Genomic DNA, 144,179 nt, shown 5'->3' with positions numbered 1-144,179 from the left:
AACCTCTCCTGTGAGTCCAGTTTTAGATTCCGATGCTTCACTACATTTTTACTGTTTCCCTTGGACCTTCTTATTGACGATGAAACACAGAAATTGCATCCGAATTTAATACAAAAGGCACAATGCCGACTTAAGTACAAGAGGACTGACGCTCTAACTTTCTATGAATTGAATACTCTCCTGTGAGTCCAGTTTTAGATTCCGATACTTCACTTCAGGTTTACTGTCTCCCATGGACCTTCTTATTGACGATGAAACACAGAAATTGCATCCGAATTTAATACAAAAGGCACAATGCCGACTTAACTACAAGAGGACTGACACTCTAACTCTCTATGATTTGAACCTCTGCTGTGAGTCCAGTTTTAGGTTCCGATGCTTCACTTCACGGTTACTGTATCCCTTGGACATTCTTATTGACGATGACACACAGAAATTGCATCCGAATTTAATGCAAAAGGCACAATGCCGACTTAAGTACAAGAACACTGAATCACTAACTTTCTATGATTTGAACCTCTGCTCTGAGTCCAGTTTTAGATTCCCTTTCTTCACTTCAGATTTACTGTATCCCTTGGACCTTCTTATAGACGATAAGGCACAATGCCGACTTAAGTACAAGAGGACTGACACTCTAACTTACTATGATTTGAACCTCTGCTGTGAGTCCAGTTTTAGATTCCGATGCTTCACTTCAGGTTTACTGTATCCCTTGGACCTACTTATTGACGATGAGACACAGAAATTGCATCCGAATTTAATACAAAAGGCACAATGCCGACTGAAGTACAAGAGGACTGACACACTAACTTTCTATGATTTGAACCTCTCCTGTGAGTCCAGTTTTAGATTCCGATGCTTCAATTCAGATTTACTGTATCCCTTGGACCTTCTTATTGACGATAAGGCACAATGCCGATTTAAGTACAAGAGAACTGACACACTAACTTTCTATGATTTCAACCTCCGCTGTGAGTCCAGTTTTAGATTCCGATGCTTCACTTCCGGTTTACTGTATCCCTTGGACCTTCTTATTGACGATCAAACACAGAAATTGCATCCGAATTTAATACAAAAGGCACAATGCCGACTTAAGTACAAGAGGACTGACACTCTCTCTGTGATTTGAACCTCTGCTGTGAGTCCGGTTTTAGATTCCGATGCTTCAATTCAGGTTCACTGTAACCATTGGACCGTCTTATTAACGATGAAACACAGAAATTGCATCAGAATTTAATACAAAAGGCACAATGCCGACTTAAGAACAAGAGGACTGACACTCTAACTCTCTATGATTTGAACCGCTCCTGTGAGTCCAGTTTTAGATTCCGATGCTTCACTTCAGGTTTAATGTATACCTTGGACCTTCTTATTGACGATGAAACACAGAAATTGCATCCGAATTTAATACAAAAGGCACAATGCCGACTTCAGTACAAGAGGACTGACACTCTAACTTTCTATGATTTGAACCTCTCCTGGGAGTCCAGTTTTAGATTCCGATGCTTCACTACAGGTTTACTGTTTCCCTTGGACCTTCTTATTGACGATGAAACACAGAAATTGCATCCGAATTTAATACAAAAGGCACAATGCCGACTTAATTACAAGAGGACTGACACTCTAACTTTCTATGATTTGAACCTCTCCTGTGGGTCCAGTTTTAGATTCCGATGCTTCACTTCAGGTTTCCATATACCTTGGCCGTTTTATTGACGATAAAACACAGAAATTGCATCCGAATTTAATACAAAAGGCACAATGCCGACTTGACTACAAGTGGACTGACACTCTAACTTTCTATGATTTGAACCTCTGCTGTGAGTCCAGTTTTAGGTTCCGATGCTTCACTTCACGCTTACTATATCCCTTGGACATTCTTATTGACGATGACACACAGAAATTGCATCCGAATTTAATACAAAAGGCACAATGCCGACTTAAGTACAAGAAGACTGAATCACTAACTTTCTATGATTTGAACCTCTGCTCTGAGTCCAGTTTTAGATTCCCTTTCTTCACTTCAGATTTACTGTATCCCTTGGACCTTCTTATAGACGATAAGGCACAATGCCGACTTAAGTACAAGAGGACTGACACTCTAACTTTCTATGATTTGAACCTCTGCTGTGAGTCCAGTTTTAGATTGCGATGCTTCACTTCAGGTTTACTGTATCCCTTGGACCTACTTATTGACGATGAAACACAGAAATTGCATCCGAATTTAATACAAAAGGCTCAATGCCGACTTAAGTACAAGAGGATTGACACACTAACTTTCTATGATTTGAACCTCTCCTGTGAGTCCAGTTTTAGATTCCGATGCTTCTATTCAGATTTACTGTATCCCTTGGACCTTCTTATTGACGATAAGGCACAATGCAGGCTTAAGTACAAGAGGACTGACACACTAACTTTCTATGATTTCAACCTCTGCTGTGAGTCCAGTTTTAGATTCCGATGCTTCACTTCCGGTTTACTGTATCCCTTGGACCTTCTTATTGACGATCAAACACAGAAATTGCATCCGAATTTAATACAAAAGGCACAATGCCGACTTACGTACACGAGGACTGACATTCTCTGTGATTTGAACCTCTGCTTTGAGTCCGGTTTTAGATTCCGATGCTTCAATTCAGGTTCACTGTAACCGTTGGACCGTCTTATTAACGATGAAACACAGAAATTGCATCAGAATTTAATACAAAAGGCACAATGCCGACTTAAGAACAAGAGGACTGACACTCTAACTTTCTATGATTTGAACCACTCCTGTGAGTCCAGTTTTAGATTCCGATGCTTCACTTCAGGTTTAATGTATACCTTGGACCTTCTTATTGACGATGAAACACAGAAATTGCATCCGAATTTCATACAAAAGGCACAATGCCGAGTTAATTACAAGAGGACTGACACTCTAACTTTCTATGATTTGAACCTCTCCTGTGGGTCCAGTTTTAGATTCCGATACTCCACTTCAGGTTTACTGTCTCCCATGGACCTTTTTATTGCCGATGAAACACAGAAATTGCATCCGAATTTAATACAAAAGGCACAATGCCGACTTAAGTACAAGGGGACTGACCCTACAACTTTCTATGATTAGAACCTCTCCTGTGACTCCAGTTATAGTTTCCGATGCTTCATTTCAGGTTTACTGTATAATTTGGGCCTTCTTAATGACGATGAAACACAGAAATTGCATCCGAATTTAATACAAAAGGCACAATGCTGACTTAAGTACTAGAGGACTGACAGTCTAAGTTTCTATGATTTCAACCTCTCCTGTGAGTCCAGTTTTAGATTCCGTTGCTTCACTATAGGTTTACTGTATCCATTGGACCTTCTTATTGACGATGAATCACAAAAATTGCATCCGAATTTAATACAAAAGGCACAATGCCGAGTACAAGAGGACTGACACTCCAACTTGCTATGATTTAAAAATCTCCAGTGAGTCCAGTTTTAGATTCCGATGCTTCACTTCAGGTTTACTGTATCCCTTGGACCTTCTTATTGACGATGAAACACAGAAATTGCATCCGAATTTAATACAAAAGGCCCAATGCCGGCTTAAGTACAAGAGTACTGACACTCTAACTTTCTATGATTTGAACCTCTCCTGTGAGTCCAGTTTTAGATTCTGATGCATCACTTCAGGTTTACTGTATCCCTTGGACTTTCTTATTGACGATGAAGCACAGAAATTGCATCCGATTTTAATACAAACGGCACAATGCCGACTTAAGTACAAGAGGACTGACACTTTAACTTTCTATGATTTGAACCTCTCCTGTGAGTCCAGTTTTAGATTCCGATGGTTCACTGCAGGTTTACTGTATAGCTTGGACTTTCTTGTTGATGATGAAATACAGAACTTGCTTCCTAATTTAATACAAAAGGCATAATGCCGACTTAATTACAAGAGGACTGACACTCTAACTTTCTATGATTTGACCCCCTCCTGTGGGTCCAGTTTTAGATCCCGATGCTTCACTTCAGGTTTACCGTATACCTTGGCCTTCTTATTAACGATGAAACACAGAAATTGTATCCGAATTTAATACAAAAGGCACAATGCCGACTTAAGTACAAGAGGACTGACACTCCAACTTTCTATGATTTAAAAATCTCCTGTGTGCCCAGTTTTAGATTCCGATGCTTCACTTCAGGATTACTGTATCCCTTGGATCTTGTTATTGATGATGAAACACAGAAATTGCATCCGAATTTAATACAAAAGGCCCAATGCCGGCTTAAGTACAAGAGGACCACACTCTAACTTTCTATGATTTGAACCTCTCCTGTGAGTCCAGTTTTAGATTACGATGCATCACTTCAGGTTTACTGTATAGCTTGGACCTTCTTGTTGATGATGAAGCACAGAAATTGCATCCTAATTTAATACAAAAGGCACAATGCCGACTTAATTACAAGAGTACTGACACTCTAACATTCTATGATTTGAACCTCTCCTGTGGGTCCAGTTTTAGATTCCGATGCTTCACTTCAGGTTTACCGTATACCTTGGCCGCCTTATTAACGATGAAACACAGATATTGCATCCGAATTTAATACAAAAGACACAATGCCGACTTAAGTACAAGAGGACTGACACTCTAACTTTCTATGATTTGAACCTCTCCTGTGAGTCCAGTTTTTGATTCTGATGCTTCACACCAGGTTTACTGTATCACTTGGAACTTCTTATTGACGCTGTAACACAGAAATTGCATCCGAATTTCATACATAAGGCACAATGCCGATTTAAGTACAAGAGGACTGACACTCTAACTTTCTATGATTTGAACCTCTCCTGTGGGTCCAGTTTTAGATTCCGTTGCTTCACTTCAGGTTTACTGTATCCCTTGGACCTTCTTATTGGCGATGAATCACAGAAATTGCATCCGAATTTAATACAAAAGGCCCAATGCCGGGTTAAGTAAAAGAGGACTGACACTCCAACTTTCTATGATTTAAAAATCTCCAGTGAGTCCAGGTTTAGATTCCGATGCTTCACTTCACGTTTCTGTATCCCTTGGACCTTCTTATTGACGATGAAACACAGAAATTGCATCCGAATTTAATACAAAAGGCCCAATGCCTACTTAAGTACAAGAGGACTGACACTCTAACTTTCTATGATTTGAACCTCTCCTGTGAGTCCAGTTTTAGATTCTGATGCATCACATCAGGTTTACTGTATCCCTTGGACTTTCTCATTGACGATGAAGCACAGAAATTGCATCCGATTTTAATACAAACGGCACAATGCCGACTTAAGTACAAGAGGACTGACACTCTAACATTCTATGATTTGAACCTCTCCTGTGGGTCCAGTTTTAAATTCCGATGCTTCACTTCAGGTTTACCGTATACCTTGGCCGCCTTATTAACGATGAAACACAGAAATTGCATCCGAATTTAATACAAAAGACACAATGCCGACTTAAGTACAAGAGGACTGACACTCTAAATTTCTATGATTTGAACCTCTCCTGTGAGTCCAGTTTTAGATTCTGATGCTTCACTTCAGGTTTACTGTATCACTTGGAACTTCTTATTGACGCTGTAACACAGAAATTGCATCCGAATTTTATACAAAAGGCACAATGCCGATTTAAGTACAAGAGGACTGACACTCTAACTTTCTATGATTTGAACCTCTCCTGTGGGTCCAGTTTTAGTTTCCGTTGCTTCACTTCAGGTTTACTGTATCCCTTGGACCTTCTTATTGGCGATGAATCACAGAAATTGCATCCGAATTTAGTACAAAAGGCCCAATGCCGGCTTAAGTAAAAGAGGACTGACACTCCAACTTTCTATGATTTAAAAATCTCCAGTGAGTCCAGTTTTAGATTCCGATGCTTCACTTCAGGTTTACTGTATCCCTTGGACTTTCTTATTGACGATGAAGCACAGAAATTGCATCCGATTTTAATACAAACGGCACAATGCCGACTTAAGTACAAGAGGACTGACACTTTAACTTTCTATGATTTGAACCTCTCCTGTGAGTCCAGTTTTAGATTCCGATGGTTCACTTCAGGTTTACTGTATAGCTTGGACCTTCTTGTTGATGATGAAACACAGAAATTGCTTCCTAATTTAATACAAAAGGCATAATGCCGACTTAATTACAAGAGGACTGACACTCTAACTTTCTATGATTTGAACCTCTCTTGTGGGTTCAGTTTTAGATCCCGATGCTTCACTTCAGGTTTACTGTATCCCTTGGATCTTTTTATTGATGATGAAACACAGAAATTGCATCCGAATTTAATACAAAAGGCCCAATGCCGGCTTAATTACAAGAGGACTCACACTCTAACTTTCTATGATTTGAACCTCTCCTGTGAGTCCAGTTTTAGATTACGATGCATCACTTCAGGTTTACTGTATAGCTTGGACCTTCTTGTTGTTGATGAAACACAGAAATTGCATCCTAATTTAATACAAAAGGCACAATGCCGACTTAATTACAGGAGGACTGACACTCTAACATTCTATGATTTGAACCTCTCCTGTGGGTCCAGTTTTACATTCCGATGCTTCACTTCAGGTTTACCGTATACCTTGGCCGCCATATTAACGATGAAACACAGAAATTGCATCCGAATTTAATACAAAAGGCACAATGCCGACTTAAGTACAAGAGGACTGACACTCTAACTTTCTATGATTTGAACCTCTCCTGTGAGTCCAGTTTTAGATTCTGATGCTTCACTTCAGGTTTACTGTATCACTTGGAACTTCTTATTGACGCTGTAACACAGAAATTGCATCCGAATTTTATACAAATGGCACAATGCCGATTTAAGTACAAGAGGACGGACACTCTAACTTTCTATGATTTGAACCTCTCCTGTGGGTCCAGTTTTAGATTCTGTTGCTTCACTTCAGGTTTACTGTATCCCTTGGACCTTCTTATTGGCGATGAATCACAGAAATTGCATCCGAATTTAATACAAAAGGCCCAATGCCGGCTTAAGTAAAAGAGGACTGACACTCGAAATTTCTATGATTTGAACCTGTCCTGTGAGTCCAGTTTTCGATTTCGATGCATCACTTCAGGTTCACTGTATCCCATGGACCTTCTTATTAACGATGAAGCACAGATATTGCATCGGAATTAAATTCAAAAGGCACAATGCCGACTTAAGTACAAGAGGACTGACACTCTAACTTTCTATGATTTGAACCTCTCCTGTGGGTCCAGATTTAGATTCCGATGCTTCACTTCAGGTTTACTGTATGGCTGAGACCTTCTTATTGACGATGAAACACAGAAATTGCTTCTGAATTTAATACAATAGGCACAATGCCGACTTAAGTAGAAGAGGACTGACACTATAACTTTCTATGATTTGAAGCTCTCCTGTGAGTCCAGTTTTAGATTCTGATGCTTCACCTCAGGTTTACTCTACACCTTGGACCGTCTTATTGACAATGAAACACCGAAATTGCATCCGAATTTAATACAAAACGCACAATGCCGACTTAACTACAAGAGAAATGGCACTCTAACTCTCTATGATTTGAACCTCTCCTGTGAGTACAATTACAGATTCCGATGCTTCACTTCAGGTTTACTGTATCACTTGGACCTTCTTATTGACGATATAACACAGAAATTGCATCCGAATTTCATATAAAATGCACAACGCCGAATAAAGTACAAGAGGATTGACACTCTAACTTTCTGTGATTTGAACCTCTCCTGTGAGTCCAGTTTTAGATTCCGATACTTCACTTCAGGTTTACGGTATCCTTTGGACCTTCTTATTGACGATTAAACACACAAATTGCATCCGAATTTTATACAAAAGGCACAATGCCGACTTAGGTACAAGAGGTCTGACACTCTAACTTTCTATGATTTGAACCTCTCCTGTGAGTCCAGTTTTAGATTCCGATGCTTCACTTCAGGTTTACTGTATAGCTTGGACCTTCTTGTTGATGATGAAACACAGAAATTGCATCCTAATTTAATACAAAAGGCACAATGCCGACTTAATTACAAGAGGACTGGCACTGTAACTTTCTGTGATTTGAACCTTTCCTGTGAGTCCTGTTTCAGATTCCGATGCTTCAATTCAGCTTCACTGTATCCCTTGGACCGTCTTAATAACGATGAAACACAGAAATTGCATCAGAATTTAATACAAAAGGCACAATGCCGACTTAAGAACAAGAGGACTGACACTCTAACTTTATATGATTTGAACCACTCCTGTGAGTCCAGTTTTAGATTCCGATACTCCACTTCAGCTTTACTGTCTCCCATGGACCTTCTTATTGACGATGAAACACAGAAATTGCATCCGAATTTAATACAAGAGGCACAATGCCGTCTTAAGTACAAGGGGACTGACCCTACAACTTTCTATGATTAGAACCTCTCCTGTGAGTCCAGTTATAGTTTCCGATGCTTCACTTCAGGTTTACTGTATAATTTGGACCTTCTTAATGACGATGAAACACAGACATTGCATCCGAATTTAATACAAAAGGCACAATGCCGACTTACGTACTAGAGGACTGACACTTTAAGTTTCTATGATTTCAACCTCTCCTGTGAGTCCAGTTTTAGAATCCGTGACTTCACTTCAGGTTTACTGTATCCCTTGGACCTTCTTATTGACGATGAATCACAGAAATTGCATCAGAATTTAATACAAAAGGCACAATGCCGACTTAAGTACAAGAGGACTGACACTCCAAATACCTATGATTTAAAAATCTCGTGTTAGTCCAGTTTTAGCTTCCGATGCTTCACTTCAGGTTTACTGTATCCCTTGGACCTTATTATTGACGATGAAACACAGAAATTGCATCAGAATTTAATACAAAAGGCACAATGCCGACTTAAGAACAAGAGGACTGACACTCTAACTTTATATGATTTGAACCACTCCTGTGAGTCCAGTTTTAGATTCCGATACTCCACTTCAGGTTTACTGTCTCCCATGGACCTTCTTATTGACGATTAAACACAGAAATTGCATCCGAATTTAATACAAACGGTACAATGCCGACTTAAGTACAAGAGGACTGACACTTTAACTTTCTATGATTTGAACCTCTTCTGTGAGTCCAGTTTTAGATTCCGATGCTTCACTTCAGGTTTGCTGTATCCCTTGGACCTTCTTATTGGCGATGAAACACAGAAATTGCATCCGAATTTAATACAAAAGGCGCAATGACGACTTAAGTACAAGAGGACTGACACTCTAACTTTCTATGATTTGAGCCCCTCCTGTGAGTCCAGTTTTAGATTCCAATGCTTCACTTCAGGTTTAATGTATAGCTTGGACCTTTTTGTTGATGATGAAACACAGAAATTGCATCCTAATTTAATACAAAAGGCATAATGCAGACTTAATTACAAGAGGACTGACACTCTAACTTTCTATGATTTGAACCTCTCCTGTGGGTCCAGTTTTAGATCCCGATGCTTCACTTCAGGTTTACCGTATACCTTTGCCGTCTTATTGACGATGAAACACAGAAATTGCATCCGAATTTAATACAAAAGGCACAATGCCGACTTAATTACAAGAGGACTGACACTCTAACATTCTATGATTTGAACCTCTCCTGTGGGTCCAGTTTTAAATTCCGATGCTTCACTTCAGGTTTACCGTATACCTTGGCCGCCTTATTAACGATGAAACACAGAAATTGCATCCGAATTTAATACAAAAGACACAATGCCGACTTAAGTACAAGAGGACTGACACTCTAAATTTCTATGATTTGAACCTCTCCTGTGAGTCCAGTTTTAGATTCTGATGCTTCACTTCAGGTTTACTGTATCACTTGGAACTTCTTATTGACGCTGTAACACAGAAATTGCACCCGAATTTTATACAAAAGGCACAATGCCGATTTAAGTACAAGAGGACTGACACTATAACTTTCTATGATTTGAACCTCTCCTGTGGGTCCAGTTTTAGTTTCCGTTGCTTCACTTCAGGTTTACTGTATCCCTTGGACCTTCTTATTGGCGATGAATCACAGAAATTGCATCCGAATTTAGTGCAAAAGGCCCAATGCCGGCTTATGTAAAAGAGGACTGACACTCCAACTTTCTATGATTTAAAAATCTCCAGTGAGTCCAGTTTTAGATTCCGATGCTTCACTTCAGGTTTACTGTATCCCTTGGACTTTCTTATTGACGATGAAGCACAGAAATTGCATCCGATTTTAATACAAACGGCACAATGCCGACTTAAGTACAAGAGGACTGACACTTTAACTTTCTATGATTTGAACCTCTCCTGTGAGTCCAGTTTTAGATTCCGATGGTTCACTTCAGGTTTACTGTATAGCTTGGACCTTCTTGTTGATGATGAAACACAGAAATTGCTTCCTAATTTAATACAAAAGGCATAATGCCGACTTAATTACAAGAGGACTGACACTCTAACTTTCTATGATTTGAACCTCTCCTGTGGGTTCAGTTTTAGATCCCGATGCTTCACTTCAGGTTCACTGTATCCCTTGGATCTTGTTATTGATGATGAAACACAGAAATTGCATCCGAATTTAATACAAAAGGCCCAATGCCGGCTTAAGTACAAGAGGACTGACACTCTAACTTTCTATGATTTGAACCTCTCCTGTGAGTCCAGTTTTAGATTCTGATGCTTCACTTCAGGTTTACTGTATCACTTGGAACTTCTTATTGACGCTGTAACACAGAAATTGCATCCGAATTTTATACAAATGGCACAATGCCGATTTAAGTACAAGAGGACGGACACTCTAACTTTCTATGATTTGAACCTCTCCTGTGGGTCCAGTTTTAGATTCTGTTGCTTCACTTCAGGTTTACTGTATCCCTTGGACCTTCTTATTGGCGATGAATCACAGAAATTGCATCCGAATTTAATACAAAAGGCCCAATGCCGGCTTAAGTAAAAGAGGACTGACACTCGAAATTTCTATGATTTGAACCTGTCCTGTGAGTCCAGTTTTCGATTTCGATGCATCACTTCAGGTTCACTGTATCCCATGGACCTTCTTATTAACGATGAAGCACAGATATTGCATCGGAATTAAATTCAAAAGGCACAATGCCGACTTAAGTACAAGAGGACTGACACTCTAACTTTCTATGATTTGAACCTCTCCTGTGGGTCCAGATTTAGATTCCGATGCTTCACTTCAGGTTTACTGTATGCCTGTGACCTTCTTATTGACGATGAAACACAGAAATTGCTTCTGAATTTAATGCAATAGGCACAATGCCGACTTAAGTACAAGAGGACTGACACTATAACTTTCTATGATTTGAAGCTCTCCTGTGAGTCCAGTTTTAGATTCAGATGCTTCACTTCAGGTTTACTCTACACCTTGGACCGTCTTATTGACAATGAAACACCGAAATTGCATCCGAATTTAATACAAAACGCACAATGCCGACTTAACTACAAGAGAAATGGCACTCTAACTCTCTATGATTTGAACCTCTCCTGTGAGTACAGTTATAGATTCCGATGCTTCACTTCAGGTTTACTGTATCACTTGGACCTTCTTATTGACGATGTAACACAGAAATTGCATCCGAATTTCATATAAAATGCACAACGCCGAATAAAGTACAAGAGGATTGACACTCTAACTTTCTGTCATTTGAACCTCTCCTGTGAGTCCAGTTTTAGATTCCGATACTTCACTTCAGGTTTACGGTATCCTTTGGACCTTCTTATTGACGATGAAACACACAAATTGCATCCGAATTTTATACAAAAGGCACAATGCCGACTTAGGTACAAGAGGTCTGACACTCTAACTTTCTATGATTTGAACCTCTCCTGTGAGTCCAGTTTTAGATTCCGATGCTTCACTTCAGGTTTACTGTATAGCTTGGACCTTCTTGTTGATGATGAAACACAGAAATTGCATCCTAATTTAATACAAAAGGCACAATGCCGACTTAATTACAAGAGGACTGGCACTGTAACTTTCTGTGATTTGAACCTTTCCTGTGAGTCCTGTTTCAGATTCCGATGCTTCAATTCAGCTTCACTGTATCCCTTGGACCGTCTTATTAACGATGAAACACAGAAATTGCATCAGAATTTAATACAAAAGGCACAATGCCGACTTAAGAACAAGAGGACTGACACTCTAACTTTATATGATTTGAACCACTCTTGTGAGTCCAGTTTTAGATTCCGATACTCCACTTCAGGTTTACTGTCTCCCATGGACCTTCCTATTGACGATGAAACACAGAAATTGCATCCGAATTTAATACAAGAGGCACAATGCCGTCTTAAGTACAAGGGGACTGACCCTACAACTTTCTATGATTAGAACCTCTCCTGTGAGTCCAGTTATAGTTTCCGATGCTTCACTTCAGGTTTACTGTATAATTTGGACCTTCTTAATGACGATGAAACACAGACATTGCATCCGAATTTAATACAAAAGGCACAATGCCGACTTACGTACTAGAGGACTGACACTTTAAGTTTCTATGATTTCAACCTCTCCTGTGAGTCCAGTTTTAGAATCCGTGACTTCACTTCAGGTTTACTGTATCCCCTGGACCTCCTTATTGACGATGAATCACAGAAATTGCATCCGAATTTAATACAAAAGGCACAATGCCGACTTAAGAACAAGAGGACTGACACTCTAACTTTATATGATTTGAACCACTCTTGTGAGTCCAGTTTTAGATTCCGATACTCCACTTCAGGTTTACTGTCTCCCATGGACCTTCTTATTGACGATGAAACACAGAAATTGCATCCGAATTTAATACAAACGGTACAATGCCGACTTAAGTACAAGAGGACTGACACTTTAACTTTCTATGATTTGAACCTCTTCTGTGAGTCCAGTTTTAGATTCCGATGCTTCACTTCAGGTTTACTGTATCCCTTGGACCTTCTTATTGGCGATGAAACACAGAAATTGCATCCGAATTTAATACAAAAGGCGCAATGACGACTTAAGTACAAGAGGACTGACACTCTAACTTTCTATGATTTGAGCCCTTCCTGTGAGTCCAGTTTTAGATTCCAATGCTTCACTTCAGGTTTAATGTATAGCTTGGACCTTCTTGTTGATGATGAAACACAGAAATTGCATCCTAATTTAATACAAAAGGCATAATGCAGACTTAACTACAAGATGACTGCCACTTTAACTTTCTATGATTTGAACCTCTCCTGTGGGTCCAGTTTTAGATTCCGATGCTTCACTTCAGGTTTACCGTATACCTTGGCCGTCTTATTGACGATGAAACACAGAAATTGCATCCGAATTTAATGCAAAAGGTACAATGCCGACTAAGGTATAAGAGGACTGACACTCCAACTTTCTATGATTTAAAAATCTCCTGTGTGTCCAGTTTTAGATTCCGATGCTTCACTTCAGGTTTACTGTATCCCTTGGATCTTCTTATTGACGATGAAACACAGAAATTGCATCCGAAATTAATACAAAAGGCCCAATGCCGGCTTAAGTACAAGAGGACTGACACTCTAACTTTCTCTTATTTGAACCTCTCCTGTGAGTCCAGTTTTAGATTCCGATGCTTCACTTCAGGTTTACTGTATCCCTTGGACCTTCTTATTGACGATGAAGCACAGAAATTGCATCCGAATTTAATACAAACGGCACAATGCCGACTTAAGTACAAAAGGACTGACACTTTAACTTTCTATGATTAGAACCTCTCCTGTGGGTCCAGTTTTTGATTCCGTTGCTTCACTTCAGGTTTACTGTATCCCTTGGACCTTCTTATTGGCGATGAATCACAGAAATTGCATCCGAATTTAATACAAAAGGCACAATGCCGACTTAAGTACAAGAGGACTGACACTCCAACTGTCTATGATTTAAAAATTTCCTGTGAGTCCAGTTTTAGATTCCGATGCTTCACTTCAGGTTTACTGTATCCCTTGGACCTTCTTATTGACGATGAAACACTGAAATTGCATCCGAATATAATACAAAAGTCCCAATGCCGGCTTAAGTACAAGAGGACTGACACTCTAAATTTCTATGATTTGAACCTCTCCTGTGAGTCCAGTTTTAGATTCCGATGCATCACTTCTGGTTTACTGTATGCCTGTGACCTTCTTATTGACGATGAAACACAGAAATTGCTTCTGAATTTAATACAATAGGCACAATGCCGACTTAAGTACAAGAGGACTGACACTATAACTTTCTATGATTTGAAGCTCTCCTGTGAGTGCAGTTTTAGATTCTGATGCTTCACTTCAGGTTTACTGTATCACTTGGACCTTCTTATTGACGATGTAACACAGAAATTGCATCCGAATTTCATATAAAATGCACAACGCCGAATAAAGTACAAGAGGATTGACACTCTAACTTTCTGTCATTTGAACCTCTCCTGTGAGTCCAGTTTTAGATTCCGATGCTTTACTTCAGGTTTACTGTATCCCTTGGACCTTCTTATTGACGATGAAGCACAGAAATTGCATCCGAATTTAATACAAACGGCACAATGCCGACTTAAGTACAAAAGGACTGACACTTTAACTTTCTATGATTAGAACCTCTCCTGTGGGTCCAGTTTTTGATTCCGTAGCTTCACTTCAGGTTTACTGTATCCCTTGGACCTTCTTATTGGCGATGAATCACAGAAATTGCATCCGAATTTAATACAAAAGGCACAATGCCGACTTAAGTACAAGAGGACTGACACTCCAACTGTCTATGATTTAAAAATTTCCTGTGAGTCCAGTTTTAGATTCCGATGCTTCACTTCAGGTTTACTGTATCCCTTGGACCTTCTTATTGACGATGAAACACAGAAATTGCATCCGAATATAATACAAAAGTCCCAATGCCGGCTTAAGTACAAGAGGACTGACACTCTAAATTTCTATGATTTGAACCTCTCCTGTGAGTCCAGTTTTAGATTCCGATGCATCACTTCTGGTTTACTGTATCCCTTGGACCTTCTTATTGACGATGAAGCATAGAAATTGCATACGAATTTAATACAAACGGCACAATGACGACTTAAGTACAAGAGGACTAACACTCTAACTCTCTATGATTTGAACCTCTCCTGTGAGTCCAGTTTTAGATTCCGATGCTTCACTTCAGGTTTACTACATAGCTTGGACCTTCTTGTTAATGATGAAACACAGAAATTGCATCCTAATTTAATACAAAAGGCACAATGCCGACTTAATTACAAGAGGACTGACACTCTAACTTTCTATGATTTGGACCTCTCCTGTGGGTCCAGTTTTAGATTCCGATGCTTCACTTCAGGTTTACCTTATACCTTGGCCGTATTATTGACGATGAAACACAGAAATTGCATCCGAATTTAATACAAAAGGCACAATGCCGACTAAAGTACAAGAGGACTCACACTCTAACTTTCTAGCTTTAAACCTCTCCTGTGAGTCGAGATTTAGATTCTGATGCTTCACTTCAGGTTTACTGTATCACTTGGACCTTCTTATTGACGCTGTAACACAGAAATTGCATCCGAAATTTATACAAAAGGCACAATGACGACTAAAGTACAAGAGGACTGGCACTGAAACTTTCTGTGATTTGAACCTTTCCTGTGAGTCCTGTTTCAGATTCCGATGCTTCACTTCAGGTTCACTGTATCCCGTGGACCATCTTATTAACGATGAAGCACAGATATTGCATCGGAATTAAATTCAAAAGGCACAATGCCGACTTAAGTACAAGAGGACTGACACTCTAACTTTCTATGGTTTGAACCTCTCCTGTGAGTCCTCTTTCAGATTCCGATGCTTCACTTCAGGTTTACTGTATCCCTTGGCCCTTCTTATTCACGATGAAACACTGAAATTGCATCCGAATTTAAACCAAAAGGCAAAATGCCGACTTAAGTACTAGAGGACTGACACTCTAGCTTACTATGATTTGAACCTCTCCTGTGGGTCCAGATTTAGATTCCGATGCCTCACTTCAGGTTTACTGTATCCCTTGGACCTTCTTATTGACGATGAATCACAGATATTGCATCGGAATTAAATTCCAAAAGCACAATTCCAACTTAAGTACAAGAGGACTGACACTCTAACTTTCTATGATTTGAACCTCTCCTGTGAGTCCAGTTTTAGATTCCGATGCTTCACTTCAGGTTTACTGTATGCCTGTGAGCTTCTTATTGACGATGAAACACAGAAATTGCATCCGAATGTCATACAAAAGGCACAATGCGGAATAAAGTACAAGAGGATTGACACTCTAACTTTCTGTGATTTGAACGTCTCCTGTGAGTCCAGTTTTAGATTCCGATGCTTCGCTTCAGGTTTACTGTATAGCTTGGACCTTCTTGTTGATGATGAAACACAGAAATTGCATCCTAATTTAATACAAAAGGCACAATGCTGACTTAATTACAAGAGGACTGACACTCTAACTTTCTATGATTTGAACCTCTCCTGTGGGTCCAGTTTTAGATTCTGATGCTTCACTTCAGGTTTACTGTATCACTTGGACCTTCTTATTGACGCGGTAACACAGAAATTGTATCCGAATTTTATACAAAAGGCACAATGACGACTAAAGTACAAGAAGACTGGTACTGTAACTTTCTGTGATATGAGCCTTTCCTGTGTGTCCTGTTTCAGATTCCGATGCTTCACTTCAGGTTCACTGTATCCCATGGACCTTCTTATTAACGATGAAGCACAGATATTGCATCGGAATTAAATCAAAAGGCACAATGCCGACTTAAGTACATGAGGACTGACATTCTAACTTTCTATGATTTGAGCCACTCCTGTGAGTCCTCTTTCAGATTCCGATGCTTCACATCAGGTTTACTGTATCCCTTGGCCCTTCTTATAGACGATGAAACACTGAAATTGCATCCGAATTTAATACAAAAGGCAAAATGCCGACTTAAGTACAAGAGGACTGACACTTTAACTTTCTATGATTTGAACCTCTCCTGTGAGTCCAGTTTTCGATTCCGATACTTCACTTCAGGTTTACTGAATCCCTTGGAACTTCGTATTGACGTTGAAACACAGAAATTGCATCCGAATATAATACAAAAGGCACAATGCCTACTTAAGTACAAGAGGACTGACACTCTAACATTCTATGATTTGAACCTCTTCTGTGAGTCTAGTTTTAGATTCCGATGCTTCACTTCAGGTTTGCTGTATCCATTGGACCTTCTTATTGACGATGAAACACAGAAATTGCATCCGAATTTAATACAAAAGGCACAATGACGACTTAAGTACAAGAGGACTGACTCTCTAACTTTCTATGATTTGAACCTCTCCTGTGGGTCCAGTTTTAGATTCCGATGCTTCACTTAAGGTTTACCGTATACCTTGGCCGTCTTATTGACGATGAAACACAGAAATTGCATCCGAATTTAATACAAAAGGCACAATGCCGACTTAAGTACAAGAGGACTGTCACTCTAACTTTCTATGGTTTGAACCTATCCTGTGGGTCCAGTTTTAGATTCCGATGCTTCACTTCAGGTTTACCGTATACCTTGGCCGTCTTATTGACGATGAAACACAGAAATTGCATCCGAATTTAATACAAAAGGCACAATCTTGACTTAAGTACAAGAGGACTGACACTCTAACTTTCTATGATTTGAACCTCTCCTGTGGGTCCACTTTTAGATTCCGTTGCTTCACTTCAGGTTTACTGTATCCCTTGGACCTTCTTATTGGCGATGAGTCACAGAAATTGCATCTGAATTTAATACAAAAGGCACAATGCCGACTTAAGTACAAGAGGACTGACACTCCAACTTTCTATGATTTAAAAATCTCCTGTGAGTCCAGTTTTAGATTCCGATGCTTCACTTCAGGTTTACTGTATCCCTTGGACCTTCTTATTGACGATGAAAGACAGAAATTGCATCCGAATTTAATACAAAAGGCCCAATGCCGGCTTAAGTACAAGAGGACTGACACTCTAAATTTCTATGATTTGAACCTCTCCTGTGAGCCCAGTTTTAGATTCCGATGCATCACTTCAGGTTTACTGTATCCCTTGGACCTTCTTATTGACGATGAAGCATAGAAATTGCATCCGAATTTAATACAAACGGCACAATGACGACTTAAGTACAAGAGGACTGACAATCTAACTTACTATGATTTGAACCTCTTCTGTGAGTCCAGTTTTAGATTCCGATGCTTCACTTCAGGATTGCAGTTTCCCTTGGACCTTCTTATTGGCGATGAAACACAGAAATTGCATCCGAATTTAATACAAAAATCACAATGCTGACTTAATTACAAGAGGACTGACACTCTAATTTCCGTGATTTGAACCTTTCCTGTGAGTCCTGTTTCAGATTCCGATGCTTCACTTCAGGTTCACTGTATCCCGTGGACCATCTTATTAACGATGAAGCACAGATATTGAATCGGAATTAAATTCAAAAGGCACAATGCCGACTTAAGTACAAGAGGACTGACACTCTAACTTTCTATGATTTGAACCTCTCCTCTGAGTCCTCTTTCAGATTCCGATGCTTCACTTCAGGTTTACTGTATGCCTGTGACCTTCTTATTGACGATGAAACACAGAAATTGCTTCTAAATTTCATACAATAGGCACAATGCCGATTTAAGTACAAGAGAAATGACACTCTAACTCTCTATGATTTGAACCTCTCCTGTGAGTACAGTTATAGATTCCGATGCTTCACTTCAGGTTTACTGTCTCACTTGGACCTTCTTATTGACGCTGTAACACAGAAATTGCATCCGAATTTTATACAAAAGGCACAATGACGACTAAAGTACAAGTGGACTGGAACTGAAACTTTCTGTGATTTGAACCTTTCCTGTGAGTCCCGTTTCAGATTCAGATGCTTCACTTCAGGTTCACTGTATCCCGTGGACCATCTTATTAACGATGAAGCACAGATATTGCATCGGAATTAAATTCAAAAGGCACAATGCCGACTTAAGTACATGAGGACTGACACTCTAACTTTCTATGATTTGAGCCACTCCTGTGAGTCCAGTTTTCGATTCCGATACTTCACTTCAGGTTTACGGAATCCCTTGGACCTTCGTATTGACGTTGAAACACAGAAATTGCATCCGAATATAATACAAAAGGCACAATGCCTACTTAAGTACAAGAGGACTGACACTCTAACATTCTATGATTTGAACCTCTTCTGTGAGTCTAGTTTTAGATTCCGATGCTTCACTTCAGGTTTGTTGTATCCATTGGACCTTCTTATTGACGATGAAACACAGAAATTGCATCCGAATTTAATACAAAAGGCACAATGGCGACTTAAGTTCAAGAGGACTGATTCTCTAACTTTCTATGATTTGAACGTCTCCTGTGGGTCCAGTTTTAGATTCCGATGCTTCACTTCAGGTTTACCGTATACCTTGGCCGTCTTATTGACGATGAAACACAGAAATTGCATCCGAATTTAATACAAAAGGCACAATGCCGACTTAAGTACAAGAGGACTGACACTCTAACTTTCTATGATTTGAACCTCTCCTGTGGGTCCACTTTTAGATTCCGTTGCTTCACTTCAGGTTTACTGTATCCCTTGGACCTTCTTATTGGCGATGAGTCACAGAAATTGCATCTGAATTTAATACAAAAGGCACAATGCCGACTTAAGTACAAGAGGACTGTCACTCCAACTTTCTATGATTTAAAAATCTCCTGTGAGTCCAGTTTTAGATTCCGATGCTTCACTTCAAGTTTACTGTATCCCTTGGACCTTCTTATTGACGATGAAAGACAGAAATTGCATCCGAATTTAATACAAAAGGCCCAATGCCGGCTTAAGTACAAGAGGACTGACACTCTAAATTTCTATGATTTGAACCTCTCCTGTGAGCCCAGTTTTAGATTCCGATGCATCACTTCAGGTTTACTGTATCCCTTGGACCTTCTTATTGACGATGAAGCATAGAAATAGCATCCGAATTTAATACAAACGGCACAATGACGACTTAAGTACAAGAGGACTGACAATCTAATTTACTATGATTTGAACCTCTTCTGTGAGTGCAGATTTAGATTCCGATGCTTCACTTCAGGTTTGCAGTTTCCCTTGGACCTTCTTATTGACGATGAAACACAGAAATTGCATCCGAATTTAATACAAAAAGCACAATGACGACTTAAGTACAAGAGGACTGACACTCTAAATTTCTATGATTTGAACCTCTCCTGTGAGCCCAGTTTTAGATTCCGATGCATCACTTCAGGTTTACTGTATCCCTTGGACCTTCTTATTGACGATGAAGCATAGAAATTGCATCCGAATTTAATACAAACGGCACAATGACGACTTAAGTACAAGAGGACTGACAATCTAACTTACTATGATTTGAACCTCTTCTGTGAGTCCAGTTTTAGATTCCGATGCTTCACTTCAGGTTTTCAGTTTCCCTTGGACCTTCTTATTGACGATGAAACACAGAAATTGCATCCGAATTTAATACAAAAAGCACAATGACGACTTAAGTACAAGAGGACTGACACTCTAACTTTCAATGATTTGAACCTCTCCTGTGAGTCCAGTTTTAGATTCCGATGCTTCACTTCAGGTTTACTGCATAGCCTGGACCTTCTTGTTGATGATGAAACACAGAAATTGCATCCTAATTTAATACAAAAGGCACAATGCCGACTTAATTACAAGAGGACTGACACTCTAACTTTCTATGATTTGAACCTCTCCTGTTGGTCCAGTTTTAGATTCCGATGCTTCACTTCAGGTTTACCGTATACCTTGGCCGTCTTATTGACGATGAAACACAGAAATTGCATCCGAATTTAATACAAAAGGCACAATAACGACTTAAGTACAAGAGGACTGACACTCTAACTTTCTATGATTTGAACCTCTCCTGTGAGTCCAGTTTTAGATTCCGATGCTTCACTTCAGGTTTACTGTATAGCTTGGACCTTCTTGTAGATGATGAAACACAGAAATTGCATCCTAATTTAATACAAAAATCACAATGCTGACTTAATTACAAGAGGACTGACACTCTAACTTTCTGTGATTTGAACCTTTCCTGTGAGTCCTGTTTCAGATTCCGATGCTTCACTTCAGGTTCACTGTATCCCGTGGACCATCTTATTAACGATGAAGCACAGATATTGAATCGGAATTAAATTCAAAAGGCACAATGCCGACTTAAGTACAAGAGGACTGTCACTCTAACTTTCTATGATTTGAACCTCTCCTCTGAGTCCTCTTTCAGATTCCGATGCTTCACTTCAGGTTTACTGTATGCCTGTGACCTTCTTATTGACGATGAAACACAGAAATTGCTTCTAAATTTCATACAATAGGCACAATGCCGATTTAAGTACAAGAGAAATGACACTCTAACTCTCTATGATTTGAACCTCTCCTGTGAGTACAGTTATAGATTCCGATGCTTCACTTCAGGTTTACTGTCTCACTTGGACCTTCTTATTGACGCTGTAACACAGAAATTGCATCCGAATTTTATACAAAAGGCACAATGACGACTAAAGTACAAGTGGACTGGCACTGAAACTTTCTGTGATTTGAACCTTTCCTGAGAGTCCCGTTTCAGATTCCGATGCTTCACTTCAGGTTCACTGTATCCCGTGGACCATCTTATTAACGATGAAGCACAGATATTGCATCGGAATTAAATTCAAAAGGCACAATGCCGACTTAAGTACAAGAGGACTGACACTCTAACTTTCTATGGTTTGAACCTCTCCTGTGAGTCCTCTTTCAGATTCCGATGCTTCACTTCAGGTTTACTGTATCCCTTGGCCCTTCTCATTGACGATGAAACACTGAAATTGCATCCGAATTTAATACAAAAGGCAAAATGCCGACTTAAGTACAAGAGGACTGACACTCTAACTTTCTATGGTTTGAACCTCTCCTGTGAGTCCTCTTTCAGATTCCGATGCTTCACTTCAGGTTTACTGTATGCCTGTGAGCTTCTTATTGACGATGAAACACAGAAATTGCATCCGAATTTAATACAAAAGGCACAATGCCGACTTAAGTACAAGAGGACTGACACTCTAACTTTCTATGATTTGAACCTCTCCTGTGAGTCCAGTTTTAGATTCCGATGCTTCGCTTCAGGTTTACTGTATAGCTTGGACCTTCTTGTTGATGATGAAACACAGAAATTGCATCCTAATTTAATACAAAAGGCACAATGCTGACTTAATTACAAGAGGACTGACACTCTAACTTTCTATGATTTGAACCTCTCCTGTGGGTCCAGTTTTAGATTCTGATGCTTCACTTCAGGTTTACTGTATCACTTGGACCTTCTTAATGACGCTGTAACACAGAAATTGTTTCCGAATTTTATACAAAAGGCACAATGACGACTAAAGTACAAGAAGACTGGCACTGTAACTTTCTGTGATATGAACCTTTCCTGTGTGTCCTGTTTCAGATTCCGATGCTTCACTTCAGGTTCACTGTATCCCATGGACCTTCTTATTAACGATGAAGCACAGATATTGCATCGGAATTAAATCAAAAGGCACAATGCCGACTTAAGTACATGAGGACTGACACTCTAACTTTCTATGATTTGAGCCACTCCTGTGAGTCCTCTTTCAGATTCCGATGCTTCACATCAGGTTTACTGTATCCCTTGGCCCCTCTTATAGACGATGAAACACTGAAATTGCATCCGAATTTAATACAAAAGGCAAAATGCCGACTTAAGTACAAGAGGACTGACACTTTAACTTTCTATGATTTGAACCTCTCCTGTGAGTCCAGTTTTCGATTCCGATACTTCACTTCGGGTTTACTGAATCCCTTGGACCTTCGTATTGACGTTGAAACACAGAAATTGCATCCGAATATAATACAAAAGGCACAATGCCTACTTAAGTACAAGAGGACTACACTCTAACATTCTATGATTTGAACCTTTTCTGTGAGTCTAGTTTTAGATTCCGATGCTTCACTTCAGGTTTGCTGTATCCATTGGACCTTCTTATTGACGATGAAACACAGAAATTGCATCCGAATTTAATACAAAAGGCACAATGACGACTTAAGTACAAGAGGACTGATTCTCTAACTTTCTATGATTTGAACCTCTCCTGTGGGTCCAGTTTTAGATTCCGATGCTTCACTTCAGGTTTACCGTATACCTTGGATGTCTTATTGACGATGAAACACAGAAATTGCATCCGAAATTAATACAAAAGGCACAATGCCGACTTAAGTACAAGAGGACTGACACTCTAACTTTCTATGATTTGAACCTCTCCTGTGGGTCCACTTTTAGATTCCGTTGCTTCACTTCAGGTTTACTGTATCCCTTGGACCTTCTTATTGGCGATGAGTCACAGAAATTGCATCTGAATTTAATACAAAAGGCACAATGCCGACTTAAGTACAAGAGGACTGACACTCCAACTTTCTATGATTTAAAAATCTCCTGTGAGTCCAGTTTTAGATTCCGATGCTTCACTTCAAGTTTACTGTATCCCTTGGACCTTCTTATTGACGATGAAAGACAGAAATTGCATCCGAATTTAATACAAAATGCCCAATGCCGGCTTAAGTACAAGAGGACTGACACTCTAAATTTCTATGATTTGAACCTCTCCTGTGAGCCCAGTTTTAGATTCCGATGCATCACTTCAGGTTTACTGTATCCCTTGGACCTTCTTATTGACGATGAAGCATAGAAATTGCATCCGAATTTAATACAAACGGCACAATGACGACTTAAGTACAAGAGGACTGACAATCTAACTTACTATGATTTGAACCTCTTCTGTGAGTCCAGTTTTAGATTCCGATGCTTCACTTCAGGTTTGCAGTTTCCCTTGGACCTTCTTATTGACGATGAAACACAGAAATTGCATCCGAATGTAATACAAAAAGCACAATAACGACTTAAGTACAAGAGGACTGACACTCTAACTTTCAATGATTTGAACCTCTCCTGTGAGTCCAGTTTTAGATTCCGATGCTTCACTTCAGGTTTACTGTATAGCTTGGACCTTCTTGTTGATGATGAAACTCAGAAATTGCATCCTAATTTAATACAAAAGGCACAATGCCGACTTAATTACAAGAGGACTGACACTCTAACTTTCTATGATTTGAACCTCTCCTGTTGGTCCAGTTTTAGATTCCGATGCTTCAGTTCAGGTTTACCGTATACCTTGGCCGTCTTATTGACGATGAAACACAGAAATTGCATCCGAATTTAATACAAAAGGCACAATGCCGACTTAAGTACAAGAGGACTGACACTCTAACTTTCTATGATTTGAACCTCTCCTGTGAGTCCAGTTTTAGATTCTGATGCTTCACTTCAGGTTTACTGTATAGCTTGGACCTTCTTGTAGATGATGAAACACAGAAATTGCGTCCTAATTTAATACAAAAATCACAATGCTGACTTAATTACAAGAGGACTGACACTCTAACTTTCTGTGATTTGAACCTTTCCTGTGAGTCCTGTTTCAGATTCCGATGCTTCACTTCAGGTTCACTGTATCCCGTGGACCATCTTATTAACGATGAAGCACAGATATTGCATCGGAATTAAATTCAAAAGGCACAATGCCGACTTAAGTACAAGAGGACTGACACTCTAACTTTCTATGATTTGAACCTCTCCTCTGAGTCCTCTTTCAGATTCCGATGCTTCACTTCAGGTTTACTGTATGCCTGTGACCTTCTTATTGACGATGAAACACAGAAATTGCTTCTAAATTTCATACAATAGGCACAATGCCGACTTAAGTACAAGAGAAATGACACTCTAACTCTCTATGATTTGAACCTCTCCTGTGAGTACAGTTATCGATTCCGATGCTTCACTTCAGGTTTACTGTATCACTTGGACCTTCTTATTGACGATGTAACACAGAAATTGCATCCGAATGTCATACAAAAGGCACAATGCCGAATAAAGTACAAGAGGATTGACACTCTAACTTTCTGTGATTTCAACCTCTCCTGTGAGTCCAGTTTTAGATTCCGAAGCTTCACTTCAGGTTTACGGTATCCTTTGGACCTTCTTATTGACGATGAAACACAGAAATTGCATCCGAATTTAATACAAATGGCACAATGCCGACTTAAGTACAAGAGGACTGACACTCTAACTCTCTATGATTTGAACCTCTCCTGTGAGTCCAGTTTTAGATTCCGATGCTTCACTTCTGGTTTACTGTATAGCTTGGACCTCTTGTTGATGATGAAACACAGAAATTGCATCCTAATTTAATACAAAAGGCACAATGCTGACTTAATTACAAGAGGACTGACACTCTAACTTTCTATGATTCAAACCTCTCCTGTGGGTCCAGTTTTAGATTCTGATGCTTCACTTCAGGTTTACTGTATCACTTGGACCTTCTTATTGACGCTGTAACACAGAAATTGTATCCGAATTTTATACAAAAGGCACAATGACGATTAAAGTACAAGAAGACTGGCACTGTAACTTTCTGTGATTTGAACCTTTCCTGTGAGTCCTGTTTCAGATTCCGATGCTTCACTTCAGGTTCACTGTATCCCATGGACCTTCTTATTAACGATGAAGCACAGATATTGCATCGGAATTAAATCAAAAGGCACAATGCCGACTTAAGTACAAGAGGACTGACACTCTAACTTTCTATGATTTGAACCTCACCTGTGAGTCCTCTTTCAGATTCCGATGCTTCACTTCAGGTTTACTGTATCTTTTGGCCCTTCTTATAGACGATGAAACACTGAAATTGCATCCGAATTTAATACAAAAGGTAAAATGCCGACTTAAGTACAAAAAAACTGACACTCTAACTTTCAATGAATTGAACCTCTCCTGTGAGTCCAGATTTAGATTCCGATGCTTCACTTCAGGTTTACTGTATCCCTTGGACCTTCTTTTTGACAATGAATCACAGATATTGCATCGGAATTAAGTTCCAAAAGCACAATGCCGACTTAAGTACAAGAGGACTGACACTCTAACTTTCTATGATTTGAACCTCTCCTGTGAGTCCAGTTTTAGATTCCGATGCTTCACTTCAGGTTTACTATATGCCTGTGACCTTCTTATTGACGATGAAACACAGAAATTGCTTCTGAATTTAATACAATAGGCACAATGCCGACTTAAGTACAAGAGGACTGACACTTTAACTTTCAATGATTTGAACCTCTCCTGTGAGTCCAGTTTTAGATTCCGATGCTTCACTTCAGGTTTACTCTACACCTTTGACCGTCTTGTTGACAATGAAACACCGGAATTGTATCCGAATTTAATACAAAAGGGACAATGCCGACTTAAGTACAAGAAAAATGACACTCTAACTCTCTATGATTTGAACCTCTCCTGTGAGTACAGTTATAGATTCTGATGCTTCACTTCAGGTTTACTGTATCACTTGGACCTTCTTATTGACGATGTAACACAGAAATTGCATCCGAATTTCATACAAAAGGCACAATGCCGAATAAAGTACAAGAGGATTGTCACTCTAACTTTCTGTGATTTGAACCTCTCCTGTGAGTCCAGTTTTAGATTCCGATGCTTCACTTCAGGTTTACGGTATCCTTTGGACCTTCTTATTGACGATGAAGCACAGAAATTGCATCCGAATTTAATACAAAAGGCACAATGCCGACTTAAGTACAAGAGGACTGACACTCTAACTTTCTATGATTTGAACCTCTCCTGTGAGTCCAGTTTTAGATTCCGATGCTTCACTTCAGGTTTACTGTATGCCTGTGACCTTCTTATTGACGATGAAACACAGAAATTGCATCCGAATTTAATACAATAGGCGCAATGCCGACTTAAGTACAAGAGGACTGACACTATAACTTTCTATGATTTGAACCTATCCTGTGAGTCCAGTTTTAGATTCCGATGATTCACTTCAGGTTTACTCTATACCTTGGACCGTCATATTGACGATGAAACACCGAAGTTGCATCCGAATTTAATACAAAAGGCACAATGCCGACTTAAGTACAAGAGGAATGACACTCTAACTCTCTACGATTTGAACCTCTCCTGTGAGTACAGTTTTAGATTCCGATGCTTCACTTCAGGTTTACTGTATCACTTGGACCTGCTTATTAACTATGTAACACAGAAATTGCATCCGAATTTAATACAAAAGGCACAATGCCGACTAAAGTACAAGAGGATTGACACTCTAACTTTCTGTGATTTGAACCTCTCCTGTTAGTCCCGTTTCAGATTCCGATGCTTCACTTCAGGTTTACTGTACCCCATAGACCTTCTTATTGACGATGAAGTACAGATATTGCATCGGAATAAAATTCAAAAGGCACAATGCCGACTTAAGTACAAGAGGACAGACACTCCAACATTCTATGATTTCAACCTCTCCTGTGAGTCCAGTGTTAGATTCCGATGCTTCACTTCAGGTTTACTGTATCCCTTGGACTTTCTTATTAACGATGAAACACAGAAATTACATCCCAATTTAATACAAAAGGCACAATGCCGACCTAAGTACAAGAGGACTGACACTCTAAATTTCTATGATTTGAACCTCTCCTGTGAGTCCAGTTTTAGATTCCGATGCTTTACTTCAGGTTTACGGTATCCCTTGAACCTTCTTATTGACGATGAAACACAGAAATTGCATCCGAATTTAATACAAAAGGCACAATGCCGACTTAGGTACAAGAGGACTGACACTCTAACTTTCTATGATTTGAACCACTCCTGTGAGTCCAGTTTTAGATTCCGATGCTTCACTTCAGGTTTACTGTATCCCTTGGACCTTCTTATTGACGATGAAACACTGGAATTGCATCCGAATTTAAGACAAAAGGCACAATGCCTACTTAATTACAAGAGGACTGACACTCAAATTTTCTATGATTTGAACCTCTCCTGTGAGTCCAGTTTTAGATTCCGATGCTTCTCTTCAGGTTTACTGTATCCCTTCGACCTTGTTATTGACGATAAAGCACAGATATTGCATCCGAATTAAATTCAAAAAGCACAATGCCGACTTAAGTACAAGAGGACAGACACTCCAACATTCTATGATTTCAACCTCTCCTGTGAGTCCAGTTTTAGATTCCGATGCTTTACTTCAGGTTTACGGTATCCCTTGAACCTTCTTATTGACGATGAAACACAGAAATTGCATCCGAATTTAATACAAAAGGCACAATGCCGACTTAAGTACAAGTGGACTGACACTCTAACTTTCTATCATTTGAACATCTCCCGTGAATCCAGTTTTAGATTCCGATGCTTCACTCCAGGTTTCCTGTATCACTTGGACTTTCATATTGACGATGAAACACAGATATTGCATTCGAATTTAATACAAAAGGCACAATGCCGACTTAAGTACAAGAGGACTGACACTCTAACTTTCTCTGATTTGAACCTCCCCTGTGAGTCCACTTTTAGATGCCGATGCTTCACTTCAGGTTTACTGTATCCCTTGGACCTTCTTATTGACGATGAAGCACAGAAATTGCATCGAAATTAAATTCAAAAGGCACAATGCCGACTTAAAAACAAGAGGACTGACACTCAAACTTTCTATGATTTGAACCTCTCCTGTGAGTCCAGTTTTAGATTCCGATGCTTCACTTCAGGTTTACTGTATCCCTTGGACCCTCTTATTGACGATGAAGCACAGATATTGCATCGGAATTAAGTTCAAAAGCACAATGCCGACTTAAGTACACGAGGACTGACGCTCTAAATTCCTATGATTTGAACCTCTCCTGTGAGTCCAGTTTTAGATTCCGATGCTTCACTTCAGGTTTACTGTATACCTTGGACCCTCTTATTGACGATGAAACACAGAAATTGCATCCGAATTTAATACAAAAGGCACAATGCCGACTTAAGTAAAAGAGGACTGAAACTCTAACTTTCGATGATTTGAACCTCTCCTGTGAGTCAAGTTTTAGATTCCGATGCTTCACTTCAGGTTTAGTGTATACCTAGGACCGTCTTATTGACGATGAAACACAGAAATGGCGTCTTAATTTAAAACAAAAGGCACAATGCAGACTTAAGTACAAGAGGACTGACACTCTAACTTTCTATGATTTGAACCTCTCCTGTGAGTCCAGATTTAGATTCCGATGCTTCACTTCAGGTTTACTGTATCCCTTGGACCTTCTTATTGACGATGTAACACAAAAATTGCATCCGAATTTAATACAAAAGGCACAATGCCGACTTAAGTACAAGAGGACTGACACTATAAATTTCCATGATTTGAACCTCTCCTGTGAGTCCAGATTTAGATTCCGATGCTTCACTTCAGGTTTACTGTATACCTTGGACCCTCTTATTGACGATGAAACACAGAAATTGCATCCGAATTTAATACAAAAGGCACAATGCCGACTTAAGTACAAGAGGACTGAAACTCTAACTTTCGATGATTTGAACCTCTCCTGTGAGTCAAGTTTTAGATTCCGATGCTTCACTTCAGGTTTAGTGTATACCTAGGACCGTCTTATTGACGATGAAACACAGAAATGGCGTCTGAATTTAAAACAAGAGGCACAATGCAGACTTAAGTACAAGAGGACTGACACTCTAACTTTCTATGATTTGAACATCTCCTGTGAGTCCAGTTTTAGATTCCGATGCTTCACTTCAGGTTTACTGTATACCTTGGACCCTCTTATTGACGATGAAACACAGAAATTGCATCCGAATTAAAAACAAATGGCACAATGACGACATAAGTACAAGACGACTGACACTCTCACATTCTATGATTTGAACCTCTCCTGTGGTCCAGTTTCAGATGCCGATGCTTCACTTCAGGTGTACTGTATCACTTGGACCTTCTTATTGACGATGAAACACAGAAATTCCATCCGAATTTAATACAAAAGGCACAATGCCGACATAAGTACAAGAAGACTGACACTCAAACTTTCTATGATTTGAACCGCTCCTGTGAGTCCAGTTTTAGATTCCGATGCTTCCCTTCAGGTTTACTGTATGCCTGCGACCTTCTTATTGACGATGAAACACAGAAATTGCATCCGAATTTAATACAAAAGGCACAAGGCCGACTTAAGTACAAGAGGACTGACACTATAACTTTCTAAGATTTGAACCTCTCCTGTGAGTCCAGTTTTAGATTCCGATGCTTCACTTCAGGTTTACTCTATACCTTTGACCGTCTTATTGACGATGAAACACCGAAATTGCATCCAAATTTAATACAAAAGCACAATGCCGGCTTAAGTACAAGAGGAATGACACTCTAACTCTCTATGATTTGAACCTTTCCTGTGAGTACAGTTTTTGATTCCGATGCTTCACATCAGGTTTACTGTATCACTTGGCCTTCTTATTGACGATGTAAAACAGAAATTGCATCCGAATTTAATACAAAAGGCACAATGCCGACTAAAGTACAAGAGGATTGACACTCTAACTTTCTGTGATTTGAACCTCTCCTGTGAGTCCTGTTTATGATTCCGATGCTTCACTTCAGATTTACTGTATCCCTTGGACCTTCTTATTGACGATGAAGCACAGATATTGCATCGGAATAAAATTCAAAAGGCACAATGCCGACTTAAGAACAAGAGGACTGACACTCTAACTTTCTATCATTTGAACTTCTCCTGTGAGTCCAGTTTTGGATTCTGGTGCTTCACTTCAGGTTTACGGTATCCCTTGGACCTTCATATTGACGATGAAATACAGAAATTGCATTAGAATTTAATACAAAAGGCACAATGCCGACTTAAGTACAAGAGGACAGACACTCTAACTTTCTATGATTTGAACCTCTCCTGTGAGTCCAGTTTTAGATTTCGATGCTTCACTTCAGATTTACTGTATCCCTTGGACGTTCTTATTGACGATGACACACTGAAATTGCATCTGATTTTAATACAAAAAGCACAATGCCGATTTAAGTACAAGAGGACTGACACTCTAACTTCCTATGATTTGAACCGCTCCTATGAGTCCAGCTTTAGATTCCGATGCTTCAATTCAGTTTTACTGTATCCCTTGGACGTTATTATTGACGATGAAGCACAGATATTGCATCGGAATTAAATTCAAAAAGCACAATGCCGACTTGAGTACAGGAGGACTGGCACTCTAACTTTCTATGATTTGAACCTCTCCTGTGGGTCCAGTTTTAGATTCTGATGCTTCACTTCAGGTTTACTGTATCACTTGGACCTTCTTAATGACGCTGTAACACAGAAATTGTATCCGAATTTTATACAAAAGGCACAATGACGACTAAAGTACAAGAAGACTGGCACTGTAACTTTCTGTGATATGAACCTTTCCTGTGTGTCCTGTTTCAGATTCCGATGCTTCACTTCAGGTTCACTGTATCCCATGGACCTTCTTATTAACGATGAAGCACAGATATTGCATCGGAATTAAATCAAAAGGCACAATGCCGACTTAAGTACATGAGGACTGACACTCTAACTTTCTATGATTTGAGCCACTCCTGTGAGTCCTCTTTCAGATTCCGATGCTTCACATCAGGTTTACTGTATCCCTTGGCCCCTCTTATAGACGATGAAACACTGAAATTGCATCCGAATTTAATACAAAAGGCAAAATGCCGACTTAAGTACAAGAGGACTGACACTTTAACTTTCTATGATTTGAACCTCTCCTGTGAGTCCAGTTTTCGATTCCGATACTTCACTTCGGGTTTACTGAATCCCTTGGACCTTCGTATTGACGTTGAAACACAGAAATTGCATCCGAATATAATACAAAAGGCACAATGCCTACTTAAGTACAAGAGGACTACACTCTAACATTCTATGATTTGAACCTTTTCTGTGAGTCTAGTTTTAGATTCCGATGCTTCACTTCAGGTTTGCTGTATCCATTGGACCTTCTTATTGACGATGAAACACAGAAATTGCATCCGAATTTAATACAAAAGGCACAATGACGACTTAAGTACAAGAGGACTGATTCTCTAACTTTCTATGATTTGAACCTCTCCTGTGGGTCCAGTTTTAGATTCCGATGCTTCACTTCAGGTTTACCGTATACCTTGGATGTCTTATTGACGATGAAACACAGAAATTGCATCCGAAATTAATACAAAAGGCACAATGCCGACTTAAGTACAAGAGGACTGACACTCTAACTTTCTATGATTTGAACCTCTCCTGTGGGTCCACTTTTAGATTCCGTTGCTTCACTTCAGGTTTACTGTATCCCTTGGACCTTCTTATTGGCGATGAGTCACAGAAATTGCATCTGAATTTAATACAAAAGGCACAATGCCGACTTAAGTACAAGAGGACTGACACTCCAACTTTCTATGATTTAAAAATCTCCTGTGAGTCCAGTTTTAGATTCCGATGCTTCACTTCAAGTTTACTGTATCCCTTGGACCTTCTTATTGACGATGAAAGACAGAAATTGCATCCGAATTTAATACAAAATGCCCAATGCCGGCTTAAGTACAAGAGGACTGACACTCTAAATTTCTATGATTTGAACCTCTCCTGTGAGCCCAGTTTTAGATTCCGATGCATCACTTCAGGTTTACTGTATCCCTTGGACCTTCTTATTGACGATGAAGCATAGAAATTGCATCCGAATTTAATACAAACGGCACAATGACGACTTAAGTACAAGAGGACTGACAATCTAACTTACTATGATTTGAACCTCTTCTGTGAGTCCAGTTTTAGATTCCGATGCTTCACTTCAGGTTTGCAGTTTCCCTTGGACCTTCTTATTGACGATGAAACACAGAAATTGCATCCGAATGTAATACAAAAAGCACAATAACGACATAAGTACAAGAGGACTGACACTCTAACTTTCAATGATTTGAACCTCTCCTGTGAGTCCAGTTTTAGATTCCGATGCTTCACTTCAGGTTTACTGTATAGCTTGGACCTTCTTGTTGATGATGAAACTCAGAAATTGCATCCTAATTTAATACAAAAGGCACAATGCCGACTTAATTACAAGAGGACTGACACTCTAACTTTCTATGATTTGAACCTCTCCTGTTGGTCCAGTTTTAGATTCCGATGCTTCAGTTCAGGTTTACCGTATACCTTGGCCGTCTTATTGACGATGAAACACAGAAATTGCATCCGAATTTAATACAAAAGGCACAATGCCGACTTAAGTACAAGAGGACTGACACTCTAACTTTCTATGATTTGAACCTCTCCTGTGAGTCCAGTTTTAGATTCTGATGCTTCACTTCAGGTTTACTGTATAGCTTGGACCTTCTTGTAGATGATGAAACACAGAAATTGCGTCCTAATTTAATACAAAAATCACAATGCTGACTTAATTACAAGAGGACTGACACTCTAACTTTCTGTGATTTGAACCTTTCCTGTGAGTCCTGTTTCAGATTCCGATGCTTCACTTCAGGTTCACTGTATCCCGTGGACCATCTTATTAACGATGAAGCACAGATATTGCATCGGAATTAAATTCAAAAGGCACAATGCCGACTTAAGTACAAGAGGACTGACACTCTAACTTTCTATGATTTGAACCTCTCCTCTGAGTCCTCTTTCAGATTCCGATGCTTCACTTCAGGTTTACTGTATGCCTGTGACCTTCTTATTGACGATGAAACACAGAAATTGCTTCTAAATTTCATACAATAGGCACAATGCCGACTTAAGTACAAGAGAAATGACACTCTAACTCTCTATGATTTGAACCTCTCCTGTGAGTACAGTTATCGATTCCGATGCTTCACTTCAGGTTTACTGTTTCACTTGGACCTTCTTATTGACGATGTAACACAGAAATTGCATCCGAATGTCATACAAAAGGCACAATGCCGAATAAAGTACAAGAGGATTGACACTCTAACTTTCTGTGATTTGAACCTCTCCTGTGAGTCCAGTTTTAGATTCCGAAGCTTCACTTCAGGTTTACGGTATCCTTTGGACCTTCTTATTGACGATGAAACACAGAAATTGCATCCGAATTTAATACAAATGGCACAATGCCGACTTAAGTACAAGAGGACTGACACTCTAACTCTCTATGATTTGAACCTCTCCTGTGAGTCCAGTTTTAGATTCCGATGCTTCACTTCTGGTTTACTGTATAGCTTGGACCTCTTGTTGATGATGAAACACAGAAATTGCATCCTAATTTAATACAAAAGGCACAATGCTGACTTAATTACAAGAGGACTGACACTCTAACTTTCTATGATTCAAACCTCTCCTGTGGGTCCAGTTTTAGATTCTGATGCTTCACTTCAGGTTTACTGTATCACTTGGACCTTCTTATTGACGCTGTAACACAGAAATTGTATCCGAATTTTATACAAAAGGCACAATGACGATTAAAGTACAAGAAGACTGGCACTGTAACTTTCTGTGATTTGAACCTTTCCTGTGAGTCCTGTTTCAGATTCCGATGCTTCACTTCAGGTTCACTGTATCCCATGGACCTTCTTATTAACGATGAAGCACAGATATTGCATCGGAATTAAATCAAAAGGCACAATGCCGACTTAAGTACAAGAGGACTGACACTCTAACTTTCTATGATTTGAACCTCACCTGTGAGTCCTCTTTCAGATTCCGATGCTTCACTTCAGGTTTACTGTATCTTTTGGCCCTTCTTATAGACGATGAAACACTGAAATTGCATCCGAATTTAATACAAAAGGTAAAATGCCGACTTAAGTACAAAAAAACTGACACTCTAACTTTCAATGAATTGAACCTCTCCTGTGAGTCCAGATTTAGATTCCGATGCTTCACTTCAGGTTTACTGTATCCCTTGGACCTTCTTTTTGACAATGAATCACAGATATTGCATCGGAATTAAGTTCCAAAAGCACAATGCCGACTTAAGTACAAGAGGACTGACACTCTAACTTTCTATGATTTGAACCTCTCCTGTGAGTCCAGTTTTAGATTCCGATGCTTCACTTCAGGTTTACTATATGCCTGTGACCTTCTTATTGACGATGAAACACAGAAATTGCTTCTGAATTTAATACAATAGGCACAATGCCGACTTAAGTACAAGAGGACTGACACTTTAACTTTCAATGATTTGAACCTCTCCTGTGAGTCCAGTTTTAGATTCCGATGCTTCACTTCAGGTTTACTCTACACCTTTGACCGTCTTGTTGACAATGAAACACCGGAATTGTATCCGAATTTAATACAAAAGGGACAATGCCGACTTAAGTACAAGAAAAATGACACTCTAACTCTCTATGATTTGAACCTCTCCTGTGAGTACAGTTATAGATTCTGATGCTTCACTTCAGGTTTACTGTATCACTTGGACCTTCTTATTGACGATGTAACACAGAAATTGCATCCGAATTTCATACAAAAGGCACAATGCCGAATAAAGTACAAGAGGATTGTCACTCTAACTTTCTGTGATTTGAACCTCTCCTGTGAGTCCAGTTTTAGATTCCGATGCTTCACTTCAGGTTTACGGTATCCTTTGGACCTTCTTATTGACGATGAAGCACAGAAATTGCATCCGAATTTAATACAAAAGGCACAATGCCGACTTAAGTACAAGAGGACTGACACTCTAACTTTCTATGATTTGAACCTCTCCTGTGAGTCCAGTTTTAGATTCCGATGCTTCACTTCAGGTTTACTGTATGCCTGTGACCTTCTTATTGACGATGAAACACAGAAATTGCATCCGAATTTAATACAATAGGCGCAATGCCGACTTAAGTACAAGAGGACTGACACTATAACTTTCTATGATTTGAACCTATCCTGTGAGTCCAGTTTTAGATTCCGATGATTCACTTCAGGTTTACTCTATACCTTGGACCGTCATATTGACGATGAAACACCGAAGTTGCATCCGAATTTAATACAAAAGGCACAATGCCGACTTAAGTACAAGAGGAATGACACTCTAACTCTCTACGATTTGAACCTCTCCTGTGAGTACAGTTTTAGATTCCGATGCTTCACTTCAGGTTTACTGTATCACTTGGACCTGCTTATTAACTATGTAACACAGAAATTGCATCCGAATTTAATACAAAAGGCACAATGCCGACTAAAGTACAAGAGGATTGACACTCTAACTTTCTGTGATTTGAACCTCTCCTGTTAGTCCTGTTTCAGATTCCGATGCTTCACTTCAGGTTTACTGTACCCCATAGACCTTCTTATTGACGATGAAGTACAGATATTGCATCGGAATAAAATTCAAAAGGCACAATGCCGACTTAAGTACAAGAGGACAGACACTCCAACATTCTATGATTTCAACCTCTCCTGTGAGTCCAGTGTTAGATTCCGATGCTTCACTTCAGGTTTACTGTATCCCTTGGACTTTCTTATTAACGATGAAACACAGAAATTACATCCCAATTTAATACAAAAGGCACAATGCCGACCTAAGTACAAGAGGACTGACACTCTAAATTTCTATGATTTGAACCTCTCCTGTGAGTCCAGTTTTAGATTCCGATGCTTTACTTCAGGTTTACGGTATCCCTTGAACCTTCTTATTGACGATGAAACACAGAAATTGCATCCGAATTTAATACAAAAGGCACAATGCCGACTTAGGTACAAGAGGACTGACACTCTAACTTTCTATGATTTGAACCACTCCTGTGAGTCCAGTTTTAGATTCCGATGCTTCACTTCAGGTTTACTGTATCCCTTGGACCTTCTTATTGACGATGAAACACTGGAATTGCATCCGAATTTAAGACAAAAGGCACAATGCCTACTTAATTACAAGAGGACTGACACTCAAATTTTCTATGATTTGAACCTCTCCTGTGAGTCCAGTTTTAGATTCCGATGCTTCTCTTCAGGTTTACTGTATCCCTTCGACCTTGTTATTGACGATAAAGCACAGATATTGCATCCGAATTAAATTCAAAAAGCACAATGCCGACTTAAGTACAAGAGGACAGACACTCCAACATTCTATGATTTCAACCTCTCCTGTGAGTCCAGTTTTAGATTCCGATGCTTTACTTCAGGTTTACGGTATCCCTTGAACCTTCTTATTGACGATGAAACACAGAAATTGCATCCGAATTTAATACAAAAGGCACAATGCCGACTTAAGTACAAGTGGACTGACACTCTAACTTTCTATCATTTGAACATCTCCCGTGAATCCAGTTTTAGATTCCGATGCTTCACTCCAGGTTTCCTGTATCACTTGGACTTTCATATTGACGATGAAACACAGATATTGCATTCGAATTTAATACAAAAGGCACAATGCCGACTTAAGTACAAGAGGACTGACACTCTAACTTTCTCTGATTTGAACCTCCCCTGTGAGTCCACTTTTAGATGCCGATGCTTCACTTCAGGTTTACTGTATCCCTTGGACCTTCTTATTGACGATGAAGCACAGAAATTGCATCGAAATTAAATTCAAAAGGCACAATGCCGACTTAAAAACAAGAGGACTGACACTCAAACTTTCTATGATTTGAACCTCTCCTGTGAGTCCAGTTTTAGATTCCGATGCTTCACTTCAGGTTTACTGTATCCCTTGGACCCTCTTATTGACGATGAAGCACAGATATTGCATCGGAATTAAGTTCAAAAGCACAATGCCGACTTAAGTACACGAGGACTGACGCTCTAAATTCCTATGATTTGAACCTCTCCTGTGAGTCCAGTTTTAGATTCCGATGCTTCACTTCAGGTTTACTGTATACCTTGGACCCTCTTATTGACGATGAAACACAGAAATTGCATCCGAATTTAATACAAAAGGCACAATGCCGACTTAAGTAAAAGAGGACTGAAACTCTAACTTTCGATGATTTGAACCTCTCCTGCGAGTCAAGTTTTAGATTCCGATGCTTCACTTCAGGTTTAGTGTATACCTAGGACCGTCTTATTGACGATGAAACACAGAAATGGCGTCTTAATTTAAAACAAAAGGCACAATGCAGACTTAAGTACAAGAGGACTGACACTCTAACTTTCTATGATTTGAACCTCTCCTGTGAGTCCAGATTTAGATTCCGATGCTTCACTTCAGGTTTACTGTATCCCTTGGACCTTCTTATTGGCGATGTAACACAAAAATTGCATCCGAATTTAATACAAAAGGCACAATGCCGACTTAAGTACAAGAGGACTGACACTATAAATTTCCATGATTTGAACCTCTCCTGTGAGTCCAGATTTAGATTCCGATGCTTCACTTCAGGTTTACTGTATACCTTGGACCCTCTTATTGACGATGAAACACAGAAATTGCATCCGAATTTAATACAAAAGGCACAATGCCGACTTAAGTACAAGAGGACTGAAACTCTAACTTTCGATGATTTGAACCTCTCCTGTGAGTCAAGTTTTAGATTCCGATGCTTCACTTCAGGTTTAGTGTATACCTAGGACCGTCTTATTGACGATGAAACACAGAAATGGCGTCTGAATTTAAAACAAGAGGCACAATGCAGACTTAAGTACAAGAGGACTGACACTCTAACTTTCTATGATTTGAACATCTCCTGTGAGTCCAGTTTTAGATTCCGATGCTTCACTTCAGGTTTACTGTATACCTTGGACCCTCTTATTGACGATGAAACACAGAAATTGCATCCGAATTAAAAACAAATGGCACAATGACGACATAAGTACAAGACGACTGACACTCTCACATTCTATGATTTGAACCTCTCCTGTGGTCCAGTTTCAGATGCCGATGCTTCACTTCAGGTGTACTGTATCACTTGGACCTTCTTATTGACGATGAAACACAGAAATTCCATCCGAATTTAATACAAAAGGCACAATGCCGACATAAGTACAAGAAGACTGACACTCAAACTTTCTATGATTTGAACCGCTCCTGTGAGTCCAGTTTTAGATTCCGATGCTTCCCTTCAGGTTTACTGTATGCCTGCGACCTTCTTATTGACGATGAAACACAGAAATTGCATCCGAATTTAATACAAAAGGCACAAGGCCGACTTAAGTACAAGAGGACTGACACTATAACTTTCTAAGATTTGAACCTCTCCTGTGAGTCCAGTTTTAGATTCCGATGCTTCACTTCAGGTTTACTCTATACCTTTGACCGTCTTATTGACGATGAAACACCGAAATTGCATCCAAATTTAATACAAAAGCACAATGCCGGCTTAAGTACAAGAGGAATGACACTCTAACTCTCTATGATTTGAACCTTTCCTGTGAGTACAGTTTTTGATTCCGATGCTTCACATCAGGTTTACTGTATCACTTGGCCTTCTTATTGACGATGTAAAACAGAAATTGCATCCGAATTTAATACAAAAGGCACAATGCCGACTAAAGTACAAGAGGATTGACACTCTAACTTTCTGTGATTTGAACCTCTCCTGTGAGTCCTGTTTATGATTCCGATGCTTCACTTCAGATTTACTGTATCCCTTGGACCTTCTTATTGACGATGAAGCACAGATATTGCATCGGAATAAAATTCAAAAGGCACAATGCCGACTTAAGAACAAGAGGACTGACACTCTAACTTTCTATCATTTGAACTTCTCCTGTGAGTCCAGTTTTGGATTCTGGTGCTTCACTTCAGGTTTACGGTATCCCTTGGACCTTCATATTGACGATGAAATACAGAAATTGCATCCGAATTTAATACAAAAGGCACAATGCCGACTTAAGTACAAGAGGACAGACACTCTAACTTTCTATGATTTGAACCTCTCCTGTGAGTCCAGTTTTAGATTTCGATGCTTCACTTCAGATTTACTGTATCCCTTGGACCTTCTTATTGACGATGACACACTGAAATTGCATCTGATTTTAATACAAAAAGCACAATGCCGATTTAAGTACAAGAGGACTGACACTCTAACTTTCTATGATTTGAACCGCTCCTATGAGTCCAGCTTTAGATTCCGATGCTTCAATTCAGTTTTACTGTATCCCTTGGACGTTATTATTGACGATGAAGCACAGATATTGCATCGGAATTAAATTCAAAAAGCACAATGCCGACTTGAGTACAGGAGGACTGACACTATAATTTTCTATGATTTGAACCTTTCCTGTGAGCCCAGTTTTGGATTCCGATGCTTCACTTCGGGTTTACTGTTTACCTTGGACCTTCTCATTGACGATGAAACACAGAAATTGCATCCGAATTTAATACAAAAGGCACAATGCCGACTTAACTACAAGAGGACTGACACTCTAACTTTCTATGATTTGAACCTCTCCTGTGAGACCAGTTTTAGATTCCGATGCTTCACTTCAGGTTTACTGTATACCTAGGACCGTCTTATTGACGATGAAACACAGAAATTGCATCTGAATTTAAAACAAAAGGCACAAAGCCGACATAAGTACAAGAGGACTGACACTCTAACTTTCTATGTTTTGAACCTCTCCTGTGAGTCAAGTTTTAGATTCCGATGCTTCATTTCAGTTTTACTGTATCCCTTGGACCTTCTTCTTTACGATGAATCACAGAAATTGCATCCGAATTTAATACAAAAGGCACAATGCCGACTAAAGTACAAGAGGATTGACACTCTGACTTTCTGTGATTTGAACCTCTCCTGTGAGTCCTGTTTCAGATTCCGATGCTTCACTTCAGGTTTACAGTATCCCTTGGAACTTCTTATTGACGGTGAAGCACAGATTTTGCATCGGAATAAAATTAAAAAGTCACAATGCCGACTTAAGTACAAGAGGACTGACACTCCAACATTCTATGATTTGAACCCCTCCTGTGAGCCCAGTTTTAGATTCCGATGCTTCACTACAGGTTTACTGTATCCCTTGGACTTTCTTATTAACGATGAAACACAGAAATTACATCCGAATTTAATACAAAAGGTACAATGCCGACTTAAGTACAAGAGGACTGACACTCTAACTTTCTATAATTTGAACCTCTCCTGTGAGTCCAGTTTAAGATTCCGATGCTTCACTTCAGGTTTATGGTATCCCTTGGACCTTCTTATTGACGATGAAACACAGAAATTGCATCCGAATTTAATACAAAAGGCACAATAACGACTTAAGTACAAGAGGGCTGACACTCTAACTTTCTATGATTTGAACCTCTCCTGTGAGTCTAGATTTAGATTCCGATGCTGCTCTTCAGGTTTACTGTATCCCTTGGACCTTCTTATTGACGATGAAGCACCGATATTGCATCGGAATTAAATTCCAAAAGCACAATGCTGACTTAAGTACAAGAGGACTGTCACTCTAACATTCTACGATTAGAACCTCTCCTGTTAGTCTAGTTTTAGATTCCGATGCTTCACTTCAGGTTTACTGTATACCTTGGAATTTCTTATTGACGATGAAACACAGAAATTACATCCGAATTAAATACAAAAGGCACAATGCCGACTTAAGTACAAGAGGACTGACACTCTAACTTTCTATGATTTGAACCTCTCCAGTGAGACCAGTTTTAGATTCCGATGCTTCACTTCAGGTTTACTGTATACCTAGGACCGTCTTATTGATGATGAAACACAGAAATTGCATCTGAATTTAAAACAAAAGGCACAAAGCCGACATAAGTCCAAGAGGACCGACACTCAAACTTTCTGTGTTTTGAACCTCTCCTGTGAGTCCAGTTTTATATTCCGATGCTTCATTTCAGTTTTACTGTATCCCTTGGACCTTTTTCTTGACGATGAATCACAAAAATTGCATCCGAATTTAATACAAAAGGCACAATGCCCACTAAAGTACAAGAGGATTGACACTCTAACTTTGTGTGATTTGAATACCTCCTGTGAGTCCTGTTTCAGATTCCGATGCTTCACTTCAGGTTTACAGTATCCCTTGGAACTTCTTATTGACGGTGAAGCACAGATATTGCATCGGAATAAAATTCAAAAGGCACAATGCCGACTTAAGTACAAGAGGACTGACACTCCAACATTCTATGTTTTGAACCTCTCCTGTGAGTCCAGTTTTAGATTCCGATGCTTCACTTCAGGTTTACTGTATCCCTTGGACTTTCTTATTAACGATGAAACACAGAAATTACATCCCAATTTAATACAAAAGGCACAATGCCGACTTAAGTACAAGAGGACTGACACTCTAACTTTCTATAATTTGAACCTCTCCTGTGAGTCCAGTTTAAGATTCCGATGCTTCACTTCAGGTTTACGGTATCCCTTGGACCTTCTTATTGACGATGAAACACTGAAATTGCATCCGAATTTAATACAAAAGGCACAATGCCGACTTAAGTACAAGAGGACTGACACTCTAACTTTCTATGATTTGAACCTCTCCTGTGAGTCCATTTTTAGATTCCGATGCTTCACTTCAGGTTTACTGTATCCCTGGGACCTTGTTATTGTCGATGAAGGACAGATATTGCATCGGAATTAAATTCAAAAAGCACAATGCCGACTTGAGTACAAGAGGACGGAAACTATAACTTTCTATGATTTGAACCTCTCCTGTGAGTCCAGTTTTAGATTCCGATGCTTCACTTCAGGTTTACTGTATACCTAGGACCGTCTTATTGACGATGAAACACAGAAATTGCATCTGAATTTAAAACAAAAGGCACAATGCCGACTTAAGTACAAGGTGACTGACACTACAACTTTCTATGATTTGAACCTCTCCTGTGAGCCCAGTTTTAGATTCCGATGCTTCACTTCAGGTTTACTGTATCCCTTGGACTTTCTTATTGACGATGAAACACTGAAATTGCATCCGAATTTAATACAAAAGGCACAATGACGACTTAAGTACAAGAGGGCTGACACTCTAACTTTCTATGATTTGAACCTCTCCTGTGAGTCTAGATTTAGATTCCGATGCTGCTCTTCAGGTTTACTGTATCCCTTGGACCTTCTTATTGACGATGAAGCACAGATATTGCATCGGAATTAAATTCCAAAAGCACAATGCTGACTTAAGTACAAGAGGACTGACACTCTAACATTCTACGATTAGAACCTCTCCTGTTAGTCCAGTTTTAGATTCTGATGCTTCACTTCAGGTTTACTGTATACCTTGGAATTTCTTAGTGACGATGAAACACAGATATTACATCCGAATTTAATACAAAAGGCACAATGCCGACTGAAGTACAAGAGGACTGACACTCTAACTTTCTATGATTTGAACCTCTCCTGTGAGACCAGTTTTAGATTCCGATGCTTCACTTCAGGTTTACTGTATACCTAGGACGGTCTTATTGACGATGAAACACAGAAATTGCATCTGAATTAAAACAAAAGGCACAAAGCCGACATATGTACAAGAGGACTAACACTCTAACTTTCTATGTTTTGAACCTCTCCTGTGAGTCCAGTTTTAGATTCCGATGCTTCATTTCAGTTTTACTGTATCCCTTGGACCTTCATATTGACGATGAAATACAGAAATTGAATCCGAATTTAATACAAAAGGCACAATGCCGACTTAAGTACAAGAGGACTGACACTCTAACTTTCTATGATTTGAACCGCTCCTATGAGTCCAGCTTTAGATTCCGATGCTTCAATTCAGGTTTACTGTATCCCTTGGACCTTATTATTGACGATGAAGCACAGATATTGCATCGGAATTAAATTCAAAAAGCACAATGCCGACTTGAGTACAGGAGGAATGACACTCTAACTTTCTATGATTTGAACCTCTCCTGTGAGACCAGTTTTAGATTCCGATGCTTCACTTCAGGTTTACTGTATACCTAGGACCGTCTTATTGACGATGAAACTCAGAAATTGCATCTGAATTTAAAACAAAAGGCACAAAGCCGACATAAGTACAAGAGGACTGACACTCTAACTTTCTATGTTTTGAACCTCTCCCGTGAGTCAAGTTTTAGATTCCGATGCTTCATTTCAGTTTTACTGTATCCCTTGGACCTTCTTCTTTACGATGAATCACAGAAATTGCATCCGAATTTAATACAAAAGGCACAATGCCGACTAAAGTACAAGAGGATTGACACTCTAACTTTCTGTGATTTGAACCTCTCCTGTGAGTCCTGTTTCAGATTCCGATGCTTCACTTCAGGTTTACAGTATCCCTTGGAACTTCTTATTGACGGTGAAGCACAGATATTGCTTCGGAATAAAATGAAAAAGGCACAATGCCGACTTAAGTACAAGAGGACTGACACTCCAACATTCTATGATTTGAACCTCTCCTGTGAGTCCAGTTTAAGATTCCGATGCTTCACTTCAGGTTTACGGTATCCCTTGGACCTTCTTATTGACGATGAAACACAGAAATTGCATCCGAATTTAATACAAAAGGCACAATGACGACTTAAGTACAAGAGGGCTGACACTCTAACTTTCTATGATTTAAACCTCTCCTGTGAGTCTAGATTTAGATTCCGATGCTGCTCTTCAGGTTTACTGTATACCTTGGAATTTTTTATTGACGATGAAACACAGAAATTACATCCGATTTTAATACAAAAGGCACAATGCCGACTTAAGTACAAGAGGACTGACACTCTAACTTTCTATGATTTGAACCTCTCCAGTGAGACCAGTTTTAGATTCCGATGCTTCACTTCAGGTTTACTGTATACCTAGGACCGTCTTATTGACGATGAAACACAGAAATTGCATCTGAATTTAAAACAAAAGGCACAAAGCCGTAATAAGTCCAAGAGGACCGACACTCTAACTTTCTATGTTTTGAACCTCTCCTGTGAGTCCAGTTTTATATTCCGATGCTTCATTTCAGTTTTACTGTATCCCTTGGACCTTCTTCTTGACGATGAATCACAGAAATTGCATCCGAATTTAATACAAAAGGCACAATGCCGACTAAAGTACAAGAGGATTGACACTCTAACTTTCTGTGATTTGAATACCTCCTGTGAGTCCTGTTTCAGATTCCGATGCTTCACTTCAGGTTATCAGTATCCCTTGGAACTTCTTATTGACGGTGAAGCACAGATATTGCATCGGAATAAAATTCAAAAGGCACAATGCCGACTTAAGTACAAGAGGACTGCCACTCCAACATTCTATGATTTGAACCTCTCCTGTGAGTCCAGTTTTAGATTCCGATGCTTCACTTCAGGTTTACTGTATCCCTTGGACTTTCATATTGACGATGAAACACTGAAATTGCATCCGAATTTAATACAAAAGGCACAATGACGACTTAAGTACAAGAGGGCTGACACTCTAACTTTCTATGATTTGAACCTCTCCTGTGAGTCTAGATTTAGATTCCGATGCTGCTCTTCAGGTTTACTGTATCCCTTGGACCTTCTTATTGACGATGAAGCACAGATATTGCATCGGAATTAAATTCCAAAAGCACAATGCTGACTTAAGTACAAGAGGACTGACACTCTAACATTCTACGATTAGAACCTCTCCTGTTAGTCCAATTTTAGATTCCGATGTTTCACTTCAGGTTTACTGTATACCTTGGAATTTCTTATTGACGATGAAACACAGAAATTACATCCGAATTTAATACAAAAGGCACAATGCCGACTGAAGTACAAGAGGACTGACACTCTAACTTTCTGTGATTTGAACCACTCCTGTGAGTCCTCTTTCAGATTCCGATGCTTCACTTCAGGTTTACAGTATCCCTTGGAACTTCTTATTGACGGTGAAGCACAGATATTGCATCGGAATAAAATTAAAAAGGCACAATGATGACTTAAGTACAAGAGGACTGACACTCCAACATTCTATGATTTGAACCTCTCCTGTGAGTCCAGTTTAAGATTCCGATGCTTCACTTCAGGTTTACGGTATCCCTTGGACCTTCTTATTGACGATGAAACACAGAAATTGCATCCGAATTTAATACAAAAGGCACAATGACTACTTAAGTACAAGAGGGCTGACACTCTAACTTTCTATGATTTGAACCTCTCCTGTGAGTCTCGATTTAGATTCCGATGCTGCTCTTCAGGTTTACTGTATCCCTTGGACATTCTTATTGACGATGAAGCACCGATATTGCATCGGAATTAAATTCCAAAAGCACAATGCTGACTTAAGTACAAGAGGACTGACACTCTAACATTCTACGATTAGAACCTCTCCTGTTAGTCCAGTTTTAGATTCCGATGCCTCACTTCAGGTTTACTGTATACCTTGGAATTTCTTATTGACGATGAAACACAGAAATTACATCCGAATTTAATACAAAAGGCACAATGCCGACTTAAGTACAAGAGGACTGACACTCTCACTTTCTATGATTTGAACCTCTCCTGTGAGACCAGTTTTAGATTCCGATGCTTCACTTCAGGTTTACTGTATACCTAGGACCGTCTTATTGACGATGAAACACAGAAATTGCATCTGAATTTAATACAAAAGGCACAATGCCGACATAAGTACAAGAGGACGGACAGTCTAACTTTCTATGATTTGAACCTCTCCTGTGAGCCCAGTTTTAGATTCCGATGCTTCACTTCAGGTTTACTGTATGCCTTGGACTTTCTTATTGACGATGAAACACTGAAATTGCATCCGAATTTAATACAAAAGGCACAATGACGACCTAAGTACAAGAGGGCTGACACTCTAACTTACTATGATTTGAACCTCTCCTGTGAGTCTAGATTTAGATTCCGATGCTGCTCTTCAGGTTTACTGTATCCCTTGGACCTTCTTATTGACGATGAAGCACAGCTATTGCATCGGAATTAAATTCCAAAAGCACAATGCTGACTTAAGTACAAGAGGACTGACACTCCAACATTCTATGATTTGAACCTCTCCTGTGAGTCCAGTTTAAGATTCCGATGCTTCACTTCAGGTTTACGGTATCCCTTGGACCTTCTTATTGACGATGAAGCACAGAAATTGCATCCGAATTTAATACAAAAGGCACAATGACTACTTAAGTACAAGAGGGCTGGCACTCTAACTTTCTATGATTTGAACCTCTCCTGTGAGTCTAGATTTAGATTCCGATGCTGCTCTTCAGGTTTACGGTATCCCTTGGACCTTCTTATTGACAATGAAACACAGAAATTGCATCCGAATTCAATACAAAAGGCACAATGCTGACTTAAGTACAAGAGGACGGACAGTCTAACTTTCTATGATTTGAACCTCTCCTGTGAGCCCAGTTTTAGATTCCGATGCTTCACTTCAGGTTTACTGTATCCCTTGGACTTTCTTATTGACGATGAAACACTGAAATTGCATCCGAATTTAATACAAAAGGCACAATGACGACTTAAGTACAAGAGGGCTGACACTCTAACTTACTATGATTTGAACCTCTCCTGTGATTCTAGATTTAGATTCCGATGCTGCTCTTCAGGTTTACTGTATCCCTTGGACCTTCTTATTGACGATGAAGCACAGATATTGCATCGGAATTAAATTCCAAAAGCACAATGCTGACTTAAGTACAAGAGGACTGACACTCTAACTTTCTATGATTTGAACCTCTCCTGTGAATCCAGTTTTAGATTCCGATGCTTCATTTCAGTTTTACTGTATCCCTTGGACCTTCTTCTTGACGATGAATCACAGAAATTGCATTCGAATTTAATACAAAAGGCACAATGCCGACTAAAGTACAAGAGGATTGACACTCTAACTTTCTGTGATTTGAACCTCTCCTGTGAATCCTGTTTCAGATTCCGATGCTTCACTTCAGGTTTACAGTATCCCTTGGAACTTCTTATTGACGGTGAAGCACAGATATTGCATCGGAATAAAATTCAAAAGGCACAATGATGACTTAAGTACAAGTGGACTGACACTCCAACATTCTATGATTTGAACCTCTCCTGTGAGTCCAGTTTTAGATGCCGATGCATCACTTCAGGTTTACTGTATCCCTTGGACTTTCTTATTAACGATGAAACACAGAAATTACATCCCAATTTAATACAAAAGGCACAATGCCGACTTAAGAACAAGAGGACTGACACTCTAACTATCTATAATTTGAACCTCTCCTGTGAGTCCAGTTTAAGATTCCGATGCTTCACTTCAGGTTTACGGTATCTCTTGGACGTTCTTATTGACGATGAAACACAGAAATTGCACCCGAATTTAAAACAAAAGGCACAATGCCGACTTAAGTACATGGTGACTGACACTATAACTTTCTATGATTTGAACCTCTCCTGTGAGTCCAGTTTTAGATTTGGATGCTACACTTCAGGTTTACTGTATCCCTTAGGCCTTCTTATTGATGATGAAACGCAGAAATTGCATCCAAATTTAATACAAAAGGCACAATGCCGACTTAAGTACAAGAGGACTGACACTCTAACTTTCTATGATTTGAACCTCTCCTGTGAGTCCATTTTTAGATTCCGATGCTTCACTTCAGGTTTACTGTATCCCTTGGACCTTCTTATTGTCGATGAAGGACAGATATTGCATCGGAATTGAATTCAAAAAGCACAATGCCGACTTGAGTACAAGAGGACTGAAACTATAACTTTCTATGATTTGAACCTCTCCTGTGAGTCTAGTTTTAGATACCGATGCTTTACTTCAGGTTTACTGTATACCTAGGACCGTCTTATTGACGATGAAACACAGAAATTGCATCTGAATTTAAAACAAAAGGCACAATGCCGACTTAAGTACAAGGTGACTGACACTATAACTTTCTATGATTTGAACCTCTACTGTGAGTCCAGTTTTAGATTTGGATGCTTCACTTCAGGTTTACTGTATCCCTTAGGCCTTCTTATTGACGATGAAACACTGAAATTGCATCTGATTTTAATACAAAAGGCACAATGCCGACTTAAGTACAAGAGGACTGACACTCTAACTTTCTATGATTTGAACCGCTCCTATGAGTCCAGCTTTAGATTCCGATGCTTCAATTCAGGTTTACTGTATCCCTTGGACCTTAGTATTGACGATGAAGCACAGATATTGCACCGGAACTAAATTCAAAAAGCACAATGCCGACTTGAGTACAGGAGGACTGACACTCTAACTTTCTATGATTTGAACCTCTCCTGTGAGACCAGTTTTAGATTCCGATGCTTCACTTCAGGTTTACTGTATACCTAGGACCGTCTTAATGACGATGAAACTCAGAAATTGCATCTGAATTTAAAACAAAAGGCACAAAGCCGACTTAAGTACAAGAGGACTGACACTCTAACTTTCTATAATTTGAAACTCTACTGTGAGTCCAGTTTAAGATTCCGATGCTTCACTTCAGGTTTACGGTATCCCTTGGACCTTCTTATTGACAATGAAACACAGAAATTGCATCCGAATTCAATACAAAAGGCACAATGCCGACTTAAGTACAAGAGGACGGACAGTCTAACTTTCTATGATTTGAACCTCTCCTGTGAGCCCAGTTTTAGATTCCGATGCTTCACTTCAGGTTTACTGTATCCCTTGGACTTTCTTATTGACGATGAAACACTGAAATTGCATCTGATTTTAATACAAAAGGCACAATGCCGACTTAAGTACAAGAGGACTGACACTCTAACTTTCTATGTTTTGAACCTCTCCTGTGAGTCAAGTTTTAGATTCCGATGCTTCATTTCAGTTTTACTGTATCCCTTGGACCTTCTTCTTTACGATGAATCACAGAAATTGCATCCGAATTTAATACAAAAGGCACAATGCCGACTAAAGTACAAGAGGATTGACACTCTAACTTTCTGTGATTTGAACCTCTCCTGTGAGTCCTGTTTCAGATTCCGATGCTTCACTTCAGGTTTACAGTATCCCTTGGAACTTCTTATTGACGGTGAAGCACAGATATTGCATCGGAATAAAATTAAAAAGGCACAATGCCGACTTAAGTACAAGAGGCTGACACTCCAACATTCTATGATTTGAACCTCTCCTGTGAGTCCAGTTTAAGATTCCGATGCTTCACTTCAGGTTTACGGTATCCCTTGGACCTTCTTATTGACGATGAAACACAGAAATTGCATCCGAATTTAATACAAAAGGCACAATGACTACTTAAGTACAAGAGGGCTGACACTCTAACTTTCTATGATTTGAACCTCTCCTGTGAGTCTAGATTAATATTCCGATGCTGCTCTTCAGGTTTACTGTATCCGTTGGACCTTCTTATTGACGATGAAGCACCGATATTGCATCGGAATTAAATTCCAAAAGCACAATGCTGACTTAAGTACAAGAGGACTGACACTCTAACATTCTACGATTAGAACCTCTCCTGTTAGTCCAGTTTTAGATTCCGATGCCTCACTTCAGGTTTACTGTATACCTTGGAATTTCTTATTGACGATGAAACACAGAAATTACATCCGAATTTAATACAAAAGGCACAATGAAGACTTAAGTACAAGAGGACTGACACTCTAACTTTCTATGATTTGAACCTCTCCTGTGAGACCAGTTTTAGATTCCGACGCTTCACTTCAGGTTTACTGTATACCTAGGACCGTCTTATTGACGATGAAACACAGAAATTACATCCCAATTTAATACAAAAGGCACAATGCCGACTTAAGTACAAGAGGACTGACACTCTAACTTTCTATAATTTGAACCTCTACTGTGAGTCCAGTTTAAGATTCCGATGCTTCACTTCAGGTTTACGGTATCCCTTGGACCTTCTTATTGACAATGAAACACAGAAATTGCATCCGAATTCAATACAAAAGGCACAATGCCGACTTAAGTACAAGAGGACGGACAGTCTAACTTTCTATGATTTGAACCTCTCCTGTGAGCCCAGTTTTAGATTCCGATGCTTCACTTCAGGTTTACTGTATCCCTTGGACTTTCTTATTGACGATGAAACACTGAAATTGCATCCGAATTTAATACAAAAGGCACAATGACGACTTAAGTACAAGAGGGCTGACACACTAACTTTCTATGATTTGAACCTCTCCTGTGAGCCTAGATTTAGATTCCGATGCTGCTCTTCAGGTTTACTGTATCCCTTGGACCTTCTTATTGACGATGAAGCACAGATATTGCATCGGAATTAAATTCCAAAAGCACAATGCTGACTTAAGTACAAGAGGACTGACACTCTAACATTCTACGATTAGAACCTCTCCTGTTAGTCCAGTTTTAGATTCCGATGCTTCACTTCAGGTTTACTGTATACCTTGGAATTTCTTATTGACGATGAAACACAGAAATTACATTTGAATGTAATACAAAAGGCACAATGCCGACTGAAGTACAAGAGGACTGACACTCTAACTTTCTATGATTTGAACCTCTCCTGTGAGACCAGTTTTAGATTCCGATGCTTCACTTCAGGTTTACTGTATACCTAGGACCGTCTTATTGACGATGAAACACAGAAATTGCATCTGAATTTAAAACAAAAGGCACAAAGCCGACATAAGTACAAGAGGACTGACACTCTAACTTTCTATAATTTGAACCTCTCCTGTGAGTCCACTTTAAGATTCCGATGCTTCACTTCAGGTTTACGGTATCCCTTGGACGTTCTTATTGACGATGAAACACAGAAATTGCATCCGAATTTAAAACAAAAGGCACAATGCCGACTTAAGTACATGGTGACTGACACTATAACTTTTTTATGATTGGAACCTCTCCTGTGAGTCCAGTTTTAGATTTGGATGCTTCACTTCAGGTTTACTGTATCCCTTAGGCCTTCTTATTGATGATGAAACACAGAAATTGCATCCAAATTTAATACAAAAGGCACAATGCCGACTTAAGTACAAGAGGACTGACACTCTAACTTTCTATGATTTGAACCTCTCCTGTGAGTCCATTTTTAGATTCCGATGCTTCACTTCAGGTTTACTGTATCCCTTGGACCTTCTTATTGTCGATGAAGGACAGATATTGCATCGGAATTGAATTCAAAAAGCACAGTGCCGACTTGAGTACAAGAGGACTGAAACTATAACTTTCTATGATTTGAACCTCTCCTGTGAGTCTAGTTTTAGATACCGATGCTTTACTTCAGGTTTACTGTATACCTAGGACCGTCTTATTGACGATGAAACACAGAAATTGCATCTGAATTTAAAACAAAAGGCACAATGCCGACTTAAGTACAAGGTGACTGACACTATAACTTTCTATGATTTAAACCTCTCCTGTGAGTCCAGTTTTAGATTTGGATGCTTCACTTCAGGTTTACTGTATCCCTTAGGCCTTCTTATTGATGATGAAACACAGAAATTGCATCCAAATTTAATGCAAAAGGCACAATGCCGACTTAAGTACAAGAGGACGGACAGTCTAACTTTCTATGATTTGAACCTCTCCTGTGAGCCCAGTTTTAGATTCCGATGCTTCACTTCAGGTTTACTGTATCCCTTGGATTTTCTTATTGACGATGAAACACTGAAATTGCATCCGAATTTAATACAAAAGGCACAATGACGACTTATGTACAAGAGGGCTGACACTCTAACTTTCTATGATTTGAACCTCTCCTGTGAGTCTAGATTTAGATTCCGATGCTGCTCTTCAGGTTTACTGTATCCCTTGGACCTTCTTATTGACGATGAAGCACAGATATTGCATCGGAATTAAATTCCAAAAGCACAATGCTGACTTAAGTACAAGAGGACTGACACTTTAACATTCTACGATTAGAACCTCTCCTGTTAGTCCAGTTTTAGATTCCGATGTTCACTTCAGGTTTACTGTATACCTTGGAATTTCTTATTGACGATGAAACACAGAAATTACATCCGAATTTAATACAAAAGGCACAATGCCGACTTAAGTACAAGAGGACTGACACTCTAACTTTCTATGATTTGAACCTCTCCTGTGAGTCCTGATTTAGATTCCGATGCTTCAGTTCAGGTTTACTGTATCCCTTGGACCTTCTCATTGACTGTGAAACACAGAAATTGCATCCGAATTTAATACAAAAAGCACAATGCCGACTTAAGTACAAGAGGACAGACACTCTAACTTTCTATGTTTAGACCCACTCCTGTGAGTCCAGTTTTAGATTCCGATGCTTCAGTTCAGTTTTACTGTATCCCTTGGACCTTCTTATTGACGATGAAGCACAGAAATTGCATCGGAATTAAATTCAAAAGGCACAATGCCGACTTGAGTACAAGAGGACTGAAACTATAACTTTCTACGATTTGAACCTCTCCTGTGAGTCTAGTTTTAGATACCGATGCTTTACTTCAGGTTTACTGTATACCTAGGACCGTCTTATTGACGATGAAACACAGAAATTGCATCTGAATTTAAAACAAAAGGCACAATGCCGACTTAAGTACAACGTGACTGACACTATAACTTTCTATGATTTGAACCTCTCCTGTGAGTCCAGTTGTAGATTTGGATGCTTCACTTAAGGTTTACTGTATCCCTTAGGCCTTCTTATTGATGATGAAACACAGAAATTGCATCCAAATTTAATACAAAAGGCACAATGCCGACTTAAGTACAAGAGGACGGACAGTCTAACTTTCTATGATTTGAACCTCTCCTGTGAGCCCAGTTTTAGATTCCGATGCTTCACTTCAGGTTTACTGTATCCCTTGGATTTTCTTATTGACGATGAAACACTGAAATTGCATCTGAATTTAATACAAAAGGCACAATGACGACTTATGTACAAGAGGGCTGACACTCTAACTTTCTATGATTTGAACCTCTCCTGTGAGTCTAGATTTAGATTCCGATGCTACTCTTCAGGTTTACTGTATCCCTTGGACCTTCTTATTGACGATGAAGCACAGATATTGCATCGGAATTAAATTCCAAAAGCACAATGCTGACTTAAGTACAAGAGGACTGACACTTTAACATTCTACGATTAGAACCTCTCCTGTTAGTCCAGTTTTAGATTCCGAAGCTTCACTTCAGATTTACTGTATACCTTGGAATTTCTTATTGACGATGAAACACAGAAATTACATCCGAATTTAATACAAAAGGCACAATGCCGACTTAAGTACAAGAGGACTGACACTCTAACTTTCTATTATTTGAACCTCTCCTGTGAGTCCAGTTTTAGATTCCGATGCTTCACTTCAGGTTTACGGTATCCCTTGGACCTTCTTATTGACGATGAAACACAGAAAATGCATCTGAATTTAATACAAAAGGCACAATGCCGACTTAAATATAAGAGGACTGACACTCTAGCTTTCTATGATTTGAACCTCTCCTGTGAGTCCAGTTTTAGATTCCGATGCTTCACTTCAGGTTTCCTGTATCCCTTGGACCTTATTACTGACGATGAAACTCTGAAATTGCATCCGAATTTAATACAAAAGGCACAATGCAGACTTAAGTACAAGAGGACTGACACTCAAACCTTCTATGATTTGAACCTCTCCTGTGAGTCCAGTTTTAGATTCCGATGCTTCACTTCAGGTTTACTGTATCCCGTGGACTTTCTTATTGACCATGAAGCACAGATATTGCATCGGAAATAAATTCAAAAGGCACAATGCCGACTTAAGTACAAGAGAACTGACACTCTAACTTTGTATGATTTGAACCACTTATGTGAGTCCAGTTTTAGATTGCGATGCTTCACTTCAGGTTTACTGTATACCTTGGGCCTTCTTATTGAAGATGAGACACAGAAATTGCATCCGAATTTAATACAAAAAGCACAATGCCGACTTAAGTACAAGAGGACAGACACTCTAACTTTCTATGTTTAGACCCTCTCCTGTGAGTCCAGTTTTAGATTCCGATGCTTCACTTCAGTTTTACTGTATCCCTTGGACCTTCTTATTGACGATGAAGCACAGAAATTGCATCGGAATTAAATTCAAAAGGCACAATGCCGACTTAAGTACAGGAGGACTGACACTCTAACTTTCAATGATTTGAACCTCTCCTGTGAGTCTAGATTTAGATTCCGATGCTGCTCTTCAGGTTTACTGTATCCCTTGGACTATCTTATTGACGATGAAGCACAGATATTGCATCGGAATTAAATTCCAAAAGCACAATGCTGACTTAAGTACAAGAGGACTGACACTCTAACATTCTACGATTAGAACCTCTCCTGTTAGTCCAGTTTCAAATTCCGATGCTTCACTTTAGGTTTACTGTATACCTTGGAATTTCTTATTGACGATGAAACACAGAAATGACATCCGAATTTAATACAAAAGGCACAATGCCGACTTAAGTACAAGAGGACTGACACTCTAACTTTCTATTATTTGAACCTCTCCTGTGAGTCCAGTTTTAGATTCCGATGCTTCACTTCAGGTTTACGGTATCCCTTGGACCTTCTTATTGACTTTGAAACACAGAAATTGCATCTGAATTTAATACAAAAGGCACAATGCCGACTTAAGTATAAGAGGACTGACACTCTAACTTTCTATGATTTGAACCACTCCTGTGAGTCCAGTTCTAGATTCCGATACTTCACTTCAGGTTTCCTGTATCCCTTGGACCTTATTACTGACGAAGAAACTCTGAAATTGCATCCGAATTTAATACAAAAGGCACAATGCAGACTTAAGTACAAGAGGACTGACACTCAAACCTTCTATGATTTGAACCTCTCCAGTGAGTCCAGTTTTAGATTCCGATGCTTCACTCCAGGTTTACTGTATCCCTTGGGCCTTCTTATTGACGATGAAACACAGAAATTGCATCGGAATTAAATTCAAAAGGCACAATGCCGACTTAAGTACAAGAGGACTGACACTCTAACTTTGTATGATTTGAACCACTTCTGTGAGTCCATTTTTAGATTCCGATGCTTCACTTCAGGTTTACTGTATCCCTTGGACTTTCTTATTAACGACGAAACACAGAAATTACATCCCAATTTAATACAAAAGGCACAATGCCGACTTAAGTACAAGAGGACTGACACTCTAACTTTCTATAATTTGAACCTCTCCTGTGAGTCCAGTTTAAGATTCCGATGATTCACTTGAGGTTTACGGTATCCCTTGGACCTTCTTATTGACGATGAAACACAGAAATTGCACCCGGATTTAATACAAAAGGCACAATGCCGACGTAAGTACAAGAGGACGGACAGTCTAACTTTCTATGATTTGAACCTCTCCTGTGAGCCCAGTTTTAGATTCCGATGCTTCACTTCAGGTTTACTGTATCCCTTGGACTTTCTTATTGACGATGAAACTCTGAAATTACATCCGAATTTAATACAAAATGCACAATGACGACTTAAGTACAAGAGGGCTGACACTCTAACTTTCTATGATTTGAACCTCTCCTGTGAGTCTAGATTTAGATTCCGATGCTGCTCTTCAGGTTTACTGTATCCCTTGGACCTTCTTATTGACGATAAAGCAAAGATATTGCATCGGAATTAAATTCCAAAAGCACAATGCTGACTTAAGTACAAGAGGACTGACACTCTAACATTCTACGATTAGAACCTCTCCTGTTAGTCCAGTTTTAGATTCCGATGCTTCACTTCAGGTTTACTGTATACCTTGGAATTTCTTACTGACGATGAAACACAGAAATTACATCCGAATTTAATACAAAAGGCACAATGCCGACTTAAGTACAAGAGGACTGACACTCTAACTTTCTATTATTTGAACCTCTCCTGTGAGTCCAGTTTTAGATTCCGATGCTTCACTTCAGGTTTACGGTATCCCTTGGACCTTCTTATTGACGATGAAACACAGAAATTGCATGTGAATTTAATACAAAAGGCACAATGCCGACTTAAATATAAGAGGACTGACACTCTAACTTTCTATGATTTGAACCTCTCCTGTGAGTCCAGTTTTAGATTCCGATGCTTCACTTCAGGTTTGCTGTATCCCTTGGACCTTATTACTGACGATGAAACTCTGAAATTGCATCCGAATTTAATACAAAAGGCACAATGCAGACTTAAGTACAAGAGGACTGACACTCAAACCTTCTATGATTTGAACCTCTCCTGTGAGTCCAGTTTTAGATTCCGATGCTTCACTTCAGGTTTGCTGTATCCCGTGGACTTTCTTATTGACCATGAAGCACAGATATTGTATCGGAATTAAATTCAAAATTCACAATTCCAACTTAAGTACAAGAGGACTGACACTTTAACTTTGTATGATTTGAACCACTTCTGTGAGTCCAGTTTTAGATTGCGATGCTTCACTTCAGGTTTACTGTATCCCTTGGGCCTTCTTATTGAAGATGAAACACTGAAATTGCATCCGAATTTAATACAAAAGGCACAATGCCGACTTAAGTACAAGAGGACAGACACTCTAACATTCTTCGAATTGAACCTCTCCTGTGAGTGCAGTTTTAGATTCCGACACTTCACTTCAGGTTTACTGTATCACTTAGACCTTCGTATTGACGATGAAACACAGAAATTGCATTCGAATTTAATACAAAACTCACAATGCCGACTTAAGTAAAAGAGGACTGAGACTCTAACTTTCTATGATTTGAACCTCTCCTGTGAGTCCAGTTTTAGATTCCGATGCTTCAGTTCAGGTTTACTGTATCCCTTGGACCTTCTCATTGACTGTGAAACACAGAAATTGCATCCGAATTTAATACAAAAAGCACAATGCCGACTTAAGTACAAGAGGACAGACACTCTAACTTTCTATGATTTGATCCTCTCCTGTGAGTCCAGTTTTAGATTCCGATGCTTCACTTCAGGTTTACTGTATCCCTTGGACCTTGTTATTGGCGATGAAGCACAGAAATTGCATCGGAATTAAATTCAAAAGGCACAATGCCGACTTAAGTACAAGAGGACCGACACTCTAATTTTCTACGATTTGAACCTCTCCTGTGAGTCCAGTTTTAGATTCCGATGCTTCACTTCAGGTTTACTGTATCCATTGGACCTTCTTATTGACGATGAAGCACAGATATTGCATCGGAATTAAATTCAAAAGGCACAATGCCGACATAAGTACAAGAGGACTGACACTCTAAATTTCTATGATTTGAACCTCTCCTGTGAGTCCAGTTTTAGATTCCGATGCTTCACTTCAGTTTTACTGTATACCTTGGACTTTCTTATTGACGATGAAACACTGAAATTGCATCCGAATTTAATACAAAATGCACAATGACGACTTAAGTAGAAGAGGGCTGACACTCTAACTTTCTATGATTTGAACCTCTCCTGTGAGTCTAGATTTAGATTCCGATGCTGCTCTTCAGGTTTACTGTATCCCTTGGACCTTCTCATTGACGATGAAGCACAGATATTGCATCGGAATTAAATTCAAAAGGCACAATGCCGACTTAAGTACAAGAGGACTGACACTCTAACTTTGTATGATTTGAACCACTTTTGTGAGTCCAGTTTTAGATTGCGATGCTTCACTTCAGGTTTACTGTATCCCTTGGGCCTCCTTATTGAAGATGAAACACTGAAATTGCATCCGAATTTAATACAAAAGGCACAATTCCGACTTAAGTACAAGAGGACAGACACTTTAACATTCTATGAATTGAACCTCGCCTGTGAGTGCAGTTTTAGATTCCGACACTTCACTTCAGGTTTACTGTATCACTTAGACCTTCGTATTGACGATGAAACACAGAAACTGCATTCGAATTTAATACAAAAGGCACAATGCCGACTTAAGTACAAGCGGACTGAGACTCTAACTTTCTATAATTTGAACCTCTCCTGTAAGTCCAGTTTTAGATTCCGATGCTTCAGTTCAGGTTTACTGTATCCCTTGGACCTTCTCATTGACTGTGAAACACAGAAATTGCATCCGAATTTAATACAAAAAGCACAATGCCGACCTAAGTACAAGAGGACAGACACTGTAACTTTCTATGATTTGACCCTCTCCTGTGAGTCCAGTTTTAGATTCCGATGCTTCACTTCAGGTTTGCTGTATCCCTTGGACCTTATTACTGACGATGAAACTCTGAAATTGCATCCGAATTTAATACAAAAGGCACAATGCAGACTTAAGTACAAGAGGACAGACACTCTAACTTTGTTTGATTTGAACCTCTTCTGTGAGACCAGTTTCAGATTCCGATGCTTCACTTCAGGTTTACCGTATACCTAGGACCGTCTCATTGACGAAGAAACACAGAAATTGCTTCTGAATTTAAAACAAAAGGCACAAAGCCGACATAAGTACAAGAGGACTGACACTCTATCTTTCTATGATTTGAACCTCTCCTGTGAGTCCAATTTTAGATTCCGATGCTTCATTTCAGTTTTACTGTATCCCTTGGACCTTCTTCTTCACGATGAATCACAGAAATTGCATCCGAATTTAATACAAAAGGCACAATGCCGACTAAAGTACAAGAGGATTGACACTCTAACTTTCTGTGATTTGAACCTCTCCTGTGAGTCCAGTTTTAGATTCCGATGCTTCACTTCAGGTTTACAGTATCCCTTGGAACTTCCTATTGACGGTGAAGCACAGATATTGCATCGGAATAAAATTCGAAAGGCACATTGCCGACTTAAGTACAAGAGGACTGACACTCCAACATTCTATGATTTGAACCTCTCCTGTGAGTCCAGTTTTAGATTCCGATGCTTCACTTCAGGTTTACTGTATCCCTTGGACTTTCTTATTAACGATGAAACACACAAATTACATCCCAATTTAATACAAAAGGCACAAGTACAAGAGGACTGACACTCTAACTTTCTATAATTTGAACCTCTCGTGTGAGTCCAGTTTAAGGTTCCGATGCTTCACTTCAGGTTTACGGTATCCCTTGGACGTTCTTATTGACGAAGAAACACAGAAATTGCATCTGAATTTAATACAAAAGGCACAATGCCGACTTAAGTACAAGAGGACTGACACTCTAACTTTCTATGATTTGAACCTCTCCTGTGAGTCCATTTTTAGATTCCGATGCTTCACTTCAGGTTTACTGTATCCCTTGGACCTTCTTATTGTCGATGAAGGACGGATATTGCATCGGAATTAAATTCAAAAAGCACAATGCCGACTTGAGTACAAGAGGACTGAAACTATAACTTTGTATGATATGAACCTCTCCTGTGAGTCCAGTTTTAGATTCCGATGCTTCACTTCAGGTTTACTGTATACCTAGGACCGTCTTATTGACGATGAAACACAGAAATTGCATCTGAATTTAAAACAAGAGGCACAATGCCGACTTAAGTACAAGGTGACTGACACAATAACTTTCTATGATTTGAACCTCTCCTGTGAGTCCAGTTTTAGATTTCGATGCTTCACTTCAGGTTTACTGTATACCTTGGAATTTCTTATTGACGATGAAACACAGGAATTACATCCGAATTTAATACAAAAATCACAACGCCGACTTAAGTACAATAGGACTGACACTCTAACATTCTACGATTAGAACCTCTCCTGTTAGTCCAGTTTTAGATTCCGATGCTTCACTTCAGGTTTACTGTATACCTTGGAATTTCTTATTGACGATGAAACACTGAAATTACATCCGAATTTAATACAAAAATCACAATGCCGACTTAAGTACAATAGGACTGACACTCTAACTTTCTATTATTTGAGCCTCTCCTGTGAGTCCAGTTTTAGATTCCGATGCTTCACTTCAGGTTTACGGTATCCCTTGGAACTTCTTATTGACGATGAAACACAGAAATTGCATCTGAATTTAATACAAAAGGCACAATGCCGACTTAAGTATAAGAGCACTGACACTCTAACTTTCTATGATTTGAACGTCTCCTGTGAGTCCAGTTTTAGATTCCGATGCTTCACTTCAAGTTTCCTGTACCCCTTGGACCTTATTACTGACGATGACACTCTGAAATTGCATCCGAATTTAATACAAAAGGCACAATGCAGACTTAAGTACAAGAGGACTGACACTCAAACCTTCTATGATTTGAACCTCTCCTGTGAGTCCAGTTTTAGATTCCGATGCTTCACTTCAGGTTTACTGTATCCCTTGGACTTTCTTATTAACGATGACACACACAAATTACATCCCAATTTAATACAAAAGGCACAAGTACAAGAGGACTGACTCTCTAACTTTCTATAATTTGAACCTCTCCTGTGAGTCCAGTTTGAGGTTCCGATGCTTCACTTCAGGTTTACGGTATCCCTTGGACGTTCTTATTGACGATGAAACACAGAAATTGCATCTGAATTTAATACAAAAGGCACAATGCCGACTTAAGTACAAGAGGACTGACACTCTAACTTTCTATGATTTGAAGCTCTCCTGTGAGTCCATTTTTAGATTCCGATGCTTCACTTCAGGTTTACTGTATCCCTTGGACCTTCTTATTGTCGATGAAGGACGGATATTGCATCGGAATTAAATTCAAAAAGCACAATGCCGACTTGAGTACAAGAGGACTGAAACTATAACTTTGTATGATATGAACCTCTCCTGTGAGTCCAGTTTTAGATTCCGATGCTTCACTTCAGGTTTACTGTATACCTAGGACCGTCTTATTGACGATGAAACAAAGAAATTGCATCTGAATTTAAAACAAGAGGCACAATGCCGACTTAAGTACAAGGTGACTGACACAATAACTTTCTATGATTTGAACCTCTCCTGTGAGTCCAGTTTTAGATTTCGATGCTTCACTTCAGGTTTACTGTACCCCTTAGGCCTTCTTATTGATGATGAAACACAGAAATTGCATCCGAATTTGATACAAAAGGCACAATGCCGACTTAAGTACAAGAGGACGGACAGTCTAACTTTCTATGATTTGAACCTCTCCTGTGAGCCCAGTTTTAGATTCCGATGCTTCACTTCAGGTTTACTGTATCCCTTGGACTTTCTTATTGACGATGAAACACTGAAATTGCTTCCGAATTTAATACAAAAGGCACAATGACGACTTAAGTACAAGAGGGCTGACACTCTAACTTTCTATGATTTGAACCTCTCCTGTGAGTCTAGATTTAGATTCCGATGCTGCTCTTCAGGTTTACTGTATCCCTTGGACCTCTTTATTGACGATGAAGAACAGATATTGCATCGGAATGAAATTCCAAAAGCACAATGCTGACTTAAGTACAAGAGGACTGACACTCTAACATTCTACGATTAGAACCTCTCCTGTTAGTCCAGTTTTAGATTCCGATGCTTCACTTCAGGTTTACTGTATACCTTGGAATTTCTTATTGACGATGAAACACAGAAATTACATCCGAATTTAATACAAAAATCACAATGCCGACTTAAGTACAATAGGACTGACACTCTAACTTTCTATTATTTGAGCCTCTCCTGTGAGTCCAGTTTTAGATTCCGATGCTTCACTTCAGGTTTACGGTATCCCTTGGAACTTCTTATTGACGATGAAACACAGAAATTGCATCTGAATTTAATACAAAAGGCACAATGCCGACTTAAGTATAAGAGCACTGACACACTAACTTTCTATGATTTTAACATCTCCTGTGAGTCCAGTTTTAGATTCCGATGCTGCACTTCAAGTTTCCTGTACCCCTTGGACCTTATTACTGACGATGACACTCTGAAATTGCATCCGAATTTAATACAAAAGGCACAATGCAGACTTAAGTACAAGAGGACTGACACTCAAACCTTCTATGATTTGAACCTCTCCTGTGAGTCCAGTTTTAGATTCCGATGCTTCACTTCAGGTTTACTGTATCCCGTGGACTTTCTTATTGACCATGAAGCACAGATATTGGATCGGAATTAAATTCAAAAAGCACAATGCCGACTTGAGTACAAGAGGACTGAAACTATAACTTTCTATGATTTGAACCACTCCTGTGAGTCCAGTTTTAGATTCCGATGCTTCACTTCAGGCTTACTGTTGACCTAGGACCGTCTTATTGACGATGAAACACAGAAATTGCATCTGAATTTAAAACAAAGGCACAATGCCGACTTAAGTACAAGGTGACTGACACTATAACTTTCTATGATTTGAACCTCTCCTGTGCGTCCAGTTTTAGATTTCGATGCTTCACTTCAGGTTTACTGTATCCCTTAGGCCTTCTTATTGATGATGAAACACAGAAATTGCATCCGAATTTAATACGAAAGGCACAATGCCGACTTAAGTACAAGAGGACGGACAGTCTAACTTTCTATGATTTGAACCTCTCCTGTGAGCCCAGTTTCAGATTCCGATGCTTCACTTCAGGTTTACTGTAACCCTTGGGCCTTCTTATTGACGATGAAACACAGAAATTGCATCCGAATTTAATACAAACGGCACAATGACGACTTAAGTACAAAACGACTGACACTCTCACTTTCTATGATTTGAACCTCTCCTGTGGTCCTGTTTTAGATTCCGATTCTTCACTTCAGGTGTACTGTATCACTTGGACCTTGTTATTGACGATGGAACACTGAAATTGCATCCGAAATTCATACAAAAGGCACAATGCCGACTTATGTACAAGAGGACTGACACTCTAACTTTCTATGTTTTGAACCACTCCTGTGAGCCCAGTTTTAGATTCCGATGCTTCACTTCAGGTTTACTGTACCCCTTGGACCTTCTTATTGACGATGAAACACAGAAATTGCATCCGAATTTAATACAAAAGGCACAATGCCGACTTAAGTACAAGAGGACTGACACTATAAATTTCTATGATTTGAACCTGTCCTGTGAGTCCAGATTTTGATTCTGATGCTTCACTTCAGGTTTTCTGTAACCCTTGGGCCTTCTTATTGACGATGAAACACAGAAATTGCATCCGAATTTAATACAAATGGCACAATGACGACTTAAGTACAAGACGACTGACACTCTCACTTTCTATGATTTGAACCTCTCCTGTGGTCCAGTTTTAGATTCCGATGCTTCACTTCAGGTGTACTGTATCACTTGGACCTTGTTATTGACGATGAAACACTGAAATTGCATCTGATTTTAATACAAAAGGCACAATGCCGACTTACGTACAAGAGGACAGACACTCTAACTTTGTTTGATTTGAACCTCTTCTGTGAGACCAGTTTCAGATTCCGATGCTTCACTTCAGGTTTACCGTATACCTGGGACCGACTTATTGACGATGAAACACAGAAATTGCTTCTGAATTTAAAACAAAAGGCACAATGCCGACTAAAGTACAAGAGGATTGACACTCTAACATTCTGTGATTTGAACCTCTCCTGTGAGTCCTGTTTCAGATTCCGATGCTTCACTTCAGGTTTACAGTATCCCTTGGAACTTCTTATTGACGGTGAAGCACAGATATTGCATCGGAATAAAATTCGAAAAGCACAATGCCGACTTAAGTACAAGAGGACTGACACTCCAACATTCTATGATTTGGACCTCTCCTGTGAGTCCAGTTTTAGATTCCGATGCTTCACTTGAGGTTTACTGTATCCCTTGGACTTTCTTATTAACGATGAAACACAGAAATTACATCCCAATTTAATACAAAAGGCACAATGCCGACTTAAGTACAAGAGGACTGACACTCTAACTTTCTATAATTTGAACCTCTCCTGTGAGTCCAGTTTAAGATTCCGATGCTTCACTTCAGGTTTACGGTATCCCTTGGACGTTCTTATTGACGATGAAACACAGAAATTGCATCCGAATTTAATACAAAAGGCACAATGCCGACTTAAGTACAAGAGGTCTGACACTCTAACTTTCTATGATTTGAACCTCTCCTGTGAGTCCATTTTTATATTCCGATGCTTCACTTCAGGTTTACTGTATCCCTTGGACCTTCTTATTGTCGATGAAGGACGGATATTGCATCGGAATTAAATTCAAAAAGCACAATGCCGACTTGAGTACAAGAGGACTGAAACTATAACTTTCTATGATATGAACCTCTCCTGTGAGTCCAGTTTTAGATTCCGATGCTTCACTTCAGGTTTACTGTTTACCTAGGACCGTCTTATTGACGATGAAACACAGAAATTGCATCTGAATTTAAAACAAGGGGCACAATGCCGACTTAAGTACAAGGTGACTGACACTATAACTTTCTGTGATTTGAACCTCTCCTGTGAGTCCAGTTTTAGATTTCGATGCTTCACTTCAGGTTTACTGTATCCCTTAGGCCTTCTTATTGATGATGAAACACAGAAATTGCATCCGAATTTAATACAAAAGGCACAATGCCGACTTAAGTACAAGAGGACGGACAGTCAAACTTTCTATGATTTGAACCTCTCCTGTGAGCCCAGTTTTAGATTCCGGTGCTTCACTTCAGGTTTACTGTTTCCCTTGGACTTTCTTATTGACGATGAAACACTGAAATTGCATCCGAATTTAATACAAAAGGCACAATGCCGACTTAAATACAAGAGGACGGACACTCTAACTTTCTATGATTTGAACCTCTCCTGTGAGTCTAGATTTAGATTCCGATGCTGCTCTTCAGGTTTACTGTATCCCTTGGACCTTCTTATTGACGATGAAGCACAGATATTGCATCGGAATTAAATTCCAAAAGCACAGTGCTGACTTAAGTACAAGAGGACTGACACTCTAACATTCTACGATTAGAACCTCTCCTGTTAGTCCAGTTTTAGATTCCGATGCTTCACTTCAGGTTTACTGTATACCTTGGAATTTCTTATTGACGATGAAACACAGAAATTACATCCGAATTTAATACAAAAGGCACAAAGCCGACTTAAGTACAAGAGGACTGACACTCTAACTTTCTATTATTTGAACCTCTCCTGTGTGTCCAGTTTTAGATTCCGATACTTTACTTCAGGTTTACGGTATCCCTTGGACCTTCTTATTGACGATGAAACACAGAAATTGCATCTGAATTTAATACAAAAGGCACAATGCCGACTTAAGTATAAGAGGACTGACACTCTAACTTTCTATGATTTGAACCTCTCCTGTGAGTCCAGTTTTAGATTCCGATGCTTCACTTCAGGTTTGCTGTATCCCTTGGACCTTATTACTGACGATGAAACTCTGAAATTGCATCCGAATTTAATACAAAAGGCACAATGCAGACTTAAGTACAGGAGGACTGACACTCAAACCTTCTATGATTTGAACCTCTCCTGTGAGTCCAGTTTTAGATTCCGATGCTTCACTTCAGGTTTACTGTATCCTGTGGACTTTCTTATTGACCATGAAGCACAGATTTTGTATCGGAATTAAATTCAAAAGGCACAATGCCGACTTAAGTACAAGAGGACTGACACTCTAACTTTGTATGATTTGAACCACTTCTGTGAGTCCAGTTTTAGATAGCGATGCTTCACTTCAGGTTTACTGTATCCCTTGGGCCTTCTTATTGAAGATGAAACACTGAAATTGCATCCGAATTTAATGCAAAAGGTACAATGCCGACTTAAGTACAAGAGGACAGACACTCTAACATTCTATGATTTGAACCTCTCCTGTGAGTGCAGTCTTAGATTCCGACACTTCACTTCAAGTTTACTGTATCACTTAGACCTTCGTATTGACGATGAAACACAGAAATTGCGTCCGAATTTAATACAAAAGGCACAATGCCGACTTAAGTACAAGAGGACTGAGACTCTAACTTTCTATGATTTGAACCTCTCCTGTGAGTCCAGTTTTAGATTCCGATGCTTCAGTTCAGGTTTACTGTATCCCTTGAACCTTCTCATTGACTGTGAAACACAGAAATTGCATCCGAATTTAATACAAAAAGCACAATGCCGACTTAAGTACAAGAGGACAGACACTCTAACTTTCTATGATTTGACCCTCTCCTGTGAGACCAGTTTTAGATTCCGATGCTTCACTTCAGGTTTACTGTATCCCTTGGACCTTCTTATTGACGATGAAGCACAGAAATTACATCGGAATTAAATTCAAAAGGCACAATGCCGACTTAAGTACAAGAGGACTGACACTCTAACTTTCTACGATTTGAACCTCTCCTGTGAGTCCAGTTTTAGATTCCGATGCTTCACTTCAGGTTTACGGTATCCCTTGGACCTTCTTATTGACGATGAAACACAAAAATTGCATCTGAATTTAATACAAAAGGCACAATGCCGACTTAAGTATAAGAGGACTGACACTCTAACTTTCTATGATTTGAACCTCTCCTGTGAGTCCAGTTTTAGATTCCGATGCTTCACTTCAGGTTTGCTGTATCCCTTGGACCTTATTACTGACGATGAAACTCTGAAATTGCATCCGAATTTAATACAAAAGGCACAATGCAGACTTAAGTACAAGAGGACTGACACTCAAACCTTCTATGATTTGAACCTCTCCTGTGAGTCCAGTTTTAGATTCCGATGCTTCACTTCAGGTTTACTGTATCCCGTGGACTTTCTTATTGACCATGAAGCACAGATATTGTATCGGAATTAAATTCAAAAGGCACAACGCCGACTTAAGTACAAGAGGACTGACACTCTAACTTTGTATGATTTGAACCACTTCTGTGAGTCCAGTTTTAGATTGCGATGCTTCACTTCAGGTTTACTGTATCCCTTGGGCCTTCTTATTGAAGATGAAACACTGAAATTGCATCCGAATTTAATGCAAAAGGTACAATGCCGACTTAAGTACAAGAGGACAGACACTCTAACATTCTATGATTTGAACCTCTCCTGTGAGTGCAGTCTTAGATTCCGACACTTCACTTCAAGTTTACTGTATCACTTAGACCTTCGTATTGACGATGAAACACAGAAATTGCGTCCGAATTTAATACAAAAGGCACAATGCCGACTTAAGTACAAGAGGACTGAGACTCTAATTTTCTATGATTTGAACCTCTCCTGTGAGTCCAGTTTTAGATTCCGATGCTTCAGTTCAGGTTTACTGTATCCCTTGGACCTTCTCATTGACTGTGAAACACAGAAATTGCATCCGAATTTAATACAAAAAGCACAATGCCGACTTAAGTACAAGAGGACAGACACTCTAACTTTCTGTGATTTGACCCTCTCCTGTGAGTCCAGTTTTAGATTCCGATGCTTCACTTCAGGTTTACTGTATCCCTTGGACCTTCTTATTGACGATGAAGCACAGAAATTACATCGGAATTAAATTCAAAAGGCACAATGCCGACTTAAGTACAAGAGGACTGACACTCTAACTTTCTACGATTTGAACCTCTCCTGTGAGTCCAGTTTTAGATTCCGATGCTTCACTTCAGGTTTACTGTATCCCTTGGACCTTCTTATTGGCGATGAAGCACAGATATTGCATCGGAATTAAATTCAAAAGGCACAATGCCGACATAAGTACAAGAGGACTGACACTCTAAATTTCTATGATTTGAACCTCTCCTGTGAGTCCAATTTTAGATTCCGATGTTTCACTTCAGTTTTACTGTATACCTTGGACCTTCTTATTGACGATGAAACACAGAAATCGCATCCGAATGTAATACAAACTGCACAATGCCGACTTAAGTACAAGAGGACTGACACTCTAACTTTCTATGATTTGAACCTCTCCTGTGAGTCCAGTTTTAGATTCCGATACTTCACTTCAGGTTTACTGTATACCTAGAACCGTCTTATTGACGATGAAACACAGAGATTGCATCTGAATTTAAAACATAAGGCACAATGCCGACTTAAGTACAAGAGGACTGACACTCTAACTTTCTATGATTTGAACCACTCCTGTGAGTGCAGTTTTAGATTCCGATGCTTCACTTCAGGTTTTCTGTATCCCTTGGACCTTCTTATTGACGATGAAACACAGAAATTGCATCCGATTTTAATACAAAAGGCACAATGCCGACTTAAGTACAAGAGGACTGACACTATAACTTTCTATGATTTGAACCTTTCCTGTGAGTCCAGATTTAGATTCCGATGCTTCACTTCAGGTTTACTGTAACCCTTGGGCCTTCTTATTGACGATGAAACACAGAAATTGCATCCGAATTTAATACAAACGGCACAATGACGACTTAAGTACAAAACGACTGACACTCTCACTTCCTATGATTTGAACCTCTCCTGTGGTCCTGTTTTAGATTCCGATGCTTCACTTCAGGTGTACTGTATGACTTGGACCTTGTTATTGACGATGAAACATTGAAATTGCATCCGAAATTCATACAAAAGGCACAATGCCGACTTATGTACAAGAGGACTGACACTCTAACTTTCTATGATTTGAACCACTCCTGTGAGTCCAGTTTTAGATTCCGATGCTTTACTTCAGGTTTACTGTATCCCTTGGACCTTCTTATTGACGATGAAACACAGAAATTGCATCCGAATTTAATACAAAATGCGCAATGCCGACTTAAGTACAAGAGGACTGACACTATAAATTTCTATGATTTGAACCTGTCCTGTGAGTCCAGATTTAGATTCTGATGCTTCACTTCAGGTTTGCTGTAACCCTTGGGCCTTCTTATTGACGATGAAACACAGAAATTGCATCCGAATTTAATACAAATGGCACAATGACGACTTAAGTACCAGACGACTGACACTCTCACTTTCTATGATTTGAACCTCTCCTGTGGTCCAGTTTTAGATTCCGATGCTTCACTTCAGGTGAACTGTATCACTTGGACCTTGTTATTGACGATGAAACACTGAAATTGCATCCGATTTTAATACAAGAGGCACAATGCCGACTTAAGTACAAGAGGACAGACACTCTAACTTTGTTTGATTTGAACCTCTTCTGTGAGACCAGTTATAGATTCCGATGCTTGACTTCAGGTTTACTGTATACCTAGGACCGTCTTATTGACGATGAAACACAGAAATTGCATCTGAATTTAAAACAAAAGGCACAAAGCCGACATAAGTACAAGAGGACTGACACTCTAACTTACTATGATTTGAACCTCTCCTGGGAGTCCAGTTTCAGATTCCGATGCTTCATTTCAGTTTTACTGTATCCCTTGGACCTTCTTCTTGACGATGAATCACAGAAATTGCATCCGAATTTAATACAAAAGGCACAATGCCGACTAAAGTACAAGAGGATTGACACTCTAACTTTCTGTGATTTGAACCTCTCCTGTGAGTCCTGTTTCAGATTCCGATGATTCACTTCAGGTTTACAGTATCCCTTGGAACTTCGTTTTGATGGTGAAGCACAGATATTGCATCGGAATAAAATTCAAAAGGCACAATACCGACTTAAGTACAAGAGGACTGACACTCCAACATTCTATGATTTGAACCTCTCCTGTGAGTCCAGTTTAAGATTCCGATGCTTCACTTCAGGTTTACGGTATCCCTTGGACGTTCTTATTGAAGATGAAACACAGAAATTGCATCCGAATTTAATACAAAAGGCACAATGCTGACTTAAGTACAAGAGGACTGACACTCTAACTTTCTATGATTTGAACCTCTTCTGTGAGTCCATTTTTAGATTCCGATGCTTCACTTCAGGTTTACTGTATCCCTTGGACCTTCTTATTGTCGATGAAGGACGGATATTGCATCGGAATTAAATTCAAAAAGCACAATGCCGACTTGAATACAAGAGGACTGAAACTATAACTTTCTATGATTTGAACCTCTCCTGTGAGTCCAGTTTTAGATTCCGATGCTTCACTTCAGGTTTACTGTATACCTAGGACCGTCTTATTGACGATGAAACACAGAAATTGCATCTGAATTTAAAACAAAAGGCACAATGAAGATTTAAGTACAAGGTGACTGACACTATAACTTTCTATGACTTGAAGCGCTCCTGTGAGTCCAGTTTTAGATTTCGATGCTTCACTTCAGGTTTACTGTATCCCTTAGGCCTTCTTATTGATGATGAAACACAGAAATTGCATCCGAATTTAATACAAAAGGCACAACGCCGACTTAAGTACAAGAGGACGGACAGTCTAACTTTCTATGATTTGAACCTCTCCTGTGAGCCCAGTTTTAGATTCCGATGCTTCACTTCAGGTTTACTGTATCCCTTGGACTTTCTTATTGACGATGAAACACTGAAATTGCATCCGAATTTAATACAAAAGGCACAATGACGACTTAAGTACAAGAGGGCTGACACTCTAACTTTCTATGATTTGAACCTCTCCTGTGAGTCTAGATTTAGATTCCGATGCTGCTCTTCAGGTTTACTGTATCCCTTGGACCATCTTTTTGACGATGAAGCACAGATGTTGCATCGGAATTAAATTCCAAAAGCACAATGCTGTTTTAAGTACATGAGGACTGACACTCTAACATTCTACGATTGGAACCTCTCCTGTTAGTCCAGTTTTAGATTCCGATGCTTCACTTCAGGTTTACGGTATCCCTTGGATCTTCTTACTGACGATGAAACGCAGAAATTGCATCTGAATTTAATACAAAAGGCACAAGGCCGACTTAAGTATAAGAGGACTGACACTCTAACTTTCTATGATTTGAACCTCTCCTGTGAGTCCAGTTTTAGATTCCGATGCTTCACTTCAGGTTTCCTGTATCCCTTGGACCTTATTACTGACGATGAAACTCTGAAATTGCATCCGAATTTAATACAAAAGGCACAATGCAGACTTAAGTACAAGAGGACTGACACTCAAACCTTCTATGATTTGAACCTCTCCTGTGAGTCCAGTTTTAGATTCCGATGCTTCACTTCAGGTTTACTGTATCCCGTGGACTTTCTTATTGACCATGAAGCACAGATATTGCATCATAATTAAATTCAAAAGGCACAATGCCGACTTAAGTACAAGAGGACTGACACTCTAACTTTGTATGATTTGAACCACTTATGTGAGTCCAGTTTTAGACTGCGATGCTTCACTTCAGGTTTACTGTATACCTTGGGCCTTCTTATTGAAGATGAAACACTGAAATTGCATCCGAATTTAATACAAAAGGCACAATGCCGACTTAAGTACAAGAGGACTGACACTCTAACTTTGTATGATTTGAACCACTTCTGTGAGTCCATTTTTAGATTCCGATGCTTCACTTCAGGTTTACTGTATCCCTTGGACTTTCTTATTAACGATGAAACACAGAAATTACATCCTAATTTAATACAAAAGGCACAATGCCGACTTAAGTACAAGATGACTGACACTCTAACTATCTATAATTTGAACCTCTCCTGTGAGTCCAGTTTAAGATTCCGATGCTTCACTTCAGGTTTACGGTATCCCTTGGACCTTCTTATTGACGATGAAGGACAGATATTGCATCGGAATTAAATTCAAAAAGCACAATGCCGACTTGAGTACAAGAGGACTGAAACTATAACTTTCTATGATTTGAACCTCTCCTGTGAGTCCAGTTTTAGATTCCGATGCTTCACTTCAGGTTTACTGTATACCTAGGACCGTCTTATTGACGATGAAACACAGAAATTGCATCTGAATTTAAAACAAAAGGCACAATGCCGACGTAAGTACAAGGTGACTGACACTATAACTTTCTATGATTTGAACCTCTCCTGTGAGTCCAGTTTTAGATTTCGATGCTTCACTTCAGGTTTACTGTATCCCTTAGGCCTTCTTATTGATGATGAAACACTGAAATTGCATCCGAATTTAATACAAAAGGCACAATGACGACTTAAGTACAAGAGGGCTAACACTCTAACTTTCTATGATTTGAACCACTCCTGTGAGTCTAGATTTAGATTCCGATGCTGCTCTTCAGGTTTACTGTATCCCTTGGACCTTCTTATTGACGATGAAGCACAGATATTGCATCGGAATTAAATTCCAAAAGCACAATGCTGACTTAAGTACAAGAGGACTGACACTCTAACATTCTACGATTAGAACCTCTCCTGTTAGTCCAGTTTTAGATTCCGATGCTTCACTTCAGGTTTACTGTATACCTTGGAATTTCTTATTGACGATGAAACAGAAATTACATCCGAATTTAATACAAAAGGCACAATGCCGACTTAAGTACAAGAGGACTGACACTCTAACTGTCTATTATTTGAACCTCTCCTGTGAGTCCAGTTTTAGATTCCGTTGCTTTACTTCAGGTTTACTGTATCCCTTGGACCTTCTTATTGACGATGAAACACAGAAATTGCATCCGAATTTAATACAAAATGCGCAATGCCGACTTAAGTACAAGAGGACTGACACTATAAATTTCTATGATTTGAACCTGTCCTGTGAGTCCAGATTTAGATTCTGATGCTTCACTTCAGGTTTACTGTAACCCTTGGGCCTTCTTATTGACGATGAAACACAGAAATTGCATCCGAAATTAATACAAATGGCACAATGACGACTTAAGTACCAGTCGACTGACACTCTCACTTTCTATGATTTGAACCTCTCCTGTGGTCCAGTTTTAGATTCCGATGCTTCACTTCAGGTGTACTGTATCACTTGGACCTTGTTATTGACGATGAAACACTGAAATTGCATCCGATTTTAATACAAGAGGCACAATGCCGACTTAAGTACAAGAGGACAGACACTCTAACTTTGTTTGATTTGAACCTCTTCTGTGAGACCAGTTATAGATTCCGATGCTTGACTTCAGGTTTACTGTATACCTAGGACCGTCTTATTGACGATGAAACACAGAAATTGCATCTGAATTTAAAACAAAAGGCACAAAGCCGACATAAGTACAAGAGGACTGACACTCTAACTTCCTATGATTTGAACCTCTCCTGTGAGTCCAGTTTTAGATTCCGATGCTTCATTTCAGTTTTACTGTATCCCTTGGACCTTCTTCTTGACGATGAATCACAGAAATTGCATCCGAATTTAATACAAAAGGCACAATGCCGACTTAAGTACAAGAGGACTGACACTCTAACTTTCTATGATTTGAACCTCTCCTGTGAGTCCATTTTTAGATTCCGATGCTTCACTTTAGGTTTACTGTATCCCGTGGACTTTCTTATTGACCATGAAGCACAGATATTGCATCATAATTAAATTCAAAAGGCACAATGCCGACTTAAGTACAAGAGGACTGACACTCTAACTTTGTATGATTTGAACCACTTATGTGAGTCCAGTTTTAGATTGCGATGCTTCACTTCAGGTTTACTGTATACCTTGGGCCTTCTTATTGAAGATGAAACACTGAAATTGCATCCGAATTTAATACAAAAGGCACAATGCCGACTTAAGTACAAGAGGACTGACACTCTAACTTTGTATGATTTGAACCACTTCTGTGAGTCCATTTCTAGATTCCGATGCTTCACTTCAGGTTTACTGTATCCCTTGGACTTTCTTATTAACGATGAAACACAGAAATTACATCCCAATTTAATACAAAAGGCACAATGCCGACTTAAGTACAAGATGACTGACACTCTAACTATCTATAATTTGAACCTCTCCTGTGAGTCCAGTTTAAGATTCCGATGCTTCACTTCAGGTTTACGGCATCCCTTGGACCTTCTTATTGACGATGAAGGACAGATATTGCATCGGAATTAAATTCAAAAAGCACAATGCCGACTTGGGTACAAGAGGACTGAAACTATAACTTTCTATGATTTGAAAATCTCCTGTGAGTCCAGTTTTAGATTCCGATGCTTCACTTCAGTTTTACTGTATACCTAGGACCGTCTTATTGACGATGAAACACAGAAATTGCATCTGAATTTAAAACAAAAGGCACAATGCCGACTTAAGTACAAGGTGACTGACACTATAACTTTCTATGATTTGAACCTCTCCTGTGAGTCCAGTTTTAGATTTCGATGCTTCACTTCAGGTTTACTGTATCCCTTAGGCCTTCTTATTGATGATGAAACACTGAAATTGCATCCGAATTTAATACAAAAGGCACAATGACGACTTAAGTACAAGAGGGCTAACACTCTAACTTTCTATGATTTGAACCTCTCCTGTGAGTCTAGATTTAGATTCCGATGCTGCTCTTCAGGTTTACTGTATCCCTTGGACCTTCTTATTGACGATGAAGCACAGATATTGCATCGGAATTAGATTCCAAAAGCACAATGCTGACTTAAGTACAAGAGGACTGACACTCTAACATTCTACGATTAGAACCTCTCCTGTTAGTCCAGTTTTAGATTCCGATGCTTCACTTCAGGTTTACTGTATACCTTGGAATTTCTTATTGACGATGAAACACAGAAATTACATCCGAATTTAATACAAAAGGCACAATGCCGACTTAAGTACGAGAGGACTGACACTCTAACTGTCTATTATTTGAACCTCTCCTGTGAGTCCAGTTTTAGATTCCGATGCTTAACTTCAGGTTTACGGTATCCCTTGGACCTACTTATTGACGATGAAACACAGAAATTGCATCTGAATTTAATACAAAATGCACAATGCCGACTTAAGTATAAGAGGACTAACACTCTAACTTTCTATGATTTGAACCTCTCCTGTGAGTCCAGTTTTAGATTCCGATGCTTCACTTCAGGTTTGCTGTATCCCCCGGACCTTGTTACTGACGATGAAACTCTGAAATAGCATCCGAATTTAATACAAAAGGCACAATGCAGACTTAAGTACAAGAGGACTGACACTCAAACCTTCTATGATTTGAACCTCTCCTGTGAGTCCAGTTTTAGATTCCGATGCTTCACTTCTGGTTTACTGTATCCCGTGGACTTTCTCATTGACCATGAAGCACAGATATTGTATCGGAATTAAATTCAAAAGGCACAATGCCGACTTAAGTACAAGAGGACTGACACTCTATCTTTGTATGATTTGAACCACTTCTGTGAGTCCAGTTTTAGATTGCGATGCTTCACTTCAGGTTTACTGTATCCCTTGGACCTTCTTATTGACGATGAAGCACAGATATTGCATCTGAATTAAATTCAAAAAGCACAATGCCGACATAAGTACAAGAGGACTGACACTCTAAATTTCTATGATTTGAACCTCTCCTGTGAGTCCAGTTTTAGATTCCGATGCTTCACTTCAGTTTTACTGTATACCTTGGACCTTCTTATTGATGATGAAACACAGAAATTGCATCCGAATTTAATACAAACTGCACAATGCCGACTTAAGTACAAGAGGACTGACACTCTAACTTTCTATGATTTGAACCTCTCCTGTGAGTCCAGTTTTAGATTCCGATACTTCACTTCAGGTTTACTGTATACCTAGAACCGTCTTATTGACGATGAAACACAGAGATTGCATCTGAATTTAAAACAAAAGGCACAATGCCGACTTAAATACAAGAGGACTGACACTCTAACTTTCTATGATTTGAACCACTCCTGTGAGTCCAGTTTTAGATTCCGATGCTTCACTTCAGGTTTTCTGTATCCCTTGGACCTTCTTATTGACGATGAAACACAGAAAGTGCATCCGAATGTAATACGAAAGGCACAATGCCGACTTAAGTACAAGAGGACTGACACTGTATCAATCTATGATTTGAACCTTTCCTGTGAGTCCAGATTTAGATTCCGATGCTTTACTTCAGGTTTACTGTAACCCTTGGGCCTTCTTATTGACGATGAAACACAGAAACTGCATCCGAATTTAATACAAATGGCACAATGACGACTTAAGTACAAGACGACTGACACTCTCACTTTCTATGATATGAACCTCTCCTGTGGTCCAGTTTTAGATTCCGATGCTTCACCTCAGGTGTACTGTATCACTTGGACCTCATTACTGACGATGAAACTCTGAAATTGCATCCGAATTTAATACAAAAGGCACAATGCAGACTTAAGTACAAGAGGACAGACACTCTAACATCCTATGATTTGAACCTCTCCTGTGAGTGCAGTTTTAGATTCCGACACTTCACTTCAGGTTTACTGTATCACTTAGACCTTCGTATTGACGATGAAACACAGAAATTGCATTCGAATTTAATACAAAAGGCACAATGCAGACTTAAGTACAAGAGGACTGAGACTCTAACTTTCTATGATTTGAACCTCTCCTGTGAGTCCAGTTTTAGATTCCGATGCTTCAGTTCAGGTTTACTGTATCCCTTGGACCTTCTCATTGACTGTGAAACACAGAAATTGCTTCCGAATTCAATACAAAAAGCACAATGCCGACTTAAGTACAAGAGGACAGACACTCTAACTTTCTATGATTTGACCCTCTCCTGTGAGTCCAGTTTTAGATTCCGATGCTTCACTTCAGGTTTACTGTATCCCTTGGACCTTCTTATTGACGATGAAGCACAGAAATTGCATCGGAATTAAATTCAAAAGGCACAATGCCGACTTAAGTACAAGAGGACTGACACTCTAACTTTCTACGATTTGAACCGCTCCTGTGAGTCCAGTTTTAGATTCCGATGCTTCACTTCAGGTTTACTGTATCCCTTGGACCTTCTTATTGACGATGAAGCACAGATATTGCATCTGAATTAAATTAGAAAAGCACAATGCCGATATAAGTACAAGAGGACTGACACTCTAAATTTCTATGATTTGAACCTCTCCTGTGAGTCCAGTTTTAGATTCCGATGCTTCACTTCAGTTTTACTGTATACCTTGGACCTTCTTATTGATGATGAAACACAGAAATTGCATCCGAATTTAATACAAACTGCACAATGCCGACTTAAGTACAAGAGGATTGACACTCTAACTTTCTATGATTTGAACCTCTCCTGTGAGTCCAGTTTTAGATTCCGATACTTCACTTCAGGTTTACTGTATACCTAGAACCGTCTTATTGACGATGAAACACAGAGATTGCATCTGAATTTAAAACAAAAGGCACAATGCCGACTTAAATACAAGAGGACTGACACTCTAACTTTCTATGATTTGAACCACTCCTGTGAGTCCAGTTTTAGATTCCGATGCTTCACTTCAGGTTTTCTGTATCCCTTGGACCTTCTTATTGACGATGAAACACAGAAAGTGCATCCGAATTTAATACGAAAGGCACAATGCCGACTTAAGTACAAGAGGACTGACACTATATCAATCTATGATTTGAACCTTTCCTGTGAGTCCAGATTTAGATTCCGATGCTTCACTTCAGGTTTACTGTAACCCTTGGGCCTTCTTATTGACGATGAAACACAGAAATTGCATCCGAATTTAATACAAACGGCACAATGACGACTTAAGTACAAAACGACTGACACTCTCACTTTCTATGATATGAACCTCTCCTGTGGTCCTGTTTTAGATTCCGATGCTTCACTTCAGGTGTACTGTATCACTTGGACCTTGTTATTGACGATGAAACACTGAAATTGCATCCGAAATTCACACAAAAGGCACAATGCCGACTTATGTACAAGAGGACTGACACTCTAACCTTCTATGATTTGAACCACTCCTGTGAGTCCAGTTTTAGGTTCCGATGCTTCACTTCAGGTTTACTGTATCCCTTGGACCTTCTTATTGACGATGAAACACAGAAATTGCATCCGAATTTAATACAAAAGGCACAATGCCGACTTAAGTACAAGAGGACTGACACTCTAACTTTCTACGATTTGAACCGCTCCTGTGAGTCCAGTTTTAGATTCCGATGCTTCACTTCAGGTTTACTGTATCCCTTGGACCTTCTTATTGACGATGAAGCACAGATATTGCATCTGAATTAAATTCAAAAAGCACAATGCCGACATAAGTACAAGAGGACTGACACTCTAAATTTCTATGATTTGAACCTCTCCTGTGAGTCCAGTTTTAGATTCCGATGCTTCACTTCAGTTTTACTGTATACCTTGGACCTTCTTATTGATGATGAAACACAGAAATTGCATCCGAATTTAATACAAACTGCACAATGCCGACTTAAGTACAAGAGGACTGACACTCTAACTTTCTATGATTTGAACCTCTCCTGTGAGTCCAGTTTTAGATTCCGATACTTCACTTCAGGTTTACTGTATACCTAGAACCGTCTTATTGACAATGAAACACGGAGATTGCATCTGAATTTAAAACAAAAGGCACAATGCCGACTTAAATACAAGAGGACTGACACTCTAACTTTCTATGATTTGAACCACTCCTGTGAGTCCAGTTTTAGATTCCGATGCTTCACTTCAGGTTTTCTGTATCCCTTGGACCTTCTTATTGACGATGAAACACAGAAAGTGCATCCGAATTTAATACGAAAGGCACAATGCCGACTTAAGTACAAGAGGACTGACACTATATCAATCTATGATTTGAACCTTTCCTGTGAGTCCAGATTTAGATTCCGATGCTTCACTTCAGGTTTACTGTAACCCTTGGGCCTTCGTATTGACGATGAAACACAGAAATTGCATCCGAATTTAATACAAACGGCACAATGACGACTTAAGTACAAAACGACTGACACTCTCACTTTCTATGATTTGAACCTCTCCTGTGGTCCTGTTTTAGATTCCGATGCTTCACTTCAGGTGTACTGTATCACTTGGACCTTGTTATTGACGATGAAACACTGAAATTGCATCCGAAATTCACACAAAAGGCACAATGCCGACTTATGTACAAGAGGACTGACACTCTAACCTTCTATGATTTGAACCACTCCTGTGAGTCCAGTTTTAGGTTCCGATGCTTCACTTCAGGTTTACTGTATCCCTTGGACCTTCTTATTGACGATGAAACACAGAAATTGCATCCGAATTTAATACAAAAGGCACAATGCCGACTTAAGTACAAGAGGACGGACACTATAAATTTCTATGATTTGAACCTGTCCTGTGAGTCCAGATTTAGATTCTGATGCTTTACTTCAGGTTTACTGTAACCCTTGGGCCTTCTTATTGACGATGAAACACAGAAACTGCATCCGAATTTAATACAAATGGCACAATGACGACTTAAGTACAAGACGACTGACACTCTCACTTTCTATGATATGAACCTCTCCTGTGGTCCAGTTTTAGATTCCGATGCTTCACCTCAGGTGTACTGTATCACTTGGACCTTGTTATTGACGATGAAACACTGAAATTGCATCCGATTTTAATACAAAAGGCACAATGCCGACTTAAGTACAAGAGGACAGACGCTCTAACTTTGTTTGATTTGAACCTCTTCTGTGAGTCCAGTTTTAGATTCCGATGCTTCACTTCAGGTTTACTGTATCCCTCGGACCTTCTTATTGAAGATGAAACACAGAAATTGCATTCGAATTTGATACAAAAGGCACAATGCCGACTTAACTACAAGAGGACCGACACTCTAACTTTCAATGATTTGAACCTCTCCTGTGAGACCAGTTTTAGATTCCGGTGCTTCAGTTCAGGTTTACTGTATACCTTGGACCTTCTTATTGACTATGAAACACAGAAATTGCATCCGAATTTAATACAAAAAGCACAATGCCGACTTAAGTACAAGAGGACAGACACTCTAACTTTGTATGTTTTGAACCTCTTTTGTGAGTCCAGTTTTAGATTCCGATGCTTCACTTCAGGTTTACTGTATCCGTCGGACCTTCTTATTGAAGATGAAACACAGAAATTGCATTCGAATTTGATACAAAAGGCACAATGCCGACTTAACTACAAGAGGACTGACACTCTAACTTTCTATGATTTGAACCTCTCCTGTGAGACCAGTTTTAGATTCCGATGCTTCAGTTCAGGTTTACTGTATCCCTTGGACCTTCTCATTGACTGTGAAACACAGAAATTGCATCCGAATTTAATACAAAAAGCACAATGCCGACTTAAGTACAAGAGGACAGACACTCTAACTTTCTATGATTTGACCCTCTCCTGTGAGTCCAGTTTTAGATTCCGATGCTTCACTTCAGGTTTACTGTATCCCTTGGACCTTCTTATTGACGATGAAGCACAGAAATTGCATCGGAATTAAATTCAAAAGGCACAATGCCGACTTAAGTACAAGAGGACTGACACTCTAACTTTCTACGATTTGAACCTCTCCTGTGAGTCCAGTTTTAGATTCCGATGCTTCACTTCAGGTTTACTGTATCCCTTGGACCTTCTTATTGACGATGAAGCACAGATATTGCATCTGAATTAAATTCAAAAAGCACAATGCCGACATAAGTACAAGAGGACTGACACTCAAAATTTCTATGATATGAACCTCTCCTGTGAGTCCAGTTTTAGATTCCGATGCTTCACTTCAGTTTTACTGTATACCTTGGACCTTCTTATTGATGATGAAACACAGAAATTGCATCCGAATTTAATACAAACTGCACAATGCCGACTTAAGTACAAGAGGACTGACACTCTAACTTTCTATGATTTGAACCTCTCCTGTGAGTCCAGTTTTAGATTCCGGTACTTCACTTCAGGTTTACTGTATACCTAGAACCGTCTTATTGACGATGAAACACAGAGATTGCATCTGAATTTAAAACAAAAGGCACAATGCCGACTTAAGTACAAGAGGACTGACACTCTAACTTTCTATGATTTGAACCACTCCTGTGAGTCCAGTTTTAGATTCCGATGCTTCACTTCAGGTTATCTGTATCCCTTGGACCTTCTTATTGACGATGAAACACAGAAAGTGCATCCGAATTTAATACGAAAGGCACAATGCCGACTTAAGTACAAGAGGACTGACACTATATCTATCTATGATTTGAACCTTTCCTGTGAGTCCAGTTTTAGATTCCGATGCTTCACTTCAGGTTTTCTGTATCCCTTGGGCCTTCTTATTGACGATGAAACACAGAAAGTGCATCCGAATTTAATACGAAAGGCACAATGCCGACTTAAGTACAAGAGGACTGACACTATATCAATCTATGATTTGAACCTTTCCTGTGAGTCCAGATTTAGATTCCGATGCTTCACTTCAGGTTTACTGTAACCCTTGGGCCTTCTTATTGACGATGAAACACAGAAATTGCATCCGAATTTAATACAAACGGCACAATGACGACTTAAGTACAAAACGACTGACACTCTCACTTTCTATGATTTGAACCTCTCCTGTGGTCCTGTTTTAGATTCCGATGCTTCACTTCAGGTGTACTGTATCACTTGGACCTTGTTATTGACGATGAAACACTGAAATTGCATCCGAAATTCACACAAAAGGCACAATGCCGACTTATGTACAAGAGGACTGACACTCTAACCTTCTATGATTTGAACCACTCCTGTGAGTCCAGTTTTAGGTTCCGATGCTTCACTTCAGGTTTACTGTATCCCTTGGACCTTCTTATTGACGATGAAACACAGAAATTGCATCCGAATTTAATACAAAAGGCACAATGCCGACTTAAGTACAAGAGGACGGACACTATAAATTTCTATGATTTGAACCTGTCCTGTGAGTCCAGATTTAGATTCTGATGCTTTACTTCAGGTTTACTGTAACCCTTGGGCCTTCTTATTGACGATGAAACACAGAAACTGCATCCGAATTTAATACAAATGGCACAATGACGATATAAGTACAAGACGACTGACACTCTCACTTTCTATGATATGAACCTCTCCTGTGGTCCAGTTTTAGATTCCGATGCTTCACCTCAGGTGTACTGTATCACTTGGACCTTGTTATTGACGATGAAACACTGAAATTGCATCCGATTTTAATACAAAAGGCACAATGCCGACTTAAGTACAAGAGGACAGACGCTCTAACTTTGTTTGATTTGAACCTCTTCTGTGAGTCCAGTTTTAGATTCCGATGCTTCACTTCAGGTTTACTGTATCCCTCGGACCTTCTTATTGAAGATGAAACACAGAAATTGCATTCGAATTTGATACAAAAGGCACAATGCCGACTTAACTACAAGAGGACCGACACTCTAACTTTCAATGATTTGAACCTCTCCTGTGAGACCAGTTTTAGATTCCGATGCTTCAGTTCAGGTTTACTGTATACCTTGGACCTTCTTATTGACTATGAAACACAGAAATTGCATCCGAATTTAATACAAAAAGCACAATGCCGACTTAAGTACAAGAGGACAGACACTCTAACTTTGTATGTTTTGAACCTCTTTTGTGAGTCCAGTTTTAGATTCCGATGCTTCACTTCAGGTTTACTGTATCCGTCGGACCTTCTTATTGAAGATGAAACACAGAAATTGCATTCGAATTTGATACAAAAGGCACAATGCCGACTTAACTACAAGAGGACTGACACTCTAACTTTCTATGATTTGAACCTCTCCTGTGAGACCAGTTTTAGATTCCGATGCTTCAGTTCAGGTTTACTGTATCCCTTGGACCTTCTCATTGACTGTGAAACACAGAAATTGCATCCGAATTTAATACAAAAAGCACAATGCCGACTTGAGTACAAGAGGACAGACACTCTAACTTTCTATGATTTGACCCTCTCCTGTGAGTCCAGTTTTAGATTCCGATGCTTCACTTCAGGTTTACTGTATCCCTTGGACCTTCTTATTGACGATGAAGCACAGAAATTGCATCGGAATTAAATTCAAAAGGCACAATGCCGACTTAAGTACAAGAGGACTGACACTCTAACTTTCTACGATTTGAACCTCTCCTGTGAGTCCAGTTTTAGATTCCGATGCTTCACTTCAGGTTTACTGTATCCCTTGGACCTTCTTATTGACGATGAAGCACAGATATTGCATCTGAATTAAATTCAAAAAGCACAATGCCGACATAAGTACAAGAGGACTGACACTCAAAATTTCTATGATATGAACCTCTCCTGTGAGTCCAGTTTTAGATTCCGATGCTTCACTTCAGTTTTACTGTATACCTTGGACCTTCTTATTGATGATGAAACACAGAAATTGCATCCGAATTTAATACAAACTGCACAATGCCGACTTAAGTACAAGAGGACTGACACTCTAACTTTCTATGATTTGAACCTCTCCTGTGAGTCCAGTTTTAGATTCCGATACTTCACTTCAGGTTTACTGTATACCTAGAACCGTCTTATTGACGATGAAACACAGAGATTGCATCTGAATTTAAAACAAAAGGCACAATGCCGACTTAAGTACAAGAGGACTGACACTCTAACTTTCTATGATTTGAACCACTCCTGTGAGTCCAGTTTTAGATTCCGATGCTTCACTTCAGGTTATCTGTATCCCTTGGACCTTCTTATTGACGATGAAACACAGAAAGTGCATCCGAATTTAATACGAAAGGCACAATGCCGACTTAAGTACAAGAGGACTGACACTATATCTATCTATGATTTGAACCTTTCCTGTGAGTCCAGATTTAGATTCCGATGCTTCACTTCAGGTTTACTGTAACCCTTGGGCCTTCTTATTGACGATGAAACACAGAAATTGCATCCGAATTTAATACAAACGGCACAATGACGACTTAAGTACAAAACGACTGACACTCTCACTTTCTATGATTTGAACCTCTCCTGTGGTCCTGTTTTAGATTCCGATGCTTCACTTCAGGTGTACTGTATCACTTGGACCTTGTTATTGACGATGAAACACTGAAATTGAATCCGAAATTCATACAAAAGGCACAATGCCGACTTATGTACAAGAGGACTGACACTCTAACCTTCTATGATTTGAACCACTCCTGTGAGTCCAGTTTTAGGTTCCGATGCTTCACTTCAGGTTTACTGTATCCCTTGGACCTTCTTATTGACGATGAAACACAGAAATTGCATCCGAATGTAATACAAAAGGCACAATGCCGACTTAAGTACAAGAGGACGGACACTATAAATTTCTATGATTTGAACCTGTCCTGTGAGTCCAGATTTAGATTCTGATGCTTTACTTCAGGTTTACTGTAACCCTTGGGCCTTCTTATTGACGATGAAACACAGAAACTGCATCCGAATTTAATACAAATGGCACAATGACGACTTAAGTACAAGACGACTGACACTCTCACTTTCTATGATATGAACCTCTCCTGTGCTCCAGTTTTAGATTACAATGCTTCACCTCAGGTGTACTGTATCACTTGGACCTTGTTATTGACGATGAAACACTGAAATTGCATCCGATTTTAATACAAAAGGCACAATGCCGACTTAAGTACAAGAGGACAGACGCTCTAACTTTGTTTGATTTGAACCTCTTCTGTGAGTCCAGTTTTAGATTACGATGCTTCACTTCAGGTTTACTGTATCCCTCGGACCTTCTTATTGAAGATGAAACACAGAAATTGCATTCGAATTTGATACAAAAGGCACAATGCCGACTTAACTACAAGAGGACTGACACTCTAACTTTCAATGATATGAACCTCTCCTGTGAGACCAGTTTTAGATTCCGATGCTTCAGTTCAGGTTTACTGTATACCTTGGACCTTCTTATTGACTATGAAACACAGATGTTGCATCCGAATTTAATACAAAAAGCACAATGCCGACTTAAGTACAAGAGGACAGACACTCTAACTTTGTATGTTTTGAACCTCTTTTGTGAGCCCAGTTTTAGATTCCGATGCTTCACTTCAGGTTTACTGTATCCCTCGGACCTTCTTATTGAAGATGAAACACAGAAATTGCATTCGAATTTGATACAAAAGGCACAATGCCGACTTAACTACAAGAGGACTGACACTCTAACTTTCTATGATTTGAACCTCTCCTGTGAGACCAGTTTTAGATTCCGATGCTTCAGTTCAGGTTTACTGTATCACTTGGACCTTGTTATTGACTATGAAACACAGAAATTGCATCCGAATTTAATACAAACTGCACAATGCCGACTTAAGTACAAGAGGACTGACACTCTAACTTTCTATGATTCGAACCTCTCCTGTGAGTCCAGTTTTAGATTCTAATGCTTCACTTTAGGTTTACTGTATACCTAGGACCGTCTTATTGACGATGAACCACAGAAATTGCATCCGAATTTAAAACAAAAGGCACAATGCCGACTTAAGTACAAGAGGACTGACACTCTAACTTTCTATGATTTTAACCACTCCTGTGAGTCCAGTTTTAGAGTCCGATGCTTCACTTCAGGTTTACTGTATACCTTGGGCCTTCTTATTGAAGATGAAACACTGAAATTGCATCCGAATTTAATACAAAAGGCACAATGCCGACTTAAGTACAAGAGGACTGACACTCTAACTTTCTATGATTTGAACCTCTCCTGTGAGTCCAGTTTTAGATTCCGATGCTTCAGTTCAGGTTTACTGTATCCCTTGGACCTTCGCATTGACTGTATAACACAGAAATTGCATCCGAATTTAATACAAAAAGCACAATGCCGACTTAAGTACAAGAGGACTGACACTCTAACTTTCAATGATTAGACCCTCTCCTGTGAGTCCAGTTTTAGATTCCGATGCTTCACTTCAGTTTTACTGTATCCCTTGGACCTTCTTATTGACGATGAAGCACAGAAGTTGCATCGGAATTTAATTCAAAAGGCACAATGCCGACTTAAGTACAAGACGACTGACACTCTAACTTTCTATGATTTGAACCTCTCCTGTGAGTCTAGATTTAGATTCCGACGCTGCTCTTCAGGTTTACTATATCCCTTGGAACATCTTATTGACGATGAAGCACAGATATTGCATCGGAATTAAATTCCAAAAGCACAATGCTGACTTAAGTACAAGAGGACTGACACTCTAACATTATACGATTAGAACCTCTCCTGTTAGTCCAGTTTTAGATTCCGATGCTTCACTTCAGGTTTAAGGTATCCCTTGGACCTTCTTATTGACGATGAAACACAAAAATTGCATCTGAATTTAATACAAAAGGCACAATGCCGACTTAAGTATAAGAGGACTGACACTCTAACTTTCTATGATTTGAACCTCTCCTGTGAGTCCAGTTTTAGATTCCGATGCTTCACTTCAGGTTTGCTGTATCCCTTGGACCTTATTACTGACGATGAAACTCTGAAATTGCATCCGAATTTAATACAAAAGGCACAATGCCGACTTAAGTATAAGAGGACTGACACTCTAACTTTCTATGATTTGAACCTCTCCTGTGAGTCCAGTTTTAGATTCCGATGCTTCACTTCAGGTGTACTGTATCACTTGGACCTTGTTATTGACGATGAAACACTGAAATTGCATCCGATTTTAATACAAAAGGCACAATGCCGACTTAAGTACAAGAGGACAGACACTCTAACTTTGTTTGATTTAAACCTCTTCTGTGAGTCCAGTTTTAGATTCCGATGCTTCACTTCAGGTTTACTGTATCCCTCGGACCTTCTTATTGAAGATGAAACACAGAAATTGCATTCGAATTTGATACAAAAGGCACAATGCCGACTTAACTACAAGAGGACTGACACTCTAACTTTCTATGATTTGAACCTCTCCTGTGAGACCAGTTTTTGGTTACGATGCTTCAGTTCAGGTTTACTGTATCCCTTGGACCTCCTTATTGACTATGAAACACAGAAATTGCATCCGAATTTACTACAAAGTGCACAATGCCGACTTAAGTACAAGAGGACAGACACTCTAACTTTGTATGTTTTGAACCTCTTCTGTGAGTCCAGTTTTAGATTCCGATGCTGCACTTCAGGTTTACTGTATCCCTCGGACCTTCTTATTGAAGATGAAACACAGAAATTTCTTTCGAATTTGATACAAAAGGCAGAATGCCGACTTAACTACAAGAGGACTGACACTCTAACTTTCTATGATTTGAACCTCTCCTGTGAGTCCAGTATTAGATTCCGATGCTTCACTTCAGGTTTACTGTATCCCTTGGACCTCCTTATTGACGATGAAGCACAGATATTGCATCGAAATTAAATTCAAAAGGCACAATGCCGACTTAAGTACAAGAGGACTGACACTCTAAATTTCTATGATTTGAACCTCTCCTGTGAGTCCAGTTTTAGATTCCGATGCTTCACTTCAGGTTTACTGTATCCCTTGGACCTTCTTATCGACGATGAAACACAGAAATTGCATCCGAATTTAATACAAACGGTACAATGACGACTTAAGTACAAAACGACTGACACTCTCACTTTCTATGATTTGAACCTCTCCTGTGGTCCTGTTTTAGATTCCGATGCTTCACTTCAGGTGTACTGTATCACTTGGACCTTGTTATTGACGATGAAACACTGAAATTGCATCCGAAATTCATACAAAAGGCACAATGCCGACTTAAGTACAAGAGGACTGACACTCTAACTTTCTATGATTTGAACCTCTCCTGTGAGTCCAGTTTTAGATTCCGATGCTTCAGTTCAGGTTTACTGTATCCCTTGGACCTTCTCATTGACTATGAAGTACAGAAATTGCATCCGAATTTAATACAAAAAGCACAATGCCGACTTAAGCACAAGAGGGCAGTCACTCTAACTTTCTATGATTAGACCCTCTCCTGTGAGTCCAGTTTTAGATTCCGATGCTTCAGTTCAGGTTTACTGTATCCCTTGGACCTTCTTATTGACTATGAAACACAGAAATTGCATCCGAATTTACTTCAAAAAGCACAATGCCGACTTAAGTACAAGAGGACAAACACTCTAACTTTGTATGTTTTGATCCTCTTCTGTGAGTCCAGTTTTAGATTCCGATGCTTCACTTCAGGGTTACTGTATCCCTTGGACCTTCTTATTGACTATGAAACACAGAAATTGCATCCGATTTTAATACAAAAAGCACAATGCCGACTTAAGTACAAAAGGACTGACACTCTAACTTTCTATGATTTGAACCTCTCCTGTGAGTCCAGTATTAGATTCCGATGCTTCACTTCAGGTTTACTGTATCCCTTGGACCTCCTTATTGACGATGAAGCACAGATATTGCATCGAAATTAAATTCAAAAGGCACAATGCCGACTTAAGTACAAGAGGACTGACACTCTAAATTTCTATGATTTGAACCTCTCCTGTGAGTCCAGTTTTAGATTCCGATGCTTCACTTCAGGTTTATTGTATACCTTGGACCTTCTTATCGACGATGAAACACAGAAATTGCATCCGAATTTAATACAAAAGGCACAATGCCGACTTAAGTACTAGAGGACTGACACTATAAATTTCTATGATTTAAACCTCTTCTGTGAGTCCAGTTTTAGATTCCGATGCTTCAGTTCAGGTTTACTGTATCCCTTGGACTTTCTTATTGACGATGAATCACAGATATTGCATCCGTATTTAATTCAAAAGGCACAATGCCGACTTACGTACACGGTGACTGACACTATTACTCTCTATAATTTGAACCTCTCCTATGAGTCCAGTTTTAGATTACAATGCTTCACTTCACGTTTCCTGTATCCCTTGGACCCTCTTACTGACGATGAAACACTGAAATTGCATCAGAATTTAATACAAAAGGCACAATGCCGACTTAAGTACAAGAAAATTGACACTATAAATTTCTATGATTTGGACCTGTCCTGTGAGTCCAGACTTAGATTCCGATGCTTCACTTCAGGTTTACTGTGACCCTGGGCCTTCTTATTGACGATGAAACACAGAAATTGCATCCGAATTTAATACAAAAGGCACAATGACGACATAAGTACAAGAGGACAGACACTCTAACTTTGTTTGATTTGAACCTCTTCTGTGAGTCCAGTTTTAGATTCCGATGCTTCACTTCAGGTTTACTGTATCCCTCGGACCTCCTTATTGTAGATGTAACACAGAAATTGCATTCGAATTTGATACAAAAGGCACAATGCCGACATAACTACAAGAGGACTGACACTCTAACTTTCTATGATTTGAACATCTCCTGTGAGACCAGTTTTAGATTCTGATGCTTCAGTTCAGGTTTACTGTATCCCTTGGACCTTCTTATTGACTATGAAACACAGAAATTGCATCCGAATTTAATACAAAAAGCACAATGCCGACTTAAGTACAAGAGGACAGACACTCTAACTTTGGATGTTTTGAACCTCTTCTGTGAGTCCAGTTTTAGATTCTGATGCTTCACTTCAGGTTTACTGTATCCCTCGGACCTTCTTACTGAAGATGAAACACAGAAATTGCTAACGAATTTGATACAAAAGGCAGAATGCCGACTTAACTACAAGAGGAATGACACTCTAACTTTCTATGATTTGAACCTCTCCTGTGAGACCAGTTTTAGATTCCGATGCTTCGGTTCAGGTTTACTGTATCCCTTGGACCTTCTTATTGACTATGAAACACAGAAATTGCATCCGAATTTAATACAAAAAGCACAATGCCGACTTAAGTACAAGAGGGCAGTCACTCTAACTTTCCATGATTAGACCCTCTCCTGTGAGTCCAGTTTTAGATTCCGATGCTTCAGTTCAGGTTTACTGTATCCCTTGGACCTTCTTATTGACGATGAAGCACAGAAATTGCATCGGAATTAAATTCAAAACGCACAATGCCGACTTAAAAACAAGAGGACTGACACTCTAACTTCCTATGATTTGAACCTCTCCAGTGAGTCCAGTTTTAGATTTCGATGCTTCACTTCAGGTTTACTTTATCCCTTCGACCTTCTTACTCACGATGAAACACTGAAATTGCATCCGAATTTAATACAAAAGGCACAATTTCGACTTAAGTACAAGAGGACTGACACTCTAACTTTCTATGATTTGAACCTCTCCTGTGAGTCCCGTTATAGATTCCGATGCTTCACTTCAGGTTTACTGTATCCCTTGGACCTTCTTATTGACGATGAAGCACACATATTGCATCGGAATAAAATTCAAAAGGCACAATGCCGACTTAAGTACAAGAGGACTGACACTCTAAATTTCTATGATTTCAACCTCTCCTGTGAGATCAGTTTTAGATTCCGATGCTTCACTTCAGGTTTACTGTATCCCTTGGACCTTCTTACTGACGATGAAACACTGAAATTGCATCCGAATTTAATACAAAAGGCACAATGCCGACTTAAGTACAAAAGGAATGACACTATAAATTCCTATGATTTGAACCTGTCCTGTGAGTCCAGATTTAGATTCCGATGCTTCATTTCAGGTTTACTGTAACCCTTGGGCCTTCTTATTGACGATGAAACACAGAAATTGCATCCGAATTTAATACAAATGGCACAATGACGACTTAAGTACAAGACGACTGACACTCTCACTTTATATGATTTGAACCTCTCCTGTGGTCCAGTTTTAGATTCCGATGCTTCACTTCAGGTGTACTGTATCACTTGGACCTTGTTATTGACGATGAAACACTGAAATTGCATCCGATTTTAATACAAAAGGCACAATGCCGACTTAAGTACAAGAGGACTGACACTCTAACTTTCTATGATTTGAACCTCTCCTGTGAGACCAGTTTTAGATTCCGATGCTTCAGTTCAGGTTTACTGTATCCCTTGGACCTTCTTATTGACTATGAAACACAGAAATTGCATCCGAATTTACTACAAAAAGCACAATGCCGACTTAAGTACAAGAGGACAGACACTCTAACTTTGTATGTTTTGAACCTCTTCTGTGAGTCCAGTTTTAGATTCTGATGCCTCACTTCAGGTTTACTGTATCCCTCGGACCTTCTTATTGAAGATGAAACACAGAAATTGCATTCGAATTTGATACAAAAGGCAGAATGCCGACGTAACTACAAGAGGAATGACACTCTAGCTTTCTATGATTTGAACCTCTCCTGTGAGACCAGTTTTAGATTCCGATGCTTCAGTTCAGGTTTACTGTATCCCTTGGACCTTATTATTGACTATGAAACACAGAAATTGCATCCGAATTTAATACAAAATGCACAATGCCGACTTAAGTACAAGAGGGCAGACACTCTAACTTTCTATGATTAGACCCTCTCCTGTGAGTCCAGTTTTAGATTCCGATGCTTCAGTTCAGGTTTACTGTATCACTTGGACCTTCTTATTGACGATGAAGCACAGAAATTGCATCGGAATAAAATTCAAAAGGCACAATGCCGACTTAAGTACAAGAGGACTGACACTCTAAATTTCTATGATTTCAACCTCTCCTGTGAGATCAGTTTTAGATTCCGATGCTTCACTTCAGTTTTACTGTATACCTTGGACCTTCTTATTGACGATGAAACACAGAAATTGCATCGGAATTTAATACAAAAGGCTCAATGCCGACTTAAGTACAAGAGGACTGACATTCTAACTTTCTATGATTTGAACCTCTCCTGTGAGTCCAGTTTTAGATTCCGATGCCTTACTTCAGGTTTACTGTATACCTAGGACCGTCTTATTGACGATGAAACACAGAAATTGCATCTGAATTTAAAACAAAAGGCGCAATGCCGACTTAAGTCAAAGAGGACTGACACTCTAACTTTCTATGATTTAAACCACTCCTGTGATTCCAGTTTTAGATTCCGATGCTTCACTTCAGGTGTACTGTATCCCTTGGACCTTCTTATTGACGATGAAACACAGAAATTGCATCCGAATTTAATACAAAAGGCACAATGCCGACTTAAGTACAAGAAGAATGACACTATGAATTTCTATGATTTGAACCTGTCCTGTGAATCCAGATTTAGATTCCGATGCTTCACTTCAGGTTTACTGTACCCCTGGGGCCTTCTTATTGACGATGAAACACAAAAATTGCATCCGAATTTAATACAAATGGCACAATGCCGAATTAAGTACAAGAGGACAGACACTCTAACTTTGTTTGATTTGAACCTCTTCTGTGAGTCCAGTTTTAGATTCCGATGCTTCACTTCAGGTTTACTGTATCACTCGGACCTTCTTATTGAAGATGAAACACAGAAATTGCATTCGAATTTGATACAAGAGGCACAATGCCGACTTAACTACAGGAGGACTGACACTCTAACTTTCTATGATTTGAACCTCTCCTGTGAGACCAGTTTTAGATTCAGATGCTTCAGTTCAGGTTTACTGTATCCCTTGGACCTTCTTATTGACTATGAAACACAGAAATTGCATCCGAATTTACTACAAAAAGCACAATGCCGACTTAAGTACAAGAGGACAGACACTCTAACTTTGTATGTTTTGAACCTCTTCTGTGAGTCGAGTTTTAGATTCCGATGCTTCACTTCAGGTTTACTGTATCCCTCGGACCTTCTTATGGAAGATGAAACACAGAAATTTCATTCGAATTTGATACAAAAGGCCCAATGCCGACTTATCTACAAGAGGACTGACACTCTAACTTTCTATGATTTGAACCTCTCCTGTGAGACCAGTTTTAGATTCCGATGCTTCAGTTCAGGTTTACTGTATCCCTTGGACCTTCTTATTGAGTATGAAACACAGAAATTGCATCCGAATTTAATACAAAAAGCACAATGCCAACTTAAGTACAAGAGGACTGACACTCTAACTTTCTATGATTTGAACCTCTCCTTTGAGTCCAGTATTAGATTCCGATGCTTCACTTCAGGTTTACTGTATCCCTTGGACCTCCTTATTGACGATGAAGCACAGATATTGCATCGAAATTAAATTCAAAAGGCACAATGCCGACTTAAGTACAAGAGGACTGACACTCTAAATTTCTATGATTTGAACCTCTCCTGTGAGTCCAGTTTTAGATTCCGATGCTTCACTTCAGGTTTACTGTATACCTTGGACCTTCTTATCGACGATGAAACACAGAAGTTGCATCCGAATTTAATACAAAAGGCACAATGCCGACTTATGTACAAGAGGACTGACACCCTAACTTTCTATGATTTGAACCTCTCCTGTGAGTCCAGTTTTCGATTCCCATGCTTCAGTTCAAGTTTACTGTATCCCTTGGACTTTCTTATTGACGATGAATCACAGAAACTGTATCCGTATTTAATTCAAAAGGCACAATGCCGACTTAAGTACACGGTGACTGACACTATAACTTTCTATGATTTGAACCTCTCCTGTGAGTCCAGTTTTAGATTCCGATGCTTCACTTCACGTTTTCTGTATCCCTTGGCCCTTCTTACTGACGATGAAACACTGAAATTGCATCAGAATTTAATACAAAAGGCACAATGCCGACTTAAGTACAAGAGGACTGACACTCAAACATTCTATGATTTGAACCTCTCCTGTGAGTCCAGTTTTAGATTCCGATGCTTCACTTCAGGTTCACTGTATCCCTTGGGCCTCCTTATTGACGATGAAACACAGAAATTGCATCCAAATTTAATACAAATGGCACAATGCCGACTTAAGTACAAGAGGACTGACACTATAAATTTGTATGATTAGGACCTGTCCTGTGAGTCCAGATTTAGATTCCGATGCTTCACTTCACGTTTACTGTGACCCTTTTGCCTTCTTATTGACGATGAAACACAGAAATTGCATCCGAATTTAATACAAAAGGCACAATGCCGACTTAAGTACAAGAGGACAGACACTCTAACTTTGTTTGATTTGAACCTCTTCTGTGAGTCCAGTTTTAGATTCCGATGCTTCACTTCAGGTTTACTGTATCCCTCGGACCTTCTTATTGAAGATGAAACACAGAAATTGCATTCGAATTTGATACAAAAGGCACAATGCCGACTTAACTACAAGAGGACTAACACTCTAACTTTCTATGATTTGAACATCTCCTGTGAGACCAGTTTTAGATTCTGATGCTTCAGTTCAGGTTTACTGTATCCCTTGGACCTTCTTATTGACTATGAAACACAGAAATTGCATCCGAATTTAATACAAAAAGCACAATGCCGACTTAAGTACAAGAGGACAGACACCCTGACTTTGTATGTTTTGAACCTCTTCTGTGAGTCCAGTTTTAGATTCTGATGCTTCACTTCATGTTTACTGTATCCCTCGGACCTTCCTATTGAAGATGAAACACAGAAATTGCATTCGAATTTGATACAAAAGGCAGAATGCCGACTTAACTACAAGAGGAATGACACTCTAACTTACTATGATTTGAACCTCTCCTGTGAGTCCAGTTTTAGATTCCGATGCTTCACTTCAGTTTTACTGTATACCTAGGACCGTCATATTGACGATGAAACACAGAAATTGCATCTGAATTTAAAACAAAAGGCACAATGCCGACTTAAGTACAAGAGGACTGACACTCTAACTTTCTATGATTTAAACCACTCCTGTGAGTCCAGTTTTAGATTCCGATGCTTCACTTCAGGTTTACTGTATCCCATGGACCTTCTTATTGACGATGAAACACAGAAATTGCATCCGAATTTAAAACAAAAGGCACAATGCCGACTTAAGTACAAGAGGAATGACAGAATAAATTTCTATGATTTGAACCTGTCCTGTGAGTCCAGATTAAGATTCCGATGCTTCACTTCAGGTTTACTGTAACCCTTGGGCCTTCTTATTGACGATGAAACACAGAAATTGCATCCGAATTTAATACAAATGGCACAATGACGACTTAAGTACAAGACGACTGACACTCTCACTTTCTATGATTTGAACCTCTCCTGTGGTCCAGTTTTAGATTCCGATGCTTCACTTCAGGTGTACTGTATCACTTGGACATTGTTATTGACGATGAAACACTGAAATTGCATCCGATTTTAATACAAAAGGCACAATGACGACTTAAGTACAAGAGGACAGACACTCTAACTTTGTTTGATTTGAACCTCTTCTGTGAGTCCAGTTTTGGATTCCGATGCTTCACTTCAGGTTTACTGTATCCCTCGGACCTTTTTATTGAAGATGAAACACAGAAATTGCATTCGAATTTGATACAAAAGGCACAATGCCGACTTAACTACAAGAGGACTGACACTCTAACTTTATATGATTTGAACCACTCCTGTGAGACCAGTTTTAGATTCCGATGCTTCAGTTCAGGTTTACTGTATCCCTTGGACCTTCTTATTGACTATGAAACACAGATATTGCATCCGAATTTACTACAAAAAGCACAATGCCGACTTAAGTACAAGAGGACAGACACTCTAACTTTGTATGTTTTGAACCTCTTCTGTGAGTCCAGTTTTAGATTCTGATGCTTCACTTCAGGTTTACTGTATCCCTCGGACCTTCTTATTGAAGATGAAACACAGAAATTGCATTCGAATTTGATACAAAAGGCAGAATGCCGACTTAACTACAAGAGGAATGACACTCTAACTTTCTATGATTTGAACCTCTCCTGTGAGACCAGTTTTAGATTCCGATGCTTCAGTTCAGGTTTACTGTATCCCTTGGACCTTCTTATTGACTATGAAACACAGAAATTGCATCCGAATTTAATACAAAAAGCACAATGCCGACGTAAGTACAAGAGGGCGGTCACTCTAACTTTCTATGATTAGACCCTCTCCTGTGAGTCCAGTTTTAGATTCCGATGCTTCAGTTCAGGTTTACTGTATCCCTTGGACCTTCTTATTGACGATGAAGCACGGAAATTGCATTGGAATTAAATTCAAAAGGCACAATGCCGACTTAAAAACAAGAGGACTGACACTCTATTTTCCTATGATTTGAACCTCTCCTGTGAGTCCAGTTTTAGATTTCGATGATTCACTTCAGGTTTACTTTATCCCTTCGACCTTCTTACTGACGATGAAACACTGAAATTGCATCCGAATTTAATACAAAAGGCACAATTTCGACTTAAGTACAACAGGACTGACACTCTAACTTTATATGATTTGAACCTCTCCTGTGAGTCCCGTTATAGATTCCGATGCTTCACTTCAGGTTTACTGTATCCCTTGGACCTTCTTATTGACGATGAAGCACACACATTGCATCGGAATAAAATTCAAAAGGCACAATGCCGACTTAAGTACAAGAGGACTGACACTCTAAATTTCTATGATTTCAACCTCTCCTGTGAGATCAGTTTTAGATTCCGATGCTTCACTTCAGTTTTACTGTATACCTTGGACCTTCTTATTGACGATGAAACACAGAAATTGCATCGGAATTTCATACAAAAGGCACAATGCCGACTTAAGTACAAGAGGACTGACACTCTAACTTTCTATGATTTGAACCTCTCCTGTGAGTCCAGTTTTAGATTCCGTTGCTTCACTTCAGGTTTACTGTATACCTAGGACCGTCTTATTGACGATGAAACACAGAAATTGCATCTGAATTTAAAACAAAAGGCACAATGCCGACTTAAGTACAAGAGGACTGACACTCTAACTTTCTATGATTTAAACCACTCCTGTGATTCCAGTTTTAGATTCCGATGCTTCACTTCAGGTTTACTGTAACCCTTGGGCCTTCTTATTGACGATGAAACACAGAAATTCCATCCGAATTTAATACAAATGGCACAATGACGACTTAAGTACAAGACGACTGACACTCTCACTTTCTATGATTTGAACCTCTCCTGTGGTCCAGTTTTAGATTCCGATGCTTCACTTCAGGTAAACTGTATCACTTGGACCTTGTCATTGACGATGAAACACTGAAATTGCATCCGATTTTAATACAAAAGGCACAATGCCGACTTAAGTACAAGAGGACAGACACTCTAACTTTGTTTGATTTGAACCTCTTCTGTGAGTCCAGTTTTAGATTCCGATGCTTCACTTCAGGTTTACTGTATCCCTCGGACCTTCTTATTGAAGATGAAACACAGAAATTGCATTCGAATTTGATACAAAAGGCACAATGCCGACTTAACTACAAGAGGACTGACACTCTAACTTTCTATGATTTGAACCTCTCCTGTGAGACCAGTTTTAGATTCCGATGCTTCAGTTCAGGTTTACTGTATCCCTTGGACCTTCTTATTGACTATGAAACACAGAAATTGCATCCGAATTTACTACAAAAAGCACAATGCCGACTTAAGTACAAGAGGACAGACACTCTAACTTTGTATGTTTTGAACCTCTTCTGTGAGTCCAGTTTTAGATTCCGATGCTTCACTTCAGGTTTACTGTATCCCTCGGACTTTCTTATTGAAGATGAAACACAGAAATTTCATTCGAATTTGATACAAAAGGCACAATGCCAACTTAAGTACAAGAGGACTGACACTCTAACTTTCTATGATTTGAACCTCTCCTTTGAGTCCAGTATTAGATTCCGATGCTTCACTTCAGGTTTACTGTATACCGTGGACCTTTTTATTGACCATGAAGCACAGATAATGCATCGGAATTAAATTCAATAGGCACAATGCCGACTTAAGTACAAGAGGACTGACACTCTAACTTTCTATGATTTGAACCTCTTCTGTGAGTCCAGTTTTAGATTCCGATGCTTCACTTCAGGTTTACTGTATCCCTCGGACCTTCTTATTGAAGATGAAACACCGAAATTGGTTCTGAATTTAAAACAAAATGCACATTGCCGACTTAAGTACAAGAGGAATGACACTATAAATTTCTATGATTTGAACCTGTCCTGTGAGTCCAGATTTAGATTCCGATGCTTCACTTCAGGTTCACTGTAACCCTTGGGCCTTCTTATTGACGATGAAACACAGAAATTGCATCCGAATTTATTACAAATGGCACAAAGACGACTTAGGTACAAGACGACTGACACTCTCACTTTCTATGATTTGAACCTCTCCTGTGGTCAAGTTTTAGATTCCGATGCTTCACTTCAGGTGTACTGTATCACTTGGACCTTGTTATTGACGATGAAACACTGAAATTGCATCCGATTTTAATACAAAAGGCACAATGCCGACTTAAGTACAAGAGGACAAACACTCTAACTTTGTTTGATTTGAACCTCTTCTGTGAGTCCAGTTTTAGATTCCGATGCTTCACTTCAGGTTTACTGTATCCCTCGGACCTTCTTATTGAAGATGAAACACAGAAATTGCATTCGAATTTGATACAAAAGGCACAATGCCGACTTAACTATAAGAGGACTGACACTCTAACTTTCCATGATTTGAACCTCTCCTGTGAGACCAGTTTTAGATTCCGATGCTTCAGTTCAGGTTTACTGTATCCCTTGGACCTTCTTATTGACTATGAAACACTGAAATTGCATCCGAATTTACTACAAAAAGCACAATGCCGACTTAAGTACAAGAGGACAGACACTCTAACTTTGTATGTTTTGAACCTCTTCTGTGAGTCCAGTTTTAGATTCCGATGCTTCACTTCAGGTTTACTGTATCCCTCGGACCTTCTTATTGAAGATGAAACACAGAAATTTCATTCGAATTTGATACAAAAGGCACAATGCCGACTTAACTACAAGAGGACTGACACTCTAACTTTCTATGATCTGAACCTCTCCTGTGAGTCCAGTTTTAGATTCCGATGCTTCACTTCACGTTTCCTGTATCCTTTGGACCTTCTTACTGACGATGAAACACTGAAATTGCATCCGAATTTAATACAAAAGGCACAATGCCGACTTAAGTACAAGAGGACTGACACTCAAACGTTCTATGATTTGAACCTCTCCTGTGAGTCCAGTTTTAGATTCCGATGCTTCACTTCAGGTTTACTGTATACCTAGGACCGTCTTATTGACGATGAAACACAGAAATTGGTTCTGAATTTAAAACAAAATGCACATTGCCGACTTAAGTACAAGAGGACTGACACTCTAACTTTCTATGATTTGAACCTGTCCTGTGAGTCCAGTTTTAGATTCCGATGCTTCACTTCAGGTTTACTGTATCCCTTGGACCTTCTTATTGACGATGAAACACAGAAATTGCATCCGAATTTAATACAAAAGGCACAATGCCGACTTAAGATCAAGAGGACTGACACTATAAATTTCTATGATTTGAACCTCTCCTGTGAGTCCACTTTTAGAATCCGATGCTTCACTTCAGGTTTACTGTATCCCTTGGGCCTCCTTATTGACGATGAAACACAGAAATTGCATCCAAATTTAATACAAATGGCACAATGCCGACTTAAGTACAAGAGGACTGACACTACAAATTTCTATGATTTGGACCTGTCCTGTGAGTTTAGATTTAGATTCCGATGCTTCACTTCAGGTTTACTGTAACCCTTGGGCCTTCTTATTGACGATGAAACACAGAAATTGCATCCGAATTTAATACAAATGGCAGAATGGCGACTTAAGTACAAGACGACTGACACTCTCACTTTCTATGATTTGAACCTCGCCTGTGGTCCAGTTTTAGATTCCGATGCTTCACTTCAGGTGTACTGTATCACTTGGACCTTGTTATTGACGATGAAATACTGAAATTGCTTCCGATTTTAATACAATAGGCACAATGCCGACTTAAGTACAAGAGGACAGACACTCTAACTTTGTTTGATTTGAACATCTTCTGTGAGTCCAATTTTAGATTCCGATGCTTCACTTCAGGTTTACTGTATCCCTCGGGCCTTCTTATTGAAGATGAAACACAGAAATTGCATTCGAATTTGGTACAAAAGGCACAATGCCGACTTAACTACAAGAGGACTGACACTCTAACTTTCTATGATTTGAACCTTTCCTGTGAGACCAGTTTTAGATTCCGATGCTTCAGTTCAGGTTTGCTGTATCCCTTGGACCTTCTTATTGACTATGAAACACAGAAATTGCATCCGAATTTACTACAAAAAGCACAATGCCGACTTAAGTACAAGAGGACAGACACTCTAACATTGTATGTTTTGAACCTCTTCTGTGAGTCCAGTTTTAGATTCCGATGCTTCACTTCAGGTTTACTGTATCCCTCGGACCTTCTTATTGAAGATGAAACACAGAAATTTAATTCGAATTTGATACAAAAGGCACAATGCCGACTTAACTACAAGAGGACTGACACTCTAACTTTCTATGATTTGAACCTCTCCTGTGAGTCCAGTTTTAGATTCCGATGCTTCACTTCACGTTTCCTGTATCCCTTGGACCTTCTTACTTACGATAAAACACTGAAATTGCATCCGAATTTAATACAAAAGGCACAATGCCGACTTAAGTACAAGAGGACTGACACTCAAACGTTCTATGATTTGAACCTCTACTGTGAGTCCAGTTTTAGATTCCGATGCTTCACTTCAGGTTTACTGTATACCGTGGACCGTCTTATTTACCATGAAGCACAGATATTGCATCGGAATTAAATTCAATAGGCACAATGCCGACTTAAGTACAAGAGGACTGACACTCTAACTTTCTATGATTTGAACCTCTTCTGTGAGTCCAGTTTTAGATTCCGATGCATCACTTCAGGTTTACTGTATACCTAGGACCGTCTTATTGACGATGAAACACAGAAATTGGTTGTGAATTTAAAACAAAATGCACATTGCCGACTTAAGTACAAGAGGACTGACACTCTAACTATCTATGATTTGAACCTCTCCTGTGAGCCCAGTTTTAGATTCCGATGCTTCACTTCAGGTTTACTGTATCCCTTGGACCTTCTTATTGACGATGAAACACAGAAATTGCATCCGAATTTAATACAAAAGGCACAATGCCGACTTAAGTTCAAGAGGACTGACACTATAAATTTCTATGGTTTGAACCTCTCCTGTGAGTCCACTTTTAGATTCCGATGCTTCACTTCAGGTTTACTGTATCCCTTGGGCCTCCTTATTGACGATGAAACACTGAAATTGCATCCGAATTTAATACAAATGGCACAATGCCGACTTAAGTACAAGAGGACTGACACTACAAATTTCTATGATTTGGACCTGTCCTGTGAGTTTAGATTTAGAATCCGATGCTTCACTTCAGGTTCACTGTGACCCTTGGGCCTTCTTATTGACGATGAAACACAGAAATTGCATCCGAATTTAATACAAAAGGCACAATGCCGACTTAACTATAAGAGGACTGACACTCTAACTTTCTATGATTTGAACCTCTCCTGTGAGACCAGTTTTAGATTCCGATGCTTCAGTTCAGGTTTACTGTATCCCTTGGACCTTCTTATTGACTATGAAACACAGAAATTGCATCCGAATTTACTACAAAAAGCACAATGCCGACTTAAGTACAAGAGGACAGACACTCTAACTTTGTATGTTTTGAACCTCTTCTGTGAGTCCAGTTTTAGATTCCGATGCTTCACTTCAGGTTTACTGTATCCCTCGGACCTTCTTATTGAAGACGAAACACAGAAATTTAATTCGAATTTGATACAAAAGGCACAATGCCGACTTAACTACAAAAGGACTGACCCTCTAACTTTCTATGATTTGAACCTCTCCTGTGAGTCCAGTTTTAGATTCCGATGCTTCACTTCACGTTTCCTGTATCCTTTGGACCTTCTTACTGACGATGAAACACTGAAATTGCATCCGAATTTAATACAAAAGGCACAATGCCGACTTAAGTACAAGAGGACTGACACTCAAACGTTCTATGATTTGAACCCCTCCTGTGAGTCCAGTTTTAGATTCCGATGCTTCACTTCAGGTTTACTGTATACCTAGGACCGTCTTATTGACGATGAAACACAGAAATTGGTTCTGAATTTAAAACAAAATGCACATTGCCGACTTAAGTACAAGAGGACTGACACTCTAACTTTCTATGATTTGAACCTGTCCTGTGAGTCCAGTTTGAGATTCCGATGCTTCACTTCAGGTTTACTGTATCCCTTGGACCTTCTTATTGACGATGAAACACAGAAATTGCATCCGAATTTAATACAAAAGGCACAATGCCGACTTAAGATCAAGAGGACTGACACTCTAACTTTCTATGATTTGAACCTCTCCTGTGAGCCCAGTTTTAGATTCCGATGCTTCACTTCAGGTTTACTGTATCCCTTGGTCCTTCTTATTGACGATGAAAAACAGAAATTGCATCCGAATTTAATACAAAAGGCACAATGCCGACTTAAGTTCAAGAGGACTGACACTATAAATTTCTATGATTTGAACCTCTCCTGTGAGTCCACTTTTAGATTCCGATGCTTCACTTCAGGTTTACTGTATCCCTTGGGCCTCCTTATTGACGATGAAACACAGACATTGCATCCAAATTTAATAGAAATGGCACAATGCCGACTTAAGTACAAGAGGACAGACACTACAAATTTCTATGATTTGGACCTGTCCTGTGAGTTTAGATTTAGATTCCGATGCTTCACTTCAGGTTTACTGTAACCCTTGGGCCTTCTTCTTGACGATGAAACACAGAAATTGCATCCGAATTTAATACAAATGGCACAATGACGACTTAAGTACAAGACGACTGACACTCTAACTTTCAATGATTTGAACCTCTCCTGTGAGTCCAGTTTTAGATTCCGATGCTTCACTTCAGGTTTACTGTATCCCTCGGACCTTCTTATTGAAGATGAAACACAGAAATTTAATTCGAATTTGATACAAAAGGCACAATGCCGACTTAACTACAAGAGGACTGACACTCTAACTTTCTATGATTTGAACCTCTCCTGTGAGTCCAGTTTTAGATTCCGATGCTTCACTTCACGTTTCCTGTATCCCTTGGACCTTCTTACTTACGATAAAACACTGAAATTGCATCTGAATTTAATACAAAAGGCACAATGCCGACTTAAGTACAAGAGGACTGACACTCAAACGTTCTATGATTTGAACCTCTACTGTGAGTCCAGTTTTAGATTCCGATGCTTCACTTCAGGCTTACTGTATACCGTGGACCTTCTTATTGACCATGAAGCACAGATATTGCATCGGAATTAAATTCAATAGGCACAATGCCGACTTAAGTACAAGAGGACTGACACTCTAACTTTCTATGATTTGAACCTCTTCTGTGAGTCCAGTTTTAGATTCCGATGCATCACTTCAGGTTTACTGTATACCTAGGACCGTCTTATTGACGATGAAACACAGAAATTGGTTGTGAATTTAAAACAAAATGTACATTGCCGACTTAAGTACAAGAGGACTGACACTCTAACTTTCTATGATTTGAACCTCTCCTGTGAGCCCAGTTTTAGATTCCGATGCTTCACTTCAGGTTTACTGTATCCCTTGGTCCTTCTTATTGACGATGAAAAACAGAAATTGCATCCGAATTTAATACAAAAGGCACAATGCCGACTTAAGTTCAAGAGGACTGACACTATAAATTTCTATGATTTGAACCTCTCCTGTGAGTCCACTTTTAGATTCCGATGCTTCACTTCAGGTTTACTGTATCCCTTGGGCCTCCTTATTGACGATGAAACACTAAAATTGCATCCGAATTTAATACAAATGGCACAATGCCGACTTAAGTACAAGAGGACTGACACTACAAATTTCTATGATTTGGACCTGTCCTGTGAGTTTAGATTTAGAATCCGATGCTTCACTTCAGGTTTACTGTGACCCTTGGGCCTTCTTATTGACGATGAAACACAGAAATTGCATCCGAATTTAATACAAATGGCACAATGACGACTTAAGTACTAGACGACTGACACTCTCACTTTCTATGATTTGAACCTCGCCTGTGGTCCAGTTTTATATTCCGATGCTTCACTTCAGGTGTACTGTATCACTTGGACCTTGTTATTGACGATGAAACACTGAAATTGCATCCGATGTTAATACAAAAGGCACAATGCCGACTTAAGTACAAGAGGACAGACACTCTAAACTTGTTTGATTTGAACCTCTTCTGTGAGTCCAGTTTTAGATTCCGATGCTTCACTTCAGGTTTACTATATCCCTCGGACCTTCTTACTGAAGATGAAACACAGAAATTGCATTCGAATTTGATACAAAAGGCACAATGCCGACTTAACTACAAGAGGACTGACACTCTAACTTTCTATGATTTGAACATCTCCTGTGAGACCAGTTTTAGATTCTGATGCTTCAGTTCAGGTTTACTGTATCCCTTGGACCTTCTTATTGACTATGAAACACAGAAATTGCATCCGAATTTAATACAAAAAGCACAATGCCGACTTAAGTACAAGAGGGCAGTCACTCTAACTTTCTATGATTAGACCCTTCCTGTGAGTCCAGTTTTAGATTACGATGCTTCAGTTCAGGTTTACTGTATCCCTTGGACCTTCTTATTAACGATGAAGCACAGAAATTGCATCGGAATAAAATTCAAAAGGCACAATGCCGACTTAAAAACAAGAGGACTGACACTCAACTTCCTATGATTTGAACCTCTCCTGTGAGTTCAGTTTTAGATTTCGATGCTTCACTTCAGGTTTACTTTATCCCTTCGGCCTTCTTACTGACGATGAATCACTGAAATTGCATCCGAATTTAATAGAAAAGGCACAATACCGACTTAAGTCCAAGAGGACTGACACTATAACTTTCTATGATTTGAACCTCTCCTGTGAGTCCCGTTATAGATTCCGATGCTTCACTTCAGGTTTACTGTATCCCTTGGACCTTCTTATTGACGATGAAGCACACATATAGCATCGGAATAAAATTCAAAAGGCACAATGCCGACTTAAGTACAAGAGGACTTACACTCTAAATTTCTATGATTTGAACCTGTCCTGTGAGTCCAGTTTTAGATTCCGATGCTTCACTTCACTTTTACTGTATACCTTGGACCTTCTTATTGACGATGAAACACAGAAATTGCATCGGAATTTAATACAAAAGGCACAATGCCGACTTAAGTACAAGAGGACTGACACTCTAACTTTCTATGATTTGAACCTCTCCTGTGAGTCCAGTTTTAGATTCCGATGCCTCACTTCAGGTTTACTGTATAACTAGGACTGTCTTATTGACGATGAAACACAGAAATTGCATCTGAATTTAAAACAAAAGGCACAATGCCGACTTAAGTACAAGAGGACTGACACTATAAATTTCTATGATTTGAACCTGTCCTGTGAGTCCAGATTTAGATTCCGATGCTTCACTTCAGGTTTGCTGTATCCCTTGGACCTTCTTATTGACTATGAAACACAGAAATTGCATCCGAATGTAATACAAAAGGCACAATGCCGACTTAAGTACAAGAGGACAGACACTCTAAATTTGTTTGATTTGAACCTCTTCTGTGAGTCCAGTTTTAGATTCCGATGCTTCACTTCAGGTTTACTGTATCCCTCGGACCTTCTTATTGAAGATGAAACACAGAAATTGCATTCGAATTTGATACAAAAGGCACAATGCCGACTTAACTACAAGAGGACTGACACTCTAACTTTCTATGATTTGAACCTCTCCTGTGAGACCAGTTTTAGATTCCGATGCTTCAGTTCAGGTTTACTGTATCCCTTGGACCTTCTTACTGACTATGAAACACAGAAATTGCATCCGAATTTACTACAAAAAGCACAATGCCGACTTAAGTACAAGAGGACAGACACTCTAACTTTGTATGTTTTGAACATCTTCTGTGAGTCCAGTTTTAGATTCCGATGCTTCACTTCAGGTTTACTGTATCCCTTGGACCTCCTTATTGAAGATGAACCACAGAAATTTCATTCAAATTTGATACAAAAGGCACAATGCCGACTTAACTACAAGGGGACTGACACTATAAATTTCTATGATTTGAACCTCTCCTGTGAGACCAGTTTTAGATTCCGATGCTTCAGTTCAGGTTTACTGTATCCCTTGGACCTTCTTATTGACCATGAAACGCAGAAATTGCATCCCAATTTAATACAAAAAGCACAATGCCGACCTAAGTACAAGGGGACTGACACTGTAACTTTCTATGATTTGAACCTCTCCTGTGAGTCCAGTTTTAGATTCCAATGCTTCACTCCCGGTTTACTGTATACCTTGGACCTTCTTATCGACGATGAAAAACAGAAATTGCATCCGAATTTAATACAAAAGGCACAATGCCGACTTAAGTACAAGAGGACTGACACTCTAATTTTCTATGATTTGAACCTCTCCTGTGAGTCCAGTTTTAGATTCCGATGCTTCAGTTCAGGTTTACTGTATCCCTTGGACTTTCTTATTGACGATGAATCACAGAAATTGCATCCGTATTTAATTCAAAAGGCACAATGCCGACTTTAGTACAAGTTGACTGACACTATAAAATTTTATGATTTGAACCTCTCCTGTGAGTCCAGTTTTAGATTCCGATGCCTCACTTCACGTTTCCTGTATCCCTTGGACCTTCTTACTGACGATGAAACACTGAAATTGCATCCGAATTTAATACAAAAGGCACAATGACGACTTAAGTACAAGAGGACAGACACTATAATTTTGTATGTTTTGAGTCTCTTCTGTGAGTCCAGTTTTAGATTCCGATGTTTCACTTCAGGTTTACTGTTTCCCTTGGACCTTCTTATTGAAGATGAAACACAGAAATTTCATTCAAATTTGATACAAAAGGCACAATGCCGACTTAACTACAAGGGGACTGTCACTCTAACTTTCTATGATTTGAACCTGTCCTGTGAGTCCAGTTTTAGATTCCGATGCTTCACTTCAGGTTTACTGTATCCCTTGGACCTTCTTATTGACGATGAAACACAGAAATTGCATCCGTATTTAATACAAAAGGCACAATGCCTACTTAAGTTCAAGACGACTGACACTCTAACTTTCTATGATTTGAACCTCTCCTGTGAGACCAGTTTTAGATTCCGATGCTTCAGTTCATGTTTACTGTATCCCTTGGACCTTCTTATTGACTATGAAACACAGAAATTGCATCCGAATTTAATAAAAAAAGCACAATGCCGACTTAAGTACAAGAGGACAGACACTCTAACTTTGCATGTTTTGAACCTCTTCTGTGAGTCCAGTTTTAGATTCCGATGCTTCACTTCAGGTTTACTGTATCCCTCGGACCTTCTTATTGAAGATGAAACACAGAAATTGCATTCGAATTTGATACAAAAGGCACACTGCCGACTTAACTACAAGAGGAATGACACTCTACTTTTCTATGATTTGAACCTCTCCTGTGAGACCAGTTTTAGATTCCGATGCTTCATTTCAGGTTTACTGTATCCCTTGGACCTTCTTATTGACGATGAATCACAGAAATTGCATCCGTATTTAATTCAAAAGGCACAATGCCGACTTACATACAAGGTGACAGACACTATAACTTTCTATGATTTGAACCTCTCCTGTGAGTCCAGTTTTAGATTCCGATGCTTCACTTCAGGTGTACTGTATCACGTGGACCTTGTTATTGACGATGAAACACTGACATTGCATCCGATTTTAATACAAAAGGCACAATGCCGACTTAAGTACAAGAGGACTGACACTCTAACTTTCTATGATTTGAACCTCTCCTGTGAGTCCAGTTTTAGATTCCGATGCCTCACTTCAGGTTTACTGTATAACTAGGACCGTCTTATTGACGATGAAACACAGAAATTGCATCTGAAATTAAAACAAAAGGCACAATGCCGACTTAAGTACAAGAGGACTGACACTCTAACTTTCTATGATTTAAACCACTCCTGTGAGTCCAGTTTTAGATTCCGATGCATACTTCAGGTTTACAGTATCCCTTGGACCTTCTTATTGACGATGAAACACAGAAATTGCATCCGAATTTAATACAAAAGGCACAATACCGACTTAAGTACAACAGGAATGACACTATAAATTTCTATGATTTGAACCTGTCCTGTGAGTCCAGATTTAGATTCCGATGCTTCACTTCAGGTTTACTGTATCCCTTGGACCTTCTTATTGACTATGAAACACAGAAATTGCATCCGAATGTAATACAAAAGGCACAATGCCGACTTAAGTACAAGAGGACAGACACTCTAAATTTGTTTGATTTGAACCTCTTCTGTGAGTCCAGTTTTAGATTCCGATGCTTCACTTCAGGTTTACTGTATCCCTCGGACCTTCTTATTGAAGATGAAACACAGAAATTGCATTCGAATTTGATACAAAAGGCACAATGCCGACTTAACTACAAGAGGACTGACACTCTAACTTTCTATGATTTGAACCTCTCCTGTGAGACCAGTTTTAGATTCCGATGCTTCAGTTCAGGTTTACTGTATCCCTTGGACCTTCTTACTGACTATGAAACAGAGAAATTGCATCCGAATTTACTACAAAAAGCACAATGCCGACTTAAGTACAAGAGGACAGACACTCTAACTTTGTATGTTTTGAACATCTTCTGTGAGTCCAGTTTTAGATTCCGATGCTTCACTTCAGGTTTACTGTATCCCTTGGACCTTCTTATTGAAGATGAATCACAGAAATTTCATTCAAATTTGATACAAAAGGCACAATGCCGACTTAACTACAAGGGGACTGACACTATAAATTTCTATGATTTGAACCTCTCCTGTGAGACCAGTTTTAGATTCCGATGCTTCAGTTCAGGTTTACTGTATCCCTTGGACCTTCTTATTGACTATGAAACGCAGAAATTGCATCCCAATTTAATACAAAAAGCACAATGCCGACCTAAGTACAAGGGGACTGACACTGTAACTTTCTATGATTTGAACCTCTCCTGTGAGTCCAGTATTAGATTGCGATGCTTCACGTCAGGTTTACTGTATCCCTTGGACCTCTTTATTGACGATGAAGCACAGATATTGCACCGAAACTAAATTCAAAAGGCACAATGCCGACTTAAGTACAAGAGGACTTACACTCTAAATTTCTATGATTTGAACCTCTCCTGTGAGTCCAGTTTTAGATTCCAATGCTTCACTCCCGGTTTACTGTATACCTTGGACCTTCTTATCGACGATGAAAAACAGAAATTGCATCCGAATTTAATACAAAAGGCACAATGCCGACTTAAGTACAAGAGGACTGACACTCTAATTTTCTATGATTTGAACCTCTCCTGTGAGTCCAGTTTTAGATTCCGATGCTTCAGTTCAGGTTTACTGTATCCCTTGGACTTTCTTATTGACGATGAATCACAGAAATTGCATCCGTATTTAATTCAAAAGGCACAATGCCGACTTTAGTACAAGTTGACTGACACTATAAAATTTTATGATTTGAACCTCTCCTGTGAGTCCAGTTTTAGATTCCGATGCCTCACTTCACGTTTCCTGTATCCCTTGGACCTTCTTACTGACGATGAAACACTGAAATTGCATCCGAATTTAATACAAAAGGCACAATGACGACTTAAGTACAAGAGGACAGACACTATAATTTTGTATGTTTTGAACCTCTTCTGTGAGTCCAGTTTTAGATTCCGATGCTTCACTTCAGGTTTACTGTTTCCCTTGGACCTTCTTATTGAAGATGAAACACAGAAATTTCATTCAAATTTGATACAAAAGGCACAATGCCGACTTAACTACAAGGGGACTGTCACTCTAACTTTCTATGATTTGAACCTGTCCTGTGAGTCCAGTTTTAGATTCCGATGCTTCACTTCAGGTTTACTGTATCCCTTGGACCTTCTTATTGACGATGAAACACAGAAATTTCATCCGTATTTAATACAAAAGGCACAATGCCTACTTAAGTTCAAGACGACTGACACTCTAACTTTCTATGATTTGAACCTCTCCTGTGAGACCAGTTTTAGATTCCGATGCTTCAGTTCAGGTTTACTGTATCCCTTGGACCTTCTTATTGACTATGAAACACAGAAATTGCATCCGAATTTAATAAAAAAAGCACAATGCCGACTTAAGTACAAGAGGACAGACACTCTAACTTTGCATGTTTTGAACCTCTTCTGTGAGTCCAGTTTTAGATTCCGATGCTTCACTTCAGGTTTACTGTATCCCTCGGACCTTCTTGTTGAAGATGAAACACAGAAATTGCATTCGAATTTGATACAAAAGGCACACTGCCGACTTAACTACAAGAGGAATGACACTCTACTTTTCTATGATTTGAACCTCTCCTGTGAGACCAGTTTTAGATTCCGATGCTTCATTTCAGGTTTACTGTATCCCTTGGACCTTCTTATTGACGATGAATCACAGACATTGCATCCGTATTTAATTCAAAAGGCACAATGCCGACTTACATACAAGGTGACAGACACTATAACTTTCTATGATTTGAACCTCTCCTGTGAGTCCAGTTTTAGATTCCGATGCTTCACTTCAGGTGTACTGTATCACGTGGACCTTGTTATTGACGATGAAACACTGACATTGCATCCGATTTTAATACAGAAGGCACAATGCCGACTTAAGTACAAGAGGACAGACACTCTAACTATGTTTGATTTGAACCTCTTCTGTGAGTCCAGTTTTAGATTCCGATGCTTCACATCAGGTTTACTGTATCCCTCGGACCTTCTTATTGAAGATGTAACACAGAAATTGCATTCGAATTTGATACAAAAGGCACAATGCCGACTTAACTACAAGAGGACTGACACTCTAACTTTCTATGATTTGAATATCTCCTGTGAGACCAGTTTTAGATTCTGATGCTTCAGTTCAGGTTTACTGTATTCCTTGGACCTTCTTATTGACTATGAAACACAGAAATTGCATCCGAATTTAATACAAAAAGCACAATGCCGACTTAAGTACAAGAGGACAGACACACTAACTTTGTATGTTTTGAAGCTTTTCTGTGAGTCCAGTTTTAGACTCCGATGCTTCACTTCGGGTTTACTGTTTACCTCGGACCATCTTATTGAAGATGAAACACAGAAATTGCATTCGAATTTGATACAAAACGCACAATGCCGACTCAACTGCAAGAGGAATGACACTCTAACTTTCTATGATTTGAACCTCTCCTGTGAGACCAGTTTTAGATTCCGATGCTTCACTTCAGGTTTACTGTATACCGTGGACCTTCTTATTGACCATGAAGTACAGATATTGCATCGGAATTAAATTCAAAAGGCACAATGCGACTTAAGTACAAGAGGACTGACACTCTAACTTTCTATGATTTGAGCCTCTTCTGTGAGTCCAGTTTTAGATTCCGATGCATCACTTCAGGTTTACTGTATCCCCTGGACCTTCTTATTGACGATGAAACACAGAAATTGCATCCGAATTTAATACAAAAGGCACAATACCGACTTAAGTACAAGAGGACTGACACTATAAATTTCTATGATTTGAACCTCTCCTGTGAGTCCCGTTTTGGATTCCGATGCTTCACTTCAGTTTTACTGTATCCCTTGGGCCTTCTTATTGACGATGAAACACAGAAATTGCATCCGAATTTAATACAAAAGGCACAATGCCGACTTAAGTACAAGAGGAATGACACTATAAATTTCTGTGATTTGAACCTGTCCTGTGAGTCCAGATTTAGATTCCGATGCTTCACTTCAGGTTTACTGTGACCCTTGGGCCTTCTTATTGACGATGAAATACAGAAGTTGCATCCGAATTTAATACAAATGGCACAATGACGACTTAAGTACAAGACGACTGACACTCTAACTTTCTATGATTTGAACCTCTCCTGTGAGACCAGTTTTAGATTCCGATGCTTCAGTACAGGTTTACTGTATCCCTTGGACCTTCTTATTGACTATGAAACACCGAAATTGCATCCGAATATAATAAAAAAAGCACAATGCCGACTTAAGTACAAGAGGACAGACACTCTAACTTTGTATGTTTTAACCTCTTCTGTGAGTCCAGTTTTAGATTCCGACGCTTCACTTCAGGTTTACTGTATCCCTCGGACCTTCTTATTGAAGATGAAACACAGAAATTGCATTCGAATTTGATACAAAAGGCACAATGCCGACTTAACTACAAGAGGAATGACACTCTACTTTTCTATGATTTGAACCTCTCCTTTGAGACCAGTTTTAGATTCCGATGCTTCATTTCTGGTTTACTGTATCCCTTGGACCTTCTTATTGACTATGAAACACAGAAATTGCATCCGAATTTAATACAAAAAGCACAATGCCGACTTAAGTACAAGAGGACTGACACTCTAACTTTCTATGATTTGAAGCTCTCCTGTGAGTCCAGTAAGAGATTCCGAAGCTTCACTTCAGGTTTACTGTATCCCTTGGACCTCCGTATTGACGATGAAGCACAGATATTGCATCGAAATTAAATTCAAAAGGCACAATGCCGACTGAAGTACAAGAGGACTGACACTCTAAATTTCTATGATTTGAACCTCTCCTGTGAGTCCAGTTTTAGATTCCGATGCTTCACTTCAGGTTTACTGTATACCTTGGACCTTCTTATCGACGATGAAACACAGAAATTGCATCCGAATTTAATTCAAAAGGCACAATGCCGACTTAAGTACAAGGTGACTGACACTATAACTTTCTATGATTTGAACCTCTCCTGTGAGTCCAGTTTTAGATTCCGATGCTTCACTTCAGGTTTCCTGTATCCCTTGGACCTTCTTACTGACGATGAAACACTGAAATTGCATCCGAATTTAATACAAAAGGCACAATGACGACTTAAGTACAAGAGGACTGACACTCAAACATTCTATGATTAGAACCTCTCCTGTGAGTCCAGTTTTAGATTCCGATGCTTCACTTCAGGTTTACTGTATACCGTGGACCTTCTTATTGACCATGAAGTACAGACATTGCATCGGAATTAAATTCAAAAGGCACAATGCCGACTTAAGTACAAGAGGACTGACACTCTAACTTTCTATGATTTGAACCTGTCCTGTGAGTCCAGATTTAGATTCCGATGCTTCACTTCAGGCTTACTGAGACCCTTGGGCCTTCTTATTGACGATGAAACACAGAAATTGCATTCGAATTTAATACAAATGGCACAATGACGACTTAAGTATAAGACGACTGACATTCTCACATTCTATGATTTGAACCTCTCCTGTGGTCCAGTTTTAGATTCCGATGCTTCACTTCAGGTGTACTGTATCACTTGGACCTTGTTATTGACGATGAAACACTGAAATAGCATCCGATTTTATTACAAAAGGCACAATGCCGACTTATGTACAAGAGGACAGACACTCTAACTTTGTTTGATTTGAACCTCTTCTGTGAGTCCAGTGTTAGATTCCGATGCTTCACTTCAGGATTACTGTGACCCTTGGGCCTTCTTATTGACGATGAAATACAGAAATTGCATCCGAATTTAATACAAATGGCACAATGACGACTTAAGTACAAGACGACTGACACTCTAACTTTCTATGATTTGAACCTCTCCTGTGAGACCAGTTTTAGATTCCGATGCTTCATTTCAGGTTTACTGTATCCCTTGGACCTTCTTATTGACGATGAATCACAGAAATTGCATCCGTATTTAATTCAAAAGGCACAATGCCGACTTACATACAAGGTGACAGACACTATAACTTTCTATGATTTGAACCTCTCCTGCGAGTCCAGTTTTAGATTCCGATGCTTCACTTCAGGTTTCCTGTATCCCTTGGACCTTCTTACTGACGATGAAACACTGAAATTACATCCGAATTTAATACAAATGGCACAATGACGACTTAAGTACAAGACGACTGACACTCTAACTTTCTATGATTTGAACCTCTCCTGTGAGACCAGTTTTAGATTCCGATGCTTCAGTTCAGGTTTACTGTATCCCTTGGACCTTCTTATTGACTATAAAACACAGAAATTGCATCCGAATTTAATACAAAAAGCACAATGCCGACTTAAGTACAAGAGGACTGACACTCTAACTTTCTATGATTTGAAGCTCTCCTGTGAGTCCAGTATTAGATTCCGAATCTTCACTTCAGGTTTACTGTATCCCTTGGACCTCCGTATTGACGATGAAGCACAGATATTGCATCGAAATTAAATTCAAAAGGCACAATGCCGACTGAAGTACAAGAGGACTGACACACTAAATTTCTATGATTTGAACCTCTCCTGTGAGTCCAGCTTTAGATTCCGATGCTTCACTTCAGGTTTACTGTATACCTTGGACCTTCTTATCGATGATGAAACACAGAAATTGCATCCGAATTTAATACAAAAGGCACAATGCCGGCTTAAGTACAAGAGGACTGACACTCTAACTTTCTATGATTTGAACCTCTCCTGTGAGTCCAGTTTTAGATTCCGGTGCTTCAGTTCAGGTTTACTGTATCCCTTGGACCTTCTTATTGACGATGAATCACAGAAATTGCATCCGTATTTAATTCAAAAGGCACAATGCCGACTTACATACAAGGTGACAGACACTATAACTTTCTATGATTTGAACCTCTCCTGTGAGTCCAGTTTTAGATTCCGATGCTTCACTTCAGGTTTCCTGTATCCCTTGGACCTTCTTACTGACGATGAAACACTGAAATTACATCCGAATTTAATACAATAGGCACAATGACGACTTAAGTACAAGAGGACTGACACTCAAACATTCTATGATTAGAACCTCTCCTGTGAGTCCAGTTTTAGATTCCGATGCTTCACTTCAGGTTTACTGTATACCGTGGACATTCTTATTCACCACGAAGTACAGATATTGCATCGGAATTAAATTCAAAAGGCACAATGCCGACTTAAGTACAAGAGGACTGACACTCTAACTTTCTATGATTTGAACCTCTTCTGTGAGTCCCGTTTTGGATTCCGATTGTTCACTTCAGGTGTACTGTATCACTTTGACCTTGTTATTGACGATGAAACACTAAAATAATCATCCGATTTTATTACAAAAGGCACAATGCCGACTTATGTACAAGAGGACAGACACTCTAACTTTGTTTGATTTGAACCTCTTCTGTGAGTCCAGTTTTAGATTCCGATGCTTCACTTCAGGTTTACTGTATCCCTCGGACCTTCTTATTGAAGATGAAACACAGAAATTGCATTCGAATTTGATACAAAAGGCACAATGCCGACTTAACTACAAGAGGACTGACACTCTAACTTTCTATGATTTGAACCTCTCCTGTGAGACCAGTTTTAGATTCCGATGCTTCACTTCAGGTTTACTATATCCCTTGGACCTTCTTATTGACTATGAAACACAGAAATTGCATCCGAATTTAATACAAAAAGCACAATGCCGACTTAAGTACAAGAGGACAGACACTCTTACTTTGTATGTTTTGAACCTCTTCTGTGATTCCAGTTTTAGATTCCGATGCTTCACTTCAGGTTTACTGTATCCCTCGGACCTTCTTATTGAAGATGAAACACAGAAATTGCATTGGAATTTGATACAAAAGGCACAATGCCGACTTAACTACAAGAGGAATGACACTCTAACTTTCTATGATTTGAACGTCTCCTGTGAGACCAGTTTTAGATTCCGATGCTTCAGTTCAGGTTTACTGTATCCCTTGGACCTTCTTATTGACTATGAAACACAGAAATTGCATCCGAAATTAATACAAAAAGCACAATGCCGACTTAAGTACAAGAGGACTGACACTCTAACTTTCTATGATTTGAACCTCTCCTGTGAGTCCAGTATTTGATTCCGAAGCTTCACTTCAGGTTTACTGTATCCCTTGGACCTCCGTATTGAAGATGTAGCACAGTTATTGCATCGAAATTAAATTCAAAAGGCACAATCCCGACTTAAGTACAAGAGGACTGACACTCTAAATTTCTATGATTTGAACCTCTTCTGTGAGTCCCGTTTTGGATTCCGATGCTTTACTTCAGGTTTACTGTATCCCTTGGGCCTTCTTATTGACGATGAAACACAGAAATTGCATCCGAATTTAATACAAAAGGCATAATACCGACTTAAGTACAAGAGGACTGACACTGTAAATTTCTATGATTTGAACCTGTCCTGTGAGTCCAGATTTAGATTCCGATGCTTCACTTCAGGCTTACTGTGACCCTTGGGCCTTCTTATTGACGATGAAACACAGAAATTGCATCCGAATTTAATACAAAAGGCACAATGCCGACTTAAGTACAAGCGGACAGACACTCTAACTTTGTTTGATTTGAACCTCTTCTGTGAGTCCAGTGTTAGATTCCGATGCATCACTTCAGGTTTACTGTATACCTAGGACCGTCTTATTGACGATGAAACACAGATATTTTTTTCTGAATTTAAAACAAAATGCACATTGCCGACTTAAGTACAGGAGGACTGACACTCTAACTTTTTATGATTATAACCTTTCCTGTGAGTCCAGTTTTAGATTCCGATGCTTGACTTCAGGTTTACTGTATCCCTTGGACCTTCTTATTGACGATGAAACACAGAAATTGCATCCGAATTTAATACAAAATTCACAATGCCGACTTAAGTACAAGAGCACTGACACTATAAATTTCTATGATTTGAACCTGTCCTGTGAGTCCAGATTTTGATTCCGATGCTTCACTTCAGGCTTACTGTGACCCTTGGGCCTTCTTATTGACGATGAAACACAGAAATTGCATCCGAATTTAATACAAATGGCACAATGACGACTTAAGTACAAGACGACTGACACTCTCACTTTCTATGATTTGAACCTCTCCTGTGGTCCAGTTTTAGATTCCGATGCTTCACCTCAGGTGTACTGTATCACTTGGACCTTGTTATTGACGATGAAACACTGAAATTGCATCCGATTTTAATACAAAAGGCACAATGCCTACTTAAGTACAAGAGGACAGACACTCTAACTTGGTTTGATTTGAACCTCTTCTGTGAGTCCAGTTTTAGATTCCGATGCTTCACTTCAGGTTTACTGTATCCCTCGGACCTTCTTATTGAAGTTGATGCACAGAAATTGCATTCGAATTTGATACAAAAGGCACAATGCCGAGTCAACTACAAGAGGACTGACACTCTAATTTTCTATGATTTGAACCTCTCCTGTGAGACCAGTTTTAGATTCCGATGCTTCAGTTCAGGTTTACTGTATCCCTTCGACCTTCTTATTGACAATGAAACACAGAAATTGCATTCGAATTTGATACAAAAGGCACAATGCCGACTTAACTACAAGAGGAATGACACTCTAACTTTCTATGATTTGAACCTCTCCTGTGAGTCTAGTATTAGATTCCGAAGCTTCACTTCAGGTTTACTGTATCCCTTGGACCTCCGTATTGACGATGAAGCACAGATATTGCATCGCAATTAAATTCAAAAGGCACAATCCCGACTTAAGTACAAGAGGACTGACACTCTAAATATCTATGATTTGAACCTCTCCTGTGAGTCCAGTTTTAGATTCCGATGCTTCACTTCAGGTTTACTGTATACCTTTTACCTTCCTATCAACGATGAAACACAGAAATTGCATCCGATTTTATTACAAAAGGCACAATGCCGGCTTAAGTACAGGAGGACTGACACTCTAACTTTCTATGATTTGAAACTCTCCTGTGGGTCCAGTTTTAGATTCCGATGCTTCACTTCAGGTTTACTGTATACCATGGACCTTCTTATTGACCATGAAGCACAGATATTGCATCGGAATTAAATTCAAAAGGCACAATGCCGACTTAGGTACAAGAGGACTGACACTCTAACTTTCTATGATTTGAACCTTTTCTGTGAGTCCAGTTTTAGATTCCGATGCATCACTTCAGGTTTACTGTATACCTAGGACCGTCTTATTGACGATGAAACACAGAAATTGGTTCTGAATTTTAAACAAAATGCACATTGCCGACTTAAGCACAAGAGGACTGACACTCTAACTTTCTATGATTTGATTCTGTCCTGTGAGTCCAGTTTTAGATTCCGATGCTTCACTTCTGGTTTACTGTATCCCTTGGACCTTCTTATTGACGATGAAACACAGAAATTGCATCCGAATTTAATACAAAACGCACAATGCCGACTTAAGTACAAGAGGACTGACACTATAAATTTCTATGATTTGAACCTCTCCTGTGAGTCCAGTTTTAAATTCCGATGCTTCACTTCAGGTTTACTGTATCCCTTGGGCCTTCTTATTGACGATGAAACACAGAAATTGCATCCGAATGTAATACAAAAGGCACAATGCCGACTTAAGTACAAGAGGACTGACACTATAAATTTCTATGATTTGAACCTGTCCTGTGAGTCCAGATTTAGATTCCGATGCTCCACTTCAGGCTTACTGTGACCCTTGGGCCTTCTTATTGACGATGAAACACAGAAATTGCATCCGAATTTAATACAAATGGCACAATGACGACTTAAGTATAAGACGACTGACACTCTCACTTTCTATGATTTGAACCTCTCCTGTGGTCCAGTTTTAGATTCCGATGCTTCACTTCAGGTGTACTGTATCACTTGGACCTTGTTATTGACGATGAAACACTGAAATAGCATCCGATTTTATTACAAAAGGCACAATGCCGACTTATGTACAAGAGGACAGACACTCTAACTTTGTTTGATTTGAACCTCTTCTGTGAGTCCAGTTTTAGATTCCGATGCTTCACTTCAGGTTTACTGTCTCCCTCGGACCTTCTTATTGAAGATGAAACACAGAAATTGCATTCGAATTTGATACAAAAGGCACAATGCCGACTTAACTACAAGAGGACTGACACTCTAACTTTCTATGATTTGAACCTCTCCTGTGAGACCAGTTTTAGATTCCGATGCTTCAGTTCAGGTTTACTGTATCCCTTGGACCTTCTTATTGACTATGAAACACAGAAATTGCATCCGAATTTAATACAAAAAGCACAATGCCGACTTAAGTACAAGAGGACAGACACTCTAACTTTGTATGTTTTGAACCTCTTCTGTGATTCCAGTTTTAGATTCCGATGCTTCACTTCAGGTTTACTGTATCCCTCGGACCTTCTTATTGAAGATGAAACACAGAAATTGCATTCGAATTTGATACAAAAGGCACAATGCCGACTTAACTACAAGAGGAATGACACTCTAACTTTCTATGATTTGAACCTCTCCTGTGAGACCAGTTTTAGATTCCGATGCTTCAGTTCAGGTTTACTGTATCCCTTGGACCTTCTTATTGACTATGAAACACAGAAATTCCATCCGAATTTAATACAAAAAGCACAATGCCGACTTAAGTACAAGAGGACTGACACTCTAACTTTCTATGATTTGAACCTCTCCTGTGAGTCCAGTATTTGATTCCGAAGCTTCACTTCAGGTTTACTGTATCCCTTGGACCTCCGTATTGACGATGAAGCACAGTTATTGCATCGAAATTAAATTCAAAAGGCACAATCCCGACTTAAGTACAAGAGGACTGACACTCTAAATATCTATGATTTGAACCTCTTCTGTGAGTCCCGTTTTGGATTCCGATGCTTCACTTCAGGTTTACTGTATCCCTTGGGCCTTCTTATTGACGATGAAACACAGAAATTGCATCCGAATTTAATACAAAAGGCACAATACCGACTTAAGTACAAGAGGACTGACACTATAAATTTCTATGATTTGAACCTGTCCTGTGAGTCCAGATTTAGATTCCGATGCTTCACTTCAGGCTTACTAAGACCCTTGGGCCTTCTTATTGACGATGAAACACAGAAATTGCATCCGAATTTAATACAAAAGGCACAATGCCGACTTAAGTACAAGAGGACAGACACTCTAACTTTGTTTCATTTGAACCTCTTCTGTGAGTCCAGTTTTAGATTCCGATGCATCACTTCAGGTTTACTGTATACCTAGGACCGTCTTATTGACGATGAAACACAGATATTGGTTCTGAATTTAAAACAAAATGCACATTGCCGACTTAAGTACAGGAGGACTAACACTCTAACTTTCTATGATTATAACCTGTCCTGTGAGTCCAGTTTTAGATTCCGATTCTTCACTTCAGGTTTACTGTATCCCTTGGACCTTCTTATTGACGATGAAACACAGAAATTGCATCCGAATTTAATACAAAATTCACAATGCCGACTTAAGTACAAGAGCACTGACACTACAAATTTCTATGATTTGGACCTGTCCTGTGAGTCCAGATTTAGATTCCGATGCTTCACTTCAGGTTTACTGTGACCCTTGGGCCTTCTTATTGACGATGAAACACAGAAATTGCATCCGAATTTAATACAAATGGCACAATGACGACTTAAGGACAAGACGACTGACACTCTCACTTTCTATGATTTGAACCTCTCCTGTGGTCCAGTTTTAGATTCCGATGCTTCACCTCAGGTGTACTGTATCACTTGGACCTTGTTATTGACGATGAAACACTGAAATTGCATCCGATTTTAATACAAAAGGCACAATGCCGACTTAAGTACAAGAGAACAGACACTCTAACTTGGTTTGATTTGAACCTCTTCTGTGAGTCCAGTTTTAGATTCCGATGCTTCACTTCAGGTTTACTGTATCCCTCGGACCTTCTTATTGAAGATGAAGCACAGAAATTGCATTAGAATTTGATACAAAAGGCACAATGCCGACTTAACTACAAGAGGACTGACACTCTAATTTTCTATGATTTGAACCTGTCCTGTGAGACCAGTTTTAGATTCCGATGCTTCAGTTCAGGTTTACTGTATCCCTTCGACCTTCTTACTGACTATGAAACACAGAAATTGCAACCGAATTTAATACAAAAAGCACAATGCCGACTTAAGTACAACAGGACAGACACTCTAACATTGTATGTTTTGAACCCCTTCTGTGAGTCCAGTTTTAGATTCCGATGCTTCACTTCAGGTTTACTGTATCCCTCGGACCTTCTTATTGATGATGAAGCACAGAAATTGCATTCGAATTTGATACAAAAGGCACAATGCCGACTTAACTACAAGAGGAATGACACTCTAACTTTCTATGATTTGAACCTCTCCTGTGAGTCTAGTATTAGATTCCGAAGCTTCACTTCAGGTTTACTGTATCCCTTGGACCTCCGTATTGACGATGAAGCACAGATATTGCATCGCAATTAAATTCAAAAGGCACAATCCCGACTTAAGTACAAGAGGACTGACACTCTAAATATCTATGATTTGAACCTCTCCTGTGAGTCCAGTTTTAGATTCCGATGCTTCACTTCAGGTTCACTGAATACCTTTTACCTTCTTATCAACGATGAAACACAGAAATTGCATCCGATTTTATTACAAAAGGCACAATGCCGGCTTAAGTACAGGAGGACTGACACTCTAACTTTCTATGATTTGAAACTCTCCTGTGGGTCCAGTTTTAGATTCCGATGCTTCAGTTCAGGTTTACTGTATCCCTTGGACCTTCTTATTGACGATGAATCACAGAAATTGCATCCGCATTTAATTCAAAAGGCACAATGCCGACTTAAGTACAAGGTGACTGACACAATAACTTTCTATGATTTGAGCCTCTCCTGTGAGTCCAGTTTTAGATTCCAATGCTTCACTTCAGGTTTCCTGTATCCATTGGACCTTCTTAATGACGATGAAACACTGAAATTGCATCCGAATTTAATACAAAAGGCACAGTGACGACTTAAGTACAAGAGGACTGACACTCAAACATTCTATGATTTGAACCTCTCCTGTGAGTCCAGTTTTAGATTCCGATGCTTCACTTCAGGTTTACTGTATACCATGGACCTTCTTATTGACCATGAAGCACAGATATTGCATCGGAATTAAATTCAAAAGTCACAATGCCGACTTAAGTACAAGAGGACTGACACTCTAACTTTCTATGATTTGAACCTTTTCTGTGAGTCCAGTTTTAGATTCCGATGCATCACTTCAGGTTTACTGTATACCTAGGACCGTCTTATTGACGATGAAACACAGAAATTGGTTCTGAATTTAAAACAAAAAGCACATTGCCGACTTAAGTACAAGAGGACTGACACTCTAACTTTCTATGATTTGAACCTGTCCTGTGAGTCCAGTTTTAGATTCCGATGCTTCACTTCAGGTTTACTGTATCCCTTGGACCTTCTTATTGACGATGAAACACAGAAATTGCATCCGAATTTAATACAAAAGGCACAATGCCGACTTAAGTACAAGAGGACTGACACTATAAATTTCTATGATTTGAACCTCTCCTGTGAGTCCAGTTTTAGATTCCGATGCTTCACTTCAGGTTTACTGTATCCCTTGGGCCTTCTTATTGACGATGAAACACAGAAATTGCATCCGAATTTAATACAAATGGCACAATGCCGACTTACCTACAAGAGTACTGACACTCAAACTTTCTATGATTTGAACCTCTCCTGTGAGTCCAGTTTTAGATTCCGATGCTTCACTTCAGGTTTACTGTATACCTTGGACCTTCTTATTGACGATGAAACACTGAAATTGCATCCGAATTTAATACAAATGGCACAATGCCGACTTAAGTACAAGAGGACTGACACTCTAACTTTCTATGATTTGAACCTCTCCTATGAGTCCAGTTTTAGATTCCGATGCTTCACTTCACGTTTACTGTATTCCTTAGACCTTCTTATTGACGAGGAAACACGGAAAATGCATCCGAATTTAATACAAAAAGCACAATGCCGACTTAAGTACAAGAGGACTGACACTCTGACTTTCTATGATTAGACCCTCTCCTGTGAGTCCAGTTTAAGATTCCGATGCTTCACTTCAGGTTTACTGTATCCCTTGGACCTTCTTATTAACGATAAGGCACAATGCCGACTTAACTACAAGAGGACTGACACTCTAACTTTCTATGATTTGAACCTCTCCTGTGAGACCTGTTTCAGATTCCGATGCTTCAGTTCAGGTTTACTGTATCCCTTAGACCTTCTTATTGACTATGAAACACAAAAATTGCTTCCGAATTTAATACAAAAAGCACAATGCCTATTTAAGTACAAGAAGACTGACACTCTAACTATCTATGATTTGAACCTCTCCTGTGAGTCCAGTATTAGATTCCGATGCTTCAATTCAGGTTTACTGTAACCCTTGGTCCTCCTTATTGACGATGAAGCACAGATATTGCATCGAAATTAAATTCAAAAGGCACAATGCCGACTTAAGTACAAGAGGACTGACACTCTAACTTTCTATGATTTGAACCTCTCCTGTGAGTCCAGTTTTAGATTCCGATGCTTCAGTTCAGGTTTCCTGTATCCCTTGGACCTTCTTATTGACGATGAATCACAGAAATTGCATCCGTAATTAATTCAAAAGGCACAATGCCGACTTAAGTACAAGGTGACTGACACTATAACTTTCTATGATTTGAACCTCTCCTGTGAGTCCAGTTTTAGATTCCGATGCTTCACTTCAGGTTTACTGTATTCTTTGGACACTCTTACTGACGATGAAACACTGAAATTGCATCCGAATTTAATACAAAAGGCACAATGCCGACTTAAACACAAGAGGACTGACACTCAAATATTCTATGATTTGAACCTCTCCTGTGAGTCCAGTTTTAGATTCCGATGCTTCACTTCATGTTTACTGTATACCGTGGACCTTCTTATTGACCATGAAGCACAGATATTGCATCGGAATTAAATTCAAAAAGCACAATGCCGACTTAAGTACAAGAGGATTGACACTCTAACTTTCTATGATTTGAACCTCTTCTGTGAGTCGAGTTTTAGATTCCGATGCAACACTTCAGGTTTACTGTATCCCTTGGACCTTCTAATTGACGATGAAACACAGAAATTGCATCGGAAATTAATACAAAAGGAACAATGCCGACTTAAGTACAAGAGGACTGAAACTCTAAGCTTCTGTGATTTGAACCTCTCCTGTGAGTCCAGTTTAAGATTCCGATGCTTCACTTCAGGTGTGCTGTATCACTTGGACCTTGTTATTGACGATGAAACACTGAAATTTCATCCGATTTTAATACAAAAGGCACAATGCCGACTTAAGTACAAGAGGACAGACACTCTAACTTTGTTTGATTTGAACCTCTTCTGTGAGTCCAGTTTTAGATTCCGATGCTTCACTTCAGGTTTACTGTATCCCTCGGACCTTCTTATTGACGATGAAACACAGAAATTGCATCCGAATTTAATACAAAAGGCACAATGCCGACTTAAGTACAAGAGGACAGACACTCTAACATTCTATGATTTGAACCTCTGCTGTGAGTCCAGTTTTAGATATCGATGCTTCACTTCAGGTTTATTGTATCCCTTGGGCCTTCTTATTGGCGATGAAACACAGAAATTGCATCCGAATTTAATACAAAAAGCACAATGCCGACTTAAGTACAAGAGGACTGACACTCTAACTTTCTATGATTAGACCCTCTCCTGTGAGTCCAGTTTAAGATTCCGATGCTTCACTTCAGGTTTACTGTATCCCTTGGACCTTCTTATTAACGATAAGGCACAATGCCGACTTAAGTACAAGGGGATTGACACTCTAACTTTCTATGATTTGAACCTCACCTGTGAGACCAGTTTTAGATTCCATTGTTTCAGTTCAGTTATATTGTATCCCTTGGACCTTCTTATTGACTATGTAACACAGAAATTGCATTCGAATTTGATACAAAAGGCACAATTCTGACTTAACTACAAGAGGACTGACACTCTAACTTTCTATGATTTGAACCTCTCCTGTGAGACCAGTTTCAGATTCCGATGCTTCTGTTCAGGTTTACTGTATCCCTTAGACCTTCTTATTGACTATGAAACACAGAAATTGCATCCGAATTTAATACAAAAAGCACAATGCCTATTTAAGTACAAGAAGACTGACACTCTAACTATCTATGATTTGAACCTCTCCGGTGAGTCCAGTTTTAGATTCCGATGCTTCACTTCAGGTTTACTGTAACCCTTGGACCTCCTTATTGACGATAAAGCACAGATATTGCATCGAAATTAAATTCAAAAGGCACAATGCCGACTTAAGTACAAGAGGACTGACACTCTAACTTTCTATGATTTGAACCTCTCCTGTGAGTCCAGTTTTAGATTCCGTTGCTTCAGTTCAGGTTTCCTGTATCCCTTGGACCTTCTTATTGACGATGAATCACAGAAATTGCATCCGTATTTAATTCAAAAGGCACAATGCCGACTTAAGTACAAGGTGACTGACACTATAACTTTCTATAATTTGAACCTCTCCTGTGAGTCCAGTTTTAGATTCCGTTGCTTCACTTCAGGTTTACTGTATTCTTTGGACACTCTTACTGACGATGAAACACTGAAATTGCATCCGAATTTAATACAAAAGGCACAATGCCGACTTAAACACAAGAGGACTGACACTCAAATATTCTATGAATTGAACCTCTCCTGTGAGTCCAGTTTTAGATTCCGATGCTTCACTTCATGTTTACTGTATACCGTGGACCTTCTTATTGACCATGAAGCACAGATATTGCATCGGAATTAAATTCAAAAAGCACAATGCCGACTTAAGTACAAGAGGATTGACACTCTAACTTTCTATGAATTGAACCTCTTCTGTGAGTCGAGTTTTAGATTCCGATGCATCACTTCAGGTTTACTGTATCCCTTGGACCTTCTAATTGACGATGAAACACAGAAACTTCATCCGAATTTAATACAAAAGGCACAATGCCGACTTAAGTACAAGAGGACTGACACTATAAATTTCTATGATTTGAACCTCTCCTGTGAGTCCAGTTTTAGATTCCGATGCTTCACTTCAGGTTTACTGTATACCTTGGACCATCTTATTGACGATGAAACACTGAAATTGGATCCGAATTTATTACAAATGGCACAATGCCGACTTAAGTACAAGAGGACTGACACTCTAACTTTCTATGATTAGAACCTCTCCTGTGAGTCCAGTTTTAGATTCCGATGCTTCACTTCAGGTTTACTTTATCCCTTGGACCTTCTTACTGACGATGAAACACTGAAATTGCATCCGAATTTAATACAAAAGGCACAGTGACGACTTAAGTACAAGAGGACTGACACTCAAACATTCTATGATTTGAACCTCTCCTGTGAGTCCAGTTTTAGATTCCGATGCTTCACTTCAGGTTTACTGTATACCTTGGACCTTCTTATTGACGATGAAACACTGAAATTGCATCCGAATTTAATACAAATGGCACAATGCCGACTTAAGTACAAGAGGACTGACACTCTAACTTTCTATGATTTGAACCTCTCCTATGAGTCCAGTTTTAGATTCCGATGCTTCACTTCACGTTTACTGTATTCCTTAGACCTTCTTATTGACGAGGAAACACGGAAAATGCATCCGAATTTAATACAAAAAGCACAATGCCGACTTAAGTACAAGAGGACTGACACTCTAACTTTCTATGATTAGACCCTCTCCTGTGAGTCCAGTTTAAGATTCCGATGCTTCACTTCAGGTTTACTGTATCCCTTGGACCTTCTTATTAACGATAAGGCACAATGCCGACTTAACTACAAGAGCACTGACACTCTAACTTTCTATGATTTGAACCTCTCCTGTGACACCAGTTTCAGATTCCGATGCTTCAGTTCAGGTTTACTGTATCCCTTATACCTTCTTATTGACTATGAAACACAAAAATTGCTTCCGAATTTAATACAAAAAGCACAATGCCTATTTAAGTACAAGAAGACTGACACTCTAACTATCTATGATTTGAACCTTTCCTGTGAGTCCAGTTTTAGATTCCGGTGCTTCAATTCAGGTTTACTGTAACCCTTGGTCCTCCTTATTGACGATGAAGCACAGATATTGCATCGAAATTAAATTCAAAAGGCACAATGCCGACTTAAGTACAAGAGGACTGACACTCTAACTTTCTATGATTTGAACCTCTCCTGTGAGTCCAGTTTTAGATTCCGATGCTTCAGTTCAGGTTTCCTGTATCCCTTGGACCTTCTTATTGACGATGGTTCACAGAAATTGCATCCGTATTTAATTCAAAAGGCACAATGCCGACTTAAGTACAAGGTGACTGACACTATAACTTTCTATGATTTGAACCTCTCCTGTGAGTCCAGTTTTAGATTCCGATGCTTCACTTGAGGTTTACTGTATTCTTTGGACACTCTTACTGACGATGAAACACTGAAATTGCATCCGAATTTAATACAAAAGGCACAATGGCGACTTAAACACAAGAGGACTGACACTCAAATATTCTATGATTTGAACCTCTCCTGTGAGTCCAGTTTTAGATTCCGATGCTTCACTTCATGTTTACTGTATACCGTGGACCTTCTTATTGACCATGAAGCACAGATATTGCATCGGAATTAAATTCAAAAAGCACAATGCCGACTTAAGTACAAGAGGATTGACACTCTAACTTTCTATGATTTGAACCTCTTCTGTGAGTCGAGTTTTAGATTCCGATGCAACACTTCAGGTTTACTGTATCCCTTGGACCTTCTAATTGACGATGAAACACAGAAACTTCATCCGAATTTAATACAAAAGGAACAATGCCGACTTAAGTACAAGAGGACTGACACTATAAATTTCTATGATTTGAACCTCTCCTGTGAGTCCAGTTTTAGATTCCGATGCTTCACTTCAGGTTTACTGTATCCCTTGGGCCTTCTTATTGACGATGAAACACAGAAATTGCATCGGAATTTAATACAAAAGGCACAATGCCGACTTAAGTACAAGAGGACTGAAACTATAAGCTTCTGTGATTTGAAAATCTCCTGTGAATCCAGTTTTAGATTCCGATGCTTCACTTCAGGATTACTGTATACCTAGGACCGTCTTATTGACGATGAAACAAAGAAATTGCATCCGAATTTAATACAAAGGGCACAATGCCGACATAAGTACAAGAGGACAGACACTCTAACATTCTATGATTTGAATCTCTGCTGTGAGTCCAGTTTTAGATTTCGATGCTTCACTTCAGGTTTATTGTATCCCTTGGGCCTTCTTATTGACGATGAAACACAGAAATTGCATCGGAAATTAATACAAAAGGCACAATGCCGACTTAAGTACAAGAGGACTGAAACTCTAAGCTTCTGTGATTTGAACCTCTCCTGTGAGTCCAGTTTAAGATTCCGATGCTTCACTTCAGGTGTGCTGTATCACTTGGACCTTGTAATTGACGATGAAACACTGAAATTTCATCCGATTTTAATACAAAAGGCACAATGCCGACTTAAGTACAAGAGGACAGACACTCTAACTTTGTTTGATTTGAACCTCTTCTGTGAGTCCAGTTTTAGATTCCGATGCTTCACTTCAGGTTTACTGTATCCCTCGGACCTTCTTATTGACGATGAAACACAGAAATTGCATCCGAATTTAATACAAAAGGCACAATGCCGACTTAAGTACAAGAGGACAGACACTCTAACATTCTATGATTTGAACCTCTGCTGTGAGTCCAGTTTTAGATATCGATGCTTCACTTCAGGTTTATTGTATCCCTTGGGCCTTCTTATTGGCGATGAAACACAGAAATTGCATCCGAATTTAATACAAAAAGCACAATGCCGACTTAAGTACAAGAGGACTGACACTCTAACTTTCTATGATTAGACCCTCTCCTGTGAGTCCAGTTTAAGATTCCGATGCTTCACTTCAGGTTTACTGTATCCCTTGGACCTTCTTATTAACGATAAGGCACAATGCCGACTTAAGTAAAAGAGGATTGACACTCTAACTTTCTATGATTTGAACCTCACCTGTGAGACCAGTTTTAGATTCCATTGTTTCAGTTCAGTTATACTGTATCCCTTGGACCTTCTTATTGACTATGTAACACAGAAATTGCATTCGAATTTGATACAAAAGGCACAATTCTGACTTAACTACAAGAGGACTGCCACTCTAACTTTCTATGATTTGAACCTCTCCTGTGAGACCAGTTTCAGATTCCGATGCTTCTGTTCAGGTTTACTGTATCCCTTAGACCTTCTTATTGACTATGAAACACAGAAATTGCATCCGAATTTAATACAAAAAGCACAATGCCTATTTAAGTACAAGAAGACTGACACTCTAACTATCTATGATTTGAACCTCTCCTGTGAGTCCAGTTTTAGATTCCGATGCTTCACTTCAGGTTTACTGTAACCCTTGGACCTCCTTATTGACGATGAAGCACAGATATTGCATCGAAATTAAATTCAAAAGGCACAATGCCGACTTAAGTACAAGAGGACTGACACTCTAACTTTCTATGATTTGAACCTCTCCTGTGAGTCCAGTTTTAGATTCCGATGCTTCAGTTCAGGTTTCCTGTATCCCTTGGACCTTCTTATTGACGATGAATCACAGAAATTGCATCCGTATTTAATTCAAAAGGCACAATGCCGACTTAAGTACAAGGTGACTGACACTATAACTTTCTATGATTTGAACCTCTCCTGTGAGTCCAGTTTTAGATTCCGATGCTTCACTTCAGGTTTACTGTATTCTTTGGACACTCTTACTGACGATGAAACACTGAAATTGCATCCGAATTTAATACAAAAGGCACAATGCCGACTTAAACACAAGAGGACTGACACTCAAATATTCTATGAATTGAACCTCTCCTGTGAGTCCAGTTTTAGATTCCGATGCTTCACTTCATGTTTACTGTATACCGTGGACCTTCTTATTGACCATGAAGCACAGATATTGCATCGGAATTAAATTCAAAAAGCACAATGCCGACTTAAGTACAAGAGGATTGACACTCTAACTTTCTATGATTTGAACCTCTTCTGTGAGTCGAGTTTTAGATTCCGATGCATCACTTCAGGTTTACTGTATCCCTTGGACCTTCTAATTGACGATGAAACACAGAAACTTCATCCGAATTTAATACAAAAGGCACAATGCCGACTTAAGTACAAGAGGACTGACACTATAAATTTCTATGATTTGAACCTCTCCTGTGAGTCCAGTTTTAGATTCCGATGCTTCACTTCAGGTTTACTGTATACCTTGGACCATCTTATTGACGATGAAACACTGAAATTGGATCCGAATTTATTACAAATGGCACAATGCCGACTTAAGTACAAGAGGACTGACACTCTAACTTTCTATGATTAGAACCTCTCCTGTGAGTCCAGTTTTAGATTCCGATGCTTCACTTCAGGTTTACTTTATCCCTTGGACCTTCTTACTGACGATGAAACACTGAAATTGCATCCGAATTTAATACAAAAGGCACAGTGACGACTTAAGTACAAGAGGACTGACACTCAAACATTCTATGATTTGAACCTCTCCTGTGAGTCCAGTTTTAGATTCCGATGCTTCACTTCAGGTTTACTGTATACCGTGGACCTTCTTATTGACCATGAAGCACAGATATTGCATCGGAATTAAATTCAAAATTCACAATGCCGACTTAAGTACAAGAGGACTGACACACTAAATTTCTATGATTTGAACCTCTCCTGTGAGTCCAGTTTTAGATTCCGATGCTTCACTTCAGTTTTACTGTATGCCTTGGACCTTCTTATTGACGATGAAACACAGAAATTGCATCGGAATTTAATACAAAAGGCACAATGCCGACTTAAGTACAAGAGGACTGAGACTCTAAGCTTCTGTGATTTGAACCTCTCCTGTGAATCCAGTTTTAGATTCCGATGCTTCACTTCAGGATTACTGTATACCTAGGACCGTCTTATTGACGATGAGACAAAGAAATTGCATCCGAATTTAATACAAAGGGCACAATGCCGACTTAAGTACAAGAAGACAGACACTCTAACTTTCTATGATTAGACCCTCTCCTGTGAGTCCAGTTTAAGATTCCGATGCTTCACTTCAGGTTTACTGTATCCCTTGGACCTTCTTATTAACGATAAGGCACAATGCCGACTTAAGTACAAGAGGATTGACACTCTAACTTTCTATGATTTGAACCTCTCCTGTGAGACCAGTTTAAGATTCCGATGCTTCAGTTCAGGTTTACTGTATCCCTCGGACCTTCTTATTGACGATGAAGCACAGAAATTGCATCCGAATTTAATACAAAAGGCACAATGCCGACTTAAGTACAAGAGGACAGACACTCTAACATTCTATGATTTGAACCTCTCCTGTGAGTCCAGTTTTAGATTCCGATGCTTCACTTCAGGTTTACTGTATCCCTCGGACCTTCTTATTGACGATGAAACACAGAAATTGCATCCGAATTTAATACAAAAGGCACAATGCCGACTTAAGTACAAGAGGACAGACACTCTAACATTCTATGATTTGAACCTCTCCTGTGAGACCAGTTTAAGATTCCGATGCTTCAGTTCAGGTTTACTGTATCCCTCGGACCTTCTTATTGACGATGAAGCACAGAAATTGCATCCGAATTTAATACAAAAGGCACAATGCCGACTTAAGTACAAGAGGACAGACACTCTAACATTCTATGATTTGAACCTCTCCTGTGTGTCCAGTTTTAGATTCCGATGCTTCACTTCAGGTTTACTGTATCCCTCGGACCTTCTTATTGACGATGAAACAAAGAAATTGCATCCGAATTTAATACAAAGGGCACAATGCCGACTTAAGTACAAGAGGACAGACACTCTAACTTTCTATGATTAGACCCTCTCCTGTGAGTCCAGTTTAAGATTCCGATGCTTCACTTCAGGTTTACTGTATCCCTTGGACCTTCTTATTAACGATAAGGCACAATGCCGACTTAAGTACAAGAGGATTGACACTCTAACTTTCTATGATTTGAACCTCTCCTGTGAGTCCAGTTTTAGATTCCGATGCTTCACTTCAGTTTTACTGTATGCCTTGGACCTTCTTATTGACGATGAAACACAGAAATTGCATCGGAATTTAATACAAAAGGCACAATGCCGACTTAAGTACAAGAGGACTGAGACTCTAAGCTTCTGTGATTTGAACCTCTCCTGTGAATCCAGTTTTAGATTCCGATGCTTCACTTCAGGATTACTGTATACCTAGGACCGTCTTATTGACGATGAAACAAAGAAATTGCATCCGAATTTAATACAAAGGGCACAATGCCGACTTAAGTACAAGAGGACAGACACTCTAACTTTCTATGATTAGACCCTCTCCTGTGAGTCCAGTTTAAGATTCCGATGCTTCACTTCAGGTTTACTGTATCCCTTGGACCTTCTTATTAACGATAAGGCACAATGCCGACTTAAGTACAAGAGGATTGACACTCTAACTTTCTATGATTTGAACCTCTCCTGTGAGACCAGTTTAAGATTCCGATGCTTCACTTCAGGTTTACTGTAACCCTTGGACCTCCTTATTGACGATGAGGCACAGATATTGCATCGAAATTAAATTCAAAAGGCACAATGCCGACTTAAGTACAAGAGGACTGACACTCTAAATTTCTATGATTTGAACCTCTCCTGTGAGTCCAGTTTTAGATTCCGATGCTTCACTTCAGGTTTACTGTATACCTTGGACCTTCTTATCGACGATGAAACACAGAAATTGCATCCCAATCTAATACAAAAGGCACAATGGCGACTTAAGTACAAGAGGACTGACACTCTAACTTTCTATGATTTGAACCTCTCCTGTGAGTCCAGTTTTAGATTCAGATGCTTCAGTTCAGGTTTTGCTGTATCCCTTGGACCTTCTTATTGACGATGAATCACAGAAATTGCATCCGTATTTAATTCAAAAGGCACAATGCCGACTTAAGTACAAGAGGACTGACACTCTAACTTTCTATGATTTGAACCTCTCCTGTGAGACCAGTTTAAGATTCCGATGCTTCAGTTCAGGATTACTGTATCCCTCGGACCTTCTTGTTGAAGATGAAACAGAGAAATTGCATTCGAATTTGATACAAAACGCACAATGCCGACTTAACTACAAGAGGACTGACACTCTAACTTTCTATGATTTGAACCTCTCCTGTGAGACCAGTTTAAGATTCCGATGCTTCAGTTCAGGTTTACTGTATCCCTTGGACCTTCTTATTGACTATGAAACACAGAAATTGCATCCGAATTTAATACAAAAAGCACAATGCCGACTTAAGTACAAGAGGACTGACACTCTAACTTTCTATGATTTGAACCTCTCCTGTGAGTCCAGTTTTAGATTCCGATGCTTCACTTCAGGTTTACTGTATCCCTTGGACCTCCTTATTGACGATGAAGCACAGATATTGCATCGAAATTAAATTCAAAAGGCACAATGCCGACTTAAGTATAAGAGGACTGACACTCTAAATTTCTATCATTTGAACCTCTCCTGTGAGTCCAGTTTTATTTTCCGATGCTTCACTTCAGGTTTACTGTATTCCTTAGACCTTCTTATTGACGATGAAACACTGAAATTGCATCCGAATATATTACAAAAGGCACAATGCCGTCTTAACTACAAGAGGACAGACACTCTAACATTCTATGATTTGAACCTCTCCTGTGAGACCAGTTTAAGATTCCGATGCTTCAGTTCAGGTTTACTGTATCCCTTGGACCTTCTTATTGACTATGAAACACAGAAATTGCATCCGAATTTAATACAAAAAGCACAATGCCGACTTAAGTACAAGAGGACTGACACTCTAACTTTCTATGATTTGAACCTCTCCTGTGAGTCCAGTTTTAGATTCCGACGCTTCACTTCAGGTTTACTGTATACCTTGGACCTTCTTATCGACGATGAAACACAGAAATTGCATCCGAATTTAATACAAAAGGCACAATGCTTACTTAAGTACAAGAGGACTGATAGTCTAACTTTCTATGATTTGAACCTCTCCTGTGAGTTCAGTTTTATTTTCCGATGCTTCACTTCAGGTTTACTGTATTCCTTAGACCTTCTTATTGACGATGAAACACTGAAATTGCATCCGAATATATTACAAAAGGCACAATGCCGTCTTAACTACAAGAGGACTGACACTCTAACTTTCTATGATTAGAACCTCTCCTGTGAGTCCAGTTTTAGATTCCGATGCTTCACTTCAGGTTTACTTTATCCCTTGGACCTTCTTACTGACGATGAAACACTGAAATTGCATCCGAATTTAATACAAAAGGCACAGTGACGACTTAAGTACAAGAGGACTGACACTCAAACATTCTATGATTTGAACCTCTCCTGTGAGTCCAGTTTTAGATTCCGATGCTTCACTTCAGGTTTACTGTATACCGTGGACCTTCTTATTGACCATGAAGCACAGATATTGCATCGGAATTAAATTCAAAATTCACAATGCCGACTTAAGTACAAGAGGACTGACACACTAAATTTCTATGATTTGAACCTCTCCTGTGAGTCCAGTTTTAGATTCCGATGCTTCACTTCAGTTTTACTGTATGCCTTGGACCTTCTTATTGACGATGAAACACAGAAATTGCATCGGAATTTAATACAAAAGGCACAATGCCGACTTAAGTACAAGAGGACTGAGACTCTAAGCTTCTGTGATTTGAACCTCTCCTGTGAATCCAGTTTTAGATTCCGATGCTTCACTTCAGGATTACTGTATACCTAGGACCGTCTTATTGACGATGAAACAAAGAAATTGCATCCGAATTTAATACAAAGGGCACAATGCCGACTTAAGTACAAGAAGACAGACACTCTAACTTTCTATGATTAGACCCTCTCCTGTGAGTCCAGTTTAAGATTCCGATGCTTCACTTCAGGTTTACTGTATCCCTTGGACCTTCTTATTAACGATAAGGCACAATGCCGACTTAAGTACAAGAGGATTGACACTCTAACTTTCTATGATTTGAACCTCTCCTGTGAGACCAGTTTAAGATTCCGATGCTTCAGTTCAGGTTTACTGTATCCCTCGGACCTTCTTATTGACGATGAAGCACAGAAATTGCATCCGAATTTAATACAAAAGGCACAATGCCGACTTAAGTACAAGAGGACAGACACTCTAACATTCTATGATTTGAACCTCTCCTGTGAGTCCAGTTTTAGATTCCGATGCTTCACTTCAGGTTTACTGTATCCCTCGGACCTTCTTATTGACGATGAAACACAGAAATTGCATCCGAATTTAATACAAAAGGCACAATGCCGACTTAAGTACAAGAGGACAGACACTCTAACATTCTATGATTTGAACCTCTCCTGTGAGACCAGTTTAAGATTCCGATGCTTCAGTTCAGGTTTACTGTATCCCTCGGACCTTCTTATTGACGATGAAGCACAGAAATTGCATCCGAATTTAATACAAAAGGCACAATGCCGACTTAAGTACAAGAGGACAGACACTCTAACATTCTATGATTTGAACCTCTCCTGTGTGTCCAGTTTTAGATTCCGATGCTTCACTTCAGGTTTACTGTATCCCTCGGACCTTCTTATTGACGATGAAACAAAGAAATTGCATCCGAATTTAATACAAAGGGCACAATGCCGACTTAAGTACAAGAGGACAGACACTCTAACTTTCTATGATTAGACCCTCTCCTGTGAGTCCAGTTTAAGATTCCGATGCTTCACTTCAGGTTTACTGTATCCCTTGGACCTTCTTATTAACGATAAGGCACAATGCCGACTTAAGTACAAGAGGATTGACACTCTAACTTTCTATGATTTGAACCTCTCCTGTGAGTCCAGTTTTAGATTCCGATGCTTCACTTCAGTTTTACTGTATGCCTTGGACCTTCTTATTGACGATGAAACACAGAAATTGCATCGGAATTTAATACAAAAGGCACAATGCCGACTTAAGTACAAGAGGACTGAGACTCTAAGCTTCTGTGATTTGAACCTCTCCTGTGAATCCAGTTTTAGATTCCGATGCTTCACTTCAGGATTACTGTATACCTAGGACCGTCTTATTGACGATGAAACAAAGAAATTGCATCCGAATTTAATACAAAGGGCACAATGCCGACTTAAGTACAAGAGGACAGACACTCTAACTTTCTATGATTAGACCCTCTCCTGTGAGTCCAGTTTAAGATTCCGATGCTTCACTTCAGGTTTACTGTATCCCTTGGACCTTCTTATTAACGATAAGGCACAATGCCGACTTAAGTACAAGAGGATTGACACTCTAACTTTCTATGATTTGAACCTCTCCTGTGAGACCAGTTTAAGATTCCGATGCTTCACTTCAGGTTTACTGTAACCCTTGGACCTCCTTATTGACGATGAGGCACAGATATTGCATCGAAATTAAATTCAAAAGGCACAATGCCGACTTAAGTACAAGAGGACTGACACTCTAAATTTCTATGATTTGAACCTCTCCTGTGAGTCCAGTTTTAGATTCCGATGCTTCACTTCAGGTTTACTGTATACCTTGGACCTTCTTATCGACGATGAAACACAGAAATTGCATCCCAATCTAATACAAAAGGCACAATGGCGACTTAAGTACAAGAGGACTGACACTCTAACTTTCTATGATTTGAACCTCTCCTGTGAGTCCAGTTTTAGATTCAGATGCTTCAGTTCAGGTTTTGCTGTATCCCTTGGACCTTCTTATTGACGATGAATCACAGAAATTGCATCCGTATTTAATTCAAAAGGCACAATGCCGACTTAAGTACAAGAGGACTGACACTCTAACTTTCTATGACTTGAACCTCTCCTGTGAGACCAGTTTAAGATTCCGATGCTTCAGTTCAGGATTACTGTATCCCTCGGACCTTCTTGTTGAAGATGAAACAGAGAAATTGCATTCGAATTTGATACAAAACGCACAATGCCGACTTAACTACAAGAGGACTGACACTCTAACTTTCTATGATTTGAACCTCTCCTGTGAGACCAGTTTAAGATTCCGATGCTTCAGTTCAGGTTTACTGTATCCCTTGGACCTTCTTATTGACTATGAAACACAGAAATTGCATCCGAATTTAATACAAAAAGCACAATGCCGACTTAAGTACAAGAGGACTGACACTCTAACTTTCTATGATTTGAACCTCTCCTGTGAGTCCAGTTTTAGATTCCGATGCTTCACTTCAGGTTTACTGTATCCCTTGGACCTCCTTATTGACGATGAAGCACAGATATTGCATCGAAATTAAATTCAAAAGGCACAATGCCGACATAAGTATAAGAGGACTGACACTCTAAATTTCTATCATTTGAACCTCTCCTGTGAGTCCAGTTTTATTTTCCGATGCTTCACTTCAGGTTTACTGTATTCCTTAGACCTTCTTATTGACGATGAAACACTGAAATTGCATCCGAATATATTACAAAAGGCACAATGCCGTCTTAACTACAAGAGGACAGACACTCTAACATTCTATGATTTGAACCTCTCCTGTGAGACCAGTTTAAGATTCCGATGCTTCAGTTCAGGTTTACTGTATCCCTTGGACCTTCTTATTGACTATGAAACACAGAAATTGCATCCGAATTTAATACAAAAAGCACAATGCCGACTTAAGTACAAGAGGACTGACACTCTAACTTTCTATGATTTGAACCTCTCCTGTGAGTCCAGTTTTAGATTCCGACGCTTCACTTCAGGTTTACTGTATACCTTGGACCTTCTTATCGACGATGAAACACAGAAATTGCATCCGAATTTAATACAAAAGGCACAATGCTTACTTAAGTACAAGAGGACTGATAGTCTAACTTTCTATGATTTGAACCTCTCCTGTGAGTTCAGTTTTATTTTCCGATGCTTCACTTCAGGTTTACTGTATTCCTTAGACCTTCTTATTGACGATGAAACACTGAAATTGCATCCGAATATATTACAAAAGGCACAATGCCGTCTTAACTACAAGAGGACAGACACTCTAACATTCTATGATTTGAACCTCTGCTGTGAGTCCAGTTTTAGATTCCGATGCTTCACTTCAGGTTTACTGTATCCCTTGGGCCTTCTTATTGACGATGAAACACAGAAATTGCATCCGAATTTAATACAAAAAGCACAATGCCGACTTAAGTACAAGAGGACTGACACTCTTACTTTCTATGATTAGACCCTCTCCTGTCAGTCCAGTTTAAGATTCCGATGCTTCACTTCAGGTTTACTGTATCCCTTGGACCTGCTTATTGACGATAAGGCACAATGCCGACTTAGATACAAGAGGATTGACACTCTAACTTTCTATCATTTGAACCCCTCCTGTGAGTCCAGTTTTATTTTCCGATGCTTCACTTCAGGTTTACTGTATTCCTTAGACCTTCTTATTGACGATGAAACACTGAAATTGCATCCGAATATATTACAAAAGGCACAATGCCGTCTTAACTACAAGAGGACAGACACTCTAACATTCTATGATTTGAACCTCTGCTGTGAGTCCAGTTTAAGATTCCGATGCTTCACTTCAGGTTTACTGTATCCCTTGGACCTTCTTATTGACGATGAAGCACAGATATTGCATCGGAATTAAATTCAAAAGGCACAATGCCGACTTCAGTACAAGAGGACTGACACTCTAAATTTCTATGATTTGAACCTCTCCTGTGAGACCAGTTTTAGATTCCGATGCTTCACTTCAGTTTTACTGTATACCTTGGACCTTCTTATTGACGATGAAACACAGGAATTGCATCGGAATTTAATACAAAAGGCACAATGCGGTCTTAAGTACAAGAGGACTGACACTCTAAGTTTCTATGATTTGAACCTCTCCTGTGAGTCCAGTTTTAGATTCCGATGCTTCACTTCAGGATTACTGTATACCTAGGACCGTCTTATTAACGATGAAACACAGAAATTGCATCCGAATTTAATACAAAAGGCACAATGCCGACTTAAGTACAACAGAACTGACACTATAATTTTCTTTGATTTGAACCTGCCCTGTGAGTCCAGATTTAGATTCCGATGCCTCATTACAGGTTTACTGTAACCCTTGGGCCTTCTTATTGACGATGAAACACAGAAATTGCACCCGAATTTAATACAAATGGCACAATGATGACTTAAGTACAAGACGACTGACACTCTCACTTTCTATGATTTGAACCTCTCCTGTGGTCCAGTTTTAGATTCCGATGCTTCACTTCAGGTGTGCTGTATCACTTGGACCTTGTTATTGACGATGAAACACTGAAATTGCATCCGATTTTAATACAAAAGGCACAATGCCGACTTAAGTACAAGAGGACAGACAATCTAACTTTGTTTGATTTGAACCTCTTCTGTGAGTCCAGTTTTAGATTCCGATGCTTCACTTCAGGTTTACTGTATCCCTCGGACCTTCTTGTTGAAGATGAAACACAGAAATTGCATTCGAATTTGATACAAAAGGCACAATGCCGACTTAACTACAAGAGGACTGACACTCTAACTTTCTATGATTTGAATCTCTCCTGTGAGACCAGTTTAAGATTCCGATGCTTCACTTCAGGTTTACTGTGTCCCTTGGACACTCTTACTGACGATGAAACACTGAAATTGCATCCGAATTTAATACAAAACGCACAATGCCGACTTATACACAAGAGGACTGACACTTAAACATTCTATGATTTGAACCTCTCCTGTGAGTCCAGTTTTAGATTCCGATGCTTCACTTCAGGTTTACTGTATACCGTGGACCTTCTTATTGACCATGAGGCACAGATATTGCATCGGAATTAAATTCAAAAAGCACAATGCCGACTTAGGTACAAGAGGACTGACACTCTAAATTTCTACGATTTGAACCTCTCCTGTGAGTCCAGTTTTAGATTCCGACGCTTCACTTCAGGTTTACTGTATACCTTGGACCTTCTTATCGACGATGAAACACAGAAATTGCATCCGAATTTAATACAAAAGGCACAAAGCTTACTTAAGTACAAGAGGACTGATAGTCTAACTTTCTATGATTTGAACCTCTCCTGTGAGTCCAGTTTTAGTTTCCGATGCTTCACTTCAGGTTTACTGTATTCCTTAGACCTTCTTATTGACGATGAAACACTGAAATTGCATCCGAATATATCATAAAAGGCACAATGCCGACTTAACTACAAGAGGACAGACACTCTAACATTCTATGATTTGAACCTCTGCTGTGAGTCCAGTTTTAGATTCCGATGCTTCACTTCAGGTTTACTGTATCCCTTGGGCCTTCTTATTGACGATGAAACACAGAAATTGCATCCGAATTTAATACAAAAAGCACAATGCCGACTTAAGTACAAGAGGACTGACACTCTTACTTTCTATGATTAGACCCTCTCCTGTGAGTCCAGTTTAAGATTCCGATGCTTCACTTCAGGTTTACTCTATCCCTTGGACCTGCTTATTGACGATAAGGCACAATGCCGACTTAGGTACAAGAGGATTGACACTCTAACTTTCTATGATTTGAACCTCTGCTGTGAGTCCAGTTTTAGATTCCGATGCTTCACTTCAGGTTTACTTTATTCCTTGGACCTTCTTACTGACGATGAAACACTGAAATTGCATCCGAATTTAATACAAAAGGCACAAATCCGACTTAAGTACAAGAGGACTGACACTCTAACTTTCTATGATTTGAACCTCTCCTGTGAGTCCAGTTTTAGATTCTGATGCTTCACTTCAGGTTTACTGTATCCCTTGGACCTTCTTATTGACGATGATGCACAGTTATTGCATCGGAATTAAATTCAAAAGGGACAATGCCGACTTTAGTACAAGAGGACTGACACTCTAAGTTTCTATGATTTGAACCTCTCCTGTGAGTCCAGTTTTAGATTCCAATGCTTCACTTCAGTTTTACTGTATACCTTGGACCTTCTTATTGACGATGAAACACAGAAATTGCATCGGAATTTAATACAAAAGGCACAATGCCGACTTAAGTACAAGAGGACTGACACTCTAAGTTTCTATGATTTGAACCTCTCCTGTGAGTCCAGTTTTAGATTCCGATGCTTCACTTCAGGATTACTGTATACCTAGGACCGTCTTATTGACGATGAAACACAGAAATTGCATCCGAATTTAATACAAAAGGCACAATGCCGACTTAAGTACAACAGAACTGACACTATAAATTTCTTTGATTTGAACCTGTCCTGTGAGTCCAGATTTAGATTCCGATGCTTCACTTCAGGTTTACTGTAACCCATGGGCCTTATTATTGACGACGAAACACAGAAATTGCACCCGAATTTAATACAAATGGCACAATGATGACTTAAGTACAAGACGACTGACACTCTCACTTTCTATGATTTGAACCTCTCCTGTGGTCCAGTTTTAGATTCCGATGCTTCACTTCAGGTGTGCTGTATCATTTGGACCTAGTTATTGACGATGAAACACTGAAATTGCATCCGATTTTAATACAAAAGGCACAATGCCGACTTAAGTACAAGAGGACAGACACTCTAACTTTGTTTGATTTGAACCTCTTCTGTGAGTCCAGTTTTAGATTCCGATGCTTCACTTCAGGTTTACTGCATCCCTCGGACCTTCTTGTTGAAGTTGAAACACAGAAATTGCATTCGAATTTGATACAAAAGGCACAATGCCGACTTAACTACAAGAGGACTGACACTCTAACTTTCTATGATTTGAATCTCTCCTGTGAGACCAGTTTAAGATTCCGATGCTTCAGTTCAGGTTTACTGTATCCCTTGGACCTTCTTATTGACTATGAAACACAGAAATTGCATCCGAATTTAATACAAAAAGTACAATGCCGACTTAAGTACAAGAGGACTGACAATCTAACTTTCAATGATTTGAACCTCTTCTGTGAGTCCAGTTTTAGATTCCGATGCTTCACTTCAGGTTTACTGTATCCCTTGGACACTCTTATTGACGATGAAACACTGAAATTGCATCCGAATTTAATACAAAACGCACAATGCCGACTTATACACAAGAGGACTGACACTCAAACATTCTATGATTTGAACCTCTCCTGTGAGTCCAGTTTTAGATTCCGATGCTTCACTTCAGGTTTACTGTATACCGTGGACCTTCTTATTGACCATGAAGCACAGATATTGCATCGGAATTAAATTCAAAAAGGACAATGCCGACTTAAGTACAAGAAGACTGACATTCTAACTTTCTATGATTTGAACCTCTTCTGTGAGTCCAATTTTAGATTCCGATGCATCACTTCAGATTTACTGTATCCCTTGGACCTTCTTATTGACGAAGAAACACAGAAATTGCATCCGAATTTAATACAAAAGGCACAATGCCGACTTAAGTACAAGAGGACTGTCACTATAAATTTCTATGATTTGAACCTCTCCTGTGAGTCCAGTTTTAGATTCCGATGCTTCACTTCAGGTTTACTGTATCCCTTGGACCTCCTTATTGACGATGAATCACAGATATTGCATCGAAATTAAATTCAAAAGGCACAATGCCGACTTAAGTATAAGAGGACTGACACTATAAATTTCTATGATTTGAGCCTCTCCTGTGAGTACAGTTTAAGATTCCGATGCTTCACTTCAGGTTTACTGTATCCCTTGGACCTTCTTATTGACGATAAGGCGCAATGCTGACTTAGGTACAAGTGGATTGACACTCTAACTTTCTATGATTTGAACCTCTGCTGTGAGTCCAGTTTTAGATTCCGATGCTTCACTTCAGGTTTACTTTATCCCTTGGACCTTCTTTCTGACGATGAAACACTGAAATTGCATCCGAATTTAATACAAAAGGCACAATTCCGACTTAAGTACAAAGGACTGACACCCTAAGTTACTATGATTTGAACCTGTCCTGTGAGTCCAGTTTTAGATTCCGATGCTTCACTTCAGGATTACTGTATACCTAGGACCGTCTTATTGACGATGAAACACAGAAATTGCATCCGAATTTAATACAAAAGGCACAATGCCGACCTAAGTACAAGAGGACTGACACTATAAATTTCTTTGATTTGAACCTGTCCTGTGAGTCCAGATTTAGATTCCGATGCTTCACTTCAGGTTTACTGTAACCCTTGGGCCCTCTTATTGACGATGAAACACAGAAATTGCATCCGAATTTAATACAAATGGCACAATGATGACTTAAGTACTAGACGACTGACACTCTCACTTTCTATGATTTGAACCTCTTCTGTGGTCCAGTTTTAGATTCCGATGCTTCACTTCAGGTTTCCTGTATCCGTTGGACCTTCTTATTTACGATGAAACACAGAAATTGCATCCGAATTTAATACAAAAGGAACAATGCCGACTTAAGTACAAGAGGACTGACACTCTCAATCACTATGATTTGAACCTCTCCTGTGAATCTAGTTTTAGATTCCGATGCTTCACGTCAGGTTTACTGTATCCCTTGGACATTCTGAATGACGATGAAACACAGAAATTGCATCCGAATTTAATACAAAAGGCACAATGCCGACTTAAGTTCAAGAGGACTGACACTCTAACTTTCTATGATTTGATCCTCTCCTGTGAGTCCACTTTCAGATTCCGATGCTTCACTTCAGGTTCCCTGTATCCCTTGGACCTTCTTATTGTCGTTGGAACACAGAAATTGCATTCAAATTTAATACAAAAGGCACAATGCTGACTTAAGTACAAGTGGACTGACACCCTAACATTCTATAACTTGAACCTCTCCTGTGAGTCTTGTTTTAGATTCCAATGCTTCACTTCAGGTTTACTCTATCCCTTGGACCTTCTTATTGACGATGAAACACAGAAATTGCATCCGAATTTAATACAAAAGGCACAATGGCGACTTATGTACAAGAGGACTGACACTATAACTCTCTATGATTTGAATGTCTCCAGTGAGTCCAGTTTTAGATTCCGATGCTTCACTTCAGGTTTACTGTATCCCTTGGACCTTCTTATTGACGATGAAACACAAAAATTGCACCCGAATTTAATACAAAAGGCACAATGCCGACTTAAGTACAAGAGGACTGACATTCTAACATTCTATGATTTGAACCACTCCAGTGAGTCCAGTTTTAGATTCCGATGCTTCACTTCAGGTTTACTGGATCCCTTGGACCTTCTTATCGACGATGAAACACAAAAATTGCATCCGAATTTAATACAAAAGGCACAATGCCGACTTAAGTACAAGAGGACTGACACTCAAACATTCTATGATTTGAACCTCTCCTGTGAGTCCAGTTTTAGATTCCGATGCCCCACTTCAGGTTTACTGGATCCCTTGGACCTTCTTATTGACGATGAAACACAGAAATTGCATCCGAATTTATTACAAAAGGCACAATGCCGACTTAAGTACAAGAGGACTGACACTCTATTTTTCTATGATTTGAACGTCTCCTGTTAGTCCAGTCTTAGATTCCGATGCTTCACTTCAGGTTTACTGTATCCCTTGGACCTTCTTATTGACGATGAAACACAGAAGTTGCATCCGAATTTAATACAAAAGGCACAATGCCGACCTAATTACAAGTGGACTGACACTCTCACTTTCTATGATTTGAACCTCTCCTGTG

The sequence above is a fragment of the Schistocerca americana genome, chromosome 6 (assembly GCF_021461395.2).
Source record: "Schistocerca americana isolate TAMUIC-IGC-003095 chromosome 6, iqSchAmer2.1, whole genome shotgun sequence".
NCBI lineage: Eukaryota > Metazoa > Arthropoda > Insecta > Orthoptera > Acrididae > Schistocerca > Schistocerca americana.
The sequence above is the reverse complement of the archived record's forward strand: the minus strand, read 5'-3'. Positions refer to the sequence as shown.